Genomic DNA, 134383 nt, shown 5'->3' with positions numbered 1-134383 from the left:
GGTGCATCAGTGCCCATGACATGGGTGAGTTGCATGTGTGTGCTATTACAATTAATGTGAAGGCATGAGGTCTTGTATTAACTCAGAATAGACAAAAATTCCTATTGCAAAACTGCAACAATTAGTATCCTCAGGTCCCATACGATTAAAAAGTGTTATTAAAAGGAAAGGTGATGTACTGTGATACAATGGTAATAATGCCTCTGTCCCAACTCAGGGCTAAACATTAAAGCTTTGTCGACTGGATGGGACAAATAAATGTTCGGTCCAGACAAGTCAAATCTGCATCTGCTTGTCTGATGGGACAAATTAAATTATTCCCAACTCTCCCGGAAGGGAGCATATTGATAGCGGCTCCCCCAGAGAGAGCACGAGCACATACTGTACTGATTGCTCTGTCTTGCTAAGCAGACCAATCAGTTTTCTGTGTGGGCAGACTTTATGCCTTCTCTCCCAGAGAGAGAGAGAGAGAGAGTGCATCCTGATTGGTCTATCTTGTAAAGTAGACCAATCAATGTTCTGTTTGGGCAGGCTTTACGTCTTTTCTGTCAGACAGAGAGAGAGAGAGCAAGCATGCTGATTGCTCCGTTTTGTTCAGTAGACTAATCAGTGTTCTGTGTGGGCTTCTCTCTTCTCTCCCAGACCTAGAGTCCATCAGTTCAGTGTATCCAGGATCGTTATGGCAGAGTGCCCCCCAAAAAACAAAATACAAAACCATTTCACCTCAGACTACATGAAAGTGTCCCCTTGCCTAATAGGGGTAAAATAATGACGATGTTGTGCACTGTACTGTTTGTAATAGTGACTTTAACATTGCCCATGGTGGGTTAAACGATTGTAAAAGACATGTTGAGGTGAGTTTAACAGTGTCACGTGTTCATGTGCAGATTATTTATACGAGCTGGCTCGCTGCTAAGGCTACATGATAAGGCCAAACTCCTTGCAAACTTGCTTAAAGTTGTAATAGAATATGAAACATGAGTTAAATAATATTAATAAGCAGTTTACATAAATAGTAAAAGTAGTCTGCATATTTTATTGTTGCATTTTCTATATATGTAGGTCGATCTAATTTGTTTTACAGATTAGAGAAAATTACTCAACAGCATATTATATATATATATATATATATATATATATATATATATAGCTGCCCCAGACAATATAGTAATGATACCTTATGCTTTTATGTCTTTTAGGGATTGGTGAAAATCACAATTTAAAATTAATTATTCCAGAGTTACATCAATAAAGTTCCAACAAAAGTAGTTCAGTCCCCTCATGCCCCTTTTCCACCAAAGCAGTTCCAGGGCTAGTTCGGGGCCAGTGCTTAGTTTGGAACCAGGTTTTCTGTTTCCACTGACAAAGAACTGGCTCTGGGGCCAGAAAAAACGGTTCCAGGCTAGCACCAACTCTCTGCTGGGCCAGAGGAAAGAACCACTTACGTCAGCGGGGGGGGAGTTGTTAAGACCAACAACAATAACAAGACTGCGAAAGATCGCCATTTTTAAGCGACGAGAAGCAGCAGCTGTACAAACGCGAAGTCATCCATTATTATTATTATTGTTGTTGTTGCTGCTGCTGCTTCTTCCATGTTGTTTTTGCTTCGATATTTGTGCCAAGGTTTATGCAAACGTAGCGACGTAACTGACGTATACAGCGACGTAATGACGTATACAGCGATGTAATGACGTGTCTTCCCTTAGCACCGCGAGCTATGGAAAAGCAAACTGGTTCTCAGCTGGCTCGCGAGTTGAACCAGTTGTGAACCAGCACCAGCACTGGCCCTGAACCAGCCCTGGAACTGATTTGGTGGAAAAGAGGCATCAGTGATCCGGCCATGCGAAATTCCAGGGAAGCCAAGTATAGCGTGTGTAAAAATAACCACTTTGTAATATCTAATTATAGATTATTAGACTTTAAATTCACGGAAATGGCAATCAAATACCTTGATAAAATAAATATCTGTGGTGAATCTTCATTTCATTTGGACTTTTTATTGAATTTTTCTTTTTTATGGGACACATTAATACATTATCTAAAAAAATATTTGGCGGGAACTTTACAACATGCTGAATTCACTTATGCTTTGTTTTCGTTCACAATGTGATTCTGTCACCCTTATCAAGAATCATGTCCAGCTTGTTTTCTTTCAGTTTTATTTCTTTAAATTAATTTATACTTCATGTTTTACTGGGGCTGCACGGTGGTGTAGTGGTTAGCACTGTCGCTTCACAGCAAGAAGGTTCTGGGTTCGAGCCCAGCGGCTAATGAGGGCCTTTCTGTGTGGAGTTTGCATGCTCTCCCTGTGTCCGCGTGGGTTTCCTCCGGTGCTCCGGTTTCCCCCAAAGACATGCAGGTTAGGCTAATTGGTGGCTCTAAATTGACCGTAGGTGTGAGTGTGAATGGTTGTCTGTGTCTATGTGTCAGCCCTACGATGACCTGGCGACTTGTCCAGGGTGTACCCCACCTCTCACCCATAGTCAGCTGGGATAGGCTCCAGCTTGCCTGTGACCCTGTAGAACAGGATAAGCGGCTACAGATAATGGATGGATGTTTTACTGGATTAATCAAGATTTAACTTTATTTCCTCCAGAAGCTTTGAATTTGGGTGAGTCTAACTCTTAAAACTGCAGATCAGGTAATGGGTTTAACAACACATGCACCATAATGGGGCACTGGATAGTTTTTGTTTATTGTTAAAGTTTGAGTTTTATTTAAAAAATTATAAATCATTAAAGCATAATGATCATCATAACTACACCTGCTTTTTGATAAACTTTGTTAACCACTGTTAGTAAACGCAGGTTGACTGAAGAGGAGACGGATGTATGTGCAGGAAGCGTGTCTTTATTATAAAAGAAACAAACAGACATATGGTCCAAAATGGCAGACTGAATCAAACAGGCAAAAGGGTCAAGTGAGGCACAAACAGATTAAACTGGGCAGGACAAGATCGGAAACCAAAACACAAAAATGAGCGCCAGTAACCAGGAAGACAATGCAGTAACAATGGCTCAGTAATGATGATAAACAATGCAATATTTCACACCATGTAGGTGTTGGCAGCATACTTTTATGCGTGGGCTGATTGTGCTTAAACCAGGGCAGGTGCATGTTGTCAGAGGCGTGTGCTGTTCAGAGTGTGTGTGAGTAGATTAAAAAGTTAATGTCGAGCCCTGCAACTTTTTTTGAGTGTGTTGCAGGCATCAAATTCTAACTTCATTTATATTTACAAAATACAATTAAGTTGGTCTGGAAAACTATTGAAAAGTTTTTCTTTGTATTTTTGTTCGTTAAATAAAGTTTCACACAATTTGCCATCAAATGCCGACTTATTTGATCTTTTCTGGACACTTGCATGAGTACCTTCTGTTAGCCACTTCTAGTAAAAGCATTTGAAATATTGAGAGGTTTCATAGGAAAATGTTAGTGTAATCATGCTAGTGACCGAACTGTATAACATTTTCCCAGCCAGCCAGCGATATGTGCTCAAAAGCCATTTGTCAGTGAACACATACATTACCAATAACTTTAGGATGGATTTATAAGTAGTTAGCTAGTTTACAGTGCGCTTGGAATAAACACGTGTCTTGGAATAATCATGCACTAGTGTGCATATATCACACACACAGTGTGGGAAATAAGGCCGGGCTGGCGGACATTGACCGGTAATTTTCGCATTTGTCTGTCTGTATTTCAAAAGCATCGGACCAGATGGACGATTAAAAAAAATTCGAACGTGTCCATCTGTATTTCAAAAGCATCAAATCGGATGGCCCATGAAAAAAAATTGTAAAGATATGGGTCTAAGCTACTTCCAATTTTCTTCCAAATGTTACACTGGGGGCGGCACGGTGGTGTAGTGGTTAGTGCTGTCGCCTCACAGCAAGAAGGTCCGGGTTTGAGCCCCGTGGCCGACGAGGGCCTTTCTGTGTGGAGTTTGCATGTTCTCCCCGTGTCCGCGTGGGTTTCCTCCGGGTGCTCCGGTTTCCCCCACAGTCCAAAGACATGCAGGTTAGGTTAACTGGTGACTCTAAATTGACCGTAGGTGTGAATGTGAGTGTGAATGGTTGTCTGTGTCTATGTGTCAGCCCTGTGATGACCTGGCGACTTGTCCAGGGTGTACCCCGCCTTTCGCCCGTAGTCAGCTGGGATAGGCTCCAGCTTGCCTGCAACCCTGTAGAACAGGATAAAGTGGCTAGAGATAATGAGATGAGATGAGAGGTTACACTGGGCAAATACATTATGTTGTAACATGGCCTGTGAAACGGGGGCCCCGGCAGGCCTGACTTTAAAAATTCAGAGACAGGCCCTGCCAAAATTTACAGGCATATCCCTCTCCCTGAGACCTTTCGAACCAGCCCAGGCTTGGCCTGATCTGACATCAGGAGCGAGTGTAAATCGTGGAAAGTTTGTGTAAGCCCTAGCTCCAGCTGCTTGCCCGCGCAGAGAATAAAAAATTCATAACTTGGCCATTGAAGGGCTTGGCCCCATCAAAAGTTACAGGCACCTCCCTCTCCCTGAGTGGCACACCAAATAAGACAATAATAATACACTCAGTATTCACTGTTGTTCTTATTGCACGATGCAGTTGAACTCATGTTTTAATAAGAGGAATGGTCTCTGTTAGAACCTGTGTCTGTCTCAGTTCAGATGCGTTGACGTAAGAGCGCTCTGGAGCAGGGTTAAAACAAACCACACGAGTTAAATCAATCTGGTTTATTCAAGCACTGCTCAACGATACACAGAAAGAGCAGGGTTTATATACATCAGAAGCTTGCGTGACTCAGAAGCTTGCGTGACAAGATAAGTAAGGGGCTCGGGGGCACAAGGTCAACTCGCCAGATAAGGAGTCGTTTTTATTATACATGAAAGAGCAGACCATACACCCCCTAGAACAGGAGGAACCAGGAATGTGGTTTCAGCGAAACTAGAAGGTACAGAGAAAATAAAAGAGTATGTTCTCGCGATTATGCACGTTTACCAGGGTGTGAAAGGGTCATAAAGCTCAGGACAGCTATGCACGAGAACACACACAATCTTACAATCCCCTCTTTTATACTTTGTTTACAGAGTATAACTACAGTTTAGACTCTAACGTATTGACAGACATAACAAGACTGATTAGTATGTTGTTTAGCAGTCCAATTGGCAAATCGCCAAAAAACGTTGTCCTCGTGGCTGGCTTGAGCGGGATTCCCTGCTCCAAGCGCTAAGACCAATACCAGAAGGAAAGTCATACTGGTCACTGACTTTGTTCTTTCTGTGTCCACAGGATGTAGATAGTTGAAGGTAGCCCAGGCTCACGTGTCTTCCAGATTCCTCAGTTCAGAAGTCTGCGGGACGCACCGACCATCCCCTCTTTGTAGATCAGCCGAAACCGGATCACTCCGGATGCTGGAAAGGGGATCCCTGAAAAGGCCGTCAGCTATTGTCACAGCAACTTTCTGAAACACAAAAACCTGTTAAGCATCAACAATATAGATTTCTATTACATTGGAGCCTTCTTTATTCGACTGGCATGAATCCACTGTGGAAAAAGGTCAGTTAGTACAGCCGTTCGAGTTACAGCGAGCACATCCGTGGGTTCACTGTAGGGTGGTTCCTCTAGAGGAGTGCCTAATTTAGCGAATTTCTTTACCAACACTTTATCCCCTACCTCAAAGGGGTGAGTGGGTGCCTCAGGAATGGGAGGCTTTTTGGAATTTAGTCTCGTCCAGTACTCATCCAACACCCGCATGAGACCCACGGCGTACTCACTGAGATGTACATCAAGATCACTCGTTCCTATAGCCTGCATACCTCTGCGCCAGGGTGTAGGAAAAGGCCGGCCCATCACGAGCTCGTACGGAGACAGGTTGTCGAGGGCCACTTGAGCGGTCATTCGCATGTCAGCGAGGACTAAGGGTAAAATTTGTACCCAGTTTTTAGTGCCGGTTTCTTGCATTGCCTTGCGCAGCTTACCCTTGATTGTTCTATTTGCGCGCTCCACAATGCCGGAGGATTGTGGATGGTACGGGATGTGGAATCGCCAAAGGATTTTTAGGTCCTTACATAGTTCTTGGGTCACCTTAGAGGTGAACGGCGTCCCTTTGTCAGAGTCTATCCCTACCGGGAGGCCATAACGCGGAATGATTTCTTGCGTCAATTTGTTTACCGCCGTGCGAGCGTCTTCTTTCCCGCAAGGGAAAGCCTCCACCCATCGTGAAAATTTGTCGACCATGACCAAAAGATACTTAAAGGGGCCCTGCTTTGGCATGTGAGTGAAGTCAATCTGCCATTCCTGGAACGGCGTGTCAGGTATGGGAAGGTGCTGATGTACCGCGCCTGGTTTAGATGGATTATTCTGGGCGCACGTTAAACATCTGTCTAGAATGTGATGTACATCGGTGTGTATTTTGTCGATGCAAAATATTTTGGATAAATCCTCCACTACCCCCCTTCGTCCGCGGTGAGTGGGACCATGAAACTTGCGGACGAGAAATGGAGTGCAATGTCTAGGTAAACAAAGGCGGCCCTGAGCATCGATCCGAACGCCGTCAGACGGCTGCGCGCCGCATGAGTCCCAGAAATGGTTGTCTGAGGCCGAAGCGGAGGCCTGGAGGGAGATCAAGTCAATGTCCGGAAGAACGGCACTAATCATACGGCTGGATGAGACCAGGGAGAGAGTAAGCGAAGGCGGAAAAACACCGGAGGCAGCCGCGGCTTTGGCAATGCGATCGGCGAGAGAGTTTCCCCTGATCTCAAAAGAGTCCCCAATACAATGAGCACGAGTCTTAACAATGGCTAAAGAGCGCGGGAGAAGACAGGCGGTGATTAAATCAGTAACAAGCGAAGAATGAGAAATGGGCTTACCGTCTGCAGTGGTGAACCCACGCGAAGCCCAAATCCGACCAAAGTCGTGAGCAACGCCGAAAGCGTAACGTGAGTCAGTGTAGATAGTGACGTCGGTGTCCTGAGCAATAACACATGCACGGGTTAGAGCGTATAGTTCGGCAGCCTGAGCCGAGGAGAAAGGAAGAGAAAAAGCTTCAACAGTTTCATCAGGAAGGCGGCACACAGAATAACCACACACGAAAACGCCGTCAGAGGGGCGTGAGCACGAGCCGTCCACAAACAGCGAATCACCTGAAAGTAACGGGGTGGAGCGTAAGTCGGGGCGGATACTTGTCTCGAAAAGAATGCTAGAAATGCAGTCGTGTGTTTCAGAAGGAAGAAAATCATCCTGTGAATTGAGGAGGCGCTGAAGCGCGTGCGCGAGAGAATCAAAGGAGGAGGAGGGCTTAACAGTAAGGTTTTCGGTGGCCAAAAGAATAGACTCGTATCCAGAGCGACGCTGCGCAGATAAATGCTGGGTACTGAGGTTCTTTAAAACGTGCACTACATCATGTGAGGTGTGGAGAACGAGCGGGTGAGACAAAACCAGCCGTTCAGCGTCCGTGACCATGACAGCACATGCAGCCACCGCCCTGAGGCAAGCAGGGAGACCCTGTGCCACAGAATCAAGAGTTTTAGAGAGGAACGCACAAGGCCGCATACCCCCCCCGTGCTCCTGCGCCAAAACCCCAGACGCAGTTCCCTGCTGGTTGCACACATATAAATGAAACGGCAAACGGTAATTCGGAAGTCCGAGAGCAGGGGCCGAGCATAAAGCCTGTTTCAAGGCCCTGAAGGCCGTCAGCATCTCATCAGACCACACCAGGGGCTGAGTCAAAGGGTCCGAGTGCAGAATTGCAGAGCGCAGACACTTGTCATAGGTGGAACAGTCAGGAATCCACTGGCGGCAGTAATTGATAAGTCCCAGAAAAGCCATGAGGGCGTGTTTGGTGGCAGGCACCTGAGTGTCTAGGATGACCTGCACACGCTCGGGGCTGAGCCTGCGGGAGCCCTGGGAGAGATCGTGACCCAGATATCGAACAGTGGGGAGGCAGAACTGAAGCTTAGTTCGTGAGACCTTGAAACCTTCTTGCGCCAGAAGAGAGAGGAGAGCGAGTGTGGCTTTAGCGCAAAGGTCCTCGTCCTCCGCCGTTACCAGAAGATCATCCGCGTATTGGAGCACGGAGGAGCCCGAGGGGAGGCACAAACCGGCCAAGGCGTCCCTCACTACGGCTGTAAAAACCGCGGGGGAATCGACATATCCTTGGGGTAACCTGGTCCATGTGTACTGCTTTCCCCTGTGCGTAAAAGCGAACAGGGGCTGCGTGTCGTGGCCCACAGGGACGCTGAAAAAGGCAGAACAGAGATCAATTACAGAGAAAAAAGCATGTTCACACGGAATCGAGGCCATAAGAGAGGGAACGTCTGGAACTAATGGGGCGACTGGGATAATTAACTCATTAATCTTACGCAAATCCTGGGTGAAACGCCACGTGCCGTTGGGCTTCTGCACCGGATTCACTGGGGTGTTATAAGGGCTGACACAGGGAACAACCACACCTTGCTCTAGGAGAGAACACAGAACATCATCAATGCCAGACAGTTTAGCTGGGGAAAGGGGGTACTGTTTTACATATACTGGCGAAGAGTGTTTAATGACCGCCTCGTAAGGGGTACAGTTAACAAAGCCCACCTCGTCCTTATGTTCCGCCCAAAGAGAAGCTGGGAGATCAGAAAGAGAGGGTGTGAGGCAGGTAACGGCACAAGCAGCATTGAGAAGGTTATGGGGGAGAGAAAGAGAGGTGAGGGCAAGAGCAGCCGACGAGGTTTCGTCTGGTATGTCAACAACCATGTGTGAGCCACTAAAAGAAATAGAGAGCCCTAGGAGGCTCATGAGGTCCCGTCCAAGCAGGTTAAAAGGGCAATCAGGCATGCAAACAAAGGAGTGAGAAAACTTCAGTAAAGGATCAAGGGCACAAGTAACAGAAAGGGGGGGCGTGCAACTGGAATGGAAAGGAACCCCTTCTATTCCCACAGAGCTTACAGACCGTGTAGATAAAGGACCCGCATATTCCCTCCCCACTGAGGACATGGTAGCCCCGGTGTCGAGTAAAAAAGGATATTCAGTCCCTGCCAGGCATAAAACAATAGTGGGAAGATCTTCGTTAAGAGGGGAGCTGAATAAAAGATTTAACATAGCAACGGTCGGGGTTTCATCGCTCTGAGGGCAGCCCTATGGGCGGGCAGGATCTCTCTGCCCTGTGGGGCTTGAACCGGCGCGCATGACGGGTTTCTCGCGTTCCTGCTCATCTCGCTGTTTCGCATGACATTCTCTTATCCAGTGCCCCTCTTTTCCACAATAGTGGCACTTTCCATTTCTCCTCCCTCCCCCGCCGCGCGGTCCCGTTCGGCGACCCCTCTCCTGTCGTCCCTCCGCTCGTCCGCCCGGCACGACGGATAAACATGCTTTATTCGTTTTACAGTCTAAGAGACCATCGCTCTCCAACGTGCGCACCCGCTCCCCGGCCTGACGGAGGACCAGATTATTCCGGTCACTCCAGTGATGTTTTAATACGCTCTGTATTTCGGGGCGACAATTAGACAGAAAGGTGGACAAGAACATTGGGTTCGGGTTTGCCAAATCAAGTTCAAGACCTCCCAAATGTTGCCAAACTTCCCCAAAGCGCTTCCAGAAAGCCGACGTCAGCTCAGAACGCTCCTGTTTGCAATTAGTGACCTGTGACAGGTCTCTATTTGCTTGTTTTAAGGCGAGCAGGTATCGCGTCAACTGCTCACGAAGCTGCTGCAGTGCGTTCGGCGTGTCCTTCCAAAAGAAGGTAGTCACGGTGCGCCGACGCGGGCGACCGTCATCCCCTTCATACTCTTCCTTAATATTTTCAGCTTGATCATTGACGGGGGCGAGAACCTGAACGTTTTCTAACAGGGCTGTCTCATCATATGCGCCTCCTAATTTATTTTGCAGAATAAACCGGTAATCAGCTCCCGTAAGCTGACAATTACGAGAAACATTAATTAACTGATCAACAAAAAGCAAGGGCTTATCGGGTGACGGAAGAAGCGAGATGATGTCCTTAAGAGCCGACGGGGACGGAGGAGTTATATCAATACCACTGCGCTTTGCAACCCATACACAAGCAGCGTTTTGTGGCGGATAAGGACGCGAGCCGGCGTCTGGACCCACACCATCGGGATTATCCCAATCGTCATCATCAGTGTCATCATCGGTATCGTCACTACTTTCTTCGTCTTTGCCGTTCTTGGCTGATGCAGGCGCACCCTTTATCCCTCCGGGACGCTGCCCTCTGTCAACCGTGGGGGGGGGGGGCACGCAGACACAGCAGCCAGGGACGGATAAATTTTAGGAATCGTTTTTACAGATGACGACGATTTACCAGTAATTTTTCCAGCCTTACTATAAGGCGGAGGTTTACTGTCTAACGAGGCTGGAGGAGCAGAATGAGATTTGGATTTTCCTAGCGCCGCCTCCTCCGTTTCCTTGGTGACGGGTGCAGCCCGAGGCTTCGGGATGGATTTCAGGACTGAACGGGGAGTATAAGCCTGTTTAAAATTATCCCAAATCTTCTTCATATCATACCATTTGGCATATCCTTCCCGCATATACGGGCGATCCCATCCGGGGTCCCCTAATCCCTCATAAATCATGCGATAGGCTGATGCAAGATAACCAGGATCGAAAGTACCTTGGCGAGGATAGGAAGGAATTTGAGGGTTGGCCTCAGTCCAACCTGCCAAATTATCGAGCCAGGGAGAAACATAATAAGCGAAACCGCACCTAGTCATCCATTCGGCCGGGGTTTCCCCTGGCGCAGGCTTAGGGAACGAGCTTCCCATCGTACAATGACAACAAACGGATCTGAAGAGGAACAGACAACAAATATAGTACAAATTTGTATAGCGCGCTCTTCCTGGACTCGAACCAGGGAAAACTGTCCTCCGTAGGACACTACGAAACTACTGCCAACCAGGTAGTCAATCAAACATGTCTTACCTGATTGAGAGTATCACGTCGAGGTCACTCGCTAGCTAACGCTAATGTTTTGGCTAACTTACTCCAACCACAGATATTTTAGTCAACTAAACATCTAAAAGTCTTAATTTACACTTCTTCTAAGTATTAAAGTAGGCTTGTTTAAAAAAAAAAACTTTTACTAGCTAAGGAGTTACCAGTAACACGAGTTGTTGTGCTCTGGTAGATTTTTGCACTTCAAATTTCATAACCCTATTTAATATTTAGTGAGTATATATATATATATATATATATATATATATATATATATATATATAAAATGTATACAAGTATGAGCTCAGAGGAACACTTCTCGAAGGGGGTTTCAGGGCCCACCACTACTGCTAGCATTGAGGTGGGGACCGATAACTCGGCTAGCTCCTGGATTAGCATGCTATCAGCAGTGTCGAGGCCTGCATGGTCGCTTCTTCAGAAATATCTGCCTTGGTCCAGCGTGGCAGGAAAATCCAACGTTGATTTTGGACATCAGTTAATGACCGGTCTTGATAACTTCGTGCCTTCTGAGCAGAGCTCCACTCATCTGCGTGTAGCTTATGTTCACTGTCAGCGTGAAAATGGCGGGTTTCTCACTTCCGGCGAGGCAGAAACTCTGAGCTGGTTGACCGCAGACTCTCTGAGGGAATTAGGGATTCAGGACTCGATGAATCCGAATGTGAAGGCTCAACAAACAGCCCCAGAGGAATCCAGGTATCTGAAGTCGACGAGAAGGTTTCTCAGCCAGGTTCTGGCACCAAAAGAAGGAAAGCACACTGAGCCCATGCAGCCCAAGTTGGGTATTTGGTACCTGAGAGCCATGAACACCCGGGGGTGGCAGGGACTTTGGAGATCTGACGACCTTCAAAACACGCTGCCTGCTTTGTACCAAACTAGAGCCTCTGCTCATACTGAAACAAAGTCCCCGCATTGTGAAGAGCACCACAGTAGCGGTCATTGTGAGCCAGGTTGCCAGAGGTCAGCTCTTGCAGTTGATAAGCTGGTAGAACCGTTAGGACCCAGCAACAAGGCATGCAGCGAATGTGCTGGACCTTCACGCTTCAGAGAGTCAGCTGACCATACAAGCCTTCACACAGCCAGGCTGGAATTCCTCTCAAACTCGGACTGCCTTCCGTCAGCTCATGAACACGGCGTTGTAGAGCATCAAGTCGGTACCAGAGCTGCTGCCGCCTGCAGCGAGGTGGCAGTTCTGACCCCGGATCAGGACAATGGCTACTCTAGCTTGGAGGAAGAAAGCGCCGGTGCGAGACAGTGTAATATGAAGGCTGTTTGTGAATTGTTAGAACCTGTGTCTGTCTCAGTTCAGATGCGTTGACGTAAGAGCGCTCTGGAGCAGGGTTAAAACAAACCACACGAGTTAAATCAATCTGGTTTATTCAAGCACTGCTCAACGATACACAGAAAGAGCAGGGTTTATATACATCAGAAGCTTGCGTGACTCAGAAGCTTGCGTGACAAGATAAGTAAGGGGCTCGGGGGCACAAGGTCAACTCGCCAGATAAGGAGTCGTTTTTATTATACATGAAAGAGCAGACCATACACCCCCTAGAACAGGAGGAACCAGGAATGTGGTTTCAGCGAAACTAGAAGGTACAGAGAAAATAAAAGAGTATGTTCTCGCGATTATGCACGTTTACCAGGGTGTGAAAGGGTCATAAAGCTCAGGACAGCTATGCACGAGAACACACACAATCTTACAGTCTCAGATGCCCTTGTCTGTATCTCCAAACTTATAAAATGTTATCGGAGAGACTCAGTGCTGTTTTACTGGCAAAGTGAGGTTGTACAAAGTATTGAATGCAAGGGTGGCAATAATAGTGGTACATGTGTTTCTGCTGAAAATAATTATTTCTTGATGAGGGATTTGTTTTTCTCTGAATAAATTTATTTCAATTAAAGGTTGGATTTTTCTCATTGTTTCAATGTCAGATGAAGCGACTTCAACAAAAGGTGGATTTTTTCTAATCCTTTTTACTCATCTTTACAAAGGGTGCCAATAATTGTGGAGGGCATTGATATATAGCTTTTCCTTTGTTGATGGATGACAAAATGATTTTTCATGTCTGCAACCTCAAATAAAAATGCCAAATGAAGAATACTAAAATGGCGTATTGTTACTTTTCCCTAACTAAATGTTTCCCACTCAGCCTAATCTTCTCTTTACCCTTCAATCTGTTTAAACTGTTTATCAACTTTACGAGGCTGAGATAAAGACTTCTTGCATGATGACCTCATCACCATTACCTCAGACACAGAATTCTATCAATCAGCATATAACTGTATTATAGTGAAGACAAAATTCAATCAAACAGCATTTATAAAACTTCTGTTTAATCTGTTTAATTGAAACACTTTCTCAATTGTTTAACTTTAAGATTGCCCAAACCAGAGATTTTTATTGGTTTTTGTGCATAGTTTTAATGCTTTTTTAAATGGTTGTATCGTGTCATTCTTCGTGACACGAAGAATGACATGTCTGTGTCAATTTTCAGACATGTAAACTCAAAACTGCTTAGTATGTCCTTGTTTGTATTTTTGTTTTGTTTTCTTTTGTTTTGATTTTGATATTATATTATTATTACCTATATTATTTATGGTTTATTTTCTAATTTAGTGGCTTTTTACGTGTTCTTGTTGCAAATGCTGTTTTGCTTTTCTTGTTTTCTGTTTATTTATTCATTGTTTACATGTTCGAAATAAACTATCATCATCATCATCATCATCCTCTGCCATTTTAACTGACCACATGTACTACTCATGAATATTCACATTTAAATTTCTCATTAATGTTTAATGGATAACTCTTATAGCTAGCTAATAGCCTGCTTCGAGAAAAGCATCTGCACAGCTATAAAAACAGATGTGTTCTGTAAAATATTGTCTTTAATATTCTTTAACTGCATGTTGAACAAAGAATCAGTTGTTTTTAGATGTTACATTTTAATGTGTAGGGCACACCTTTTTTTCCCCACATGATTAATTTATTTTCATATTTTAAAGGATTATGATTTCTCACATGATTTAAATTAGATTCAAATCATGTATATTCAAAGTTAATTTTTCTGATGTAGGACTGTCCACTAGTTACATTATACACATTTAGCAGACACTTTTATCCAGAGCAATGTACAACCCACCACCTAGGGAGCAGCTGGGGGTTCAGGCCTGGTCCAACAATACCCATAACTATAACTACAACTACAATGATAACTCTAAATAAATCAGTCCCCTGCAGTTTATGTGGTTGGTGATCACACCAGACTGATAACGATACCTATAGCCAAGGCCTGGGTTTATCGATATCGGTGAGATTGCTCCTGGAGCAATTTTTCTAGGCCTGGACCTGATCCGATAAAACATCTGACCAATCAGGTAATTGTTTACATGTGACGTTGTCTGAGCACGTGCTATTTTATCCGGGCATCTTTGTACAACCTTGTTGCATCATGAAGTCATGGAATATGGATTCATGGAATATAAAAAAATGTAATACAAAGCACGGAACTTTTATTCATGGTTATGTGATATTTTATGTGAAATATCAATCGTAAATTAATTAAGTAAGCATATAAATGCAGGTAAGATATTTTAATGATGAACTTCGGCAGTCTAAACATTTAATTGTTTTAGACTTCTTAATTTTTTTGTCTGTGATGCATCATCTGTATGAAATCGGTAACCAATCTGTAATATACTGAAATGTCCATGACCAATCCGTAAATTATTAACATCTGTGATGCATCCGTATTAAAGGGATAGTTCGGGATTTTTGACATGAATCTGTATGGCATCCCCATCAATAGTGTCGTGCAAACACACTGACTTACCCCTGACAGCATCCTGTGAGTCCAGTTCTTGTCCAGTTTTGGTCCAGACGAAAGTAGTCCGGCAAGTTTGTTGGGGTCACGAAAGTAAAACGTTTTTCGTCTCAAAACAGTATGTGTTCAAAAGAGTGATATATTTGCATCACAAAACCATTGCCAAATAAAAAGTCAGACCTCGAAATCGCTTGGCACTATTTTCTCTCCCTCAGTATCACTGCGCGCTGTCATGTTGACATCTGCGCAGGAATCAACACCTTTCCCATTGTTTGGCAGTGATTAGGAGTTCAGATCAGCGGCGCTAACAAGCTAATTTGAGAGCAAGAACAGCGACAAATTTATCACCTTCTATAACCTATACAATAATATATTTGTGAAAATGGTGCGCACTTGCGACTATCCAGGCTGTAGCAACAAAGATGTGGCTGAATCTCCGCACACATTTCACCGTCGTAGTCAGACATGTTGTCGCTAACTTTGCTAGCAGTAAACAATGTAGTGATGTGTCGGTCGCGAACGATCCGGTTCAAAGAGCCGGCTCTTTGAAGTGAACGACGGGAGCCGGCTCTTCGGTGGGAGCCGAGTTGGGGAGCCGAATTAGTTTTTTGTCCTTAGGTGCCTCAGAGAGAGAGACAGAGTTCAGCTCAGCTGAAGGATGATTGTCTATTTGACAACCATGATCATTGTTTTGTTGCCGTGAATTCCTAAAGCTCATGATATAAATTGTCGCTCATAAATTGACAGGTTCGGTTGGCAACCGCCTTGGCAAGGCCAGATTAATCTGCGGTATACAACGAGACAGCAGTCATTATAACAGGAGCATATTTGCTGTTCCAGCGGCTTCTCATTACTGGTGGAGCAGAGTGCGGCACTTTTTTCTCTTTTTACATGCGCTCAAGGTGCCACATATTTTGTTGCACATTGTTCTGTGTTTGTTAAAATAATTTCCAACTTTGCTTCATAGTTTCTTAGGCCTGGTTTATACTTCATAATTTATTTTGTGGCATTTTGTTCAAGGTCGAGTGTGAAATAAAGCCATAAAGGATAAACAGTTGATGTCTTCTGTGTATTTTATATTGGTAATATAACACAGTTTTGCATTATGTTTGTGAGAAAATAATTTATTAATTGGTAAGTAAGTTTTATTTCTATAGCTAGAACATTGTTACACTGCTATACTTTACAAAGCTTTACAATGGCTACAAAAACTCATCTCATCTCATTATCTCTAGCCGCTTTATCCTGTTCTACAGGGTCGCAGGCAAGCTGGAGCCTATCCCAGCTGACTACGGGCGAAAGGCGGGGTACACCCTGGACAAGTCGCCAGGTCATCACAGGGCTGACACATAGACACAGACAAGCATTCACACTCACATTCACACCTACGGTCAATTTAGAGTCACCAGTTAACCTAACCTGCATGTCTTTGGACTGTGGGGGAAACCAGAGCACCCGGAGGAAACCCACGCGGACACGGGGAGAACATGCAAACTCCGCACAGAAAGGCCCTCGCCGGCCCCGGGGCTCGAACCCAGGACCTTCTTGCTGTGAGGCGACAGCGCTAACCACTACACCACCGTGCCGCCCCACCAAAACATAACCTGCCCAAATATAGCAACCAATATTTGAACAATCTGAGGGAAAGGTATCACTAAGCACATGCTGTCCAAACTAGTTAGCAAAATTAATCAGAGAACTAGCCTAAAACATAACCTTCACAATGAGACCCAGTATATTGTTAGCAGGCTACTATACTGTTGCAAGAGTTCCTGATGAAGTAATACCACTGGCCTCAATATACTGAAATGTGACAACTAACCAGGGCCCTGTACTACGAAGCGGGTTTTCTGGCTTACCAGGGTAACTTCGAGAGTAACTTGATCATGTGCAGCGTAACTTCCCGATTAACCCATACTACGAAAGTTGGCTATGTTAAAACCGAGGTATGCTGCCATGGCAACTTACGCTGCATCTCAAACCTGCTCGTCTCAGGTTATGTTCTTGGTTAACCTGAGGTTTCCGATTAACCACACCCTTTTTAAACACCACCTCTCCACCGACATTTCCTCTAGAGACAATGCCAGCGTACCTGGATGACCCGTGTGTAGTGTACCCCCCCATTTTTTGTCTTTTTAGTTGTTCCCTTATTCTCATCTTCTGTCTTTTTGTTGCCCTGTTATGAGAATGTGATTTAGTTTGGCTCATAGTGCTGTTTCACTTTGTGACCAGTAGATGGCAGTCGAAGACCAGATATGAATCTGTGGTAGTTTTAACAGGAAGGGTGAGAAACGCTGGTTACGAATGTAACCGTGGTTCTATGAATAGTGGAAGACCGCCAGAGGCAGTTCTTATAGTGGAATATCATGCGCTCACGCGTGGCAACGAGAACTTATTGATTTGTTGTCATCTCGTGACGTCATGACGCCCAATGTAACAAAACCTGTAAACGAGTCATGATCTGTCTTAATGGTCATTCTCGCAATTCCGAGTGACCCAAGACTCTGGCGGTCTTCCACTATTCATAGAACCACGGTTACATTCGTAACCAGCGTTCTATTTCATACTTCCAGACCGCCAGAGGCAGTTCTTATAGTGGAAGACTTATACAACCAAGTCACGAGGAATAACACACTCCAGTCAGTCCTTCAATTGAACTCAAAACCTTTATTGATAAACAATGCATGCATCACACCTAGACATCACTAGGGAGCAAAGCTGAAGAAACTGGCGGAAGTGGCACCACATTCACACGGTAAAACCTGGAAAAGGTACACGGTGATGACCAAGTAGCCGCAGAACAGATATCAACAAGAGAAATTCCTCTTAATGCAGCCCAAGATGACGCAACAGCACGCGTTGAGTGGCATCTTGCAGAAGCAGGAGCTGTTTTATCAGCAAAGCGGTAGGCACTGGTAATGGCCTCCGAAACCCAGTGTGCCAGTCTCTGTTTTGAAAGGGGTGCTCCTTTCCCACACTCCCCAAAACGGATAAACAACTGGTCTGTTTTTCGCCACTGAGCAGTCTGAGAAACATACTGGCGCAAAGCACGCACCGGACACAGTTCAGAGCGGGGCTCATCATCAGGGCGGAATGCCGCCAGAACAATCGGCTGATTAGCAAACTGAGGGGAAAGCACCTTTGGTAGAAAAGCAGGATTAGGCCATAATGTCACCTGACTGTCTTCTGGTCCCCAACGCATACACTGAGCACTAACAGAAAGAGCATGAAGTTCACTAACTCTCTTGGTAGAAGTGATAGCCAACAAGAACGCAGTCTTGATAGAAAGCCACTTAATCTCTGCCTGCTCTAAAGGCTCGAATGGTGGAGAACACAATCCATTCAGAACAGTGTGCAAGTCCCAAGAAGCACAATCTGTTCGCGGGCGCGGGTGTAGTCGTTGGGCACCCTTCATAAAAGCTACCACTAACTTGTGAGCACCCAATGAAACCCCTTCAGTTGGTGCCCTGTAGGCAGCCAGTGCTGCGACATATACTCTCAAGGTGGCAGGAGAGCGACCATTATCCAGCAGATGTTGAAGAAAATCAAGAATTGTTACCACAGGACATTCAAGGGGGTTCAAAGAATGAGTAGTGCACCAGGTAGTGAAAAGCTTCCATCTGTTTTCATACATTGTCCTAGTAGATTGAGCACGAGCATTCAGAACAGTGTGCCTAACCCCTTCTGAACAGTCCATGACACTTTGGTTCCCCCCAGTGGCCAAACCCAGAGTTTCAGCCTGTCTGGACAAGGGTGCCAGAGCTGCCCCTCCATTTGGGACAGAAGATCCTTCCTCATTGGCAATGGCCGGGGAGGCCCCACGGTTAGAGTCAGTAGTAAGTGAAACCAAGGCATGCTCGGCCATCTGGGCGCTACCAAGAGCACCCTGTGGCCCATTTCCCGTACTCGATTGAGCACACCCCAGATCAGTGGAATAGGTGGGAACGCAAACAGTAGCACATCCGGCCACTCGTGAGTCAGAGCATCCCTGCCCAGTGACTCCGGTTCTGCCATCTCTGCATACCACAGAGGACAATGTGTTGTCTCCTTGGACGCGAACAAGTCTACTGTCGCTGTGCCATAAGTGTTCCAAATTTTCTGCACAACCTCCTTGTGCAAGTGCCAGTCTCCTGCCCTCTGTCTCCTCCGGGACAGTGCATCGGGCACCACATTGAGGTGACCTGGAATGTGTGTTACACGGAGGGAGAGGAAACGTGTTTCTGCCCAAGTCAGGAGTGCCTGTGTCAGACGAAGAGAGGGAAGGGACCTTGTGCCTCCCTGGTGATTTATGTGAAACACCACAGAGGTGTTGTCTGTCCTCACCATCACATGTTTTCCCCTCAGAACACTCTCGAAATGCTTGAGAGTCAGAAAAACAGCTTGTAGTTCGAGAACATTGATATGGCAGCGTTTCATGTGAGGATCCCATTGACCGCTTACCCCCTGATGTTGCCACACCCCTCCCCAGCCTGTGAGAGAGGCATCCGTTGTGATTACCTCCCTGCGAGCGGGGGGTGGGCCCATTTGGACTCCAGACCGTAGGAAGTCTTCCTGTTTCCATCGCTGGAGGTGCAAGCTGCAGCTCCTTGTCATCTGTACCAAGGTATACCGGTTGTGAACCGATGACAGGCGCAGCTCTATCAGCCACCGTTGAAACGGCCGTAGGTACAGTAGGCCAAACTGAACGACTGTGGTTGCTGCTGTAAGCAGTCCCGCCAGTCTTAGAAGCTGAATGTATGAGATCCTGCGTCCTGGACGAACTTTTGCCAGGGCATGCTGAATCGCCAACCGTCTGGCTTTGGTGAGAGTGGCCCGCATGGTCCTGGAGTCTAAGTGCATGCCGATGAAATTCACTGATTGGGCAGGAGTTAGGCAGCTCTTCTCCCAATTCACCTTGAAGCCAAGCTCTGTGACATGACGCAAAAGGCGGCTGGTGTCCGCCATCGCTTGTTCCGGGGTTGCTGCACATAGCAGCCAGTCGTCCAAGTACGGCAGGACTAACATGCCTTCCATTTGGAGAGGTTCCAGTGCAGCCTGGACGCACTTTGTGAACACCCGGGGGGCTAGAGAGAGTCCAAATGGAAGAACTCTGTATTGGTAGGCCTTGTGTTGAAAACTGAAACGGAGAAACTGCCTGTGCTCCTCTGCAATGGGCACATGGAAATAGGCCTCCTTTAAGTCTATCGTCACAAACCATGTGCCTGGTTCTATGGCTTGAACAACATCCATAGTGCGCAACATCCGGAAAGGTAAACGCTTGAGGAACCTGTTTACATGTCTTAAATCTAGGATGGGCCTGAACCCGCCATCCTTTTTTGGAACTAGAAAATAACGGGAGTAGAGACCCTCCACCTGAACTTGGGGGTCTACCTCCTCTATGGCGCCTTTCTGCAGTAACTGCTGAACTTCTGCAGTAAGCGCTAGAACTTGCCCTGGGTCCTTTACTGCCGTAGGACAAACGCGGGCACAAGGTTGTGGTCGACAGCGAAACTGTAGGCGGTAACCTTTTTCGAGCGTCTTGAGAAGCCACTCGTTGGAAGTTATTTCTCTCCAGCGCTGAATATGGACCACTGAAAAATGAGTCGCCGTCGACCCCAGGCAGTCAGCGCCGTCTGCTCGCTGGTTCATTGGCTTTGGGGGGGCGCTGGCGTGGAGGCTGCCGTGCAGGCCAGGGGCGTGAGCGTTGGTTCGAAGCGCCATGATGGGCCAAGTGTGTAGGCCTGGCGTACTGGCCACGGAAGAACCTGTTAGGACTGCGTGCTGGCACCGGCTGTGGGGGAGCCTGGCAGTTCGGACGTACACTTACTCGAGGGTCGTCAAAGCCTGAACGCCGTGCAGCATGCTGAGAGCGTGACTCTGTAACCCGTACTCTTCTTTCCAGGGCCTCCTGTGCGGCTGGCCCGAACAGGTGGCCCGGCGTAAGCGGCAATTGGCGCAGGTTGTTACGACAAGCTTCTGGTAAGGACGACTGTGCTAGCCACACTTGGCGTCTGGCATGAGCAAGGAGGCCCAGAGCCCTCCCACAATCACTAGCCATTGCACCAAGAGCTTGAAGGGAAGCATCCAGCAGACCAGAGACAGAGTCATCTGTGGAAGTGGAATCCAAGGTAGCATGTAAAGCCGACAGAAGATGGCCCATAGAATTGCCAATACGGCCCAACCTGGCAACTGTGTTGTAGGTTTTGACCAGTGCATTGTCAGTGCGCCTGCACTCCTTATTGGGGCATCGCACGTCCGGACGTAGGGCTTCATCTGGTGATACAATGAGGGATGCCACACAGGGCTCTAATGCTGGCATTGAGCCAAGGCCAGTAGTATCTGGTGCAGACATATCAGATAGCATGTGTGCAACACGATCAGGCCGGAATGAAAGAGCTGATCGGAAAGCTGCAGACACGACCTCTGTAAAGTCCTTACAATGCAGAATAATCACCTCTTTTGAGCCAGGTACAGAGCGACACAAGAGGTTGGTAGGGCCTGACTGAGCATTTGGAACATCCAAATTCAACTTTGCAAGCGCCATTTTAATGTTACCACGCATTGACATAGCAACAGAGGCTCCGCTCTCTGATTCAGATCCACTGCCACTTACTGTGTACAAGGAGGATGGCCGAGACGGTTGTTGTGCTACATGAGCCTGCTGATCATTGCTCTCCAAAAGGAGAGAGTCAGTCGCTGCCAGTGAAATTGCATCGCTCTCTTCTGGTTCCACATTAGGTGGATGCTCAGTTAAAAGAGGAACGTGAGCATTGAGATGCGTTGCATTGTCCGTCTGATCCATGCGATCATTAACCGCTGACATAGTAGGACCTGATAAAAGCGCCTGTAGTCTTTGTACAGTTGTAGTAAGCTCGTCCATGCGCTTCGCTAGCTTACTAGAAGAAGCACGTCGCTTCAGTTTCCGATGCTCCTCAACATCCGGACGTTTACGTTTAGTCCCGCGAGTATCAACTGCAGCAGGAGTTAAAAGCTCCGATGCGCTCGGAGAGATGCTAGCAAGACGCTGCTGGCGGAGCTCGAACGGCATAATGCTACAATCGGGGCAAGGATTAGATAACGCATCTTCCAGATGCTGTAGTCCCAAGCAGGATGGGCAGCGATCATGCCCATCTAACATATCCATCCCAGCATAGCACTGCGTACAGAGAGCAGGGTGATCCATATCCACGAACAACGCAGAGCCGACACGACGGTTATGTTGTTAAGTGGACAAGGCCAGAGAGCCAGTCGGCTATGGAGGCAACTGCTCCCGAGGGTTAGCCTACTCTTACTCAACCAACGAGGGAACCCTGGAAACCAAGAGGTACTCGTTGGGAAGATAATTCACCAGGCGAGGGAACCTTGGAACCCAACAGGTACTCGCCGGTAAAGGTAGATTCAAAGTAAATAACTTACCTGATAAAATTCAATCAGAGTGTTGCAAGTGTGTCTGTATCACCGAACGAGGGAACTTTGGGCAACCAAAGTACTCGCCGGTTAACTCCAATCCAGTTCGCAGACAACAGCTAGGTGGGGAAGCAATTAGCTAAGCCCAATAGAAAAAGCTGTCGAAGTCCACAAAAATAGTTCTCTGCCTTGCGAGAATGAAAAAGAGACAGATCATGACTCGTTTACAGGTTTTGTTACATTGGGCGTCATGATGTCACGAGATGACAACAAATCAATAAGTTCTCGTTGCCATGCGCGAGCGCATGATATTCCACTATAAGAACTGCCTCTGGCGGTCTGGAAGTATGAAATAGAACGAAACTTATCAGAGAGAGTGGATAGAAAAATGGAGGCGGAAGTTTCATGTTGCTGGAGCTGTAACGTTACTGCAGAAATGGAATAAAACAGAACCCTTGAAACTCAGCACACTGTTGAGGACATTTTTCATTCAAGTGCGCAACAAAATTTGGCGCCCGAACAGGGACCGATCAACGTGGAAAAAAAAAAAAAAACGTCTGAAGAAAAAAAGTTTGAACACACAAGATGGATTTGGAGCGGCTACAAGATCAGCTAACTGAGCTACTGTGTCAGCTCACATTGGAGCAGCTAAAAGAGGTGTGTATCCAAGCTAAAGTTTCGACAGACACGGCAAAGAGGCACACGTTGATCCGTGCAGTAAATGAGACGGTGGATAAAGCAGTAGAAAATGAAGATGAAAGTACGACAGAGTGGTTTGTTCGAGAGTTAATAGCGACAGCTAAGCGATTGAACCGATGGGGAAAAGGGTGCGAACGAAGGCGAGCTACAGCGTTTGCAGAAACAATACGCCGAAATGCAGATAAGCTTTCAAGAGTCAGCTAAAAAGCTCGAGGAAGAAATGAGTCGGCTAAGGGAGACAGTAAACAAGCCAGCCAGCTCGTCCACCGACCCTCAATCTCCATTTTCCCGAACTCCTGAAGTGGTTATCAGACGTGAGTTTCGAATTAGTGGCCAAATAGGTGAGCTGGGTCAGAAGGATAAGTTATCATACACCAGTCTCATGCATCAAATTGATTCAGGAAAACGTAAAGGCCATAGTGATGCAGAAATTGTCGAAGCTGTAGTGAAAGCTGCTTCTCCAGGACTGAGTTTAAGAGATATGCTGGAAAGCAAAAGTAATTTGACACTTGCACATCTAAAGCAGTGGCGGCTGGTAGTCTTTCAAACAGGGGAGGCTGGTCGGTTACGATATTTCCAGATTTTAAAAGAAAAAACATCAATTTTGCCCATACTCTTGCCTCTGATCTGGCTGATTGTTGGCAGGGTCACAAACTGTGAAATAACAGGTTCTTTTGGCCCATTAGCCTACTGTCCAATATACATGATGGTGGTGTGGGGGGGGGGGGGGGGTATATTTTAACATTTTATATTTTAAAATTGTGGCATGTTTAAAAATTGATCATTATTGAAAGCAGCTCTTTGTCAGGAACCTCAGCAGTAGAGCTGGGTGCCACACATTTCATTCAATAACACTTTCCCTATATTTTACTTATTTTGACTGAGAAATGTTTTATTGACAACTTTGATAACCCTTCACTTTTAATCCAGGTCTGTAGTGTGAAATGTTCTCGGCTGTGTTTTTGTTTAAAAATATTTTCCAAATTGTAGCTGTGTTTAATTCATATCCAGAAAAATATATTTTCCAATATAATATACTCAGCATAAACATTTTAAATAGATTCTATATTTTTGGTCCATCCATGACATATTACTATTTACTGTTGTTGATGTGGGTCACTTGCTGTTAGCCAATTCACTTCTCATACCAGGAGAGCTAAAAGGAACGAGTATTATTCCCTACCTTTTTCACCAAGTCAATTTGAGGCGTTGGTCTACCCTCCTCTTTAATTTTTTCCTCGAAAGGAAGACTGGCAAATGGCTTCGCCAAAATTAAATCAGCAATGCTTGGCATCCATGCGCAGCTTTCTTGCTAGCTGACTAGCCCCCTCAAGTTCAAGTTCAGTTACTCAAATAAACGAAATTTCTGGAACTAAGATAGCAAACTTGACAACACTATATTTACACTTTATTTACAATGAAAATATTTACAAACTAAAAAAGCTGGTAGAAACCGTATGTAATGAATGAAATCGAAATGTAAGCTGATCTCTTACAATACACCACAGCACTTGCGAATCCGCATGGGACTGAACTGAAATTCACCGCTGCCTGTCTATAGTTGAAACGAGCTGTCAATCAAAGAAAATATCCGGCCGCTTTCACCAATCACCAGTCTCCTCGCGGAAACTGCCATGTCCCTCCCATGTGAGGCTCGGAGTCCGTAGGCGGGCATTTTCGCAGTATTTGTCCAATAATCGTCTTGCATTTTGAGATTGAAAAGCGCAGAGCTCCCAAATGCCATTGAAGCCCACTGAGGCTGCGCTGCATCACGCTGTCACGAGGGGGAGAAACTCACGCACACATTAAAGTTATAAGGGCATTTTTAGAGGAGGCTGAGCCTCCCTCGTTGTCTTAGAGCAATCGCCCGTGATCTAAAGACAATTTTGAAAGCTCACTTTAAAGAAAATAGCATGACAGATATGTTTCACAGGCTGGTTAATATTACTCAAGATGCAAAAGAATCACCTCAGAACTTTCTATTTCGTGCAATTGAGCTCAAAGAAAGACTAATGGTAGCTGCTTCTGATTCTAGTTCTGATATACAGTATAGCCCCGACCTAATTCAGAAGAAATTCCTCAGGTCACTTAGCACAGGGCTCTTGAGTGATAATATTAAGCTGCAACTGAAATGCTACATGGATGACCAGAACGTGACTGATGAGACTCTGATAGAGAAAATGAATGTTGCGGCTGCTGTTGACTTGGAAAGAGAGCAGAAAATGAAGAGGAGTCTCCCAGTCAAACCCGCCAGAGTACACGAGCTACAAACAGAGACATCGCTTGATCAGTTGCAAGCAGACACAATTGAGCTACCTGGACAGAGTGCCTCAGCCAAGGCCAATGTCAAAAGTCAGAAAGTAACAGCTGCAAAAAGTAAAATAGAAATTGAACTGCTGTCAAGCAATTGAGAGAGGAGGTAGCAGAGCTGAGGAGGAATGTTCACCAGTCACCACGGCCGCCTAATCAGTTCCAGCCCAGAACCAGACGGGCATGCAGAGGATGTCAGGAGAGAGGCAGTGAGGAGCAATGTGACCACTGCTTCAAATGCGGCCTGACTGGACATCTCTCTCGAGGCTGTAGGGGTCAGTGGAGCCGCAAGGGTAACGGTGATACTGTGAACATTTCTGACCAAAGCATCAGAGGTGTATCCCTTGCTATTCAGGAACAACTGAATGAGTCACATGACACGCAGGCTATCCTGAGGGACAGCATTCCCCAGTTAGAAGAGAGACTGCTGGCAGCAGAAGGGCCAGGTGAGCAGCTTGCGGGGTCTGTGTATGTCAGCCACATCTCCCCCCGACATCAATCTCAGCTACTACGTCTCATTGAGAAGAAGTGCATGGTGAACTGCTACCTCAATGGCGTTAAGACTCGAGCTTTATGGGACACAGGATCGCAAGTCTGCCTCATCAGTGAAGCTTGGAAGAAGAAGTACATCCCAACGGTCAGAGTCCGTGACACTGAAGAGCTGCTTGGCCCTGGCGCTCTGGTGGGAAAAGCCGTCAACCAGACAGACATCCCGTTCCAGGGGTGGGTAGAAGTGAAGTTCCAGCTGGAGCCAGCCCAAGCCCCGCAGTTCATGCTTCAGGTGCCGATGCTGGTGACCAGTGAGAAGTGTGCAGCAGAGGAGCCGATCATTGGCTACAACGTTATCGAGCAGCTGTTGAAGAGTGGGGTGGGCCACCCACAGGAGGTAATAACACAGGCTGTTAGCACAGCTTTCTCTTTTGACTATAAAAAGACTGAAATGTTTGTGAAAATGATAAAAGCCAGTGACCCTGAGTGCAGCGATGGTGTGGTGAGAATGGGAAGGCAGAAGGAGGTGATACCCGCTGGCCAAGTGAAAAGTGTGAAGTGCTCGGTGAGGACGGGGCCTCTGATAGCCAGACAAGAAGCACTTTTTATGCCTGATGAACATGCCCCCTGGCCCGATGGTCTTAGTCTGACCGAGAACATGATAACACTGAGTAAAGGGACATACTCTCGCCTAGCCCTGCCTGTTGCCAATGACACATGCCATGACATCATACTGAGCCCGCGCACAGTGCTGGGGCAAGTCCAGTATCTTTTGTGTTTAGTGTGTTATTTTACTTGAAGCATTTCAAAAACGCACACGGCTACTTTTTAATTTTAGTTTTGTTTTTTGTTTGTGTGAATAATTTCAACATGTAACTTAAAAAAAAATTTCCTGATTCACTAAAGAGCTTCAGTGTTCATGTTTTTTTTTTTTTTTTAATTTAAAAACAGGAAATTGTATATGTTTAAAAACAGATGAGACTGGTATGCCGTTTGCACACAGCGTACTGTAGAGGACTCGAGAAACATGTAGAGGAAAAAATAATAAACACGATGGAGGAAGGAACAACGCACTAAACAGGTGACATCACTGACATGACGACTGAACCCCGCCCCCACGTCACTGCTGTACGCTGCTTATTCATCCTCTTTAAACATTAATTTTATTCCTTTTCTTTCTCACACCAGAGTCCCTCTGCCGTTCTCCTCTTCTTTAGTTTCCTTTCTTTTTACTCTTTTTAAATCCATTTATACTCCTGTTAGAAAGATTTATCAGCCTGTTCATTATTTGTTTATATTAAACATTTTTTTTTTATTTAAACATTTAATTTGTAATTTTAATTCTCCAGATAGCTGCTTTTTAATTAGTTCATTTTTCGCAAGTTTTTTATTCCCCCTCTGAATTCCAACGCAGCATGGAGGAGTGCCTGGTCGGCCTTCGAGATGAAATATGTGAGCCCTATTTAGATGACAATCTTGTACATAGTCAAACCTTTGAAAACCACCTGAATGATGTGCGGAAAGTGCTTCAGCGCTACCAGCAACATGGGGTGAAGCTGACTGCCAAGAAGTGTGAGCTCTTCAAGAACAAGGTCAGATTCCTGGGAAAGATCATGACAAAAGAAGGCTACACCATGGATCCGGCAGAGGTAGCCCCAGTCCAAGATATGAAAAAAAGAAAACCAGCCACCGTGGGTGAGTTGAGGAAATTACTTGGCTTTATCTCATACTACAGAGCATATATCCCAAATTTCTCTCGTATTGCCAAGCCACTTTATGCCCTGCTGTGCTCCGACGTGTCAAGCCAGGATGCCATGGCAGAACACAAGAAGCAAAAAGCAGTAGTAAGAAAGAAAAAGCGAAGCCAGGTGCCCTCACATCAGCGTATCAAATGGACAGATGAGCATAGTGCAGTACTTCGTCAGCTGATCGATCACCTGTCTAGCTCCCCTGTACTGGGCTACCCCAACTTTGAAGAGTCGTTTGTCCTACATTATGACGCCTCACAAGAAGGACTCGGGGCAGTGCTCTATCAAAGACAGGACGGGAAGCTGAGGGTCATTGCTTATGGCTCCCGCACTCTCTCTGCCCCAGAGAAGAATTACCATCTACACTCTGGTAAGCTAGAGTTTTTAGCAATGAAATGGGCCATCTGTGAGCGATTTAGAGACTATTTGTATTATGCTCCATCTTTCATAGTATATACAGATAATAATCCTCTAACGTATGTGCTTACCACTGCTAAACTGAATGCAACATTGCTGAGATGGGTGGCTGAACTAGCAGACTTCAGATTTACCATTAAGTACAGGCCAGGGAAGTCTAACTCTGATGCAGATGGACTATCCAGAATGCCCCTTGACATAGAGAAGTACATGCTTACCTGTTCCCAGCAGATCCAGCCTGAACTCTTATCCAGTCTCTCCAAAGGTCTGTCCGTCCAGCAGGAGGAGAGAGAGACGCTCCTGTGTCCACTGGCCATCACAACAGCAATCGCAGAGGTCAGCCGGGAATCGCAGAATGACACAATCAGGCAGATCTCCCCCGACGACCTGAGGGCTGCACAAGAGGAGGATCCCCTGTTGCAGCAGGTGAAGCAGTGTGTCATCCACCAGCAGTGGCCAAGGATCAGAGACGCACACAGTGAGTTGTCTGTGTTTGCTAGAGAGAAAGCTAAATTGTTGTGTGATGCTGATGGTGTTCTCCAGCGCCAAACATCTACACGAACACAACTAGTGATGCCACCAAAGTTTCGCCCACTGATACTAAACCAGTTGCATGAAGAGATGGGACACTTAAGTGTTGAACGGACACTCCATCTAGTCCGCGAGCGTTTTTTTTGGCCTCACATGCAAAGAGACATAGAACACCACATTAACAACGTGTGCAGTTGTGTGAAAAGAAAGAGACCCCAAAAAGCAGTAAGAGCACCACTCACTAGTATTGTGACAACATACCCCTTTGAGCTGGTCTCAATTGACTTTCTCCATCTAGAGAAATGCAAAGGAGGATACGATTACATTCTAGTGGTCATGGACCATTTTACACGCTTTGCACAGGCGTACGCTTGCAGAAACAACAGTGCTCGAACAGCTGCTGAGAAAATCTTTGGAGACTTTGTCCTCAAATTCGGCTTCCCCACTAAATTGCATCATGATCAGGGTCGGGAATTTGAAAACAAACTGTTTGCTGAACTCCAAAAGTACTGTGGAATCCAAGGCTCCCGCACAACCCCCTACCACCCCCAGGGGAACGGTCAGGTGGAACGCTTCAATCGCACTCTACTGGCCATGCTGCGTAACCTGGATGATGAAGCCAAAGCAGATTGGAAAAGTTCCCTTGACAAAGTAGTTCATGCATACAATGTTACCCGAAATGAGTCCACTGGATATGCCCCACATTTCCTGCTCTTTGGCCGCAACCCGAGATTGCCCATTGACAGCATGTTCGGCATCCCACACAGTGACGGTAGCGTGTCTCATGAAGAGTATGCAAGGAAGTGGCAACTCAGAATGGAAGAGGCATACCAATTGGCCAACAAGGCAGCCCAGGCTAGTGGGAAAAGAGGAAAAGAACTCTACAACAGAAAGATTCAGGGAGCAGAGCTTCATCCTGGCAACAGAGTCCTGATCCGAAATCTCACGGAAAGAGGTGGGCCTGGAAAATTGAGATCGTTCTGGGAAGAGGACGTTCATGTAGTTGTAAAGAGAAAACATCCAGAAAGTCCAGTTTATGAAGTGAAACCCGAAGATGGCCAGGGTCGCACTCGAGTGCTTCATCGGAACCTGCTGCTTCCCTGTGACTTCTTGCCGGTCGAGACACAGAAATCTGAAAAGAAAAGAGTGGAGAAAGGACACAAAGATAAGAAAAGAACAAAGACCACACACTATGCAGAACCAGAGTCTTCATCTGACTATGAAGAGGATGACTGGAGAGGCATCACTGGCTGGCCCCAAGAGGAGCCCGCAGAACGACAGAGCAGCTTGAGAGCAGAGGCTATGGAGTTCCACCCGCATCAGCCAACAGAAGAACCAGCACCTGTGGAAGAAGATGGTATGGCAGAGCCATCGGGTGGTGATGAAGAACAAGAAGTGGCTGAGCCAGAGGAAGTAGAGACTGTGATGGCCGATCCCGAGGAAGAGGCAGTGGTGTCGCCACCATCTTCCCCACCTGCAAGACAGTATCCTTCCAGAATTAGACATGCACCTAGAACACTTACATACGACACTCTAGGACAGCCTACATTTAGTTAAGTCAGTGTGAAACGCTTAGAATGATATGCATTTAAGTTATGTTCATGCACTTAAGTTCTCAGATGAGTGTAGTTATTTGTTCGTTTAGGTTTATGCAAAGATATAAGGTGAAAGTTTAACGTATAAAGGAGGGTTAAAGAAGAGATGAGACAGTTCACTTAGAATCACACCGTGGCTTTATTAAAGAATTATTAGTCCTGGTAAGAGGAAAGTAACAAATAAGTATAAATACTGACACTGTGAAAAGACTCTTATATAAGAAAGTAGTAGTGATGATATTTTGAGTATTTTGCATGTGTGAAGTGTGAGATTCTATGATCTGATATGCTGCAGGTCAAAGGTCATGCTTTTCCCAGCTGAGACAGACTACCCGTGGACATTGCGGAGAAATGGATGGTGGTCGTAGTGCACAATGACCTCCTCTATTTAACACATGATATTGAATTTGGGATAAATGTTATGTGATGTCTGTTATATGTGTCTTAGCTATGGGACTCTAACCTGTAAGCGATCTAGCTGTTGGAAACAGTATGAACTGAAGTGGGAAATGTCGGGACCCCATTTAATATAGCAGGGGAGAGTGTAGTGTACCCCCCATTTTTTTTTGTCTTTTTAGTTCCCTTATTCTCATCTTCTGTCTTTTTGTTGCCCTGTTATGAGAATGTGATTTAGTTTGGCTCATAGTGCTGTTTCACTTTGTGACCAGTAGATGGCAGTCGAAGACCAGATATGAATCTGTGGTAGTTTTAACAGGAAGGGTGAGAAACGGAACTTAGAGAGAGTGGATAGAAAAATGGAGGCGGAAGTTTCATGTTGCTGGAGCTGTAATGTTACTGCAAAAATGGAATAAAACAGAACCCTTGAAACTCAGCACACTGTTGAGGACATTTTTCATTCAAGTGTGCAACACGTGCGATATCGGAGCGCAGATTAGAGATGGGATTTATGGCTCTTTGATGGGATCCGCATCTTTGTGATCCGTTCTTTGAAAAGAGCCGTTCAAAAGACTGGCTCATTTGGCTCTTTTTAAATATTTATTCAGTTTTAAGAAGACAGCGTCTAAAGAAGCCACATCCCTCTGCTTAGACAGTGACATCAATATTTCTGGACATAACTTTTATATAAAGCAACCTAGACTTACATTATTGTAACCTCTAAACGCTCATAAATAACCATTAAAAAACAATGAGGGCTTCAATGAATGTCCATGCAGAACGGCTTTTCTGTAAAAAAAAAAGAACCCACTCAAGAACATAGTTAATCAAGAACGCAAGAATATTTTATAGAAAAACACTTGTTTTACAAAAATATTTAAGTCTGAGATACAAAATAGATACAACTACAATAAATATAACACAAGAACTAGTTATCACACAAGAACATTTTAATAGAAAAAAACAAACTTTCTATATTAAAAATATTGAAATTGTAACAAAAATAGATACAACTAAACAGTCAGATAAATAGATAAAGTTATAACAAGAACACAAGATTATTTTAATAGGAAAAAACAAACTATTAATGCAAAAAATATTATTAGAAAAATAGATACAACTAGACAAACATAAATGAATAAAATACACAAAAATAGAACAAACAAAATGACGATAGAATAAATTAAATGAACGTCCGTGCAAAGTAGTTTTTCCACAATATCATTAATATCACACAACAACATTATAAACTATATACAAAACAATTTGAACTATTAGGCAAACAGATAAAACTTGAATAAATAAAAGGCCAATGAATGCTTGCTTGCACGCGCGCGCACACACACACACACACACACACTTACCATTATGAATGATGTTTTTATATTTCATTTTCACCTGTTGCCAGGTGCGTTTGGCACTGCTGTTGCCTCTGAAATGTTCACAGGACATACACCAACTTAAAGGGACTGAACAGCCAGTCATCCTAATTCATGTGACTCTGTGCACATATCAGCTTAAGTAGGCTACTCCATGAATTTACCATACCAAATTTTATTCAGGATTTTTCGGACATTAAACTAAGCTATATATGACCCTGTACTACGAACGGAGGCTAACCTACCCAGAAGTAACCCAGGGTTCCCCCGCTAAACCGGGGTTGACAAAACCTGGTTATCTTGTTTGGGGTTAAACGGTACTACGACGCCAGTTATGAAGTTGATTTGTTGAACCTGGTTTAACCTAATCAGGGTTAATGCGCGTTCACGTGAAAGGGGAGGTTATCAGCGCAAATCACCACTGTTCACAATGGCACGGTCGCCGTACTTCACGGAGGAAGAATGCGCTGTCATAATGCAAAGCTACGAGGAGTTCAAAACAACATTAAGAGCAAAATCTAACACAGCGGCTGCCAATAAGGAGCGGCAAGCATGTTGGCAACGAATTGCCGATCGGGTAAATGCGCAAGTACATTCTCCCTTCTACATGTTCCAGAACAGAAGTATAGGATGAGAGAAAGCTTCATGATCAATCACAAGTCACAGAAAATGGTCCTTCGACGTGGCCCCAGTCATATATAGCTTGTTTAATGTCCGAAAAATCCTGAATAAAATTTGGTATGGTAAATTCATGGAGTAGCCTACTTAAGCTGATATGTGCACAGAGTCACATGAATTAGGATGACTGACTGTTCAGTCCCTTTGACTAAGTTGGTGTATGTCCTGTGAACATTTCGGAGGCAACAGCAGTGCCAAACGCACCTGGCAACAGGTGAAAATGAAATATAAAAACATCATTCATAATGGTGTGTGTGTGTGTCGTTCTTTTTCAGTACTGTGTTTCAGATGAAAAAGCTTTTGCCCAAGGACAAGAAGTAGGCTAAACAGCATTTGCCTTTTATTTATTCAAGTTTTATCTGTTTGCCTAATAGTTCAAATTGTTTTGCATATAGTTTATAATGTAGTTGTGTGATATTAATGATATTGTGGGAAAACTACTTTGCACGGACGTTCATTTAATTTATTCTATCGTCATTTTGTTTGTTCTATTTTTGTGTATTTTATTCATTTGTTTGTCTAGTTGTATCTATTTTTCTAATAATATTTTTTGCATTAATTGTTTTTTCCTATTAAAATAATCTTGTGTTCTTGTTATAACTTTAATCCATTTATCTGACTGTTTAGTTGTATCTATTTGTAGCGTGTTTAACGTGTGGGTGGAGCACAGAAGACAGCAGGACAGAGATCAGGAAAAATATTGTCTTTTATTGCCGCACTCTTCAGTCGGGCACTCAACAAGCAACACTCGGAGATTCACACACACACTCCGTAATCTCCTCTCGGCGAGCTCCCCTCCGCTCTCACTCATATCATCTCTAGCCGCTTTATCCTTCTACAGGGTCGCAGGCAAGCTGGAGCCTATCCCAGCTGACTACGGGCGAAAGGCGGGGTACACCCTGGACAAGTCGCCAGGTCATCACAGGGCTGACACAGACAACCATTCACACTCACATTCACACCTACGGTCAATTTAGAGTCACCAGTTAACCTAACCTGCATGTCTTTGGACTGTGGGGGAAACCGGAGCACCCGGAGGAAACCCACGCGGACACGGGGAGAACATGCAAACTCCGCACAGAAAGGCCCTCGCCGGCCCCGGGGCTCGAACCCAGGACCTTCTTGCTGTGAGGCGACAGCGCTAACCACTACACCACCGTGCTGCCCCCACTCTCCCTCCTTAAATAGGGCGCGGTTTACTGGGGAGAACGCACACAAAACACAGGTTAATTACACTCAGGTGTAGCGATTCTGCCACTTACCTTCCCCAACTCCGCCCTCCTGTCACAGACCGGCGCTTGACCACGCCCCCGCTGCCACACTATTTTTGTTACAATTTCAATATTTTTAATATAATTTTTTTTATATTAAAATGTTCTTGTGTTATATTTATTGTAGTTGTATCTATTTTATATCTCAGACTTAAATATTTTTGTAAAACAAGTTTTTTTCTATAAAATATTCTTGCGTTCTTGATTAACTATGTTCTTGAGTGGGTTCTTTTTTTTTTTTACAGAAAAGCCGTTCTGCATGGACATTCATTGAAGCCCTCATTGTTTTTTAATGGTTATTTATGAGCGTTTAGGGGTTACAATAATGTAAGTCTAGGTTGCTTTATATAAAAGTTATGTCCAGAAATATTGATGTCACTGTCTAAGCAGAGGGATGTGGCTTCTTTAGACGCTGTCTTCTTAAAACTGAATAAATATTTAAAAAGAGCCAAATGAGCCAGTCTTTTGAACGGCTCTTTTCAAAGAACGGATCACAAAGATGCGGATCCCATCAAAGAGCCATAAATCCCATCTCTAATCTGCGCTCCGATATCGCACGGGTCATCCAGGTACGCTGGCATTGTCTCTACAGGATAAGCGGCTACAGATAATGGATGGATGGATGGAAGTGGAAAAAACCTGAAGTATATATTTTACTCATTTTACTGGGTTAATGTACTATTATATTGCAAGTGCTTGCCAAACTAGAAAAAAATTAATGCTTGCTTGGACTCTTGCACATGTGTAAATCAACACATGCCGAAGAGAAGAGGACAATGAGGCTACTTTAGTGCAGCACACATTCTGTTTCCTTCCCAAATGTTTCATGGTAAAGTTGAAATTAAATCAGTCACATAAAGTTAAAATCAAATTAGAGCTGAAATTAATATAGTCCACAGTATACTATGTGCGTATATGGTTTTTGAACTCAAATTTGCATGTGTTTGCAGACCTTTAAACTGTTTTAATTCTGAGCATTATGGATTTCTTCTTTGTGTTGGCTTTAGGGCCTGAGGGTATTATGAAATGTTTTGCAAGGTAAAGTCCATCGGTAACGTCTTTTTCAGTCAGGTGCATGCATATGTGCATACGGTTGTGTGTGTGTAAGTAGTCATGTTAGGTTCTGCCAGGAGTTCTACTTCTGATTGTATTTTAGGTGTTAGGGGCCATTAAGCTGTAATGACGATCAATGATTCACAAAATCAGATATTTCCAAACGGGAATAAGAAATAACATTTAAATTATGTGTATTTTTTCAGTCTTGAAACGTACTAACATTTTGGTAAACATTGTCTAGTCTAGTTAAGTCTAGTTAAATCAGCTTGAACAAGTCTGATCATTTCCCTGTGACCTCTCTCATCAACAAGGCATTTCTGCTCACAGAACTGCTGCTCACTTTTTTTAATGTCATGCATTGCATTCCTCAATAGTATTCCTAAAAAGTGGTCAGTGAGTGTATGTTTATTCTTATTTGTTGAGTAAATATGAACAGTAGATTGGTCAATCAAGGACTGCAAAACTTTCTAAAGCAGGAAAAAATGCCCACACATTTGGCAAACATTTTCTTCTTTTTTAAATACAAGGAAACAATGTGGTGAAGATAAGTGGGGTTAATACAGTCAGAATTTTTCATTTTGTACAAACTAACTGAACAAACTAAATCTGGGTTATGCACCTACTGACTTAGTCCTGCTCATAATTATTTACATAAGTGTTTATACTGTAAATGTATGATTTTTTTATTGTTATGCTACAGGGCAGAAGTCAGATATAACATATATATACACACACTATATATATATATATATATATATATATATATATATATATATATATATATATATATATATATATACACACACACACACAAGGCTTTATATTCCTTTATTCCGCACATTTAATCAACATGCAGGAGGCCATTTGGTTATTTCACAAAAAAACATTCAGCAATAGCCATAGATACAAATAATAAAAATGAAAGCATTTGTTTGGCAGCTTGATGTTTTGACAAAAAATATAAAAAAAATAGAGACCTGAGTTAGAAATATTTCATTCAATTCTCATTCAATTTATTTGGGTTTTGCTGCTTAAAGCTTAATGTCTTTTTTGTGTTAATTTCACAATTGATTTTCAAACAAAAGTGTATTTTATAACTCTGTGCTAAGAGAAACCAAAACAAATCTTAACAACCAAAAATAAACATATATTTCTACTTCTATTTCTAGTTTTCACAAATGCATTTGCATTTCATGTTCATAAAGTTTTAAAAGAACTACATCAGCTCTGAGTTCAGTAGAAGAGGATGGAGGAGAGCAGAGGGACGATCATGAGGAGAAAACTCAGTGTGACGCTCTTAGCACTGTTACAAAGATTTTCCTCACAACACTGCACATGTGATATGCCAATTCCTGGAATGCCTGATGATCCACTTCCAACACAGAAGCTCTTGGACACACATCCTTTCATAGATAGGGTATTGCTACCTTGTTGAACTGAGAGAGAGAGAGAAAAGAAAGGATTAAATTTATAAATGCCCATATTTCATATATTTTCACTTATGTAAGTCAATTTCAAAGTGGTAACCTTGAAATAACCAATTTACTGTGTCTTTATACATACTCTGTGTGTGTGTGTGTGTGTGTGTGTGTGTGTGTGTGTGTGTGTGTGTGTGTGTGTGAGTGATTTCACAACTGTGGTAAAACAATTGAATTGTTAAGTATCAACTTGTTGGAATTCATCTTCGGGCCAGTAGGCATGTGTGGGTGTGGCATGTTTGGTTTTCCATGTGCAAATGAAGCATCACTGGTGCTTATAGGGTTTGGTACATTATCTATTTGAATTTTCATAGACTTTCTAATGTCAGAAAATATATGAATATAAATTTATATTAATAAAAATCTATAAGGGTCCACTTAAAAGATCATCCATATACAATTAAACAAAATAATGTTTTTCATTATTAAAATTCCTGCAGATTTGATTTAAAAACAATAACAAATCAACAAAGAAAGATATACAATTTACTTTTACATTTTTTCTTCACATCAAATGGAGAAAATTGTAAATGATCTTAGCTCTGAAACAAGTGACTGTGCTTGTTAAATATAGTTTACCTGATGCACTGATACAGCGATCTTCATTTCCTTCACAGTTCACTGTTCCAGAACAATCATTTGCATCACAAGTGTAACACATTCTCCCATTGGGAGCCTGCTTTGGAAGAGCTTAACAGAAAAATAAAATCAAACAGCTCATTGTGTTTCATATGTCACCAGGAACTACTGTATTTCAATAATATGTAATCTGATAATTTGGAGACTATATGTAAACTATAATTTAGCGTAAGCTACTATTAGCAGATAGAGGCCTTATGTCCTATCATGCATACAATACACCGATAAACTGCCAAAGATTAAATCACAGTTTATGTGAAATAAAAATAAAAAATGACCAAATCCATCTTGGGTTTAAATGAAAATGGGTGAACACTGAAAACAGACACTGGGCAACTTTTACAAGCATTTTGTTTTACCTGGTAGTGTTTCACTGTTGCAGAAATTAGTGCTACAGCATTTGGTATTGCTGGTCACTTTTACTGTTCCTATGTTCATGCTCCCAGTTGCACACAATTCTGGCATTCCACAAGTCTTAATATTTACATCTGTAAGCTTTGTACCACCTACATAACATTCCACATAACAGTGTGATTAGACAATCTTGCCAAATAATAGGAATTTGAGACGTGTTACAAGATGAATAAAATACATAGCACACTATACATAAATTACTTATTATGGCAAAATCCAGGAAGACACACACTTACTCATGTAAACAGCAGTGGTTGAAGTGAGACACTGATCAGAGCAGGTTGTCTGTTCCTCGGTGCATTTTCCAGATGCTGATGGCACACACTGATGACAAGTCAGTGACAGTGCTGAAAAAGAATAAATTAAAGGAGAATGAAAATAAAATGGTTGAATAAAGAAAGCTACTGATATAAAATAAAAAAACACCTCTTGCACAATTATTAAATTTTACACCCCAAGGATCTTTTGACCAACTGATTTAGTGAAATTAATTCTATTTATTTCCTCTATTCAAAATGCAGAGATTCATTACCTTTGGAGGAAAGCATGCAGATGAGCAGCAGTGTGACTTGAGACTTCATTATTGAGGCTTTTGTAGAAGTTGAGGTGTGAAGATGAAGCAAATGGGGTGAAAATGTGAGTAAGGCTGGTTTTATTCTAATGTAGAGTATGATGATGTGTGGATTTGAAGGGAGGGGCTTATTGTACAGTTCTGCCATGAGTTTCATTTCATGAAATGTGATGGGGACTTAACTTTCTCTTTCCTGTAAATCAAGAGTAACTGCTCAGGATCCCTGCAGAAAATGACATTTTCATTGGCGTTTATTTAAAATTTGAACGTGATACACATACATACATACATACAAAGCTTTAAAAGCTACAGATAGACATGTGGGGAAAATCTACACCGTACACACGTGTAAAATTGATGTGAGAAGTTTACGTGAGTTTTGTAAAAAGGGTGTTTTCCCATCATAGCATTATGATGTTTACACAGGTGTCAGTGTTTTTTTGTAGTGGTGTTTTCACTGTAGTGTGCAGTGCTCGATTATATGTTTGTTTTTTTTCTGATATGTTTGCTGTGTGAACTAATTTAGTGTGTGGCCTGAAACTAAACAACTCACAGGTGTTCCTTATGATCGGACAATGGCAAAGTCAATTATTCTATTACAAACGTGGAAAGACTGATTGGGGGACAGGTAGGGTAGGCGTGTTTTTTTCCTATTTATAGGGGTCCAGCGAGGAGGAATTGGGAGGCGACCGACCAGGAAAAAGAGCGCAGCAGAGCAAGCGGAGCGCAACAGAGGGCGCCGGCATTCAACTGTGGTTTCCACATTGTGTGTGCACAATGCGTTTGATACTTCATCTGGGTCGTGGTTAAGCCACACCCAGGTAAAGTAAGTACACTTTTGAGCTACATTGCCTACCAGATATTCTGTTGGCTGTGACGGCACTCTCCACTGCTGAGACCCTCTTTCTCTCCGTCGGAGGCATCGTCCAGTGTCAACTTGACGTAGGGAGGAGGAGCTGACTGGAAGGGACGGTACCGAGCATGTTATGCTAAGCTGACTGTGGGATTGCTTGCTATTGCTTAATTGCCTTGCTTGCTGGGTCGCTGGGATTGCTGTTGGCCGCGTGTTGCTTGCTTGTTGGCTTGCTGCTTCTGCTGTGTTCTGGTGGTGGATCGCGTTGATTCTTGTTATTGCATGGACTGAGTTTTAAAGGATTTCTTTGATGGATCGTTATTTTAACGTTTTTTGAATTACAGGTGCATCTATTGTTAAGGCGGCACGGTGGTGTTGTGGTTAGCGCTGTCGCCTCACAGCAAGAAGGTCCTGGGTTCGGGCCGGCGAGGGCCTTTCTGTGTGGAGTTTGCATGTTGTCCGCGTGGGTTGACCGTAGGTGTGAGTGTGAATGGTTGTCTGTGTCTATGTGTCAGCCCTGTGATGACCTGGCGACTTGTCCAGGGTGTACCCCGCCTTTCGCCCGTAGTCAGCTGGGATAGGCTCCAGCTTGCCTGCAACTCTGTAGAAGGATAAAGCGGCTAGAGATAATGAGATGAGATCTATTGTTAACTAATGATAAATCATTGAAACTTAAACTTTGTTTGTCTGCTCACTGCTTGCCACCACACCTGCACAACTGTCTGGTCACGGACACACTAAAACTTGGTGACACATGTATAAAAGGCACAATATAGAAGGGATTATTGTGATGTATCTGATCTACCCCACCAACAGTGACGCCAGGCATTTCATTTACCACTATTCAAATAACTTGATCCAAAATAAAGTTTGCTGTCTAAGGCAGATGTACTGTCAGGTGAGCTGAGTGTAATGGAAAATCAAGCAAGCAGTTTCTTTGTATTGTAACACATTTTCTGATTAAAACTTGAAGGTAAAAAAAAATCAAAACAAGAGCCTCTCTTGTGTTACATACCAAACCAGTTAGCTTTATTGTAATTTTTTGGGGTTTGACTCAATTTTGGAAAACAAAAGAAAATAAGTAGTTTTTAGAGTAATAAAGAATACAGAAACAGTGAAGGTCTGTCAATATTCAAATTGCACATAAGTTATAAAAGAGAGGAGTGTGTTACAAACGGTTAATATTTGGACAAGGACGGTCATCTGGGAGAAACTGGACGCATTCCTACTTTAAGCACATTTCTGAAGAAATGCAACACTGTAAAAAATAGAACTTCATTTTTTTTTCTGCCCACACGTTGATATGAGTAAACAGAACTAAGATGACAAGAAAACACTTAACTCGCAATAAGTTGTCATATCAAGTGAGCTCAACTTGTCTGGAAAAAACGGGGCACGCAACAGGGTTTCCGAGCCACAGGGGCTGATAACGTCCGAAGCGGCTCGAGGGGCACTAGAGACACAACTCCACGCACGCTTTTGGAAGTGGATCAAATTCAGAAGCTCATCCCTCGCGTCATCAGGAACGAAGGTTAATCTTTTACCACTCAAAAATAATCGATAAACTAATCAACATTGCACCTGTTTTATGTGAAGTACAAAACTTATCTAGCCTATATCCTTGTACAGTCCGTTTTGAAATGACCGGCTAGTTTTACCTCAGTTTATGAATGTTAAAAGCCTGCTTTTTGTTGATGAGGCTTATTGATATATTGACTATTGATGTGTAGGAGGGCATCTATGTTCAGTTGTAATTACACTTTATTCATGTTGATTCAAACAACTGTTATATTGCCTGCTGCAAAAGGGTCTGTTGAAGGCTCTAGGTAGCGAATTGAAAACGTGGGTTGCACTTGTTAGCGTGGAAGGTCTCCCTCCCTCCCTCGACGTTAGCTTGATTAACGTTGGCCTCAGTCTAAATTAGAAAAGCATAAACGAACGGGACTCGTATTATGTCTAGGTTCTACTCTTAGAGCAGGAAAAGGTGGCACACATAAATGCTTGTTCTATCACAATGGAGACCGACTACTTGTTTATTTCACCGACGTTAGTCAGGACCTTAATGTCTGGGCATTTTAGGCAAATGTGGCGCCATTGAAAGCTTGTGCGTCCCGTGGTTCGCAGTTTAGTGAGTGTGCTTGCAGAATAATAGTGTTACTTTAATTATAATTACAACAATTTCGGTTCGGTCACCATACCAATATAACAGAAGTATAGCAAGCTTATGATCCATTTCCTACTTCACATAAGCCTCATCAACAAAAAGCAGGCTATTTTAACATTCATGAAATGAGGCTAGGTGCAATGTGTGATGTTTAAGATGGCAGTGTTTCCTGCTAATGCTTTCCGACTGCCAAACACTTAAAACGCCAAAACTGTACTGTAAATTAAAAGTATTATATTTGAATTGTTTGAATGGTTTTGCTCCAGGTTCTGTTGATAGTCAGATCTGTTTTTATTCTTCATTGTTGGGTTTTAACCGCCTTAATTAAACTAACTAGTTTCCCCATGTTTTTTCGTGATGCAATGCAGAGTGTAAATTCATCCACCCGGATGTCCAGACCCTGCTGAAACATTACCTCCTGAGACACTGAGGGGGTCATCAAGGTAAGAATTGGCCTTGCCTCTATCCTGACTGTGTGTGCACCTTCCGCTCATCAAGTACTCTAAAATCTCATCTTTCACGCTACCATAAAAAACCCATACAATTCACACCACATCAAATTTCAGTTGTGAGCATTGTGCTTTCAAAGATGTCTGCAGTTTAAGTGCATTTTTTTTTAGCCATCTCGGAAGACATTTGAAGAGTGGTGAACTTGTAACATGTCCATTTGTTGGCTGTGCCTATAAAACAAATAAGTTCACCAACTTTGCCAATCACAAAAGCAGGAAGCACAAAAATCATACAGCCAGAGACCTAAAGTCAGCCGTTTCTACCATGCATTTTACATAGGATTTTGCCAGAGGATGAGACATTAATGGCTGTATTTTTAATTATTTTGAGTGAACAATATATTGAAACGGTTATATAAGCTGTACAGTAACTACTTTTCATTGTGTCAAAGTGAAATTTCTTTAATGTTGTCCCATGAAAAGATATACTAACAAATCTGCAGAAATGTGAGGGGTGATGGTTTAGAACAAGGAAGTAGTTCGTTGTTGTCGAGAGGACCAATCACAGTGGCTCTCTTGACTGTTTGCTGTAAAGTTCATCCAATTACATTTTCTGGAATTTCATATAGAAGCTTTGAATGTAAGACTAAATGCATTCCACAGACTTATGTTGTGTACAGAATTAGAATTGCTGCCTCACACCCAATACAGCCATCATATTTTGATGCTGGATTTCTTAAAACATCCAGTTTGATAGTGGATACTTCATGTAGTTGGCTTTAATACCCTGCCAGGTGGTCTTCAGTGGGGAGTACCAGCTAATGTCACTAAGTGTTCAAAAGAGCATAGTTGTAAACAACTGGACTTCATTTTGGGTCTGGAAGATGCTTCACTTCACATCCGAATGGTATCTTCACTTCTAGCCAGTACTGAAGAACCCTTTCGGATGAATGAAACAACTTTAAAGCTCCAAACAGAAGTCCAGTTGCTTACTACTAAACACAGTTTACTGACATGGCCTAAATGAATAACAATATTCACTGACATGCCACTAAATAAATTCTGTATCTCTGTGTGCCCAGGTGACAGCGATAGCAGAACATAGGAGGAGAGTGGCCTTGGAAGGAAGGATTGCCCATTTACCTCAAGGAGGATGCATCAAATCTTTTCAAGACATGTCTGGTAAGAATCAATTTATTCTCTGATACTCTCAACATAATGATAATGTTGGGCAATGTGCACTGTGGCAAGAAGGTTTGCTTTGTCCCCCAGCACAGTGTCCAGAGCTTGGAGGAGATGCCAGGAGACATGCCAGTACATCAGGGGACGTGGAGGAGGCCATAGGACAGTTTACAACCCAGCAGCAGGATCGCTATTGCCTTCTTTGTGCAAGGTGGCACAGAAAAACCACTGCCAGAGCCCTGCAAAAAGAGCTTTGCAGGCCACTGATGTGCATGTTGATGCTCAAATGGTCAGAAACAGACTTCATGAGGAGGGTATGAGGGTCTGGTGTCCACACGTGGTTCCTATGCTTACAGAGTGGCACTGTAGGGATTGATTTGCATATACCATAGAACATCAAGATTGGCACATTCACCATTGGTGCCCTGTGCTCTTCACAGATGAGAGCAGTTCACACTGAACACATGTGACAGACATGACAACGTCAGGAGATGCCATGGAGAATGGTATGCTGCCTGCAACATCATTTGTGAAGAGCACAGGGTGCCAATGCAAGAATATGTAGATTTTGATGTTCTCTCGTTTATGCAAATCGCTCTATACGGTGCCGCTCTGTGAGCATAGGCCTCATGTACCAGGCCCTCATACCCTCCTCATGAAGTCTGGTTCTGACCATTTGAGCATCAACATGCACATTAGTGGCCTGCAAAGCTCATTTTGCAGGGCTCTGGCAGTGCTCTTTCCGTGCCACCTGGTACAAGGAAGGAGAAAGCAATTCCGCTGCTGGGTTGTAAACCGTCCTATGGCCTCCTCCATGTCCCCTGGTGTACTGGCATGTCTCCTGGCATCTCCTCCACGCTCTGGACACTGTGCTGGGGGACACAGCAAACCTTCTTGCCGCAGCACACATTGTGTCATCTTGGATGAAGAGCACTACCTAAGCAAATTCAGTGGGTGAAGGAGATTGTCACGTGGTACCTACAAGGGTGTGAAACTGTCAAAATGCACGTGACCAAAAAAATCAGCCAGAAAGGATGAAAAAAGAGAAATGGCCTGTGTGGGGTGTATTTTGGTTATTACCTCTACTTTCTACCCATTGCTTGTTAAATTTGCTCAAAATGGATTCCTAATGAGCGTTGCTTCATTACTAACTGGACTGGCTGGTATCACAGAAGTATGATTGACTTGGAGTTGCATTGCATGGTTTTGGTGTTCCCTTTATTTATTGGAGCAGTGAATTTCATTCACATTCAGTAATGTCTTCTGTCTTTGCACACTCAGGACACAGATGAAGAGGAGGATTACACCAAAGGTGTAAAAATTGCCATACTGACAGTCTTTGAGGATGATGTAGCATCCGTTACGTCCCTACCTACGGTCATCAACATTGGCGTGATTTTGGAAGAGTGTCATCGTTCAGGGCATAAAGGACCTTCCTTCAGCAGTCGCATACTTGTTTGGCCTGCTGTATTGCATCAACATGGAATACCCCAAAAACCTGAGATACACTTTTGAGGTTTTACAGAAAGTTTTCCTTGACATGGGAGCACACTGCTGCTCTGCACGAGCTCAATCACTCCGAGGTAAAATGCAGAAATGTCTGCGCTAATGTGGCAAGTCCATTTTTCTCTCTCTCTCTCTCTCTCTCGGAGCTGCAAGTCAGGTGAGGGCAAGAGGTGGAAAAGTTTGTTGAACAGTTAATTGATTGTTTTATATGGATTTTTACTTGTTAATTGTTTAAGGGCTTAAGGTTTATTTACTAAAGACTACAGGTCACACCACTGTGTATACAGTAACTGCTTATGTTTACAAGTCCTGTATGTGCTAAAATGTGTTTTGAGACTATTTTGATCAATTCAAAAACCTGAGATACACTTTTGAGGTTATACAGAAAGTCTCTCTCTCTCTCTGTGATGGGTGTTTTTAAACATATTCAGTGAAATGTGTTGAAACTGTTTTGATCAAATTTAGTAAGAAGAGTCATTTGGAAGAATGTCCCAGTTGCCTTTCCACTTTACCTGGTTTGAAACCCCCAGTGCATGTTTTTTGCATACTGTTAGTATGTGTTTAAAATAAAGGAAATGGTTGTGCACATGAATTGTCTATTTGACTTTTTCCCCCTATTTAATCTAAGTTGTGACAATCATTTAACATTTAGTTTTTAAGTCACAAAAATAACTAGTAAAAATGATATTTTTCAAGTAAGAAGATATTTTGGTTTAATTGATTAAACAAGTTCTGTCGTCTTGTTGGGCATACTTGAAAAACCCTTAAATACATTTCTTGATTTCTTAGTTGAGTTTACTCCAAAAAACCCTTGATATGGGTTGCCTTGCTTTTTCAAGTAAACTGAGCAAATATTTTTTTTTTTTTACAGTGAAGTGTTATCCTTTTGTGTGTGTATGTGTATATATATAAATAAGCCACCACAATTATTGCCACCCCTTGTAAAGATTATTAAAAACTAAAAAAGCTTAGAAAAAAAAATCCACCTTTTGGTGAAGTCACTTCATTTCACATTGGAAAAAAGAGAGAAATCCAACCTTTACTTGAAATAAATGTATTCAGAGAAAAACAAATCCCTCACCAAGAAATAATTGTTTAAAAAAACATGTGCCACTATTACTGGCACTCATGGAAATTATAGTGAGCACAGTGTAACTGGGGTGGCACGGCACGGGCGCAGATAGAGGGGGGGACGGGGGGGATTCGTCCCACCCAGATTTAAATTCACCTCGTTCGGTCCCCCCCACTTATAGGGAGGAAAAAAACGTCTAGGCTGTCTTTCTTTGCATAAGGCAAACCTCACGGAAAAATCAAAAGACTAATTACCATTCGGTTTATTGAGGTGCACAGCAGTATAGTTGCAACTGCGCAGACTCCACAGGTTGTGAGCTCGAGCTTGGTTGCTATGGTTACCCACAACAAGTTTGACAGGCATATGGGGACAGCGCCTCCTAGTTCAGGACCCCAACACGGCATGATGAAGGGTGCCAAAAGGCAGAAAACGATTGCATCGTTTTTTTTAAAAAAAAAAACAAAAAACCCGGTTGTAAGTAAACTGTGCCTTACTTTATCATATCACCTTGCAATTTTTTGATAGTCTGTTCAAAGTAATGTCGTAGTGAAAGTAAAATCGTACGGAGTAGAGATGCCTTTCTGGTAGCCTCCTTCTTTCGGTGGTAGCCTGTAGATACAGTGCTCAGAAGGCAGTTTTAATGTTTAATCTGGCGTTCCCTGCCATAATTTCAGCGAGCATATTGTTTCATAAGGAAACTTTGCGAAGAGTTGTTGACTGACTGCCGCTCACACAACACACAGGCATAGTTAGAAAGTCAGGATGCACTGGTTTACACTTTACACACACGTAGCCCAGCCTCTCGCTATGTTTAACAGTTGGAACTTGGCGGTTTTAAAACTAGTTTTGCAATTTCTGTGCGTGATAATGTGTAAACTTTGGATTTCCATAGGTTATGTTAAAATGTTATCATTGCCCTGGCCTGCAGGTAGTTCCTGGTGATGGCAGTGAGGGAGGTGAAATAACATGTATACACACTACCATTCAAAAGTTTGGGGTCACCCAGACAATTGTGTTTTCCATGAAAAGTCACACTTTTATTTACCACCATAAGTTGTAAAATGAATAGAAAATATAGTCAAGACATTTTTCTGGCCATTTTGAGCATTTAATCGACCCCACAAATGTGATGCTCCAGAAACTCAATCTGCTCAAAGGAAGGTCAGTTTTATAGCTTCTCTAAAGAGCTCAACTGTTTTCAGCTGTGCTAACATGATTGTACAAGGGTTTTCTAATCATCCATTAGCCTTCTGAGGCAATGAGCAAACACATTGTACCATTAGAACACTGGAGTGATAGTTGCTGGAAATGGGTCTCTATACACCTATGGAGATATTGCACCAAAAACCAGACATTTGCAGCTAGAATAGTCATTTACCACATTAGCAATGTATAGAGTGGATTTCTGATTAGTTTAAAGTGATCTTCATTGAAAAGAACAGTGCTTTTCTTTCAAAAATGACATTTCAAAGTGACCCCAAACTTTTGAACGGTAGTGTGTATGTGTGTGTGTGTATATATATATATATATATATACACACACACACACACACAAAATGGAATCATTTGCTGACAGCTCAGTCCCCCCCAGTTCAAAAATCCTATCTGCACCCCTGTGGCACGGTGGTGTAGTGGTTAGCGCTGTCACCTCACAGCAAGAAGGTCTGGGTTCGAGCCCTATGGCTGGTGAGGGCCTTTCTGTGTGGAGTTTGCATGTTCTCCCTGTGTCCACGTGGGTTTCCTCCGGGTGCTCCGGTTTTCCCCCACAGTCCAAAGACATGCAGGTTAGGTCAACTGGTGACTCTAAATTGGCCATAGGTGTGAGTGTAAATGGTTGTCTACGTGTCAGCCCTGTGATTGGCCTGGCGACTTGTCCAGGGTGTACCCCGGCTTTCGCCCATAGTCAGCTAGGATAGGCTCCAGCTTCCCTGTAGAAGAGGATAAAGCGGCTAGAGATAATGATGAGACAATGTAACTGAAGCATGTTTCCTATTTCAGTTGTACATTTGAGTTGATTGGCATGTGGAGGAACTTTCAAGCTGTAACCCATGACTTCCTGATAAACTGGGGAACAAATATGAAGTGACACAGAGGCCAAATTCACTTGCACTGTGTCCAGAATTGCTGACAAGTTAACTACTCACCATAGAGGAATATATATGGCCCTTTTCCACTACCCTTTTTCAGCTCGCTTCAGCTCACTTCAGCCCGACACGGCTCGCGTTTCGACTACCAAAAACCAGCACGACTCAGCTCGTTTCAGCCCTGCTTAGCCCCTAAAACTCGCACCGTTTTGGAGTGGGGCTGAAGTGAGCCAAGCCGTGCTGAGTGAGGCTGGGGGCGTGAGCAGACACTCCCCTGCGCACTGATTGGTGAGGAGGAGTGTCCTCACATGCCCACACACGCCCCGTGAGCACGCTGGGATCTGTAAACACCGCAAACCCGGAAGAAGAATAATTACAAATTACGAGAATTTCTGAAGCCTTATGCGCCTCGCCTCATCTATACGCTCTTGCCAGTATCTGTTGGCGTTGTCGGTGACAACAAGCCACAGCACCAAGACCAGCAACACTAACGACACCATGTCCTCCATGTTTATTGTTTACTATCCGGGTCGTGAGACTACCGCTTAAAAGATCACTGAATCAGTGACATACAGAGCATCGTGGACGAGTTCGCGGAGCGCAAGGCTCGTCGTATGCCCTTCAAATAATGCGCGCAGTAGGCTATTGATGTTTTATTATGAGCCATGTACAGTATGTCGCCTAATGTTTTTTTGTTTCTGAGTTACATGTTCGTTTGAAGGACTTAATGTACAAAATAACATAGTTGCACCCCGTAGTGTTGAAATTGGTAAACACAGTGCATTCAGTGAGGTTTGCACCGCCCTCCTTTTATTTCTGACTCTTCCTGTCACCGTTGCAACCTCTGAGCGCTCATTCGTATGCCCTTCAAATAATGTGCGCAGTATAGGCTATTGATGTTTTATTATGAGCCATGTACAGTATCCTAATGTTTTTTGTTTCTGAGTTACATGTTCGTTTGAAGTACTTGATGTACTAAATAACATAGTTGCACCCGGTAGTGTTGAAATTGGTAAACACCGCAGTTGCGGACATTTTGTAGCCTAAAATGATGTTATGATAAGCTTTAATAAAGGGCCCGGTCATTTGCCCCGCCCCCGGCCCGGCTCTGACTTGTTCCGCCACTGTCACTGATGTCACTGTTTGCGCTGCTTAACGACATCACGTGACGTCCACCCACTTTCGCTAACTCCACCCAATGTGTCCACCCACTTCCACCCAGCACGGTTCAGCGCGGTTGTAGTTGAAATGCAACTCCAACAGCCCCGCTCAGCTCGACTCAGCACGGCACGGCTCAGCCGCGTTTGTAGTGGAAAAGCGGCAATAGTGAGCTCATTGGTAAAGTGAACAAGAAGACAGTCATCTACAGTATATCCCCTGCCCTATATACCAAGTTTCAAGATATTATTTGTCACATTTTTCAAGTTCTGCTGCAGGGAACCAACCCTCCTGCTTTACACTGACCTCAGCAGCTCATGGCATAACCCCACTGGATCTTTGGTCCAGGTGAGCTAAAAAAAATTTTTTCTCACATTTCTTAGTATCAAAAGGCACATATACATTACTTACCCTGGTGAAAAATAAATGTTAAGTGTACTAAAATTAGCATACTTTTGTGTACTTGAAGCCACACTAATCATCAATATACTTCAAGTGTGTTTATGATTAGTTAACTTGAGGCATGCTGTTTTGGAACAACTAATTTTGTACTAAATATATCTCATCTCATTATCTGTAGCTGCTTTATCCTGTTCTACAGGGTCGCAGGCAAGCTGGAGCCTATCCCAGCTGACTACGGGCGAAAGGCGGGGTACACCCTGGACAAGTCGCCAGGTCATCACAGGGCTGATACAGAGACAACTATTCACACTCGCATTCACGGTCAATTTAGAGTCACCAATTAGCCTAACCTGCATGTCTTTTGGACTGTGGGGGAAACCGGAGCACCTGGAGGAAACCCACGCGGACACGGGGAGAATATGCAAATTCCGCACAGAAAGGCCCTCCCGGCCACGGGGCTTGAACCCAGACCTTCTTGCTGTGAGGCGACAGCGCTAACCACTACACCACCGTGCCGCCCCCATGTCGAGCACGTATCGCATATTTGACAAAGTTGAATTGATATTAGTTGGTGCCAAACCTGCAACATCTTTGTACAACAAAGAACACTCCAAAAAGGAATAAGATTCAAATTCTTGTTATAAATTACTGGGAAGATTTTCAATTTAACTTCATTACTTATTAATATTTTCACTTATCCTTGTTTAGATAACATACTTGATGTAGTTCAGTCATCTTTAGTTGACATTGATTTAATATTAATACATTTTATTTGCAAAATTTACATAATTCTGGTATTACTGATACAATGTATATTAAATAATTAAGTTTATAGGTCAGTCAGTCTCTTTAGTAGATAATTGTTTACTTGATTGTACATAGTCCTTTTTAATTCAGTTGTTTTCTCTAGGATCTAAAATTTATTTTTATTCAGTACATGCTTATTTCATCCCTTTAACTTGATGCAGTGATAAATATGCCTATTACAATAGGAGTGTATAACATGGAATAAAACAATCGGTGCATTGGATATTGGAATTTTTTCTCGTGTATAAGGGCTCATGGGTGTATGTAAGGGAAAAGTACATATTTTGTAAGGGCATGGGTAACTAAAGGTTGACATGTATGTTTATCCACATGCACTTATCCTTTCAGCTCGTCCAGCTTGGCGTGTTTGGTGCTGTAATGACGCTGCAGATTAGCTTTTTTCATCACTGCAAGTGCTTCCCCAGAAACTAAGCAAACTGGCTTGATCATCATCAGGATACCAAAGAAAGGGGCTCTGTCAGAATGCAGTAACTGGCGTGGCATTACATTGTTATCCGTTCCCAGCAAGATCCTAACAAAGGTCATCATGAAGCACCTGTCACTGGCTGTGGATCTTAAACTGTGAGAACAGGCAGGTTTCAGGAGAGGAAGAGGCTGTATTGACCACATTTTCATGCTTAGAAACATTATTGAACAATGTACTGAGTGGCAGCAATCTCTGTATGTGAACTTTATAGATTTCACCAAGGCCTTTGACAGCGTTCACCCGGACAGCCTTTGGCGGATTCTACGAGTGTATGGAATCCCCTTCCACCTCACTGAGATCATTAAAAGTTTCTACTGTAACTTTACCTGTTCTGTTGGTGACTGTGATATCCTGTTCGAAGTCAAGACTGGTGTCAGGCAGGGGTGTGTTATATCCACAGTGCTTTTCAATCTTGTCATAGACTGGATCATGCGGCGCACTACAGAGGATAGGAACAGGGGCATCAGATGGACCCCCTTCTCCTACTTGGAAGATCTAGACTATGCTGACGATTTAGTGCTATTCTCACATTCAAGAGAAGACCAGGTGACTTAACATCTTTGCAAAGCAAGTCGGTCTCAACGTTAGCAGTAACAAGACTGAAATTATGGTACTGAATGCCACCAACAGAAGCCCAGTCCAGGTTGAGAATGGAGACCTCCTGTATACGGACAGTTTCACCTATCTTGGCGGCATCATCAGTATTGGGGTGGGCAGACTTGGACATCCAGAGCCGTCTCAACAAGGCCAGAAACTCCAACATGATGAGCAAGGTATGGTGCTCCTACAGCACTTACACCAAGCTGAAACTACCACAGCTGTGTCCTCACAACTTTCCTATATGGTTCAGAATGCTGGAGGCTGACTGAGAACGATTTAACAAAGCTTTCCACGTTTCACACCAAGAGCCTCTGCCGAATTCTACGCATCTTCTGGCCCAAAACCATTTCAAACAAGGACCTGCTTGAAAGGTGTGGAGCCGAATCCTTGGCTACCATCCCAATGAGGAGACGCTGGAGGTGGATTGGCCATGTTACCTGCCAAGAAGCCTCCATCGTCAAGACTGCCTTGCACTGGACACCAGAGGGAAAGCGAAGGAGGGGTCGTCCGAAGATCACATGGCGGCGGACAGTGGAGAAAGAAATGCAGCAGATGGGAAAGACCTGGAGCAGCATTTCAGTCATGGCGAAAGACCAGCAGAAATGGAGGGATCACGTTTCTGCCCTACATGCCACCCTGCATAATGGGCATGAGTGTGAGGTGGGGGGGTATATTAAATAACTTGCAAAGTAGCAAATGAAACCAAGACTAAGAAAACAGCCAAGACATAATGGCGGATACGTGGTAAGGGCTGCTTTTAGGAGCTGAAATAAATATATGTTCATTCCAACTTGCCTGGTCGGGCAGGTCGGGGACATATCCCACTTGCCTGAATGCATATTTCACTTGCCCCAGGCAATCGGGCAGTCCTAAATGTTGAGCCCTGTCTTTTGTCTTGAAGTAAACATGCATGCTAAGACACTGTTTTTGTCACATGGTAGACAAGTTTGCGCAAGCGTTGCATGCTAAGCTAAAGTGACCAGAACTATAAATGATATGCTGTTAACACCAACATATCTAAAGCTAGGGGATGCTAACAGACAAAGAACAGCTTGTGAACTAAATCAACCTTACAACCTTGGATGCCCCGACAACAAATGATGCAAACCTGGGTGGCAAACTCGCCAACAAAAATAGACAGCAACCAATGCAAGACTTAACATTTAGTACTCGCAGTGGTTCCCAAAGTGGGGGGCGCGCCCCCCAGGCGGGGCGCGGATGGAATGAATGAATCAATCAATAAATTACACTGCTAGCATAACATGGAGAAGTTTTTGGCGGGGGGCGCGGGGCTCCCACGTAAATGCAAATCAGAGGATGAAGCATCGCCAAATGTGCTTCCAAAGCAAGTTCATTCCAAGGCAAAGACAAGAAAATATGATGACACGTATCTTGTCTTTGGCTTCACCTGTACAACGGTGGGTAATGAGGAGAGACTGCAGTGTGTTGTCTGTCTTAAAGCGCTAGCTTGTGACAGCTTGAAGCCGAACAAGCCAAGACGCCACTTGGAGACAAAACATCCAGAGCACAAAGACAAGCCAGTTGAGTTTTTCAGACAAAAACTCGTAAACTGCCATGCTCAACAGTCCCTATTTACTAAAGCTGCATCCGTGCCGGCAAATGCTCAACTCGCCTCATATAAAGTTGCCTACCGAGTGGCACAGTGTAAAAAGCCGCACACAATAGCAGAGGAATTAGTACTTCCCTGTGCTATGGACATGGTATCAACTATGCTTGATGCCACTGCAGCCAGCAAACTAAGGGCTATTCCTCTGTCCAACAACACCATCGGCAGGTGCATTTATGACATGTCAAAGGACATAGAGAAGCAGCTTAATGACAAACTGCGTGACAGCCGCTTTTCTCTTCAGATGGATGAAGCCACTGACAGTAACACAGACTGTTTATTATTATAGATATTTTTTTGGGCTTTTTGCACCTTTATTGGATAGGACAGTGTAGAGACAGGAAATGAGCGGGAGAGAGAAAGACGGGAAGGGATCGGGAAATGACCTCGGGCCGGAATCAAACCCGGGTCGCCTGCATTCATGGTATGGCGCCTTAACCACCTGAGCCACGACGCCCCGACATAGACTGTTTATTAATTACTTACGTCAGATTCATAGATGGAGATGACATGAGGGAGGAATTGCTTTTCTGCGAAAAAGTTACTGGCAGAGCCACAGCAGAAGAACTGTTTAAAATCATTGACACTTACTTGAAAGAGGCCAACCTGAAATGGGAGGACTGTGTGGGGATCTGCACTGACGGGGTGCAGGCTATGGCTGGGAAATGGGCAGGGCTGCAAGCGTGTCTCCCCCAATGTGCAGTGGACGCACTGCATGATACACCGTGAAGCATTGGCATCTAAACAGCTGAGTCCCGAGCTGAATGATATAATGACCGACGTTATTGCCACCGTCAACTACATCAAAACACGATCTGTCAAAGCCTGGATTTTTTCAGCACTGTGCGAGGAAACGGGCTCCGACCACACAGCTGTTCTGTTTCACAGCGAGTCCCAATGGCTGTCACGTGGGAAGGTGCTGTCCAGGGTCTTTGAACTGCGAGATGAAATCCGCATCTTTTTGAAGGAAGAGGGCAATGATCTTGCCCACAAATTTTACTGTAACAAGTTCCTCATGAAACTTGCATACCTCAGTGTTTCTGAAACTCAGTGAAGTGAATTTGCAGTTGCAGGGCACAAATACACACCTCCCACTTCTGGCAGATAAAATCACATCATTCACCAGAAAACTTGAGATGTGGCTGCAGTGAGTGAAGGTTGGAAATGTGGACTCATTTGAGAACCTGAAGTCATTCATTGAAGACAACAAACTGCAGAACACAGTGATCCCATGCATGAAAGCACACATCTCTGCCCTTCAGAACCATTTCCAGAAATATTTCCTGATCCAGGATCCCAAAGAATATGACTGGATCCGTGACCCTTTCAGTGCAACACCACCTGCCGACTCCAGCACATCAGAGGAGGAACAGTTCATTGATGTCACCTCTGATTCAACAATGAGGCTGCAGTTTCAGTCAGACACTGGCTGCATTTTGGATTGGGGTGGAGAAAGATTACTCACTGCTAGGTAAGAGAGCCCTGGCCATACTTCTTCCTTTTGCCACATCCTACCTATGTGAGGTTTTTCTGCTGTGGCCTCAATCAAGACAAAATACAGATCAAAGCTGGACATTGAAAATGAACTCAGAGTGGCAATCTCAAAACTGCAACCCAGATTTGAGAAGATCTGCAGCATGAAGCAGGCCCACACCAGTCACTGAAAAGATGCGAGGACTAAAGGTGTCATTTTTGCACAACAAATCTTTAGGTTTTTGTTTTCTTCTCAGGGAGTTGGTTATGTTTTAAAACCCATTTTTGCAGAGAGGCAATGTTTGAAAACTGCATTGATAATGTTGAATATTAAAAAAAGAAACCTGTTACACTGTTAAGGTGCTTGAAAACAGTTATAATTATATTGCAACCTGTAGTTTGACAGTTTACTTTTATTTGTTCAAAAAAGGTTGAGGTTTGTATTAATAAACTGCAATGGAGTCTGAAAACAAAACGTGTATGTGTGTCCTGTTTATCTTTCTTTTTGTCTGGGGGGGCGCAAAAATTTTCTTATCTACCAAAGGGGGGCCCAGCAGAGAATAATTACTGTGACGGTCACGGACGGACCGCACATTTCCCTTGCCTCGCGGCTGCGAGGCAGCCCTTGTTTCACTGCCTACCTGTGCCTAAACACACACGCCGACTGGCAACTCCAGGAACATTGAGCTAAATGCTAAGACGCTAAACTTTGCTGGTACTCTTTTGCCCATGAACACTGTTTCACCAAAGACATTTATGGAAAGAAAAACAGACTATTTCTAATGTTTCTTTTTAATGTGCCAAGTTGCTGCAGAGACTTGGGTGCTGAAAAGAAAAAAGTAGCATACCGTTTCTTGCCGTGGTGGTGAACTGTCTTGTCGCGTCCCGCGGGTGGCAAAAGAGTGCCGACATGAAACAGAGACTCATTTATTTCGTTCCGGCCGCAATTGGTCCGGTCCATCTTGCCAGAACGTCATAGGGAAGACGGAGACGGCCCTGATCAAGCCGCTTCTATATCTCTGTATTACGGTGATGTTTTGCAATGTTTAGTCTTAATGTTTATGTTGTCAACTTGTTGTTTAAATGTTGTAGAATGTCCTTATGATGCATCAGAGTCTGTAATGTTATTGTTTGTGTTTAGTGATTGTGTTCCCCTTTCATGTTGGAATGGTGCTGGTCACCTTCTTTATGTATGTTAGTCTAGTCCTGTGTCTTTAGTCTAGCGTTTGACCTCGTGTGGTGAGTTTGTCTTGATATTGACTTTGCTGCCTGTTGTTCTCTGCTCTTAAAGAGACACAGCAAATATTTTCTGGGACATTCTAGTTGACAACTTTTGTATTTTCTTTTTGAAAATCTATTTTTGTACAAATCTATTTTTCTAAAAATATCAAATACCAAAAAAAAAAGGAACAGCATGCTTTGAACATTGTTTGGCTAAAAATTGCCACCAAGCTTTAAAAACTCGTGCTTGGATTTTTTGTCCTCTCCCTCTGTTTTTGGCCTGATCCATTTGCCCCTAGTGGCGCCCGCACATCCACCCCATCCATCTCGTTACAATTGCCTTAGATAGCTATGCTTAATAGAAGTACCGATCTCTGAGTGTTATCTAGTAAGTGCTGTAAAGCATTGTGCAGTTCTCCCGGTGCCATAAAAGCATTAAGCAGTTCTCATGAGAGGTCTCAGGGATGCAACACCAGAGTTACATTGTGCTATAATTGGTGAACCAGGTGTGGAAACAAAGTGCATAATGGCTTTAAACTGAAGTTATGTGAATCGGGGATGAATGCTTAATTTAAGCTGAGGAAAATTTAAGTTGAGGTACATTAGACAATGGATGCTGAAAAACTTCCTTCTTAATTCTTGAGACATTGCAATAGCTCCTAGTAAAATTTCACATTGATCTTTGGACTTTCCAATGATGTATCATGTGACTAGGAGGGTTGCTGGGAAACTCCTAGTAAGGAAATCACAAAAGAGAAATTGAGACACTTTTTTTTTTTTTGGTTCCCAGGAAGATACAGTGGGGCAAAAAAGTATTTAGTCAGCCACCAATTGTGCAAGTTCTCCCACTTAAAGATGAGAGGCCTGTAATTTTCATCATAGGTACACTTCAACTATGAGAGACAGAATGGGGGGAAAGAATCCAGGAAATCACATTGTAGGATTTTTAATGAATTAATTGGTAAATTCCTCGGTAAAATAAGTATTTGGTCACCTACAAACAAGCAAGATTTCTGGCTCTCACAGACCTGTAACTTCTTTAAGAGGCTCCTCTGTCCTCCACTCGTTACCTGTATTAATGGCACCTGTTTGAACTCATTATCAGTATAAAAGACACCTGTCCACAACTTCAAACAGTCACACTCCAAACTCCACTATGGCCAAGACCAAAGAGCTGTCAAAGGACACCAGAAACAAAATTGTAGACCTGCACCAGGCTGGGAAGACTGAATCTGTAATAGGTAAGCAGCTTGGTGTGAAGAAATCAACTGTGGGAGCAATTATTAGAAAATGGAAGACATAAAAGACCACTGATAATCTCCCTCGATCTGTGGCTCCACACAAGATCTCACCCCGTGGGGTCAAAATGATCACAAGAACGGTGCACCAAAATCCCAGAACCACACGGGGGGACCTAGTGAATGACCTGCAGAGAGCTGGGACCAAAGTAACAAAGGCTACCATCAGTAACACTACGCCGCCAGGGACTCAAATCCTGCAGTGCCAGACGTGTCCCCCTGCTTAAGCCAGTACATGTCCAGGCCCGTCTGAAGCTTGCTAGAGAGCATTTGGATGATCCAGAAGAGGATTGGGAGAATGTCATATGGTCAGATGAAACCAAAATATAACTTTTTGGTAAAAACTCAACTTGTGTTTGGAGGAGAAAGAATGCTGAGTTGCATCCAAAGAACACCATACCTATTGTGAAGCATGGGGGTGGAAACCTCATGCTTTGGGGCTGTCTTTCTGCAAAGGGACCAGGACGACTGATCCGTGTCAAGGAAAGAATGAATGGGGCCATGTATCGTGAGATTTTGAGTGAAAACCTCCTTCCATCAGCAAGGGCATTGAAGATGAAACGTGGCTGGGTCTTTCAGCATGACAATGATCCCAAACACACCACCCAGGCAATGAAGGAGTGGCTTTGTAAGAAGCATTTCAAGGTTCTGGAGTGGCCTAGCCAGTCTCCAGATCTCAACCCCATAGAAAATCTTTGGAGGGGGTTGAAAGTCTGTGTTGCCCAGCGACAGCCCCAAAACATCACTGCTCTAGAGATCTGCATGGAGGAATGGGCCAAAATACCAGCAACAGTGTGTGAAAACCTTGTGAAGACTTACAAAAAACGTTTGACCTCTGTCATTGCCAACAAAGGGTATATAACAAAGTATTCAGATGAACTTTTGTTATTGACCAAATACTTATTTTCCACCATAATTTGCAAATAAATTCTTTAAAAATCAGACTGTGATTTTCTGGATTTTTTTTTCTCATTTTGTCTCATAGTTGAGGTATACCTATGATGAAAATTACAGGCCTCTCATCTTTTTAAGTGGGAGAACTTGCACAATTGGTGACTGACTAAATACTTTTTTGCCCCACTGTATTTTTATATTCTTGGTTCCCACATTGTTTTTAGGTGGGAGTTAACTTTGAGAGAGATAGGGAAATGGAAAGTTAAGCTCCCTTCATTTCCAAGAAACCAGATGAACACACATTTTAAGAATCTGCAAGAACAAATCCTCACCCCACCCCCGGCATGCATAGACTGGTACCAAAATCCAGAATTGTGACACCCAAAGGCGTTTTTGAGACAAAGTCGGCAAACAGTCTTTTATTTTGTCAATTTGGGTGTGCCGAATTCAAATCTGCAATATGCCGAGCTCTATCTGACCTCTGTTGACCTCTAGAGGTCCTTGAACTTTGGGCCTGTAAACGTCTCAGCTGAACCCAGTTTCTCAGCTTTCTAAGGAATGAAATGTACTAAAATGACTAATGAAGTTAGCAAATGGCCTTGTTTGTTAAATGTTTGGGTGCTGAATTCATTTTTCATTTGTAAAACGACATATGACCTCTGATAACCTCAAGGTCATTAAACTTGGCCTATAGGCCTATGCATTTAACGGCATTTTTAAACTGACTTTACTCCCCCAAAAAGAATATGAACAGACAAAAAACAAATAGAAAGGAACAAATACAACATTAAATGCCAGTCCATGTACGTGACTTACTTTTCACAATGAGAATGCCTAGGCAATCACCTTACATAACATTGCATTACATTTAGTGGTTATTGTTTATACAAAGCTACTTAAAAAAGGACAGATTCAGCAGCATACAAAATGTGGGGGTATACAGGTTAATCAGGGTTAGTATGAGGTTTTTTTTCTTTGTTTTTTGTAAAGGCTTTACCCCGTTTAAAACAAAATCAACAAAGAAAACTCTCATATACTAACCCTGATTAACCTGTATGCCCCCACATTTTGTATGCTGCTGAATCTGTCCTTTTTTCAGTAGCTTTGTATAAACAATAACCGCTAAATGTAATGCAATGTTATGTAAGGTGATCGCCTAGGCATTCTCATTGTGAAAAGTAAGTCACATGTACTGGCATTTAATGTTGGACCCCTATAAATAGGAAAAAAAACACGCCTACCCCACCTGTCCCCCAATCAGTCTTTCCGCGTTTGTAATAGAATAATTGACTTTGCCATTGTCCGATCATAAGGAACACCTGTGAGTTGTTTAGTTTCAGGCCACACACTAAATTAGTTCACACAGCAAACATATCAGAAAAAAAACAAACACATAATCGAGCACTGCACACTACAGTCACTACGTTTACATGCACATAGAGAGAATCGAATTTCTGCCGTTGCTCGACTGAAATCGAAGTTCAAAATGCCATGTATACACCTTAATTTGGCTGAAATTGAACCGAACTTGATTTCTCGGAATCGAGCTACACGACCTAGTTTATGCGATTTCTGCCGAGCTACTTTGTGCATGTATACCCTATCGAGCTAGCTGTCGAGCTACTTCCGGAAGTGACGAGTGACAAGACCACAAGCGGGAAACACAACAGCCTCGGTCGGCATGACAACGAATCATGACAACGGCATGAATCTTTTCTTTTTGTGGCATTGTTTGCACTGTTAAAATTTAGCTCACTTACTGTATCACCAAATACATCTGTACAGCTGTTGCATAGCTGTGAATTGTGTACATAAACAAGTCATTGTATTTGTGTGTGTCTATGTCCAACATCTGAAGAATGTCAATAAAAACAAAACAACTGAACTTTTTGTGTGTTTATTAAGACATAAGTTAAATTGTAAGCAAAACAAATATTTTTTGTAAGCAAAAAATGGACTTTAGAAAAATATTATTGTGCAAAATAAGTTGTCTTACAAAACAGTGGTCTGCGCCGGACAGTTTGTAGCCATAGTCTGTTAGAGCAAGCCGAACAGCTTGAACACGGAACTGCTAGTGTTGCCAGATTGAGGGTTTTAAGTGCATTTTAGCGGATTTGAACATGTTTTGGGCTGGAAAACGTCAGCAGTATCTGGCAACACTTTAGCTCTTCTTCATGACGACAACCGGAAGTGTACCAACACGATGGGGCGTGTAGCGCCACGTGTGGCTCGGGTGCACAATGCACCTTGCACAATAGCCCGATTCCACTTGTGCATGTAGGATTGGATTTCTCTGGCACCCCTGCTGGGACCCTTTGCTCGATTACGACAGTAGCTCGATTTGGACGTGCATGTAAACGTAGTCAGTGAAAAACACCACTACAAAAACTCACTACGTTTACATGCACATAGAGAGAATCGAATTTCTGCCGTTGCTCGCCTGAAATCGAAGTTCAAAACGCCATGTATACACCTTAATTCGGCTGAAATTGAACCGAACTTGATTTCTTGGAATCGAGCTACACGACCTAGATTATGCGATTTCTGCCGAGCTACTTAGTGCATGTATACCCTATTGAGCTATGTATTCGAGCTACTTACTTCAGCACTGCCCCTTCCGGAAGTGACAAGACCACAAGGTTAACACAACAGCCTCGGTCGGCATGACAACGAATCATGACAACGGCATGAATCTTTTCTTTTTGTGGCATTGTTTGCACTGTTAAAATTTAGCTCACTTACTGTATCACCAAATACATCTGTACAGCTGTTGCATAGCTGTGAATTGTGTCGAAAAAACAGCCTCGGTCGGCATGACACTTCACCTTAGCCGCCCACTTTATTAGGAACACTTCTGTTCGTACATACAAACTACAAACACTCTTCTTAGAGTTTTAGAGTTTATTTTATTTTTAAAAGGGACAGTGTACAAATTAAACATTATCCTTGTGGTCAGGACAGATGTCTGTACCAGGTTATAGCAGTGCATGCTAATTTCCGCCTGTAGTCACTTTGTTTATACTCTTGAATAGCTCTTCTTCATGACGATAACCGGAAGTGTACCAACACGATGGGGCGTGTAGCGCCACCTGTGGCTCGGGTGCACAATGCACCTCATAACAATAGCTCGATTTAAAGGTGTCGTGCGGTAATTTCAGCAATCAGGCTATATCATGTGTCAAAATGTCAGGTTTGGTGGGTTATTCAAGCCCCTCGGTTTCCTGCGACCTCAGTGTCACGATGCGCCCGCTACAAGCATTTAAAGTTGACGCGCACAGCCAAATTTAGGCAGCCAGCCGTTAACTAGGTCAACTTATGTGTGACGTCATACCAGTAACCTCCCTTGGGTGATGCTGGCCTGTCCCCATGTTTTCTCTATGGTGTGCGTTTACCAGAGTTGTTTACATTGCAGATTTTGTGGATTTATTCAGTTTGTGGATAGTTTTGAACACTCAAAACACTATGAAATGATGTATTAATATTCTGTGATACAAAATGCCTAATCGGTGTGTTGTGTTTGGCTGTAACAACAAACACTGAACACTATTTGTGACTGTTATCAATGGATCTGATTTCAAGGTCATGGCTAGGTATTGATAGAAAAAAATAATTTTTTTAAAAACACATTGTGGCAGCGGGGGCGTGGTCAAGCGCCGGTCTGTGACAGGATCATTACACCTGACGGTAATTAACCTGTGTTTTGTGTGTTTTCCCAGTAACCGCGCCCTATTTAAGGAGGCAGAGGGAGAGCAGAGAAGAGCTCATCCCGGGACAAGAACACAGTGTGTGTTTCGCTATCAGATTAAAACTGGCGGTTATACTGAAAAGTCTGGCAATAAAAAGTCTATTTGCATCTGAAGCGTTGTCCTGCCGTCCTCTGTGCTCCACCCACACTTCAGAGAGCTCTACAGTGGTGCCAAAACCCGGGACAAGGTGGAGCACCAACCTCGCAGCCCCATGGAATCCTCCCCGTTCGCGGACCTGGTCCACGCCCTCGCCACGGCTCAGCAAAGCCAGCACCAGGCGCTCGTCACACTCCGAAAGGAGCAAGAGCGGCGCTTCGAAGCCCTGGTGCTGGCCCAGCAGGAAGATCGCGAGGCGTTCCGGCATCTCGCGTCGGCGGGGTCCACCAGCGCCCCGGCCTCGGGCCCGTCTCCCCTCACCGTGACCAAGATGGGCCCGAAGCCTCGGGGTGGCCGATGGAGCAGCGCGCGGCGCGCCTCCTCCCCCTCCTGACGGGAGAGGCGCAGCTGGCCGCGCTATAACTCCCCGCCGGCTGGCCTACGCGGACCTTCGCCGGGCCGTCCTCCAGCGCGCGGAAGCGCTGGCGCTGTTCTGGCGTGCACCCCACACGCTGGAGGACGGCCTGGCGAAGGTCCGCGTAGGCCGGTCGGCGGGGAGTTATAGCGCGGCCAGCTGCGCCTCTCCCGTCAGGATGGGGAGGAGGCGCGCCGCGCGCTGCTCCATCGGCCACCCCGAGGCTTCGGCGACCTGCTCGAACAATGTGAGAAACGCCTCGGGGTCGTCCTTCGGGCCCATCTTGGTCACGGTGAGGGGAGACGGGCCCGAGGCCGGGGCGCTGGTGGACCCCGCCGACGCGAGATGCCGGAACGCCTCGCGATCTTCCTGCTGGGCCAGCACCAGGGCTTCAAAGCGCCGCTCTTGCTCCTTTCGGAGCGTGACGAGCGCCTGGTGCTGGCTTTGCTGAGCCGTGGCGAGGACCAGGTCCGCGAACGGGGAGGATTTGGGGCTGCGAGGTTGGTGCTCCACCTTGTCCCGGGTTTTGGCACCACTGTAGAGCTCTCTGAAGTGTGGGTGGAGCACAGAGGACGGCAGGACAACGCTTCAGATGCAAATAAGCTTTTTATTGCCAGACTTTTCAGTATAACCGCCAGTTTTAATCTGATAGCGAAACACAGTGTTCTAGTCCCGGGATGAGCTCTTCTCTGCTCTCCCTCTGCCTCTTTAAATAGGGCGCGGTTACTGGGAAAACACAGGTTAATTACCGTCAGGTGTAATGATTCTGCCACTCACCTTCCCTGGCTCCGCCCTCCTGTCACAGACCAGCGCTTGACCACGCCCCGCTGCCACACACATGTGTTAAGTGTTTCTATGTATCAATCATTAATTGTACAAAATGATTTTCATACATTTATGTATTTGTCATATCTTTCTTTGTCACATGAAGTGTTGTCTTGATAACACATGTGGCACATAATTTTAGCAAATGGATGACAGAAGATTAATTGAAAGATTTATGCCACAGAGCTGCCTTTAACTAATAATTATCACTTATTACTGACGATTGTACATTTACTAAACAATACAATACAAAGCTCAATACTCCCAGCCTATAACATACTGAATATCAAGTTAAAATCAACCGCAATAAAAGGAAAATTATGAAAACTGGAATATCAAGGGATCTACTGTATCAGAAGGCCCACTGCATTTCGCGAGATCGCAAGCTGTCAAGTTGCTAGAATTCAATCTTTCTAGCTATACTTTCACCCCCTACAGCTATCAGTATTACACACAATCATAGATTAATCACACAGCATTCTAATTCAAGTGAAAATGGTCTTTAAAAATACACATAAGTAGTGATTTAGTCAGAGAAACCAACCAAAACAAGTCTTCAAGTCGCCCGCCTTCGTTTCTGTCGTCGTCAGAACTGTCCTCATTTTCTTCTGAAGATGAGCGCTCAGGTTTAAATCTGTAATGCTGGATACCACCAGGACATTCAGCTGTCAAAATCTCTACTTGTGGGCCATTTTCTTCTTCTGTATCGGTAAAATCAAAGCTAATTTCCTCAGCATCGCTCCTATTTTCTGGTGTGTCCGTCATTGCAACTGCACCGAGTGGTTACTGGTATGACGTCACGCAGCTGTTCCATTGACCGAGAGGGGGCGCTGCGAACGCGGAAAATTTCAAGTGATGGGCATGATCAAATAAGGACCGATTACAACCGCGGGAAGCTTTTGAAAAATCGACGGTCAATTTATTTCGAATCTCGAAAGCATTCTGGTGCAGAATAATGCGACTTTTATTGCCACTGCGTGACGCCTTTAAACACTGCATGTAGGATTGGATTTCTCTGGCACCCTGCTGGGACCTTCAGCTCGATTACCGACAGCAGCTCGATTTGGATGTGCATGTAAACGTAGTCACTGACACCTGTGTAAACATCATGATGCTATGATGGGAGAAAACACCCTTTTTACAAAACTCACGTAAACTTCTCATCAATTTTACACGTGTGTACGGTGTAGATTTTCCCCACATGTCTATCTGTAGCTTTTAAAGCTTTGTATGCATGTATGCAGGGCCGGAGTGGGCCCTGTTTTCAGTCCAGGAGTTTAATTCGCATTCAGGCCACTTTGAAATGGAGGAGGAATTTGAGTACGTATCAAATTTTACTTATGATGCTACAAAACAGTCCATAACATTAAAAATATGACATGTAATGTTTTCATAAAACCCTGTGCGCGCCTGTGGAAATGCACGTTGTGACAGCGAGATGAAATAGGCTGGATGAGGAAATAACGCGCAACAGCACATTTAGGACCTGTTCATCTAAAATTGTTAATAACTGGGGTGTAAAGCAATGTCCGGTTCTTCTTAGAATTAAGACATACACCACATCTATACCGTGTAAATTGCAAGATTTCACATGACATCAAAAAGCTGAATTGACATCGCAAACTATCGACACATTATATGCCTAGCATAGACTGATAAAATCGACAAACAGGGTTATCATACTCCATATCTTTCGTAACCTACCAGCTGGTCTTGAGAACATATCTGTCAATTTGGCACATTTTGCTGCCACCTCCTTACTTTTTTTAAGCTTCGCCCTTTCGGTTCCACCTGGCCTCTTTCTGCCCTCCGTCACTGACGCGCGCTGTTTCGCGCCAATGTTGTTTAAGTTCCCCGCAATACAGAGGAGGAGTCTTGGACCAAACCAACTGCAATAGAGATCTTGCAGTCACGTGACCGGAAAGTACACAACCCCCATCTTGTCGGTCAAAAACACCGCTGAATACTGCTGCACTCGTGTACAGAACGGATCAATTTCAACCGACGGACTACACGGCTCATCTTTCTAATGAACAGATAACTAGATATATGTCTAAAATAAACGATCTACAGATTTGTGACCCTTATGGCTTTCCGGACGGAGTTTTCACGACCGGATTTTGAACTGCCAGCGGAATACCCGGACGTGTATGATTACCTCATTAACTTTCCCTCGCTGTTCAGTGGTGAAGCACTGCGTGCTTATAAATCTCTGCACAGTTATCTTTACAGAAATTCAGGATTTGTCAGCGACTCAGATGTGGCATCTTGTAAACAAGAAAATAACCAGGGCTGTAGTCAAGTCCACCTTAGTCGAGTCCGAGTCAAGTCCGAGTCCAAAGAGGTTCGAGTCCGAGTCAAGTCCGAGTCCAAAGAGGTTCGAGTCCGAGTCCAGGACAGCAAATACAAGTCATATACTTGGAGCATCAAGATAATAACTTTGGGTTATTACTAACACAGTGTCACAGTACTTATGGTTTGTGTGTATATATACAAACAATAGCTTGTACAATATAGCTTCACTCATACAGTAAGTGTGAAATTATTACCAGTATTATACTGTAAGTGTGTACCTGTGGTTAGAGTATGCCTTGCCTGAAAAAAAAAAAACTGTACATGCCGTGAGTGTAATGAAATAAGTAATTTTTATTTGAGCATTAACTGTAACAACCCCCCCCCCATAGAATCATTTGTCAACATTAATCAACAGTCTCACTCACTCACTCACTCACTCACTCACACTCTCACACACACACTCTCTCTCTCTCACTCACTCACTCACTCACACACACACACACACCTCAAGAGGGTCACCTGAAACTGCGCTGCACGTAGTTAATATTGTAACTTAATTCTCATTTAGCATCTAACGTTTTACCTGATGAAAAAAATACTAACGTAAGGAATTGTAGCGTCGTATCCGTATCTTCCATTGGCCAGTGTTCGCTACTGTTAGCACAAGATAAAGCTAAGCACTTTCTAACTGTCACTTACCTTGCTGGGTGGTTCCTCTGCAGGTGTCTGTTAAAATTGGACGTCGTCCCAAGCGTGTCTGAAATTGTTTTTTGCAGAATCTGCAGTCTGCCCGGTGTTTCTTTTTCTGATCTGTTGTTGAAAACTCATGGTGATTTGTGTAGGCGAATTTAATTACCCCCGAATTAGCCGACATCTTCGCTGTATAGGCTATGTGTGAGAGAAAACAATGAAGGTCGCGCGGGAAGATAATAATACACATTTAGAATCTTAAAGTAACAAGTTCAAGTGTGAGACTCTACCATTGGTTGGCGGATTCCTTGGTGGACTTGACGAGTCCTGCAGCTATATTTAGCGAGACCAGTAGGGGAGTCCGAGACAAGTCCAATTACAAGCGAGTCCGAGTCAAGTCCAAGTCCATCAAAAAAACGTCTCGAGATGGACTCGAGTCCGAGTCTGGACTCGAGTACTACAGCCCTGAAAATAACTATCCTCATTGGATGGGTAAGTCACTTAAGTATTGAGTATAGCACTGACCAGCCGATTATAGAATAGAATAAGGTAATTCCAAATCGTCCGTCTTGTTTACATGGATCTGGCGTTGGAGAGGTAGAGGCTTGGCAGTGGAGGTTTGAGTAGCTGTTTTCTGAGCTTAGTCAACAGGCCGGCTCTGCCTGTAGCCTTGCTTCTGCTCCTGGTGCTGCCTCCTTCGCTTTGCTTCCAATAACAATCCACGGAGACCTCGCTGTCTCGTCCGGAATGTGTGTTGTGTTTTTTTTTTTTTTTTTTTCTCGTCCGGAATGTTGTGCATGCGATGGAAGTCGCTACAAACCGTCATTTTCTGCTGGAAACCAATGTCCAGTAAGTCCATACGGTTGTAGTGGATATTGAAGTCCGGTACAGACGAACAACACGCAAAAATACACACACAAAACATAAACGTGCACAGGTAGGGAGAGCTTGTAGCCGCAGCCGTTGTAGTAGAATTGTATATAGTAGGGTTTTCCAGAAGAAAAGGTAGAAGTAAAAGCAGAAGTAGAACCAGAAGTAGAAGGCGGAATATGGCGTTTGACCGACACGATGGCGTCTGTCACAGTCTGGATCGGCTGTGACGTCACATGCAAGATCTCTATAGAGGGAAGGGGAGAATTTCCTTATTTTGTAGCGCCTATTTAATCTGCTGCAATGCTGTCGGCGTCTGGGCTGCCATGTGAAAATGCAGAGTGCAGTTGAATTGATGATTAATGCAAGAATAAGATCAGTGACCAAAATTAGTGAAAATTATTTTCCCCATGCTCCAAGCAGGCCACCATTGATGGTTTGGGCCGGGGATGGGCCCGGCTAAATGTAGGGCCACCCCGGCATTGTATGTATGTGTATCACGTTCAAATTTTAAATAAACGGCAATGAAACCGGAGCACCCAGAGGAAACCCACGTGGACACGGTGAGAACATGCAAACTCCACACAGAAAGGCCCTCGCCAGCCACGGGGCTTGAACCCAGACCTTCTTGCTGTGAGGTGACCACGCTAACCACTACACCACCGTGCCGCTCCAGTTACATTGTGTTCACTATCATTTCCATGAGCGCCAATAATAGTGGCACATGTGGTCTTTTAAACATAATTATTTCTTGATGAGGGATTTGTTTTTCTCTGAATACATTTATTTCAAGTAAAGGTTGGATTTTTCTCTCTTTTTTTTTTTTAAATGTGAAATGAAGTGACTTCACCAAAAGGTGGATTTTTTTTTCTAAGCTCTTTTAGTTTTACAAGGGGTGCCAATAACTGTGGTGGCATGCATATATATATATATATATATATATATATATATATATATATATATATATAAAAAAAACACTTGCATTTTTTTCAGAAATGTGCTTAAAGTTGGAATGCTTCCAGTTTCTCCCAGATGACCATCCTTGTCCAAATATGAACTTTTTGTAACACACTCCTCTCTTTTTTATAACTTTTACATACATATGTGCAATTTGAATATTGACAGACCTTCACTGTCTTTGTTTCTGTATTCTTTATTACTCTAAAACTACTTATTTTCTTTTGTTTTCCAAAATTGAGTCAAGCCCAAAAAATTACAATAAAGCTAACTGGTTTGGCATGTAACACATGAGAGGCTCTTGTTTGTTTGGATTTTTTTTTTTTACGTTCAAGTTTTAATCAGAAAATGTGTCACAATACAAAGAAACTGCTTGCTTGATTTTTCCATTACACTCAGGTCACCTGACAGTACATCTGCCTTAGACAGCAAACTGTATTTATTTTGGATTAACTTGTTTGAATAGTGGTAAATGAAATGCCTGGCATCACTGTTGGTGGGGTAGATCAGATACATCACACAATAATCCCTTCTATATTGTGCCTTTTATACATGTATAAACATCATAATGCTATGAAAACACACCCTTTTACAAAACTCACAAACTTCTTCAGTTTTACACGTGTGTACGGTGTAGATTTTCCCCACATGTCTATCTGTAGCTTTTAAAGCTTTGTATGTGTATCACGTTCAAATTTTAAATAAACACCAATTGCATTTAAACAGATCACACCGCACTCACGATAAAAAGGTGCCAAACAAAACCAAAAGACTGTTGAAACAAGAAAAATTGTCTGCACACTTGGATCCTTTAGTTCAGGGGTGTCAAACCTGATCCATAAAGGGCCTTGTGGCTGCAGGTTTTCATTCCAGCCATGCAGCAGCACACCTGACTTGGCTCATTCAATCAACTGAACTGTCTTCACACAGTCAAATACTTGCAGCCACACCCACCCTTGATTAAAGGGTGGGTGTGTCAGTTGATTGAATAAGCCAAATCAGGGTGCTGCTGCATGGCTGGAATGAAAACCTGCAGCCACACGGCCCTTTATGGATCAGGTTTGACACCCCTGGTCTAGGCCTATAAGTGTGTGTGTGAGAGTGTATGAGAGAGAGTGAGTGTATGAGCGTATGAGAGAGAGTGTATGAGAGAGTGAGTGTACTGTATGAAAGAGAGTGTGACTGAGTGTATGAGAGAGAGAGAGTATATGAGAGAGTATTAGAGAGCGAGAGAATGAGTGTATGAGAGTATGAGAGAGAGTGTGTATGAGAGAGTGAGTGTACTGTGTGAGAGAGAGAGTATATGAGAGAGTGTGTATGAGAGAGCAAGAGAATGAGTGAGTGTATGAGAGTATGTGTGAGAGAGAGAGTGAGATACTGAGAGTATGAGAGAGTGAGTGTATGAGAGAGAGAGTATGAGAGAGAGAGTCAGCTTTTATCTTGTCCCTATAGGCTTGTGACCTTTGTTTTGTTGTTTTAGGCGGCATCTTAAAAAAAAATTAAATGAAATAAATATATTAATATTGTATAATATTTAAAAATTTCTATTCTAATATTATGTAACATGTTCTATTATATTAAGTATTACATATATCTTCTTTCACAATCCATGTCACCTGAACGTTATCATCCTAAATGTCTTTTCCACCACAGAGAGCAGTGGTGGAAATGACCGTGGTGGAAATGACATTTCTACACTTTTTTGTGAAAAAATGGAAGATGGCTTCACTGATTAGCTTTGAATTAATACTTTAGCATTTCATGTATGCAAGATACTCTTATTTAACTTAAAATTTTCATCTCTTTAAAAACACCCATGACAGTACAGCATGTTTGGAAATGACGTACAATAAATGTATTTACTGATCAAGCAATATTTACCTTGATTTTTCTTCAGTAGTTTTTAATGAAAATTTAAATGCCCTCCATGATCGACATGTGCTCTGATGTCAGTGTAGATTTCCATGGTAACCACACAAACAATCTTTCTCACAAACTTTTTAAAGGGACATTACAGTGTTGTGGTGGAAATGATGCCAATACTGTGCGACAGGTATAAAAAAATATATTAATGATGGACTCAAATGAAATATTATATGACATTGTATTTATGTGACTATTATTTAATACAGGTACATTAATAATTACCAGCTAAGTCATATTCTTAAACTTTATTTTCAGTCTTTTAGTTTAAAAGTCTGGGTGTGCGACAAGGAGAAAACAGTGATTTTGACACCTTCCAGGAGGTTGAAAAGTATGAAAAAATCATAATAGAAAGCTAGTAAATTTTTTTAAAGTGGGTTTCATTGGTAGTGTGACAAAGAAAGTGGAATTTGTCCAAAATTATAAGTATTTTTTAAAATATGACCAAATAACATAAAAGTACCCGTAGTCTAAGAATCACCCATATATATGTTATATCTGACTTCTGCCCTGTAGCATAACAATAAAAAAAATCATACATTTACAGTATAAACACTTATGTAAATAATTATGAGCAGGACTAAGTCAGTAGGTGCATAACCCAGATTTAGTTTGTTCAGTTAGTTTGTACAAAATGAAAAATTCTGACTGTATTAACCCCACTTATCTTCACCACATTGTTTCCTTGTATTTAAAAAAGAAGAAAATGTTTGCCAAGTGTGTGGGCATTTTTTCCTGCTTTAGAAAGTTTTGCAGTCCTTGATTGACTACTATTCATATTTACTCAACAAATAAGAATAAACATACACTCACTGACCACTTTTTAGGAATACTATTGAGGAATGCAATGCATGACATTAAAAAAAAGTGAGCAGCAGTTCTGTGAGCAGAAATGCCTTGTTGATGAGAGAGGTCACAGGGAAATGATCAGACTTGTTCAAGCTGATTTAACTAGACTAGACAATCTCATCTCATTCATCTCATTATCTCTAGCCGCTTTATCCTTCTACAGGGTCACAGGCAAGCTGGAGCCTATCCCAGCTGACTACGGGCGAAAGGCGGGGTACACCCTGGACAAGTCGCCAGGTCATCACAGGGCTGACACATAGACACAGACAACCATTCACACTCACATTCACACCTACGGTCAATTTAGAGTCACCAGTTAACCTAACCTGCATGTCTTTGGACTGTGGGGGAAACCGGAGCACCCGGAGGAAACCCACGCGGACACGGGGAGAACATGCAAACTCCACACAGAAAGGCCCTCGCCGGCCCCGGGGCTCGAACCCAGGACCTTCTTGCTGTGAGGCGACAGCGCTAACCACTACACCACCGTGCCGCCTAGACTAGACAATGTTTACCAAAATGTTAGTACGTTTCAAGACTGAAAAAATACACATAATTTAAATGTTATTTCTTATTCCCGTTTGGAAATATCTGATTTTGTGAATCATTGATCGTCATTACAGCTTAATGGCCCCTAACACCTAAAATACAATCAGAAGTAGAACTCCTGGCAGAACCTAACATGACTACTTACACACACACAACCGTATGCACATATGCATGCACCTGACTGAAAAAGACGTTACCGATGGACTTTACCTTGCAAAACATTTCATAATACCCTCAGGCCCTAAAGCCAACACAAAGAAGAAATCCATAATGCTCAGAATTAAAACAGTTTAAAGGTCTGCAAACACATGCAAATTTGAGTTCAAAAACCATATACGCACATAGTATACTGTGGACTATATTAATTTCAGCTCTAATTTGATTTTAACTTTATGTGACTGATTTAATTTCAACTTTACCATGAAACATTTGGGAAGGAAACAGAATGTGTGCTGCACTAAAGTAGCCTCATTGTCCTCTTCTCTTCGGCATGTGTTGATTTACACATGTGCAAGAGTCCAAGCAAGCATTAATTTTTTTCTAGTTTGGCAAGCACTTGCAATATAATAGTACATTAACCCAGTAAAATGAGTAAAATATATACTTCAGGTTTTTTCCACTTCCATCCATCCATCCATTATCTGTAGCCGCTTATCCTCTAGAGACAATGCCAGCGTACCTGGATGACCCGTGCGATATCGGAGCGCAGATTAGAGATGGGATTTATGGCTCTTTGATGGGATCCGCATCTTTGTGATCCGTTCTTTGAAAAGAGCCGTTACAAAGACTGGCTCATTTGGCTCTTTTTAAATATTTATTCAGTTTTAAGAAGACAGCGTCTAAAGAAGCCAGATCCCTTTGCTTAGACAGTGACAATATTTCTGGACATAACTTTTATATAAAGCAACCTAGACTTACATTATTGTAACCCCTAAACGCTCATAAATAACCATTAAAAAACAATGAGGGCTTCAATGAATGTCCATGCAGAACGGCTTTTCTGTAAAAAAAAAAAAAAAGAAAAAAGAACCCACTCAAGAACATAGTTATCAAGAACGCAAGAATATTTTATAGAAAAACACTTGTTTTACAAAAATATTTAAGTCTGAGATATAAAATAGATACAACTACAATAAATATAACACAAGAACATTTTAATATAAAAAAAATTATATTAAAAATATTGAAATTGTAACAAAAATAGTGTGGCAGCGGGGGCGTGGTCAAGCGCCGGTCTGTGACAGGAGGGCGGAGTTGGGGAAGGTAAGTGGCAGAATCGCTACACCTGAGTGTAATTAACCTGTGTTTTGTGTGTGTTCTCCCCAGTAAACCGCGCCCTATTTAAGGAGGGATGATGACATCATCTTCTCTCTCCTCTTCTCTCTCTCTCCCCCCTCCTCCCGTGTCCCGTCCTCGCCCCATTCCCCCACCACGGAGGCGGGGGCCGGCTCCACCCCAGCCGGCCCGCCACACCCGTGGTGCCCTCCCGTTTCTCCCTTCTGTGTCTGTCTCTCCCCCCCCTCAGGTGAGTGACCCTCAAAACACAGCTACAGAGGGGAGGCCCGGGCCGGTTTGCTGGCGCTGTGGGGAACCGGGCCACCTGCAGCAACAGTGTGCAGCGATGGAGGTGGGGGCAGTGGTGCGGATCCCCGACGCGCCAGAGGCTGCCCTCGATCAGGCCAGAGCGTATTGCATACCGGTAAGTGTACAAGGTGCGACATATCAGGCATTGGTGGATTTGGGTTGCAATCAGACCTCGATCCGCGAAAGCCTGGTGCAAGACGAGGCATTGGGGGGAGCACAAGGGGTGAAGGTGTTGTGTGTGTGTGTGTGTGTGTGTGTGTGCGCATGGGGATATTCACAGCTACCCGTTGGTGTCGGTCCACATACATTTCAGAGGGGAAAAATCGATAGTGAAGGCGGCGGTTGATCCTCGCCTTACCCACTCTTTGAGCTTGGGGACTGATTGGCCGGGATTTCGGGGGTTGATGGCACACCTAGTAAAGAGTGGGTCCTGCCGGTTGTCAGGGGAGGGTCCCGGTGTCGCTTTGGCTGGAGCTGCGGTCGCAGAGCCGTCTACGTCATCTCCGCGACAGAGTGAGGAGCCCCCGGCCCCTCCTCTTTCTATTGGGGAATCCCTCGCGGATTTCCCACTGGAACAATCGCGAGACGAGACTCTGCGACACGCGTTTGACCAAATGAGAGTAATCGATGGTCAAACGCTCCAGCCGAACGCCACCCCGTCCTTCCCCTATTTTTCCATTTTGAAGGATAGGTTATACCGAGTGACGCAGGACACTCAGACGAAGGAGCGAGTCACCCAGTTGTTAATTCCAAAGAGCTGCCGGGAATTGGTATTCCAGGCGGCTCACTTTAATCCCATGGCGGGACACCTCGGGCAGGATAAGACACTCGCCCGGATAATGGCCCGATTCTATTGGCCAGGGATTCGCGGCGACGTCCGTAAGTGGTGTACGGCGTGCCGCGAATGCCAATTAGTAAATCCAGTGGCCATTCCAAAAGCGCCCTTGCGCCCCCTACCATTAATCGAGACCCCGTTTGAAAGAATTGGGATGGATCTCGTCGGGCCATTAGATCGGTCAACACGAGGGTACCGCTTTATATTGGTTCTGGTGGACTATGCAACGCGATACCCGGAAGCGGTGCCTCTCCGCAATATCTCCGCACGTAGTATTGCAGAGGCCCTCTTCCACGTCATCTCCCGGGTTGGAATCCCGAAAGAGATTCTGACTGACCAAGGCACCTCGTTTATGTCGCGAACACTGAGCGAACTATATGGGCTACTGGGTATTAAGCCGATCCGCACCAGCGTGTATCACCCACAGATGGACGGTTTAGTTGAACGGTTCAATCGCACCCTCAAGAATATTATCAAAAAATTCGTAAGTGAGGACGCACGTAACTGGGATGAGTGGCTCGAACCCTTGTTGTTTGCAGTGCGAGAGGTCCCCCAAGCCTCCACGGGGTTCTCCCCATTTGAATTATTGTATGGGCGTAAGCCGCGCGGCATCTTAGATGTACTGCGGGAAAATTGGGAGGAGGGACCTTCACAGAGCAAAAACGAAATTCAGTACGTTATGGATCTGCACGCAAAACTCCACACGCTCACCCACCTAACTCAGGAGAATTTGCGGCAGGCCCAGGAACGGCAAACCCACCTGTACAACAAGGGCACGCGCCTTAGAGAGTTCACTCCGGGAGATAAGGTACTCGTCCTGTTGCCCACGTCGAGCTCCAAATTAATCGCCAAGTGGCAAGGGCCCTTTGAGGTCACATGGCGAGTCGGGGACGTTGACTATGAGGTTAGGCGAACGGACAGGGAGGGGGCGCTACAGATCTACCACCTCAATCTGCTGAAACTCTGGAACGACACTCTAAAAAATAAAGGTGCTTCAGTGGTTCTTCAAATCTCTGGATGGTTCCATGGAGAGTCAAAACTCTGTGATGAATCATTACATTATGCGAAAGGTTCTTTACATTGGAAATGGTTCTTCAGAGCCTGGCATTCTCTTACCATTTGCTGGTCAATGCACATAGGCTATGTTTACACAAATCTGTCTTCACTGCTCAAACAAATGGTTTAAATGGTTCTTTAAAGAACTGTTGCATGAACGGTTCTTTGAAGCCCTGAAAAAGGTTCTTCTATGGCATCACCCTGAAGAACCAGTACTGGCCCCATTATTATTTAGAGTGGAGGAGGTCCCCGTGGCGTTGGTGTTGGTAGTTCCGGAGAAGGCGGAGCTGGGGCCGGAGGTCCAAAAAGGGTCATTGGCATCTCGCACCTCTCCGGTCCCCTGTGGAGACCACCTCTCCCCGACCCAACTCACGGAGTTCTCCCAGTTGCAGGCTGAGTTTTCGGATGTGTTCTCGCCCCTGCCCGGTCGCACCAACCTCATAGAACACCACATAGAGACGCCCCTGGGGGTGGTAGTGCGTAGCCGTCCTTATAGATTACCCGAACACAAAAAAAAGGTGGTTCGGGAAGAACTTCAGGCCATGCTCGAAATGGGCATCGTCGAGGAGTCCCACAGTGACTGGAGCAGCCCGGTGGTCTTGGTTCCCAAGGCCGACGGCTCGGTCCGGTTCTGTGTGGACTATAGAAAAGTCAACGCGGTGTCTAAATTCGACGCGTACCCAATGCCTCGTATTGATGAGCTGCTCGATCGACTAGGCACGGCTCGCTTTTACTCGACACTGGATTTGACGAAGGGATATTGGCAGATCCCCTTGACTCCATTATCCCGGGAAAAAACGGCCTTCTCCACACCGTTCGGCTTACACCAGTTCGTCACACTTCCGTTTGGGCTGTTTGGGGCGCCCGCTACGTTTCAGCGGCTGATGGACCGGGTCCTCCGGCCCCACGCCACCTATGCGGCCGCTTACTTAGATGACATCATTTATAGTAATGACTGGCAGCGGCACCTCCAACACCTGAGGGCCGTCCTTAGGTCGCTGAGGCGGGCGGGGCTCACTGCCAACCCGAAGAAGTGTACGACTGGGCGGGTGGAAGTACGGTATCTGGGCTTCCACTTGGGTAACGGGCAGGTGCATCCCCAAATTAATAAGACAGCAGCGATTGCGGCCTGCCCGAGGCCCAAGACCAAAAAGGGGGTGAGACAGTTCCTGGGGCTGGCTGGCTACTATCGTAGGTTTATACCTAATTATTCGGACGTCACCAGCCCGCTGACTGACCTCACTAAAAAGGGGGCGCCAGATCCGGTCCAATGGACGGAGCAGTGCCAGCGGGCTTTCTCTGAGGTAAAGGCTGCACTGTGTGGGGGGCCACTTTTGCACTCCCCTGACTTCTCTCTCCCTTTTTTGTTACAGACGGATTCATCGGACAGAGGGCTGGGGGCCGTTTTGTCCCAGCAGGTGGGGGGAGAGGACCGCCCAGTGTTATACATCAGCCGAAAGCTGTCAGTGCGTGAGGGGCGCTACAGCACAATCGAGAAAGAGTGCCTGGCGATCAAGTGGGCGGTCCTCGCCCTCCGTTACTACCTGCTGGGGCGCTCTTTCACCCTCTGTTCGGACCACGCGCCCCTCCAGTGGCTCCACCGCATGAAGGATGCCAACGCGCGGATCACCCGTTGGTATCTGGCGCTCCAACCTTTCAACTTCAAGGTGGTCCACAGGCCGGGGGCGCAGATGGTCGTGGCGGACTTCCTCTCCCGTCAAGGGGGGGGGGGGGGGGGGGGAGTCGGCTGCGGGCGGTGGAGGTATGTGGCAGCGGGGGCGTGGTCAAGCGCCGGTCTGTGACAGGAGGGCGGAGTTGGGGAAGGTAAGTGGCAGAATCGCTACACCTGAGTGTAATTAACCTGTGTTTTGTGTGTGTTCTCCCCAGTAAACCGCGCCCTATTTAAGGAGGGAGAGTGAGAGCGGAGGGGAGCTCGCCGAGAGGAGATTACGGAGTGTGTGTGTGAATCTCCGAGTGTTGCTTGTTGAGTGCCCGACTGAAAAGTGCGGCAATAAAAGACAATATTTATCCTGATCTCTGTCCTGCCGTCTTCTGTGCTCCACCCACACGTTAAACCCGCTACAAATAGATACAACTAAACAGTCAGATAAATGGATAAAGTTATAACAAGAACACAAGATTATTTTAATAGGAAAAAACAATTAATGCAAAAAATATATTAGAAAAATAGATACAACTAGACAAACAGATAAATAAAACACAAAAATAGAACAAACAAAATGACGATCGAATAAATTAAATGAACGTCCGTGCAAAGTAGTTTTCCCACAATATTATCATTAATATCACACAACTACATTATAAACTATATGCAAAACAATTTGAACTATTAGGCAAACAGATAAAACTTGAATAAATAAAAGGCAAATGCTGTTTAGCCTACTTCTTGTCCTTGGGCAAAAGCTTTTTCATCTGAAACACAGTACTGAAAAAGAACGACACACACACACACACTTACCATTATGAATGATGTTTTTATATTTCATTTTCACCTGTTGCCAGGTGCGTTTGGCACTGCTGTTGCCTCTGAAATGTTCACAGGACATACACCAACTTAGTCAAAGGGACTGAACAGTCAGTCATCCTAATTCATGTGACTCTGTGCACATATCAGCTTAAGTAGGCTACTCCATGAATTTACCATACCAAATTTTATTCAGGATTTTTCGGACATTAAACAAGCTATATATGACTGGGGCCACGTCGAAGGACCATTTTCTGTGACTTGTGATTGATCATGAAGCTTTCTCTCATCCTATACTTCTGTTCTGGAACATGTAGAAGGGAGAATGTACTTGCGCATTTACCCGATCGGCAATTCGTTGCCAACATGCTTGCCGCTCCTTATTGGCAGCCGCTGTGTTAGATTTTGCTCTTAATGTTGTTTTGAACTCCTCGTAGCTTTGCATTATGACAGCGCATTCTTCCTCCGTGAAGCACGGCGGCCGTGCCATTGTGAACAGTGGTGATTTGCGCTGATAACCTCCCCTTTCACGTTAACGCGCATTAACCCTGATTAGGTTAAACCAGGTTCAACAAATCAACTTCATAACTGGCGTCGTAGTACCGTTTAACCCCAAACAAGATAACCAGGTTTTGTCAACCCCGGTTTAGCGGGGGAACCCTGGGTTACTTCTGGGTAGGTTAACCTCCGTTCGTAGTACAGGGTCATATATAGCTTAGTTTAATGTCCGAAAAATCCTGAATAAAATTTGGTATGGTAAATTCATGGAGTAGCCTACTTAAGCTGATATGTGCACAGAGTCACATGAATTAGGATGACTGGCTGTTCAGTCCCTTTAAGTTGGTGTATGTCCTGTGAACATTTCAGAGGCAACAGCAGTGCCAAACGCACCTGGCAACAGGTGAAAATGAAATATAAAAACATCATTCATAATGGTAAGTGTGTGTGTGTGTGTGTGTGCGCGCGTGCAAGCAAGCATTCATTGGCCTTTTATTTATTCAAGTTTTATCTGTTTGCCTAATAGTTCAAATTGTTTTGTATATAGTTTATAATGTTGTTGTGTGATATTAATGATATTGTGGGAAAACTACTTTGCACGGACGTTCATTTAATTTATTCTATCGTCATTTTGTTTGTTCTATTTTTGTGTATTTTATTCATTTATCTGTTTGTCTAGTTGTATATTTTTCTAATAATAATATATTTTTTGCATTAATAGTTTGTTTTTTCCTATTAAAATAATCTTGTGTTCTTGTTATAACTTTATCTATTTATCTGACTGTTTAGTTGTATCTGTTACAATTTCAATATTTTTAATATAGAAAGTTTGTTTTTTTCTATTAAAATGTTCTTGTGTGATAACTAGTTCTTGTGTTATATTTATTGTAGTTGTATCTATTTTGTATCTCAGACTTAAATATTTTTGTAAAACAAGTGTTTTTCTATAAAATATTCTTGCGTTCTTGATTAACTATGTTCTTGAGTGGGTTCTTTTTTTTTTTTACAGAAAAGCCGTTCTGCATGGACATTCATTGAAGCCCTCATTGTTTTTTAATGGTTATTTATGAGCGTTTAGGGGTTACAATAATGTAAGTCTAGGTTGCTTTATATAAAAGTTATGTCCAGAAATATTGATGTCACTGTCTAAGCAGAGGGATGTGGCTTCTTTAGACGCTATCTTCTTAAAACTGAATAAATATTTAAAAAGAGCCAAATGAGCCAGTCTTTTGAACGGCTCTTTTCAAAGAACGGATCACAAAGATGCGGATCCCATCAAAGAGCCATAAATCCCATCTCTAATCTGCGCTCCGATATCGCACGTGTTGCACACTTGAATGAAAAATGTCCTCAACAGTGTGCTGAGTTTCAAGGGTTCTGTTTTATTCCATTTTTGCAGTAACATTACAGCTCCAGCAACATGAAACTTCCGCCTCCATTTTTCTATCCACTCTCTCTAAGTTCCGTTTCTCACCCTTCCTGTTAAAACTACCACAGATTCATATCTGGTCTTCGACTGCCATCTACTGGTCACAAAGTGAAACAGCACTATGAGCCAAACTAAATCACATTCTCATAACGGGGCAACAAAAAGACAGATGATGAGAATAAGGGAACTAAAAAGACAAAAAAAAAAAAAAAAATGGGGGGTACACTACACTCTCCCCTGCTAAATTAAATGGGGTCCCGACATTTCCCACTTCAGTTCATACTGTTTCCAACAGCTAGATCGCTTACAGGTTAGAGTCCCATAGCTAAGACACATATCTCATAACAGACATCACATAACATTTATCCCAAATTCAATATCATGTGTTAAATAGAGGAGGTCATTGTGCACTACGACCACCATCCATTTCTCCGCAATGTCCACGGGTAGTCTGTCTCAGCTGGGAAAAGCATGACCTTTGACCTGCAGCATATCAGATCATAGAATCTCACACTTCACACATGCAAAATACTCAAAATATCATCACTACTACTTTCTTATATAAGAGTCTTTTCACAGTGTCAGTATTTATACTTATTTGTTACTTTCCTCTTACCAGGACTAATTCTTCTTTAATAAAGCCACGGTGTGATTCTAAGTGAACTGTCTCATCTCTTCTTTAACCCTCCTTTATACGTTAAACTTTCACCTTATATCTTTGCATAAACCTAAACGAACAAATAACTACACTCATCTGAGAACTTAAGTGCATGAACATAACTTAAATGCATATCATTCTAAGCGTTTCACACTGACTTAACTAAATGTAGGCTGTCCTAGAGTGTCATATGTAAGTGTTCTAGGTGCATGTCTAATTCTGGAAGGATACTGTCTTGCAGGTGGGGAAGATGGTGGCGACACCACTGCCTCTTCCTCGGGATCGGCCATCACAGTCTCTACTTCCTCTGGCTCAGCCACTTCTTGTTCTTCATCACCACCCGATGGCTCTGCCATACCATCTTCTTCCACAGGTGCTGGTTCTTCTGTTGGCTGATGCGGGTGGAACTCCATAGCCTCTGCTCTCAAGCTGCTCTGTCGTTCTGCGGGCTCCTCTTGGGGCCAGCCAGTGATGCCTCTCCAGTCATCCTCTTCATAGTCAGATGAAGACTCTGGTTCTGCATAGTGTGTGGTCTTTGTTCTTTTCTTATCTTTGTGTCCTTTCTCCACTCTTTTCTTTTCAGATTTCTGTGTCTCGACCGGCAAGAAGTCACAGGGAAGCAGCAGGTTCCGATGAAGCACTCGAGTGCGACCCTGGCCATCTTCGGGTTTCACTTCATAAACTGGACTTTCTGGATGTTTTCTCTTTACAACTACATGAACGTCCTCTTCCCAGAACGATCTCAATTTTCCAGGCCCACCTCTTTCCGTGAGATTTCGGATCAGGACTCTGTTGCCAGGATGAAGCTCTGCTCCCTGAATCTTTCTGTTGTAGAGTTCTTTTCCTCTTTTCCCACTAGCCTGGGCTGCCTTGTTGGCCAATTGGTATGCCTCTTCCATTCTGAGTTGCCACTTCCTTGCATACTCTTCATGAGACACGCTACCGTCACTGTGTGGGATGCCGAACATGCTGTCAATGGGCAATCTCGGGTTGCGGCCAAAGAGCAGGAAATGTGGGGCATATCCAGTGGACTCATTTCGGGTAACATTGTATGCATGAACTACTTTGTCAAGGGAACTTTTCCAATCTGCTTTGGCTTCATCATCCAGGTTACGCAGCATGGCCAGTAGAGTGCGATTGAAGCGTTCCACCTGACCGTTCCCCTGGGGGTGGTAGGGGGTTGTGCGGGAGCCTTGGATTCCACAGTACTTTTGGAGTTCAGCAAACAGTTTGTTTTCAAATTCCCGACCCTGATCATGATGCAATTTAGTGGGGAAGCCGAATTTGAGGACAAAGTCTCCAAAGATTTTCTCAGCAGCTGTTCGAGCACTGTTGTTTCTGCAAGCGTACGCCTGTGCAAAGCGTGTAAAATGGTCCATGACCACTAGAATGTAATCGTATCCTCCTTTGCATTTCTCTAGATGGAGAAAGTCAATTGAGACCAGCTCAAAGGGGTATGTTGTCACAATACTAGTGAGTGGTGCTCTTACTGCTTTTTGGGGTCTCTTTCTTTTCACACAACTGCACACGTTGTTAATGTGGTGTTCTATGTCTCTTTGCATGTGAGGCCAAAAAAAACGCTCGCGGACTAGATGGAGTGTCCGTTCAACACCTAAGTGTCCCATCTCTTCATGCAACTGGTTTAGTATCAGTGGGCGAAACTTTGGTGGCATCACTAGTTGTGTTCGTGTAGATGTTTGGCGCTGGAGAACACCATCAGCATCACACAACAATTTAGCTTTCTCTCTAGCAAACACAGACAACTCACTGTGTGCGTCTCTGATCCTTGGCCACTGCTGGTGGATGACACACTGCTTCACCTGCTGCAACAGGGGATCCTCCTCTTGTGCAGCCCTCAGGTCGTCGGGGGAGATCTGCCTGATTGTGTCATTCTGCGATTCCCGGCTGACCTCTGCGATTGCTGTTGTGATGGCCAGTGGACACAGGAGCGTCTCTCTCTCCTCCTGCTGGACGGACAGACCTTTGGAGAGACTGGATAAGAGTTCAGGCTGGATCTGCTGGGAACAGGTAAGCATGTACTTCTCTATGTCAAGGGGCATTCTGGATAGTCCATCTGCATCAGAGTTAGACTTCCCTGGCCTGTACTTAATGGTAAATCTGAAGTCTGCTAGTTCAGCCACCCATCTCAGCAATGTTGCATTCAGTTTAGCAGTGGTAAGCACATACGTTAGAGGATTATTATCTGTATATACTATGAAAGATGGAGCATAATACAAATAGTCTCTAAATCGCTCACAGATGGCCCAATTTATTGCTAAAAACTCTAGCTTACCAGAGTGTAGATGGTAATTCTTCTCTGGGGCAGAGAGAGTGCGGGAGCCATAAGCAATGACCCTCAGCTTCCCGTCCTGTCTTTGATAGAGCACTGCCCCGAGTCCTTCTTGTGAGGCGTCACAATGTAGGACAAACGACTCTTCAAAGTTGGGGTAGCCCAGTACAGGGGGGCTAGACAGGTGATCGATCAGCTGACGAAGTACTGCACTATGCTCATCTGTCCATTTGATACGCTGATGTGAGGGCACCTGGCTTCGCTTTTTCTTTCTTACTACTGCTTTTTGCTTCTTGTGTTCTGCCATGGCATCCTGGCTTGACACGTCGGAGCACAGCAGGGCATAAAGTGGCTTGGCAATACGAGAGAAATTTGGGATATATGCTCCGTAGTATGAGATAAAGCCAAGTAATTTCCTCAACTCACCCACGGTGGCTGGTTTTCTTTTTTTCATATCTTGGACTGGGGCTACCTCTGCCAGATCCATGGTTTAGCCTTCTTTTGTCATGATCTTTCCCAGGAATCTGACCTTGTTCTTGAAGAGCTCACACTTCTTGGCAGTCAGCTTCACCCCATGTTGCTGGTAGCGCTGAAGCACTTTCCGCACATCATTCAGGTGGTTTTCAAAGGTTTGACTATGTACAAGATTGTCATCTAAATAGGGCTCACATATTTCATCTCGAAGGCCGACCAGGCACTCCTCCATGCTGCGTTGGAATTCAGAGGGGGAATAAAAAACTTGAGAAAAATGAACTAATTAAAAAGCAGCTATCTGGAGAATTAAAATTACAAATTAAATGTTTAAATTAAAAAAAATGTTTAATATAAACAAATAATGAACAGGCTGATAAATCTTTCTAACAGGAGTATAAATGGATTTAAAAACAGTAAAAAGAAAGGAAACTAAAGAAGAGGAGAACGGCAGAGGGACTCTGGTGTGAGAAAGAAAAGGAATAAAATTAATGTTTAAAGAGGATGAATAAGTAGCGTACAGCAGTGACGTGGGGGCGGGGTTCAGTCGTCATGTCAGTGATGTCACCTGTTTAGTGCGTTGTTCCTTCCTCCATCGTGTTTATTATTTTTTCCTCTACATGTTTCTCGAGTCATCTACAGTACGCTGTGTGCAAACGGCATGCCAGTCTCATCTGTTTAACATATACAATTTCCTGTTTTTAAATTAAAAAAAAAAAAAAACATGAACACTGAAGCTCTTTAGTGAATCAGGAATTTTTTTTTTAAGTTACATGTTGAAATTATTCACACAAACAAAAAACAAAACTAAAATTAAAAAGTAGCCGTGTGCGTGTGTTTTTGAAATGCTTCAAGTAAAATAACACAAACACAAAAGATACTGGACTTGCCCCAGCACTGTGCGCGGGCTCAGTATGATGTCATGGCATGTGTCATTGGCAACAGGCAGGGCTAGGCGAGAGTATGTCCCTTTACTCAGTGTTATCATGTTCTCGGTCAGACTAAGACCATCGGGCCAGGGGGCATGTTCGTCAGGCATAAAAAGTGCTTCTTGTCTGGCTATCAGAGGCCCCGTCCTCACCGAGCACTTCACACTTTTCACTTGGCCAGCGGGTATCACCTCCTTCTGCCTTCCCATTCTCACCACACCATCGCTGCACTCAGGGTCACTGGCTTTTATCATTTTCACAAACATTTCAGTCTTTTTATAGTCAAAAGAGAAAGCTGTGCTAACAGCCTGTGTTATTACCTCCTGTGGGTGGCCCACCCCACTCTTCAACAGCTGCTCGATAACGTTGTAGCCAATGATCGGCTCCTCTGCTGCACACTTCTCACTGGTCACCAGCATCGGCACCTGAAGCATGAACTGCGGGGCTTGGGCTGGCTCCAGCTGGAACTTCACTTCTACCCACCCCTGGAACGGGATGTCTGTCTGGTTGACGGCTTTTCCCACCAGAGCGCCAGGGCCAAGCAGCTCTTCAGTGTCACGGACTCAGGCCGTTGGGATGTACTTCTTCTTCCAAGCTTCACTGATGAGGCAGACTTGCGATCCTGTGTCCCATAAAGCTCGAGTCTTAACGCCATTGAGGTAGCAGTTCACCATGCACTTCTTCCTAATGAGACGGAGTAGCTGAGATTGATGTCGGGGGGAGATGTGGCTGACATACACAGACCCCGCAAGCTGCTCACCTGGCCCTTCTGCTGCCAGCAGTCTCTCTTCTAACTGGGGAATGCTGTCCCTCAGGATAGCCTGCGTGTCACGTGACTCATTCAGTTGTTCCTGAATAGCAGGGGATACACCTCTGATGCTTTGGCCAGAAATGTTCACAGTATCACCGTTACCCTTGCGGCTCCACTGACCCCTACAGCCTCGAGAGAGATGTCCAGTCAGGCCGCATTTGAAGCAGTGGTCACATTGCTCCTCATTGCCTCTCTCCTGACATCCTCTGCATGCCCGTCTGGTTCTGGGCTGGAACTGATTAGGCGGCCGTGGTGACTGGTGAACATTCCTCCTCAGCTCTGCTACCTCCTCTCTCAATTGCTTGACAGCAGTTCAATTTCTATTTTACTTTTTGCAGCTGTTACTTTCTGACTTTTGACATTGGCCTTGGCTGAGGCACTCTGTCCAGGTAGCTCAATTGTGTCTGCTTGCAACTGATCAAGCGATGTCTCTGTTTGTAGCTCGTGTACTCTGGCGGGTTTGACTGGGAGACTCCTCTTCATTTTCTGCTCTCTTTCCAAGTCAACAGCAGCCGCATCATTCATTTTCTCTATCAGAGTCTCATCAGTCACGTTCTGGTCATCCATGTAGCATTTCAGTTGCAGCTTAATATTATCACTCAAGAGCCCTGTGCTAAGTGACCTGAGGAATTTCTTCTGAATTAGGTCGGGGCTATACTGTATATCAGAACTAGAATCAGAAGCAGCTACCATTAGTCTTTCTTTGAGCTCAATTGCACGAAATAGAAAGTTCTGAGGTGATTCTTTTGCATCTTGAGTAATATTAACCAGCCTGTGAAACATATCTGTCGTGCTATTTTCTTTAAAGTGAGCTTTCAAAATTGTCTTTAGATCACGGGCGATTGCTCTAAGACAACGAGGGAGGCTCAGCCTCCTCTAAAAATGCCCTTCTAACTTTAATGTGTGCGTGAGTTTCTCCCCCTCGTGACAGCGTGATGCAGCGCAGCCTCAGTGGGCTTCAATGGCATTTGGGAGCTCTGCGCTTTTCAATCTCAAAATGCAAGACGATTATTGGACAAATACTGCGAAAATGCCCGCCTACGGACTCCGAGCCTCACATGGGAGGGACATGGCAGTTTCCGCGAGGAGACTGGTGATTGGTGAAAGCGGCCGGATATTTTCTTTGATTGACAGCTCGTTTCAACTATAGACAGGCAGCGGTGAATTTCAGTTCAGTCCCATGCGGATTCGCAAGTGCTGTGGTGTATTGTAAGAGCTCAGCTTACATTTCGATTTCATTCATTACATACGGTTTCTACCAGCTTTTTTAGTTTGTAAATATTTTCATTGTAAATAAAGTGTAAATATAGTGTTGTCAAGTTTGCTATCTTAGCTCCAGAAATTTCATTTATTTGAGTAACTGAACTTGAACTTGAGGGGGCTAGTCAGCTAGCAAGAAAGCTGCGCACGGATGCCAAGCATTGCTGATTTAATTTTGGCAAAGCCATTTGCCAGTCTTCCTTTCGAGGAAAAAATTAAAGAGGAGGGTAGACCAACGCCTCAAATTGACTTGGTGAAAAAGGTAGGGAATAATACTCGTTCCTTTTAGCTCTCCTGGTACGAGAAAGTGAATTGGCTAACAGCAAGTGACCCACATCAACAACAGTAAATAGTAATGTGTCATGGATGGACCAAAAATATAGAATCTATTTAAAAATGTTTATGCTGAGTATATTATATTGGAATATATATTTTTCTGGATATGAATTAAACACAGCTACAATTTGGAAAATATTTTTAAACAAAAACACAGCCGAGAACATTTCACACTACAGACCTGGATTAAAAGTGAAGGGTTATCAAAATTGTCAATAAAACATTTCTCAGTCAAAATAAGTAAAATATAGGGAAAGTGTCATTGAATGAAATGTGTGGCACCCAGCTCTACTGCTGAGGTTCCTGACAAAGAGCTGCTTTCAATAATGATCAATTTTTAAACAACATGCCACAATTTTAAAACATAAAATGTTAAAATATACCCCCCCCAACACCACCATCATGTATATTGGACAGTAGGCTAATGGGCCAAAAGAACCTGTTATTTCACAGTTTGTGACCCTGCCAACAATCAGCCAGATCAGAGGCAAGAGTATGGGCAAAATTGATGTTTTTTCTTTTAAAATCTGGAAATATCGTAACCGACCAGCCTCCCCTGTTTGAAAGACTACCAGCCGCCACTGCTTTAGATGTGCAAGTGTCAAATTACTTTTGCTTTCCAGCATCTCTCTTAAACTCAGTCCTGGAGAAGCAGCTTTCACTACAGCTTCGACAATTTCTGCATCACTATGGCCTTTACGTTTTCCTGAATCAATTTGATGCATGAGACTGGTGTATGATAACTTATCCTTCTGACCCAGCTCACCTATTTGGCCACTAATTCGAAACTCACGTCTGATAACCACTTCAGGAGTTCGGGAAAATGGAGATTGAGGGTCGGTGGACGAGCTGGCTGGCTTGTTTACTGTCTCCCTTAGCCGACTCATTTCTTCCTCGAGCTTTTTAGCTGACTCTTGAAAGCTTATCTGCATTTCGGCGTATTGTTTCTGCAAACGCTGTAGCTCGCCTTCGTTCGCACCCTTTTCCCCATCGGTTCAATCGCTTAGCTGTCGCTATTAACTCTCGAACAAACCACTCTGTCGTACTTTCATCTTCATTTTCTACTGCTTTATCCACCGTCTCATTTACTGCACGGATCAACGTGTGCCTCTTTGCCGTGTCTGTCGAAACTTTAGCTTGGATACACACCTCTTTTAGCTGCTCCAATGTGAGCTGACACAGTAGCTCAGTTAGCTGATCTTGTAGCCGCTCCAAATCCATCTTGTGTGTTCAAACTTTTTTTCTTCAGACGTTTTTTTTTTTTTTTCCACGTTGATCGGTCCCTGTTCGGGCGCCAAATTTTGTTGCGCACTTGAATGAAAAATGTCCTCAACAGTGTGCTGAGTTTCAAGGGTTCTGTTTTATTCCATTTCTGCAGTAACGTTACAGCTCCAGCAACATGAAACTTCCGCCTCCATTTTTCTATCCACTCTCTCTGATAAGTTCCGTTTCTCACCCTTCCTGTTAAAACTACCACAGATTCATATCTGGTCTTCGACTGCCATCTACTGGTCACAAAGTGAAACAGCACTATGAGCCAAACTAAATCACATTCTCATAACAGGGCAACAAAAAGACAGAAGATGAGAATAAGGGAACAACTAAAAAGACAAAAAAATGGGGGGTACACTACACACGGGTCATCCAGGTACGCTGGCATTGTCTCTAGAGGAAATGTCGGTGGAGAGGTGGTGTTTAAAAAGGGTGTGGTTAATCGGAAACCTCGGGTTAACCAAGAACATAACCTGAGACGAGCAGGTTTGAGATGCAGCGTAAGTTGCCATGGCAGCATACCTCGGTTTGAACATAGCCAACTTTCATAGTATGGGTTAATCGGGAAGTTACGCTGCACGTAATCAAGTTACTCTCGAAGTTACCCTGGTAAGCCAGAAAACCCGCTTCGTAGTACAGGGCCCTGGTTAGTTGTCACATTTCAGTATATTGAGGCCAGTGGTATTACTTCATCAGGAACTCTTGCAACAGTATAGTAGCCTGCTAACAATATACTGGGTCTCATTGTGAAGGTTATGTTTTAGGCTAGTTCTCTGATTAATTTTGCTAACTAGTTTGGACAGCATGTGCTTAGTGATACCTTTCCCTCAGATTGTTCAAATATTGGTTGCTATATTTGGGCAGGTTATGTTTTGGTGGTGTTCTAACATTGTCTGTTGGCTGCCAGCTGCCCAAAGTCCTACAGTTGTGGTCAGAAGTTTACAAACAGTGGCATGAATGTCATCTTGGATATGAATGTCATGACAATATTTGGGCTTTCGGTAATTTCTTTGAACTGTTCTTTTTCTGTGGCAGAATGTACAGCATACATCTTTAATTAAAAAAAAACACTAGAATTTGGTGCACAAGTTTTAATTTTCTTTGGGTTTTCTGAAATCAACACAGGGTCAAAAATATACAATATTTGGGTAAAATGCATCTTTGTAAGATTCACCTTGACCAAACATTTTTGTTTACCATGAATAAGCTTCTGGCAGAATTCTGGTTGGATATTTCATGCCTTTTCATGGTAGAATTGGTAGAGTTCAATTAATTTTTTTTCTTAGCATGGACTCAACTTATAAACACGGTCCATATATTTTCAATAGGGTTGAAGTCAGGACTTGTTTTAAGCTTACTGTTAGCCTACTTTATCCTCCACAACCAGCTCTGATGCGTGTTTGGGTTCATTGTCCTGTTGTAACTCCCAAGTCACGTTCAACTTTCTGATGGTTTATGTTGAAGAATTCTGAGGTAGTCCTCCTTCTTCATTATTCCATTCACTTTGTGCAATGAACCAGTTCCACTGGCAGCAAAACACCCCCAGAGCATGATGATCCTACCACCACCACCAACTGGCACACTCAAAAAAAGAATTCATTGGATGAACGTAATTTTATCTTGCCACCTATATTTCATCTAAAGAAATCATGTTAAGTCAGTCTATCTTGACTGTGTTAGTCTGATTTAAGTAAATTAAGTTAGTGCAACACAATTCAATCATGTTGGATGAACTAATATAGCTTTTGTCTGTTATACTAATATGTAAATCTTGTTGGATGAACTAATATTGGTTTTGTCTGTTATACTAATGTAAATCTTGTTTTAGCATTCTTTTCACAGTTAGTGTAAGCAATATGTTTAATTAAATTACCAAAGATCCACTAACATACATAAAGAACATGCAAAAACGTTTGCAATTTTTATTTAACATTTGGGTGCAACATAGAACTGACACCGGATCTTTACCATTGTCTTATTTTTTTTTTTTGATGCATCTCCACAATATGCCACAGTACAACTTAACTGCTGACTAAAACAGTGTCTTAAATCCTTCCAGGATCAAATAAACCAATTTTCTCTAAAACTCAAGTTGTTTGTATCAAGTATTAACCATATGATGCATTTGGGAATGCTGTATTCAGAGTTCAGCATTTACAGTCTTGCAAAATTTAAAGTTTAACATTCAACATGCAACATTTTTTTCAACCTTTGTCACAAATGCTTGTAGAATATTTTACGAACAAAATAATTGAGACTGTAAGAAAACAGCCTTAAAACAATCTTCCAGGATTTGTGCATGACTGGTGTCATTTCAAGTTTTAAGTGCAACAACTAAACTTCTTCAAACATTTGTAAAAATGCAATACGATGTGTGCATAACTATAAAAATATGCATGTTATCATTTTAAACACTGAATTATTACAATCAACACATGCACACTGTTTTTTGTTTTTAAATCAGAAATGGTGAAAAATTACTGTCAAAGGAATGTCAGAAAATCTTTGTAAATAATACTCAACTTTAGGAGCTCAAAGTGCAAGTATGACTGCGCCACTCACAGAAACTGTTTTTGAAAACCCGTATGAATACAACTGCTCCAGCCACAACTGTCCATCTAGTAAAACCAGTCTGGATGTGTGTTCAAAAACACTGTTCTGTGTCATCTCCATTAACATATGAGACGACAATCTTAATCTCAGTCCATTGTGCATGCTTGAATCAGTCTTCATCAAGCTTATTCACCCTATAAGCTTGTTTTTCAGGAACTGTGCCTTGGATGACTACCTCTGCCCATCCAGCTTCAGTAGAATCTTCTGCAGGACTTCAAAAGTACATTTGAGCTTGGGTGGGTGCTCAGGTTCAGACAGTATATCAGTCCAAATAACAGAGCACAGGCAATCGCAGTGTCCCCCAAACCACTGAGGACCTCCACACCTTCAATCAGGACACCGATGTCCTCTGGATCATCTCCAGGGTCTGCCTCCTTCTGTATGATGTACACTCCCATCACAGTTTGCTCCATTGAAGTGTTGGCCTCAGTGTCTGTGTCCTATGGAGTAAAATATGACAATAAATACATTTGATATATGAGTCTAGACAGTGTGGAAATAGACTTAGAATTTTATGAAGAAAAGAAGTACAAATTCAGTCGTACAGTTGGAGATGTACAGAAGTAATACAGATGTGTACATTACGGAAATGGTACAAGGTGAAATCTAAGGTTGGAAATCCCTGTGAGCACTGGCCTTTAGTGCTTACAGGGATGTCCAAATGAATACTTTATTCATTTGAGAACTGGGAAAGAAGTAACAGAGACCAGTAATCACTATGCAAGAGCTACAGGCTTTGAGAGAATATGGATCAATCAACCACATCAAGAACACTGCATAAAATTGGCCAGCCTTTACCAAAGCACCATGTTAAAAGGATAGTTCGGGATTTTTGACATGAATCTGTATGGCATCCCCATCAATAGTGTCGTGCAAACACACTGACTTACCCCTGACAGCATCCTGTGAGTCCAGTTCTTGTCCAGTTTTGGTCCAGACGAAAGTAGTCCGGCAAGTTTGTTGGGGTCACGAAAGTAAAACGTTTTTCGTCTCAAAACAGTATGTGTTCAAAAGAGTGATATATTTGCATCACAAAACCGTTGCCAAATAAAAAGTCAGACCTCGAAATCGCTTGGCACTATTTTCTCTCCCTTCTCATCACTGCGCGCTGCCACCAGGTGACAGCCACGGCTGTTTCATTCATTGTTTTAGTGATGGGAATTTCGGCTCGTTTGGCTCTTCTTACTATAAGGAGCCGGCTCTTTCGGCTCCCAAACGGCTCCTGAGATTTTATTTTTGATTTAATTGCTGCAATTAACTAGTTAATTAATTACATTATTATTTATATTTTATCAATAGGATGTTTTCCATTTTATTTTTTATTTTTTGTAGCCGGGCGGCACGGTGGTGTAGTGGTTAGCGCTGTCGCCTCACAGCAAGAAGGTCCGGGTTCGAGCCCCGTGGCCGGCGAGGGCCTTTCTGTGCGGAGTTTGCATGTTCTCCCCATGTCCGCGTGGGTTTCCTCCGGGTGCTCCGGTTTCCCCCACAGTCCAAAGACATGCAGGTTAGGTTAACTAGTGACTCTAAATTGACCGTAGGTGTGAATGTGAGTGTGAATGGTTGTCTGTGTCTATGTGTCAGCCCTGTGATGACCTGGCGACTTGTCCAGGGTGTACCCCGCCTTTCGCCCGTAGTCAGCTGGGATAGGCTCCAGCTTGCCTGCGACCCTGTAGAACAGGATAAAGCGGATAGAGATAATGATATATGAGTTTTTGTAGCCATTGTAAAGCTTTATAAAGTATAGCAGTGTAACAATGTTCTAGCTATAGAAATAAAACTTACTTACCAATTAATAAATTATTTTCTCACAAACATAATGCAAAACTGTGTTATATTACCAATATAAAATACACAGAAGACATCAACTGTTTATCCTTTATGGCTTTATTTCACACTCGACCTTGAACAAAATGCCACAAAATAAATTATGAAGTATAAATCAGGCCTAAGAAACTACGAAGCAAAGTTGGAAATTATTTTAACAAACACAGAACAATGTGCAACAAAATATGTGGCACCTTGAGCGCATGTAAAAAGAGAAAAAAGTGCCGCACTCTGCTCCACCAGTAATGAGAAGCCGCTGGAACAGCAAATATGCTCCTGTTATAATGACTGCTGTCTCGTTGTATACCGCAGATTAATCTGGCCATGCCAAGGCGGTTGCCGACCGAACCTGTCAATTTATGAGCGACAATTTATATCATGAGCTTTAGGAATTCACGGCAACAAAACAATGATCATGGTTGTCAAATAGACAATCATCCTTCAGCTGAGCTGAACTCTGTCTCTCTCTCTGAGGCACCTAAGGACAAAAAACTAATTCGGCTCCCCAACTCGGCTCCCACCGAAGAGCCGGCTCCCGTCGTTCACTTCAAAGAGCCGGCTCTTTGAACTGGATCGTTCGCAACTGACACATCACTACATTGTTTACTGCTAGCAAAGTTAGCGACAACATGTCTGACTACGATGGTGAAATGTGTGCGGAGATTCAGCCACATCTTTGTTGCTACAGCCTGGATAGTCGCAAGTGCGCACCATTGTCACAAATATATTATTGTATAGGTTATAGAAGGTGATAAATTTGTCGCTGTTCTTGCTCTCAAATTAGCTTGTTAGCGCCGCTGATCTGAACTCCTAATCACTGCCAAACAATGGGAAAGGTGTTGATTCCTGCGCAGATGTCAACATGACAGCGCGCAGTGATACCGAGGGAGAGAAAATAGTGCCAAGCGATTTCGAGGTCTGACTTTTTATTTGGCAACGGTTTCGTGATGCAAATATATCACTCTTTTGAACACATACTGTTTTGAGACGAAAAACGTTTTACTTTCGTGACCCCAACAAACTTGCCGGACTACTTTCATCTGGACCAAAACTGGACAAGAACTGGACTCACAGGATGCTGTCAGGGGTAAGTCAGTGTGTTTGCACGACACTATTGATGGGGATGCCATACAGATTCATGTCAAAAATCCCGAACTATCCCTTTAAACGGGATCGTGGAGGCTTCCGGATGTTATATCCGCAGCCTTTCTCGAAATGAACCCTCGGAACGTAGATATAGCCTCCTGGGAGAAAGCCCCATTTCAGCGCTTTTCCTAGTGCGTCGTTTTGCTAATGAGAAGCAGGAGGCGGGGAAGGGTAGAGGGTGTAGGCGGGCCATGGGGGAAGGGGGAGGGGCTTGACCAAGCTGCGGCCATGCTAGCTGTGTGTGAACAGTAGCAATGGCAGGTCAAGCACACACATACTGGCTGCTATCAGCGCCTGTAGCCACGCTGCTAAGACAAAACCCTGTTCTCCCTCGGCCTCCTTTCGTAAACTCAACGTGACACAGAGAACAGAGAGTGAGAGTGTTCGGAGTGGTAGTTTATGAACGTATAATACCCTAGGCTTGAACACGTACTCCATAACCAAAGAGGATAGAAGCAGCAACTACAGCAACATATCGCTTATCCAACAGAAGACATGCATTGCAGCTCATAAATTACAGTCAATTTCCAGACTAAACTCAGTTTAACAGAGCGATGCTGCATGCTCTTTAGTTTTGTAGTGCAGATTACCTGGCTAACTGCAGGAAGCAGTTAGCTGCACAGCTAATGTAGCCATTGCAAGGCTAACGTGGCACCGATTTTAAAACACAGCAAAACATAAGCTCATAAGTTACAGTCAATTTCCAGACTAAACTCAGTTTAACAGAGCGATGCTGCATGCTCTTTAGTTTTGTAGCGCAGATTACCTGGCTAACTGCAGGAAGCGGTTAGCTGCACAGCTAATGTAGCCATTGCTAGGCTAACGTGGCACCGATTTTAAAACACGGCAAAACGACCAGTTATACACTTACTTGTTCGGTGTTTGAGGCTGATGCGGCAGGGATGCTTGGTACGGACCCAGGCTTCAGTAACAGTTGATGTGCAAAACCTGCCCTGTACTGTCCCAAGTTGTGGAAACATTCATCAGTAAAATGCTTCCGACAAACATACACCGTCTTAGGTAGACTCGACGGCGTATTATTGAAGTAAATAAAATTAAGCCACTGCGTCTTCAGGGGCTCTCCCGTCGGCAATAAAAACAGACTCCTTTCTGTGTTGTCACATCCATGTACAGCACAACTTCCATGTTTCGCTCGCTTAGGTGGTGCCATGTTGTTGTGTCCTCTATGGTCTCCTCACTACAACTGGGCGGGCAATCCATACAGTGGGTGGGAATCCAGAGGGGGGGCGTGGGGATCATCTCCCTTGCTGATGTAGTAAAGGGAAGAGCTTATCAACGCGCCATTCTCAAATATTGGGCATAGTTTGGTTTACACATTATGAAATTTCTAGCCACTGGGGTGACTTAAGAAGGTCAGAGGAACTCATTTTAACGTTAAAAAACCTCAGAAAGTGAAAATTTCATGCCATGGGACCTTTAAGTATGGTGCTCCGCTGGAGCTCCGCTAATATGGCGCCTGCAAAACTGGCTGTCTGTCTTCCTTCTCCCTCGCCTGCTTCCAATTACGGATTCAGCTAGAGTGCGTCGCGAAATTTCAGTGTTTCAAAATAAAAGTACCCAATCGAAACTTAAGACAGTAAAAGTATCTCTTTATCAAAATTATGTTTTTAACAATGACTAAATTCTTATGAACTTTCTTATCAAAATGATAATCTGTAACTATTTATTACTTCTTTTCTTAATCTATCAGCTGGGTTACAGTTACAGAAAATTTCTGATTAGATTTTTAAATTAGAAGCCTTTATTTTTCACACATACAGTGAAGTTCTTTCTCTACATTCAGCCCGTCTGAAGCAATGAAAACCCATGCATGCACACACAGAGAGAGAGAGAGAGAGAGAGAGAGAGAGAGAGAGAGAGCAGTGGTGCCCGGGAATTTTTAAAAAATTTTTTATGAGAAGCCTTTATTTCATGGCTCTGTGTAACGAAGGTAAACAGTGTACTAGTGTGCCGTTAACATCATGGCTGGATATCCGGTTTGAGTGCAAATGGTTGCGTGAAAGTAAGCCTAATTTTAGCAATATCATAATTTTGAAAATGGATAAATTGTTGTTATAAAGTTTTATTTTTAATTTAAATGTGTGGAGGGAACATCAGGGCACTTGCTGTGATCAGCAAACGACATTTATTTTTTATTTTTTTTACATTAAAAGGTTTCCCCCCAGAACTTAAGTTTAAGAAATAATACTATATTTGGTAACTCTAGGCTGCATACTTTAATTTCTAACAAATCCCCAATTCATCAGCATACATTATACCATAGGATGAAGGTGGACTGCAAAGTAGAAAATACAAGTTTTGGTTGATAAAAATATTTAACTGCACAGACCTTACTGCAGTGTCCAGCTTTGTGGCTCCAAAGCAAGTAGGTTACTCTAAGGTAGTGTTTCTTAACTAATGGGCTGTGGCCAATTAGTGGGCCACGAATCTTTTTTTCAAGTTGAAGCTAATTTTTAGTCGGGTTCAATAGTTGGGTTGCATCAAACGTCACATTAGATATGCAAGACATGAAGTGGTGGTCAGCTGAGCTCACTGTTCACAAAGCATTACTATTGCTGGGGCGCCTTGCTACTCGTTAAAATGCCCTACGTTTGTGTTGTTTTGGGCTGTTCAAATCAAAACAAACCATGAAACTGATAAAAGTTTCTTCTGGGTTCCCCGTGAAGTGATAAAGGGTGAAAGGGCAAAGGATTTTACCAAAAGACAACGAGAAAGGTGGCTCTTGAACCTTTCACTGTGATGGAAGGAAGCAGAATTGAAAAACACTTGAGTTTGCAGTGATCACTTCGTGAAAGGTTTGTAAATTCCTCTGATTTATTTTGTTTGGATTCGCAAATCATGAATCAGGGGTGAAGCTTGGACGTGCCAAGTTTAGTGAAGATCTGTCAAGAGCTTGTGTTGATAAATGTAACGTGAAAGGCATTGAGGGAGGGGGTGGGTGGATGTTGTGCCCCCACCAGAGACCTCTCTGGGACCTGAATTTTGTTTATATCTGCAAAATTCCAGGTCATCCCCCGACCTACTTACCAAATTTGGTGAAAATCCGTCGAGAAATGGCGACATTAGCTCAAGACAGACAGACAAACAAACAAGCAAACTTTGCCACTTATTATATACTAGATGACTGCTATTCAGCAGTGTTGGGGAGCAGTTAGTTACAAGTATCGACACTATAACATAAACTCACTATCATGTTTTTTTTTACATATATGTTTATTGATTTCACATATAAAAATTACAATTGACATTGAAAGCTTCATTTTCCATTTTTTTTCTTCAAATAAACCCTTTTATTCCCCACCCTCCCCTACCCTTTTCACTACATGCAATACAATGTGCATATAACAATGTAGCTAAACAAGCTACCTTCAGAGATGCATATAGGTATGTCCTTTGCACTATCAATCAACATGTAATTATGAAGAAGAGAAAAAAAACCCAACATATATACATTATTTAACTGAGCACATATGAAAATTATAGAACAACAATACCAAAAATAAAAAAAAAAAAAACAGTAGAAAAGTCGGTTAGGGAGTAAGATAGCAGGGTCAAATTATGCTTTAGCAATGCTTAAAGATCTTCAAGTGTTTTTAATTTATTTATGTATTCTAGTGCTGAGTTCCAGGTTAACTCAAATTTCTCAGGAGCCCCTCTTAAATTGTATTTGATTTTTTCCAGACTAAGAAACATCATGAGGTCTTTAACCTTCCTCTAGTGTTAGGGTCGGCACCGACCCGTTTTTAGGTTTAGCATGCATAAAAGTACTACATAAATTTGTTTATTGCATCAAGACTTTTTGACTTTGTCAGGAACTTCTATTTAAACAAAATAAAATCCAAAAAAATAATTTTACTAAATTATAAAATGCTCTGGTGAAAATTGTTACCTTTGTGTTGTTAGGGTCAATTTCGACCCAGTTAAAATATAAGATTATAAAACAATAATAAATGCCAAAACTGAAATCATAAACACAATCAGCCTACAGCCAGCTCTTCCTCCAACCACTTGAGCTTCAGTCAGGGGCTTTTCTCTTTGCCTGTTTGACAGAACAAACAAAGACAGACATGTCCAGGCATGTAAGGCCAATTGAGTTTAGAGTTGGTGACTTGCAGAGTACACATCTCCAATTTACAGCATGCAACAATGAGAAGAGGACTGAATGTAAGCCAAGCTCTGGATCATATCTTTGCTGATAATGAGGCAGAGGACACAGAGCAGTATAGCGATGGAGATGAGCAGGTCTCTGAGGAGGAAGATGATGTGGCGTTTCAACAGGCCCGGCGCCAGGAACAGTTTACTAAGGGGGCAATTAGAAATCGCGAGGGGGCAAATATTTTTTCATATAGTGTGTAGTAGTGATGGCGGTCTGACAACGTGTTTCAAACAATTAACTGCGCCAACCACAAAACCACGGCCCAGAAGGTTGCTTTAGTCCGGGAAAATCATGTGGCATATTACCAGGGCAGTTGCGCTTTATCAACTCCCGTGCCCACCTGTTAACCCTCCCCTCCAATTTTCTCACAGACACGCGTTACAACCGGAAAGATGCCAAACATAAAACACACACAAACCTACAGTCCTTTACATTTAAAATACATACAAATAGCTCCGCGGCATGAAAACAAAACATCAATGCAAGTCTAAGGTACTTGGCTCGGCGGCCAAAATCATAATTTAAAAAAATCAACAGACCCCGCGGCTGCACCAGTAATAGCCTTCCTGACTCGCACCGAGTCAACGCTAACCACTTAATCCGCGATCCCAGTTTAGGCGTGTAGGGGACAAAACACTCTGAAGTGATGAATTTTCACCCCCGCTGCATGGGGGGTGACGTCAACGACACATATTCTTACGCTATTTGCGCACAAAGCGGACCATATATGAACACATACACCAACATAAACGGAGATAAACTTAGCCTACAAAGAAAGAAAATGGATTCACAATATTGTGATTGAATTCGTTTAATTCGGAAGGGGAAAGACTACTTCCGTAAACTGACTGCATATTACAGGATATTGCAGAGACAGTGCACTTGTAAGTGTACATGTAAAACCCCCGCCCGCACGACCCTTGTCCTTATCACAGGTCTGTGTGTGCGCGACTATGTCAGCATTTCACACATACACCCACAATAACTAATCCCCAGTAGTTAGGATTGATACATATGTCTAAAACAGGGTTAATATTAAATTCAGGCTTTTTGAAATAATCCTACCTTAATACAGTTGAATTCTACGATTGCAACGTAAGAATCATAACAACCAATCAGATTTGTTCTACCGTGCCAGTTTTAGTAGTGATTTATGTGAAATGTATTTTTGTGCAATGCGCAACCACTTAATATTTCATATTTGAAAATGCAAATTATTAATACGTCTATAATACATTATATTTTCATAAGAAAACAATTAAGTGATCTGAGTCTCCGTTGAGGGGGCGGGGCTGTAGCCACGAGGGGGCGACGCCCCCTTTCGCCCCCCCATGGCGCCGGGCCTGCGTTTCAACCGGAAGACACAGACACATCTGATCAGTCTGATGAGGAGGTCACCGGTGCTGAAGCTGCTCCTGCTGAAACATTCAAATCCAAAAGTGGCAACATCTGTTGGAGCTCAGTACCTCCTGACGTACATGGCAGGACAGCTGCTGCAAATGTCATCAAAATGACCCCTGGGCTCACAAGGTTTACTGTGATGAGAGTAAGTGACATCAAGTCATGTTTTGATCTGTTTATGCCATTGTCACTAAAAAAAGTCATAATTGCTATGACAAACCTTGAAGGAAAAAAAGTCCATGGCAACATGTGGAATGACATTGATGAGGAATGCCTGGATGCCTACATTGGTGTTCTTCTTGCTGGAGTGTACAGATCCAGCAATGAGGCCACTGATAGTCTCTGGGACGCATCGACAGGCAGGAATATTTTCCGGGCAACAATGTCACTTCAGACCTTTCGAATGATATCAAGAGTCCTCAGATTTGACAACAGAGACACCAGAGCAAAATCTGACAAGTTTGCTCCCATCAGGGATGTCTGGGAGAGATGGGTGCAACTCCTTCCACTGATGTTCAACCCAGGGCCAGAGGTGACAATAGATGAACGTTTTCTCCCTTTCCGTGGAAAATGCCCGTTCTGGCAATACATGCCCAGTAAGCCAGGCAAATATGGCATAAAAATCTGGGCATGCCTGGATGCCTACATTGGTGTTCTTCTCCTTGCTGAAGTGTACAGATCCAGCAATGAGGCCACTGATAGTCAACAGAAAAAAAAAAGACTTATTTTTTGCCCTTTTCTTGAAGTAAATATATATATGGGTCGAAATTGACCCGAAACACCATAGATGTTACTATAGTTGATAATATTAAAATTAAAATCTTTTTTTTTTAACATTTAAGAGATGTGATCTAATACCAGAGGTGTCAAGTAACGAAGTACAAATACTTCGTTACTGTACTTAAGTACATTTTGTAGGTATCTATACTTTACTCTATTACATTTTTTTCTGCCTACTTTTAACTTCTACTCATTACATTTTCACACAAGTATCTGTACTTTCTACTCCTTACATTTTTAAAATGAACAGTTTCGTTACTATTTAAGTTTGGCCATTTTTAAAAAATATATATATTTATTCTATTTTCCTCCGTCATGTGCGTCTTCCAATACAGATCAGTGGCGCCAATCCACACCTATGAGGTCAAGCGTAATTGGCTAAATCATAGTAAAACAAACGGTCATTGGTTAGACGATTCATCCCATTTGAGCAGACTCAAAGGAAGTCATCACTCGTGCTCAGTGCTCAGATGAATGGTGAAATGGCTGAGGGATTGGACACAGGAGATGGAGAAGGAGACCAAAAAGACCTTCCACCTCACCCGTGGCCTTATCTGAAAGAATTCTTCGAAATCGTCGGAAGCAAAAACGACTCGTTTCAAATGCAGTGCAAACTCTGCATCCCGAAGACGCACGTCCTTTTGGCTTTCAAAAACTCGCCGTCAAATTTGAAAAAACATATAGAGGTAAGCTGTTTTCTTTCTTTCTTTCTTTCTTTCTTTCTTTCTTTCTTTCTTTCTTTCTCAAAGACTGTGATAGTCTAACTGCGCAGTATTTTGCTGCAGTTTGGCTAGCATACTGCAGCCTAGTAGCAGCTAAATTGCCAAAGAGTTAGCTAGCTTTTGTCTTAAAAAAAAGCTGCCGTTTTCCCCCAAAGTCTGAGCTACACTGTTGTGTATTATTATGATTTATTGCACCATGTTAATGTCATCTTATGCTTCCAGCATCTTTCACCGTTTTGTGTTGGTTGGTTGTGTACGAGATACTGAATTAACAATAGGCCTACCCTAGCTTAGTTATTTTTGTGTCACTTTTTTGTACAGACGTATTTAATAATAGAGTACATTCCAATGTATTCAGATGTTTTCTTGAATTCAGTATTAGTGACCTGTCCAAATCTTTTCATCACTTAATTTAGAGCTATGCTTTTAATTTGAATGTTTCCACGGGCAATTGTGTATTGGTTTGAAGTGTGTGAGATTGTGACTGGCCTACTACTGTAGAGGAAACGTGCCTAATCAAAACTGTAAAATTATTGACAGTGTCCTATTCATGAACTAATGATTTGGTGTTTTATAATTTATTTATATATTGTTTATGTGCATTTTATTTTTCAGAGAAAACATGGTAATCATCTCGAACGCTACAAAGCCCTAACTTCAACGGCCCTGAGGAGAAAGGCTGAAGGAACACCTGAGCAAGGCCCACCAGCACCCAAACAATCAAAATTGTTCAACAGCAGGTCGGTGTCCCAGGCCAGTGTCGATAAAAAAATCCTCAACTTTATTGTGCAAGGTCTACATGCAACCAACACAGTGGAGCAGCAGGGGTTCAAAGAGCTGATTCAGCATCTTCAGCCAAATTTAAATGTCATGTCACGTAATACCGTTGTGAACAAAATTCAGAAAATGTCTCTGGAAATGAAGAACAACCTGAAGGCAGCAATGAGTAAAATTGACTACATAGGCACGACAACTGACTGCTGGACAGCATATAGGAGAGGCTTTCTGGGCGTAATAGCCCATTGGATTGACCCTACCACCATGACCAGACGGTGTGCTGCCCTAGCTTGTAAGCAGCTGAATGGGCCCCACACCTTCTCTGCCCTTGCCAGTGCATTAAACGAAGTTCATTGCGAATTCAACATCCGAGACAAAATCACGCGCACTACGACTGACAATGGCTCCAATTTCATAAAAGCTTTTAAGCTGTATGGACAGACTGATGAAAACAACAACCCAGGTGCTTGTTTTGTTGAGGGTGGTGAAGGCAAAGATGACGGTGGTGAATCCATTGATGAGGAATTGGAGAGTGAGGGCATGGAGTTAATCGATGCTGGAGCGATACTTGATGAAGCTGAAGATGACACCCTGGAATACCAACTTCCCAGGCACCATCGCTGTGCTTGCCACCTACTTAATTTAGTGTCAACTGTTGATGTTGAGGAGGCCAATGTCAACAGCGCCTACAAGAGGGTTTCACGCTTAGCCTTTTCAAAGTGTTGGGGACTTTGGAACAAAAGCGCAAGATCTACCACAGCAGCAGAGGTTATCGAAAAGAACTGCAAACTGCAACTAGTGAGGCCGAATGCTACAAGATGGAATTCCATGTTCCTGGCGGTGGAGAGGATCATCAGAATAAAAAGGGAGCAGGGAGAAGGAGCCATCACAGCTGTATGCAGCGCACTGAAGATAGCCATGTATGTACCAGCCACTTTTAGTTTTTGCTTTTCAATCAATGTGAACATAAATGATGTAAAAAAGCATGTTAATGCATCTCCTCTATTTACAGTATATATACAGTATATACAGTGGTGCTTGAAAGTTTGTGAACCCTTTAGAATTTTCTATATTTCTGCATAAATATGACCTAAAACATCATCATATTTTCACACAAGTCCTAAAAGTAGATAAAGAGAACCCAGTTAAACAAATGAGACAAAAATATTATACTTGGTCATTTATTTATTGAGGAAAATGATCCAGTATTACATATCTGTGAGTGGCAAAAGTATGTGAACCTCTAGGATTAGCAGTTAATTTGAAGGTGAAATTAAAGTCAGGTGTTTTCATTCAGTGGGATGACAATCAGGTGTGAGTGGGCACCCTGTTTTATTTAAATAACAGGGATCTATCAAAGTCTGTCTTCACAACACATGTTTGTGGAAGTGTATCATGACACGAACAAAGGAGATTTCTGAGGACCTCAGAAAAAGTGTTGTTGATGCTCATCAGGCTGGAAAAGGTTACAAAACCATCTCTAAAGAGTTTGGACTCCACCAATCTACAGTCCGACAGATTGTGTACAAATGGAGGAAATTCAAGACCATTGTTACCCTCCCCAGGAGTGGTCGACCAACAAAGATCACTCCATGAGCAAGGTGTGTAATAGTCGCGAGGTCACGAAGGACCCCAAGGTAACTTCTAAGCAACTGAAGACCTCTCTCACATTAGCATTAGCCAATGTTCATGAGTCCACCATCAGGAGAACACTGAACAACAATGGTGTGCATGGCAGGGTTGCAAGGAGAAAGCCACTGCTCTCCAAAAAGAACATTGCTGCTCATCTGCAGTTTGCTAAAGATCATGTGGACAAGCCAGAAGGCTATTGGAAAATGTTTTGTGGACAAATGAGATCAAAATAGAACTTTTTGGTTTCAATGAGAAGCGTTATGTTTGGAGAAAGGAAAGCACTGCATTCCAACATAAGAACCTTATCCCTTCTGTGAAACATGGTGGTGGTAGTATCACGGTTTGGGCCTGTTTTGCTGCGTCTGGGCCAGGATGGTTTGCCATCATTTTTGGAACAAGGAATTCTGAATTATACCAGTGAATTCTAAAGGAAAATATCAGGACATCTGTCCATGAACTAAATCTCAAGAGAAGGTGAGTCATGCAGCAAGACAGCAACCCTAAGCATACAAGTCGTTCTACCAAAGAATGATTAAAGAAGAATAAAGTTAATGTTTTGGAATGGCCAAGTCAAAGTCCTGACCTTAATCCAATCGAAATGTTGTGGAAGGACCTGAAGTGAGCAGTTCATGTGAGGAAACCCACCAACATCCCAGAGTTGAAGCTGTTCTGTATGGAGGAATGGGCTAAAATTCCTCCAAGCCGATGTGCAGGACTGATCAACAGTTACCACAAATGTTTAGTTGCAGTTATTGCTGCACAAGGGGGTCACACCAGATACTGAAAGCAAAGGTTCACATACTTTTGCCACTCACAGATATGTAATATTGGATCATTTTCCTCAATAAATAAATGACCAAGTATAATATTTTTATCTCATTTGTTTAACTGGGTTCTCTTTATCTACTTTTAGGACTTGTGTGAAAATCCGATGATGTTTTAGGTCATATTTATGCAGAAATATAGAAAATTCTAAAGGGTTCACAAACTTTCAAGCACCACTGTATATATATATTTTTTTTCACTAATTTCTTGTGCAGGTGATTTGCAGAATTTGTTAGTTATTTAATTAAAGGCGTTATTTTGTGTTCTTTCTTTGTTGATTCAACAGGTTCACACCTGTGGAGCTTGCATTCCTGGCCGAATACACAAAGACCATGGCCCCGGTGGCGAAGGCCCTGGATGTGCTGCAGGGAGAGACGAATGTGCAGATGGGCTGGTTGGTGCCAACAATCACAATACTCAAGAATAAGCTCCAGAGCCTCAGCATTTCCTCCAAGTACTGTAGGCCTTTAATCGATGCTCTACTAAAAGGCCTTGAGAAGCGATTTGAACAAGTCCTCAAAGAACCAGAGCTAATCGCTGCTGCAATCCTCGTGCCCAAATTCAAGACAGGCTGGACAAGTGACGATTGCACCCTGACACTTGGTAAGTGCTACGTTTTTGTTACTATAATACAGAGACCATAGGCCTCAGTGAACAAATGGGATTTGAGGTGCTTTTTAAAAGAAACCAGTGTGTGGGCATGGCGTATGTGAGAATGCAGACTGGTTTAGCTTAGAGGGTGGGGGCAGCAACACCAAAGGCTCTGTCACCAACGGTACGTAGTCTGGTGCGGTAGATGACAAGTTGGTCTTTGCCAGAGGAACTCAGCGACCTAGGCTGGGTGTAGTGTTAGAGGAGGTCAGAGAGGTACTGGGGAGCAAGAGAGTTGAGTGATTTGTTGGTCAAGAGAAGGATTTTGTATGCAATGTGGGACTTCACTTGGATCCAATGAACGTATCAGTCGATATGGACTGTAAAGGCCATACATTCTACTGGTTTCCATGGACAGTGTGAAGCTCCCTCATATACTACCCAGTCACAAGCATTTACTGATGTATTTGTTCATAAGCAATATACAGTTAATCAATATGCTATTTACAATGTTGTAATTTCAGTTTTCTGTCTTATTTTCCTTGTATTCATTAGGTCTTGACTACATTAAAAGTCACTTGAAAGACCAAACTGAGGAGGATCAAGTTGAGAGCTCGCCGTCTTCTTCAGAGGAGGACTTCTTTTCTTCAATCAAGCAGGCCAGTTCCCAAGAAAACGCCAAACAGCTGGAGACTTACCTTGGCTCCCCAGGTGATACAATGGATGCACTGAAGTCTTTCCCAGCAATTTGCACCCTTTCCCTCAGGCTTAACACTGCACTCCCAGCCTCAGCTGCATGTGAGAGACTGTTTAGTGTAGCGGGACTGATCTTCCGTCCAAAAAGGGCACGTATTGATCACAAGAACTTTGAGAATCAGCTTCTTTTGAGGCTCAACAGAGCATTTTGGTAGTCTGAATGGGTATGCTGTCTTCCTTTCCATAATGGTGCACACACCGTCATACTTCTTGACTGTCCAGGTTTTATGGTCCATTGTTTGAAGGGTTCTATGAACCCCTTCATTACATTGATATCATTACACACACACACACACACACACACACACACACACACACACACACACACACACACAGTTGTGGCTAAAAAGTTAGGGTATAGCGCAATGTGTAGTTCATTTCTAAACCACTGTGCTGCCCCGAGGGCTCAACAGCAGACTCTACATGAGTCAGTTGAAGGGGATATGTTAAATGCACCTCACTAGCTGCCTGTGGACTTTGACTCTCATTTTTGTGTTTTTTTTTTTTTCCTGAAAGTTACTAACCGATCTGACATACCCTGGGGGGAAAAGGATATCAAAGCAGTTAGGCGTTAGGCAGTTTTTTTTTTTTATCGGACCATCATCTTCAGGGATGTCTGTATAATTATAAAAGCTCATTTTAGTTTTGGGTTTGAATTTAATAGCAGAGGGGAAATTGTTTGCTTTTTTTCCCCTGTTTTTTTTTTTTTTCTTGGATAAGGCAAACATGTATACCTCGTGCACTCCTAGTGTGTGCAGAATCGATCTCTCTACCTTTTCACCAACTGTACAGTTTGGATTAATACTATTTTGTTACAGGCTTATTACAGGCATTTGCAAGCCTGAATACCTTTGTTATGGCAAGCCTTGAGTGCTACCTTGAATGTAATAGCAAAAGGGAAATTGTTTGCCTTATCCAAAAAAAAAAAAAATCAAACATGTATACCTTGTGCACTCCTAGTGTGTGCAGAATCTCTCACCCTCTCTCTCTCTCACTCTCTCTCGCTCTCTCTCTCCTCGCTCTCTCCTCGCTCTCTCGCCACACAAACTTTGAGTACATGGAATACCTTTTCACCAACTGTACAGTTTGGATTAATACTATTTTGTTACAGGCTTATTACAGGCATTTGCAAGCCTCAATACCTTTGTTATGGCAAGCCTTGAGTGCTACCTCTGGACGTCCAATAAAGTTTGAGAAAGAACAAGCTCCTCAAGTTGCTTTGTCTTTGACAGTAAGGGGTTTATGATAATACTGTGTTTTGGGCTGAATGCAGGCCTATAATCAGTTTCAAATTAAGTTTCCAATCTTTATAGTGGCATCAACTAATGTATTATTATTTTTTGTAAATTTACTTTATACTTTTATACTTTAAGTAGGTTTTTGAGCACATACTTTTTCACTTTTACTTGAGTAAAAACGTCAAGTTGATACTTCAACTTTTTCCAGAGTAGTTTTAAACTACAGTATCTATACTTTTACTTAAGTAACAAATATGAGTACTTTTGACACCACTGTCTAATACCCCTCAGTAATAGTCAGGTAATGTAGGGGGGCTAAAATAATAATAATAATTCAAAAACTAGACCGGACAATTCCCCGGGGGAAATTGTGAGAGGATGCAGTGCGCAAAGCAATTCGGTCACGCATGTTTGCTGGCCGTGAATGTGTGACCTGCAATGATGTTTCAATGCAATGATTGTGTGTGTGCTTGAGACAGCAGCCGTCATGAAGAAGAGCTATTCAAGAGTATAAACAAAGTGACTACAGGTGGAAATTAGCATGTACTGCTATAACCTGGTACAAACATCTGTCCTTACCACAAGGATAATGTTTCATTTGTGCACTGTCCCTTTTAAAAATAAAATAAACTCTAAACTCTAAGAAGAGTGTTTGTATGTACGAACAGAAGTGTTCCTAATAAAGTGGGCAGCTAAGGTGAAGTGTCATGCCGACCGAGGCTGGTTTTTTTTTTTCACAATAAAAAGAAATTCACAAAATTCTTTCACAGTGAGCGCTAGAAGGGTCTCCTGAATAGACTGATGTAATTTTTTGTCTATAGTGTTAAAAATTAGAGACTTTTCTGTCACTTTTATAATGGGTGTCAATGAGCTAAGACACGCAAGGTCTTGAATTTTGTGCTGTGTTTTACTACGGAACAGGCCTCGAACAATGACAAATAACTCGACAACGGAAGCAGCTATTCACAAAATTCTTTCACAGTGAGCGCTAGAAGGGTCTCCTGAATAAAATGATGTATTTTTTTGTCTGTAGTGTTAAAAATAATGACACTTGAGCGATTTAAAAATGATTGACTTTTCTGTCATGTTTATAATGGGTGTCAATGAGCTAAGACACACAAGGTCTTGAATTTTGTGCTGTGTTTTACGAAGGACCAGGCCTCGAACAATGACAAATAACTCGACAACAGAAGCAGCTATTCACAGAATTCTTTCACAGTGAGCGCTAGAAGGGTCTCCTGAATAAACTGATGTAATTTTTTGTCTGTAGTCTTAAAAATGAGGACAGTAGACCGACTTAAAAATGACTGACTTTTCTGTCACGTTTATAATGGGTGTCAATGAGCTAAGACACACAAGGGCTGGAGTTTTCTACTGTTTTATATGAAGGACCAGGCCTCGAACAATGACAAATAACTCGACAACGGAAGCAGCTATTCACAAAATTCTTTCACAATGAGCGCTAGAAGGGTCTCCTGAATAAAATGATGTATTTCTTTGTCTGTAGTCTTAAAAATAACGACACTAGAGCGATTTAAAAATGAGTGACTTTTCTCTCACGTTTATAATGGGTGTCAATGAAGCCTGTCAGCTGCCCTGTCCTCAGTTTGACGCTTGTCATTCAAAAACTGTAAATCCTATCGTTTAGCTAGACACATTGTGTGAATCAGGACAAGTTTTCCTACTACTTTTCAGAAAATCATGTCTGTAGAGTGAAATTTGTGGCTGAAAACACAGTTTAAGCGAGAAAGTTTGAGCTTTATTTTCAACCTCTCTCCACTCTAAGTTAACGAGCTTCACTGGTGTGTAACGCAATAGACACCCATTCAAAAGCCAGATTTTCTCCCAGAACCCACATGGCGGTTGAGCCGGGACTGATCTGAAAGTGTAGAACCTAGCAGAAAAGTTGAATGCCAGATCCACAGAGGAGAAGTTTTCCTACGTTTTAGAGTTTGAATCATGTCTCTAGGTTAAAGCATGCCAGATCAGCGGACGATTGAAAAACGTTGAAAAAGTGTTTTTTTTTTCAATTAATTCCATAGAAATGAATGGGTTTTTTTTCGACGATTTTTTCGCGACTACGTCGCGAAAAAATCGTATTCTGTAGAGAAAAGTAATAGCATAGCGAGTCCGATCGAGCCGCACGTTTTGATATATTGTTTGTCTGTGTGCGACGTGCGGTTATTGAGTTATTCGAAATCAAAATTTGCGCAGGAGGAAGAAGAAGAAGAAGAAGAAGGAGAAATACGTAGAAGAACAATAGTTGCAGTGCTTTGCACTGCAACCTAACAAGACACCCCTTATTTTCTTTCATTTACATTTAATGGTGTTAGTTTAACATTCTTGTGGGTCAGTACAATAGTATTTGTAACTTCTCCACAAGGGGGCGCAAAGCGCTTGAGTGGTAGGGAATAGTATTTAAACACACGAAGAGGGAGAATAAAAGTTCTTCCTGTGAATTGAACATCTGAAGAACGTGTGTGTCATGTCTATTCTCGCCACAGGTCAGTAAACAAGCCTAAATCTGGGAATTTATGTGAGTTGTTGCATGTTCAATGTGTAACTATCAGGCCTGAGTGTATAATTTGTATTTTGAGTTTGTTATTGAGGAGGTATTCGAGGCTGATGCAATGTGACTGAATTGAGGCATACAGTATGCTAGTCAGTGGCTGTAATAGGTAATGCCATACAATGTTATACTAACCCTGAGTTATGACGAACTTTCTGTTGTATCAACTACATGCACTTAAAGCTTATGCTTCACTTGTTAATGAGTCTGTGAAATAAGATGCTGCTTGAGTTCAAAGTACTTTATCTAAACAGTGTCTAATGGTTCTGACAATGTAATGGGGACATGTATGACCCTGACTGACGGTTTCCATGTATTTGGTTGACATTCAGTGTTGAAGACTTAATGAGTTCTATGTGACTATGTAATAGTGACATGGTTAAATGAGTTTGGAGCAATTTAAATGAATCCCATGAAGTAAATGACCTGTTTAAATGCTTCATGAAGTCACTAAGTGTTATCAAATACAAATAGGAGAATAAAAGTTCTTCCTGTGAAGTGAACATCTGAAGAACGTGTGTGTCGTGTCTATTCTCGCCACAGGGAGAATCAGCACTTCCCTAGCCTGTCAGTTAGGGAGGCAACAGTAACAGAACAACCTTTTATTTGTTTACATTATTCTCTTGAGGTTCATTTGACCACTTTTTTATATTGAAAACGAGGGGTATGCTGTTAAAAGAAAGGCCCAGGGGGCCACAACAAAAATATTAAAACCAATCTTTTCATGGATAAGGGAGCCTAACAAGGTAACCAAGAGGTAAGAAACAAATTGGATGATAAATAATTGTTTTTAGGGTATTTTATGGCTGATTTAAGACAAGGGTCAAAACCGACCCGTTAACATAAGAGATAGTAACAGAAAGCTAACACCAGAGGAAGGTTAAGCCATGTGGATGCTGTAGGGGCAAGTGGTGATTTCCAGCCCAGTAATATTCTTCTCCTCGCAAGTAGGGATGTAAAAGCAATGACATTCTTTGCCCACTTTGTGAACTTCTCATGATTTGGTATTATCCCAAAGACACCAATTTCTACACTTGGTAGCAATGTGAAATTGAGAAATTTGGACATACGATGGAAAATTAGTCCAATAATCATGGAGACAAGGACAAGACCAAAACATGTGTGTCATGTTAGCTGGAGATAAATTGCATCTATTACATGTATCTTTGATATTGGGATATATCTTGGCTAGTTTAGAATTGGTGAAGTAAATGCGGTGAATCACTTTAAGTTGTATTAAATTCAGCCTTGCGCAAGATGTGCTACCATTAACTTTAGTGAGTGCCTCCTTCCAATCATTGTCAGCTATAGGGCTACCCAACTCCTCCTCCCAATCCCTTCTTATCTCGTCAAGCCCATTTTCTGTGATTTGGGATATTGAACTATATACACTGCTCACAAAAATTAAAGGAGCACTTTAAAGAAACACATTAGATACATCAGATCTCAATATGAAGTTGGATATCTATACAAATATCGACAGGGCAATGTCTTAGGAACAAAAGGATGCAAAGTCTTTTAATGGAAATAAAAGTTTTCAGCCTACAGAGGGCTCAATTGTGTAGACACCCTAAAATCAGAGTGAAATGAAGATGTGGCAGGCTAGTCCATTTTTTCAAAAACTTAATTTCTGCAACTCAAAATGCTTTTCAGTATCTTGTGTGGCCCCCACGAGCTTGTATGCATGCTTGACAACGTCGCGGCATGCTCCTAATGAGACGACGGATGGTGTCTTGTGGCATTTCCTCCCAGATCTGTGTGAGGGCATCCCTGAGCTGTTCTACAGTCTGAGGAGCAACTTGGCGGCGCCTAATGGACCGAAACATAATGTCCCACACATGTTCTATTGGGTTTAAGTCAGGGGATCGTGAAGGCCATTCAATTTTTTCAATTCCTTCATCCTCCAGGTACTGCCTGCATACTCTTGCCACATGAGGCCGTGCATTGTCGTGCAGGAGGAAACTAGGACCTACTGCACCAGCGTAGGGTCTGACAATGGGTTGAAGGATTTCATCTTGATACCTTATGGCAGTCAGAGAACCATTTCCTAGGCAGTAGAGGTCTGTGCGTCCCTCCATGGATATGCCCCCCCAGACTATCACTGACCCACCACCAAACCTGTCATGTTGAACGACGTTGCAGGCAGCATAACGTTCTCCTTGTCTTCTCCAGACTCTTTCACGTCTATCACAGGTGCCCAGGGTGAACCTGCTCTCGTCTGTGAAAAGTACAGGGCGCCAGTGGCGGACTTGCCAATTCTGGTGTTCTTCAGCAAATGCCAGTCGAGCTCCACGGTGCTGGGCAGTGAGCACAGGGCCCACTACAGGACGTCGGGCCCTCAGGCCACCTTCATGAAGTCTGTTCCTGATTGTTTGGGTAGAGACATTCACACCAGTGGCCCTCTGGAGGTCATTCTGTAGGGCACGAGCAGTGCTCAGCCTGTTCCGCCTTGCACAAAGGAGCAGGTATCGGTCTTGCTGATGGCTTGAGGACCTTCTACGGCCCTGTCCAGCTCTCCGAGAATAACCACCAGTCTCCTGAAATCTCCTCCATGTTCTGGAGATTGTGCTGGGAGACACATTAAACCTTCTTGCTGCAGCACGTGTGGATGTGCCATCCTGGAGAAGTTGGACAACCTGTGCAACTTCTGTAGGGTTAAGGAATCGCCTCATACTGCCAGTAGAGATAATTACTCAAGCCAAAACCAGCACGAGTGAAAAATCAGCCAAAAAAGATCAAGAGGGAGAAACTTGAAATGACCTCCACATGTAAAACCAGTCCTGTTTTGAGGGTTTTCTGATTGTTGCCACTGTGGTGCACCTGTTGTTAATTCCATGAACACCAATACAGCTGAAAGTGATTAACGATGCCCTCAGCTGCTTAACCAACCAGAAAATTATCAGACAGGTTTAACTGATTTCATGCCAGGCCCAATAAAAAAAGTGTTCCTTTAATTTTTGTGAGCAGTGTATTTTTGAGATGAGGCCTTTTTGATGGCTTGAAATGTTAAAAATTAAGTCAGCTGCTGTATCAGATGGGGTGTTTGGAAAATCCAAATTATTCAGCTTAGCAAAGTTACGGACCTGGAAATAGCGAAAGAGATGTGATTGAGGAAGGTGAAACCTTTCGCAAAGTGTGGTAAACAGTGTTGGGAACGTTACTTTCAAAAAGTAATTAGTTATAGTTACTAGTTACTTTTCCCAAAAAGTAACTGAGTTAGTAACGGAGTTACTTTGTCATAAAAGTAACTAATTACCAGGGAAAGTAATTAATCCGTTACATTTTGTTCCCCCTCAAAAAAAAATCAAATTCAATTAGTGTAATCATAATAAAAGTGAATGTTAAATGTGTTTAATGACTGAAATGGACACTTAACAGAACCAATTAGTAACGTTATCTACACTATATTAATATTTTTGTGGGACAATGTGAGATAAGACATCTATCAAATGTAATACATTTTTGTAGTTATTAAAATTATGTTACTAATTTCTGGCCACTGACGAGGACAAACGCTTTGTTCCTCGACATAATGTGCATTGCACGTAAACACTCTTGCCTTTTATTTCAAGTAATGAAAAGTAATGGCTGTATTTCCAATGTGAAAGCGCAGTGCTGGGCTGACCGCTCGCCATCGCTGTGTCTTCCGATTGAAAGAGCACGCAGTTGTGCAGTAGGCGTGGCCTACCTACGTATGTTGTCCAAATCTACTCTGATTGGCTTACTGTGCTGTTGTCTCGTGTCTCCCCGCCCCACACTAAAGCAGAGTAAAGAGAGGCTGAACGAGCAGCGTGCCAGATGAGAACAGCTTTAATAAAGTAACGCATAGTATTTTATTGTAAGTAACGGGAACGGCGTTATAACGATGTAAAAAGTAATTAGTTAGATTACTCGTTACTAAAAAAAGTAACGCCGTTAGTAACGCCGTTTATTTTTAACGCCGTTATTCCCATCACTGGTGGTAAAGCTATGAAAAGAATCGTCAGTGTAGAGGTCTCTTAAACTTCTGAGGCCTAACCTTTGCCAAATGGAAAAGACAGTGTCAATACTGGAGGGAATAAAATGATGGTTGTTGCAAATTGGACTATGACTAGATGCCCCTTTCAGTCCAAAGGTGAGTCTAAATTGAGACCAGATCTTTAAGGTAGCAATAACAATAGGGTTGCAAGTGTATTGGGTTGGTTGAATGGGTAGTTTAGATGTGAGCAATGCCACAAGTGAAGTGGAGCGACATGAACTAGCTTCTATCTCACCAATTTAGTGTTGGCTGTTGAACCCAGAGACTCATTTTCTGTATGTTGGCTGCCCAATAATAATTTCTCAAGTTGGGTAATGCTAACCCACCAACTGATCTGTCCCTTTGTAGAAAAACACGTTTAATCCTAGGGACCCCATTTCCCCATATAAAGGAAGAGAACAATTTATCAGCGGCACTAAAATATGATTTTGGCAAAAAGATTGGTAGACATTGAAAAAGATATAAGAAGCATGGGAGTACATTCATTTTTATGCAATTTATCCTACCTGCAACCGTTAAATGTAAGTTCTTCCATCTATCCAAATCTAGTTTGATCTGTTCCATTAAAGGTAGAAAATTGATTTTAAAAATTGTCTGTAAATGTCCGCAAATATTCACCCCAAGTACCTAAAGCTGCTTCTGGACATCTTGAAGGGGAGGTCGCCATCAGTAATGCGTGGAGCTGGGTTATTTACTAAGAAGCATTCACTTTTTGAATAGTTTAATTTATACCCTGAAAAAGTTCCAAATCTGTTTAGTAGCTCAATTATACGTGGAATAGTGGTTAAGGGGTCAGAGACAAACAGTAATAAGTCATCAGCATAGAGTGACAGGATGTGTTTAGTACCACCTCTAGAAATCCCCTGATTATAGCTGGCTGATTTGAGTGCTATAGACAATGGTTCAATTGCCACAGTAAATAACAGGGGGCTCAGAGGGCACCCTTGACATGTGGACCTGGAGAGTGTGAAGTATTGAGATCTCATTCCATTTGTATTTACTGAAGCTTTGGGGGAAGTCTACAGTAACTTTATCCATTATATGAATTTGGGGCCTATACAAAATCTTTCAAGGACATCAAACAGGTACCCCCACTCCACCCTGTCATACGCCTTCTCAGCGTCGAGTGAGACCACCACTTCCGATATGTCAGCAGGGGCAGGAGATAAAAGTACATTTAGCAATCTACGAATATTGGAAAAAGAATGACAATTTTTCATGAATCCTGTCTGGTCTGATGATATGATTGTTAGGGTTTTGCTGGGATTCGAACCTGGTTCGTTGGTGTGATGATCCAGCAAACCCCCACTAGGCCACCAGGGGGATGACTCAAATGCAGAGGCGTGAGGCGGAAGTAGAAAAAGAATCAAAAAGGTTTATTTAAACTATATACACTATATACAGGGCAAAACAAAAGACAAAAAAAACCAAAGAGTGTAATCCAAAAGAAAAGCAAAGTGCAAAAATACAAAAGCTAAGAAGATCAAAAAAACACAGTACAAAGGAAACTGGAGATAAACATAACAGCACAGAGACTCCGTGACAAGAGGACTGAACTCAGGGGTATAAATAGACAAACTAATTAAGGACACAGGTGAAGATAATTAGGCAATTAACACAAACACAAGACACAGGAACAGTGGCGGCCTCTAGAGGCCAAAATAAACACGACATGAAAAGGAAATAACAGCGGCCTCTAGAGGCCAAAACAGTCCTAGTCCTAACAGGACCCCCCCCTCTAGGAGCGTCTCCTGACGTTCCCAGGGCGATCCGGATGGGCCGAATGGAAGTCCCGACATAGTTCTTTATCAAGGACATCCCGAGCAGGAACCCAGCAGCGCTCCTCAGGACCATAGCCCTCCCAGTCCACCAGATATTGCAACCCGCCGCGGACCCGGCGGGAGTCAAGCAGGCGATTCACAGTGAACACAGTCTGCCCCTGGAAGATGCGGGGGGGTGGGGGGTTCCTAGGGGCAGGGGCATACGTAGACGTCAGTACGGGCCGTAACAGGGAAACATGGAAAGTGGGGTTGATCCTCAGAGTCCGGGGCAACTGGAGCCGGTAGGAGACAGGGTTCACCCTGCGCACCACCTTGAAGGGGCCAATGTAGCGAGGAGCAAGCTTGCGGTTCTCCACCCGCAGTGGAAGGTCCTTAGTGGACAGCCAAACACGCTGCCCAGGGCGGAAAGCGTGTGCAGGTCTTCTATGGCGGTTGGCCTGAGTCTGGTTGGTTCTGGAGGTCTGTATGAGGGTCTTCCTGACCTTGCTCCAGGTCTTGCGACACCGTCTCACATATTGGTTGACCGAGGGCACCCCCGCGTCCTCCTCCTGGTCCGGGAACAGAGGTGGCTGGAACCCGAATTGGCACTGGAATGGCGACAGCTTGGTGGCCGATGACTGCAGGGTGTTGTGGGCGTACTCCGCCCATGGCAGCCAGGTGCTCCACGATGTCGGGTTATCCATAGCCAGGCCTCGCAGGGTGGTTTCCAGGTCCTGGTTGAGCCTCTCCGTCTGACCATTGGACTGTGGGTGAAACCCAGAGGAGAGGCTGGCAGTGGCTCCGATGACCTTGCAGAACCCGTGCCACACTCGGGAGGAGAACTGGGGCCCTCGGTCTGAGACGATGTCCTGTGGAAGACCAAAGACTCGGAAGACATGATTAAACAAAAGTTTCGCAGTTTCAAGAGCAGAGGGGAGTTTGCACAGTGGTATGAAGCGGCAGGCCTTGGAGAATCTGTCAACTAAGACCAAAATGACCGTGTTACCTTGTGACTCAGGGAGACCCGTGATAAAGTCGACTGCCACGTGGGACCAGGGACGCCGGGGAATGGTCAGAGGATGCAGGAGACCCTGGGGACGCTGTCGTGGGTTCTTGGTTCTGGTGCAAACCTCACAGGACAGGACAAATGACCTTACTTCCTGCTCCATGTTAGGCCACCAGAAGCGTCTTTTCAGGAAGTCCAGGGTCCTCCGAGCTCCCGGGTGGGCGGTGAGAGGGGAAGAGTGACCCCACTGGAGAACCTTGGCCCGGGCTTGATGTGGGACGTACAAGAGGCCTGGTGGCCCCGTCCCAGGACCGGGGTCCTGGCGTTGGGCTCGTCGGACAGCCTCCTCAATACCCCAGCGGACAGGGGCCACAATCCGGGACACAGGGATAATAGGCCCGACTTCATTCTCCCTGTTAGTGGCAGAGAACAGTCTGGACAGTGCGTCAGGTTTGGTGTTCTTGGAGCCGGGGCGGTATGAGAGGGTGAAGTCAAATCGACTGAAAAACAGGGCCCACCTAGCCTGTCGAGGGTTCAGTCTCTTGGCTTGCTGGAGGTACTCCAGGTTCTTGTGGTCAGTCCAAACCAGGAATGGATGTTGTGCTCCCTCCAGCCAGTGCCTCCACTCCTCAAGGGCCAGTTTGACCGCTAGCAGTTCTCGATCCCCCACATCGTACCGGGACTCAGCAGGACTCAGGCGGTGGGAGAAGTAAGCGCAGGGGTGCAGCTTTCCTTCCGAACGTTGAGAGAGCACCGCGCCGACACCACTGTCCGAGGCGTCCACCTCCACGATGAATGGTTGGGAGGTGTCCGGGAGAACCAGAATGGGTGCCGTGCAGAAGCGGTCCTTGAGGTCTTTGAACGCCTTTTCTGCCTGAGGAGACCAGCCATAAGATCCACCTGTCCCTTTGGTGAGGTCTGACATGGGTGCTGCCACAGAACTGAAGTTCCTGATGAACTTGCGGTAGAAGTTAGCGAATCCTAAGAACCGCTGAACCTCCTTAACGGACTTGGGAGTAGGCCAATCCCGGACGGCCAGGGTCTTGGCAGGGTCCATTTGGAGTTGGCCTGTCCGTACAATAAATCCCAGAAAGGAGACCTCGGGAACATGAAATTCGCATTTCTGGGCCTTGGCGAACAGATTGTTCTGTAGCAGCCTCTGGAGAACCTGGCGGACATGGTGGCGGTGCTCCTGCACGGTCTTGGAAAAGATAAGGATGTCATCGAGGTAGACAAAAACGTATAGGTTAATCATGTCCCTTAAGACGTCGTTGATTAGGGCCTGAAAAACAGCTGGTGCGTTGGTGAGTCCGAAGGGCATCACCTGGTATTCGTAGTGCCCAGACGGGGTGTTAAAGGCAGTCTTCCACTCGTCTCCCTGTCGGATACGGATGAGGTGGTATGCGTTCCGTAGGTCCAACTTGGTGAAGACGGTGGCGCCTTGGAGCAGGTCGAAAGCTGTGGACATCAGCGGAAGGGGATATCGGTTGCGCACAGTGATCTTATTCAGGCCCCTGTAATCAATACATGGTCGGAGCCCCCCATCCTTCTTGCCGACAAAGAAGAAGCCGGCTCCAGCAGGTGAAGTGGAGGGTCGAATAAACCCAGAGACCAGGGCATCTTTGAGGTATTCCTCCATGGCCTTGCGTTCTGGCTGAGAGAGTGAAAACAGTCTGCCACGAGGAGGGGTAGTCCCAGGGAGCAAGTCGATGGCACAGTCGTAGGCCCGGTGCGGAGGAAGAACGGCGGCCCTGCTCTTGCTGAATACCTCCTTGAGATCCCAGTACTCTGTGGGAACTTGAGATAACTCGGTGAGATCAGGGGGCTCGGCAGGAGACACAGGAGAGCTAGAGAGCAGACAAGAGGCATGGCATGCAGGGCCCCATTCCACCACCTGGCTTGTTACCCAGTCTATGCGAGGGTTGTGGCGAGTAAGCCAAGGAAGGCCTAGAATAACTGGGAACTCAGGTGAAGGAATCAGGTGCAGGGATATTTCTTCCTTGTGACCTTGAGACTGGAGGAAAACTGGAGAAGTAACTTGGGTGACTCTTCCATCACCTAACGCTTGGCCATCGAGGGCAGACACAGACAGTGGGACTTCAAGAGGTGCAGTCGGAATATTGATGCTTTGGGCGAAGTGAATATCCATAAAGTTCCCAGCCGCCCCTGAGTCTATCAAAGCTTGACAAGAGTGGACAGACTCACCCCAGGAGATGGAGACTGGGATGTAGATTCCTTGGCCAGGGAGTCCGGGAGAGAGGGTAGGCCCCGTCACAACCCTCCCTCGGCTGGACGGGGCGGTCCTTTTCCCAAGAGTTCGGGACATGATGCTCGGAAGTGACCAGGTTTGCCACAGTAGATGCAGCACTTGTCCCTCCTTCTGCGCTCCCTCTCAGATGCGGAGAGGCGAGTACGACCCACTTGCATGGGTTCTGGACAGTCACTGAAGGAGGTAGATGGTCTCCAGGTAGAGGTAGGGAGGCTGGGGGGGCTCAAGGCTTGGTGGCGTTCTCTCATCCTGTTGTCCAGACGAATAGCATGTGAGATGAGGGTTTCGAGGTCACTTGGGCATCCAATAGAGGCCAGACCGTCCTTGATGGGGTCAGACAGACCATGGTGGAAGGCTGACACCAGGGCAGTCTCGTTCCATCCACTTACTGCTGCGAGTGTTCGGAACGAGATGGCGTAATCTGCGACGCTTCCTCCTTGCCGGATGGACATGAGCTTTCGGGCTGCGTCGGTACTGATGTCTGCCTGATCGAAGACCCGAAGCATCTCTTCAGAAAACAGCTGGAAATCAAAGCACTCAGGTCCCTGTCTTTGCCAGATAGCAGTAGCCCAGGCTCGCGCCTTACCAGCTAATAAGGTGATCACAAAGGCAATCTTGCGGCGATCCGTAGTGTAGGTGGTAGGCTGAAGCTCAAAGGTGAGTTGACACTGGGTAAGGAACTCTCGGCACTCACTGTGCTTGCCGTCATACCTCTGTGGTGCAGGAAGGCTGGGTTCGCGAGGTGAAGGCAGCATTGCAGGAGGCACTGGAGCAGGAGTGGGAGCTGGATCAGGAGCAGGAACTGGATCAGGAGCAGGAGATGCAGGCAGAGATGTCAGCTGTGCCAGGGTTTTCCCAATTTGCTGAAGCAGTTCCTCGTGGCGAGCGAGGGCCTCACGTTGGCTGGTGAGCGTACGTCCATGAGCGTCCATGGTTGCTCCGAAGCGTGTCAAAGCTGCCATAATTCCCTGAAGGTTGGCCGGGTAGACAGTTGAAGCAGCCTCTGCTGAGTCGGTCATGATGGAGTCTTTCTGTTAGGGTTTTGCTGGGATTCGAACCTGGTTCGTTGGTGTGATGATCCAGCAAACCCCCACTAGGCCACCAGGGGGATGACTCAAATGCAGAGGCGTGAGGCGGAAGTAGAAAAAGAATCAAAAAGGTTTATTTAAACTATATACACTATATACAGGGCAAAACAAAAGACAAAAAAAACCAAAGAGTGTAATCCAAAAGAAAAGCAAAGTGCAAAAATACAAAAGCTAAGAAGATCAAAAAAACACAGTACAAAGGAAACTGGAGATAAACATAACAGCACAGAGACTCCGTGACAAGAGGACTGAACTCAGGGGTATAAATAGACAAACTAATTAAGGACACAGGTGAAGATAATTAGGCAATTAACACAAACACAAGACACAGGAACAGTGGCGGCCTCTAGAGGCCAAAATAAACACGACATGAAAAGGAAATAACAGCGGCCTCTAGAGGCCAAAACAGTCCTAGTCCTAACAATGATGTTTGGTAAAACAGATTCCAATCTCCTTGCTAGTATTTTAGCAAGGATTTTATAGTCAGTATTCAAAAGTGAGATCGGTCTGTATGAACCACATTCTGTACTGTCTTTGTTTGGTTTTAGCAATAGTGTTATGGAAGCCTCTGTGGGTGTTTGAGGTAATATGCCCTGATTAAGAGAGTCATTAAACATTTTAAGGAGAAGAGGACTTAACTTATCAATTAACTTTTTGTAAAACTCTATAGGATACCCATCTGGGCCTGGGGCTTTGCTGCTTTGCATTAGTTTAACTGCTTCAGTAATTTCATTAATAGTCAAAGGTCGGTCCAAGTAGTTTGATGTATCAGATGAAATGTGTGGAAATTCCAAGTTGTCAGGAAAAGTTTTTCTATATGTATCAGTGTTACAGGCTTCAGAAGTGTATAGTTTAGTGTAGTAATTTTTAAAAGTATCGTTAATAACAGAAGGGATTACTGTGAGGCACCCACGTGCAATGAACCGGTGCTACAGGTGCTCTAGCCCCTGCCCCTTTTCTGTTTGCTGTCCAAAGTGCCCTTTTCATAGGGACTGTTTTGTTGTTGTTGTTTTTTTTTAATATTTGTAAAAGATAAGTTAGCTCCAACATCAATATTCTCTACAATTTGACAATAATATATGAAATTATAGATTTATAAAATAACGTTTTTCTATGTAAATGCGGGCATCAATCTGTGACGTCATGCATTCAGTGAACCTCCGTGCAGAAAGCGCATGCAGGCGGTTGACAGTGGGAGACAGTGCGAGGAACGGCATGGTAAGGTCACACTGAAAGTCTCCTTTCATTTCTTATCTGAACATGCTGCAATATTGTGCAGCTTAGAACACAACAGTAAATGCGTAGGGTTGTTTATCATTTAATGAAGCCGCCTAGGCTATATTTAAACCGTTTGCTCCATCCATTTCATTAACGTGGCAGATTCGGAAACTTTAGTTTGAACGACGGCGTTAATAACATATTCTAGCAGCTTCAAAAACTTAAGACTGCTGCTTTGAAGAATACTGCAGCATTTAGATGGATCTCACTCACACACACACACAGAATGCACTGGCGGCTCGTTAATAGAGTGCTTCGAGGTCAGCGCGAACCCAGCGGCGGCCATATTGGAAGTCAAAGGTCGCTGTGTCAGTGCATTGTTGTTGTTCAGCGAAGCAAAAAGGGGTGACAATGCCGAATACGTGTGTCATTGTTGGCTGTATTAGCCGGGGGGAAAAGGGTGGCAAAAGCTTCCACAGACTCCCTAAAGTCGTGACTAACCAGGGAATTGCAGCACAGGAGAAAAGCGAGCGAAGGAGATGACAGTGGCTGGCTGCCATTAACCGATCAAATTTAGGACTAGACTGTATCCGGATTTGTTCTGAACACTTTGTGACAGGTAGGTTAATATTGTCTTGAATTTCATAGTTACTAAAATAAATGTGATACAAACTATTATCTTTTCTATGTACTTTCAGCAATGATTAATGGATACATTTGTCACATTAGGTAGCTTATGTCTACTGCAGTGCATTGTTGCATCAAATGGCATTTAAGATCTAGGCCTAGTAATGTTTATGTACACATGCTTTAGTTCACAAAATGGATTTGGGTGAAACACTAGATAGTTCACAAGATCGATGTATGTCACATGCGGCAACAAGCTGGGGTCAGCTTTCCATTCCTTCTCACTAAAGGCCAATTTATGCTGACAACCCAGTCCTCGCAGATAGCGTCGCAGACAGTGTCTGCGTAGCCCCCCCACCTTCGCAGACGCTCTGCGCGCACCTCCCAAAAATTGTGACCACCACAGAAGCCTCGCAGACAGCGCCGCAGACAAGAGGGCTCTGATTGGTCCACTCTACATCCGCTGTACACGCACTTCCGCTTCCCTACTTTCCCGGTTTGGTTTGTTTTCACGACCGGCATTTTTAAAAACACGAGCGAAGATGGAGCAGCACGAAGAGCGGTTGATTGAGGAAGTACGTACATCTATACGACTCCAGTTCTAGTCATTATAAAAAAAAAAAGTTCTAGTCATTATAAGTAACCGGAGGATAAACACTCCACTAACCACACCCACCAACTACTCCTAGTGACTTCGCGCCCCCTTGCATTGTGCCGGTGAATAACATCGCGCACGCCTATTACTCCCCGCTCAACGATAAATTACAACTGTCTGCGAAAAGCAATCTGCGAAAGCCTTGTCGCAAGAGCATGCAGAGGCCTTAACAGTGTATGGATCTACATTCCCAATGAAACGTACCTTCTCAGCATAACGCTCCCGTGCCTGCTTATCCAAACTTTCACAGTAGTGCTCCATCACTTCAGATGTCTAAATTCTTAAAAAATCCAAGCTTCTAAGCCCTCTAACGCGGAAACGAATCGGTGAATGTGTACTCTATGATGTGTACTCTATGAGCGCTCTGGAGCGAGTGACTTCCAAGATGGCTGCGCAGACCGCAGTGTTACTATTTTTAGCATCATCTCGGAGCACTCTATAGGGGCGATTTGGGCGACGCACTCCAAAACAGGGAGGGAGATTTTTTTTTTTATCTACTCCTACTACCACGGCAACAGTAATGTCATTGTCCAATCAGGCTAAGGTCGCGCCTGGTGTAGCCACACCCTTTTGGTGCGATTTCTGTCAGGTTCAGATTTGCCCCAAAATCTCCCATTGACAGTAATGGTACGTACGTTTTTTTTTTGAAAATCATGCTCCCAATGCATTTTCTATTAGGTTTTATGTGCTCACACAAGCAGCATGCTTACGTCATACGCCTGTTGCGCCGTGCAAGTGTTGCCAGATTGGGCAGTTTTAAGTGCATTTTGGCGGGTTTTGAACATAATTTTGGGCTGGAAAACGCAACTTGCGCGGGAAATGTGTGAACATTCTATGAAGAAGATGGCGAGTGTTGAGTGCAACAATACGATAGCGTCTCTGAAAGAAGTTCCCTTTAGTCGTCGTACCAATGAGGAGAAAACGGCAATCAAACAGCTAGGACCTCCTAGACCGAATTTAAACATCAAGCAAGTGTCTATGAAGGGGGAGAAGACCTACTCAAGAGGTTTTAACAAGAACTGGTACCACCAGAAAACTTGGCTAGCTGGCTGTGATGTAGTCAATGCTCTTTTTTGCTACCCTTGTGTTCTCTTCCACCCTGGAAGTAGCACAGCAGACGGTACAGTGATATCTGATATTTGAATTTACTAGGCAAAAGGTTTTGTGTGTGTGTGTGTGTGTGTGTGTGTGTGTGTGTGTGTGTGTGTTACCAATGGCAGTTGTTTTACCAATGGCAATTTAACATTGCCATGTTTTTGTTTTACCAATGGCAGTTTAACATTACCATGCTTGGAATATTTCAGTAGCCTCAAGTTCTCTCTGACTTGGTGTAAATTAAGCATATTTTCAGTTTTTATATATTGTACAGTATGTGTTCATTGGAGCCAGCAGCACCTTACCTTTTTTCCAACTTGTTAAGCCAAGTTGCACTGACTGCAAAACCTTGTGTAACCTTGTGTGTATATAGCTAAATAACTAAAGCCTTTTGTGTTCATTGACATGCTTGTAATACTTTAAATTTCCTTTTAAGGCATGGCTTTCTGGAGGAATTCTTGGGAAAAAAACTGCAGAATTTATTTAGAATTATTATTTGTTGTTAAAATGGTGCAATTCCATATAAAAAAACACATAATTAAGCTGCACATGTTTGTTTGATGGTTATGCTTTTCTTCATCTTTTTCAAAACTTAAATAAACACTTGATTTGGATTTATATCCTGCCACTTTAATTGCATTCTTTAGAATGAAGAAATTAGAATATGTTTATAATTAAGAATTTGTGTCTACTTATTATAGAATACTGGAAAAATATGAGAAAATAAATGAGTAATGTAATATTAATTGATTGTGATGCCAAATGTTTTGCTTTGAAGGCTTCACAATGAATCTTCCTTAGTTTTAGCCTGGCAAGCCAGACTAAATGTGAATATTTGCCACTTGTAGGCAAAAATATTTTTGGCCGCTAGGCGAGTGGGTCTAGTTTACTAGGCTACCTTATGGCCCTTTTCCACTACCCTTTTTCAGCTCACTTCAGCTCGCTTCAGCCCGACACGGCTCGCGTTTCGACTACCAAAAAACAGCACGACTCGGCTCGCTTCAGCCCTGCTTAGCCCCTAAAACTCGCACGGTTTTGGAGTAGGGCTGAAGCGAGCCCAACCGAGCCGAGTGAGGCTGGGGGCGTGAGCAGACACTCCTCTGTGCACTGATTGGTGAGGAGGAGTGTCCTCACATGCCCACACACGCCCCGCGAGCACGCTGGGATCTGTAAACACCGTAAACCCGGAAGAAGAAGAATTACGAATTACGAGAATTTCTGAAGCCTTATGCGCCTCGCCTCATCTATACGCTCTTGCCAGTATCTGTTGGCGTTGTCGGTGACAACAAGCCACAGCACCAAGACCAGCAACACTAACGACTCCATGTCCTCCATGTTTATTGTTTACTATCCGGGTCGTGAGACTACCGCTTAAAAGGTCACTGATGTCACTGTTTGCGCCGCTTAACAACATCACGTGACGTCCACCCACTTTCGCTAACTCCACCCAATGTGTCCACCCACTTCCAGCCAGCACGGTTCAGCGCGGTTGTAGTCGAAATGCAACTCCAACAGCCCCGCTCAGCTCGACTCAGCCCAACTCAGCACGGCACGGCTCAGCCGCGTTTGTAGTGGAAAAGCGGCATTAGTTTGCCACTTTTAACTTGTTCAGTGTTGCCACCTAGTGGAGAGAAGAGACATTGTCTGTATTGATATCTGAATTTACCAGGCAAAAACAAGTTCGGCCAATTGATTTGCTACCTAGGTCAATTTACTTCAGTCCTGTGGACATTTATGGTCCGTGTAGACATAACGGGGGAAAATTGCCCCCCCTGAAAAAAAATTCAGGAGCTGCCACTGACAATGTTCAGTTGCAATTGAAATTTAGTTTTGAATGAAGTTAACTTGTGTGAAAAATTTGTTCCAAGTGCCCTTTTTTGAATGTTGAGCCCCTGCCCCTCCAAAGGTCTTTGCACGGCCCTGCTGTGAGGTCTCCTGTAGTTGTTCTTATTTGTCTAATTTGTTGAGATGCTGTGCGACTCTTGAGCTGATGGGCTAATAGCCATCCTGCTTTCTCACCATGTTCATATAAGAAGCCTCTTGAGTGCAATAACAACTTTTCTGTCTCGTGTTGTTAAGAGGTTATAATCCATCTGAAGATTTTGTCTTTCTTTTATAAGCTCTGGAGATGGTGACATTGATATTTTGATATCCAGATTTTTAATATTGTCCATTAGCTGTTCTTGGTTTTGTTTTTTATATTTATTTAAACTAGCAGAGTATGATATAATCTCTCCCCTAACAACAGCTTTCATTGTTTCCCAAAGCAAAGAAGGAGATATAGAATCTGAGTTGTTGTTTTTAAGGAAATTATCAATTGCTATAGAAATCATAGACTTGAATTGTCATTAAGTAGTGCACTACTCAACCTCCAGGGGGGGGCGTGTTTTTTGTAAGAGTTTGAAAGAAAGATCAAGGAGCAGTGGTGCATGATCTGATATGACTATGGCTGTGTATTCTGTGTGAGTAACAGCTGGGAGGAAATTGCTGTCAATAAAGAAGTAATCTATTCGTGAAAAACTTATATGAACCGGGGAATAAAATGAAAATTGTTTTTTTTTCAGGGTTGAGGAAGCGCCATGGGTCCACACCTCCTATTTGGTCTGTGAAAATTGAAAAGGCTTTGGCCATTTTAGAAGGGGAACACTGCCTAGTGTAGACCGGTCCAGTGATGGATCTATTGCACAGTTAAGGTCACCTCCCAAAATAAGTTGATGACTGTTTAAATCTGGAAGAGCTGACATCACCTTCAAAACAAATGCTTCATCATCCCAATTGGGCGCGTATAAATTAACAAGAGTAACTGCAACATTATGAAGAGAACCTGTAACTATAAGGAATCGGCCTTGACCATGGGCGTAACCACCATAGGCACTGGGGGGGACATGTCCCCCCCAATATTGGGAAAGTACCAATCTGTCCCCCCCAATATTCAGAGGTGGAAAGAGTACTAAAATATTATACTCAAGTACAAGTACTGTTACTCTGATGAAATTTTACTTAAGTACAAGTAAAGTTACCAGACAAAAAATCTACTCAAGTAAAAGTAAAAAGTAGATCATTTAAAATGTACTTTGAGTAAAAGTAAAATGTTACTTTTAACAATGGGTGTTTTCTGCCTCCATTGTGTTGTGCAAAAATGAAAAAGAAGAGGAAACAAGGATATATGTACATCTCAACCCAGATGTTTTATTTAAAGGAAGTGTATCAAATTGAATGCTTAGGATAATGCTGCATTAAAACTGAGACAAACAAAAAAGGTCAATACACACAGTCATGTCGTTTACATCGCCCTGACCACACACAAAGCATTGTACACGAAATATGAAAGTGAAATGTTGCACCGAAATCTCGTAGCTTGCCTGTGTGCACTGTGTGTTATTGAACAATTCAATTCAAACATTATTTGTTTTGCTTAGTATTCCTTTCTGGCCTGTTGGATGTAGAATGGTAGGAGGACTGATCACGTCAGGTTGGCGAGCTAACTTGCTTGCATGATTAGCCAACCAAGTAACAGACTAGTTACCGTTATGTTACAGTACCAACAGGTTGCTACTTCAACATTAGCAATGCCATCCACTATTTTTGGAATATAACCAGCCTATTGTCGGTTTTACTATGGAAAGGAAACATTATGCCAATGACAATACTTACCTCAACATGCTTGCGCAGATTAGACGTCGAATTTTTGTATGCTGCAATGGTTGTCTTCTTGGGCACACATAATCTGCATTGCATAATGAAACTGTCACCCCTTTTCTCTACGAAGCTGAAGTGATCACGTATGTAGGGCCAGGGGTGCACTTCATTACTGGAAGAAATTGCGTTTTCTGCAGGGTTGTCCACCACAGGTTCCTCGGTCTCCTCCATGTCCGCAGGGGCGCTTTATCAACACCCGTGGCCCAGGGGCTAGGCCCCTCATAGGCTACCTGTCAACCCTACCCTTACCATTGGCCAGGAAAACACTCTTATTTTATTTGCAATACGTGTCAAGCATTTACAGTGTAAGCGCGTAATTAGCCTAGAAGCCTACGATAGGTTACGTTTGGCTCAGCGTAGCTGCGCAAGGCCCACGCTCACATCGCTCAACACATCCGACCACAGAGGGAGAGAAGAACGTGCGCATTATCATTACAGAGCCGGTTCTGATTATTACCACGGACAGGACAGTGATACTGCGTAACGTTCACGCAGGGGCATGGCCAGAGATAACCACACAAGCGTGTGTGCGCGATAATGTAGACCTATGTGTAAGCATAAAACACACACACCTACAGACAAGGCCTTTTAAAAAATAAAATACATAAAAATAGCTTGGCGGCATGAAAACAAACATTCACTGCAAGTCAAGGTACTTGGCTCGGCGGCCACATGAAACGTAAACACCATGGACAGCGGCCAAACTCATAACTCTACAGACCGAAATACACGAAACCGAGTCCTACTAGGGTCTATTTTACCGATCTATGTTCAAGCATCATGCAAGTCTTCCTTCTCCTTGAATAAGACCGTGCATTCAACTGCCTTTTTGACATGACTGCATCGAAATACCACTTGCAACAATATTTCACGCACTCCATCAAGAAAAAAGTTAAACATGATGAACACGGGCATACTGTTTTGAGCATACGATTTTTTAAAAAGAAACTAGCTACATCAAAGTCCTTCAATAAACCCATCCTTTAGCGCAAATGAGCTTAACCTAGTTCAAAGCATGACGCTAGCAGTAGCTGCATAAGGCAAAATCACGTGGGCCTTTCGTCAACAACAAGCCACGGCGGGCAAACATTAATAATCAAGTGTCCTTACCTTAAAACGTTGTTTTGACCACAGAACTTCTCAAGTATTTCACTTAAATCCACACGGGTTAACAACACACCCAACACAGCTAGCGAGAAATGTGGATCTGCGCTAGCTTTGTATTGCTATTCCCCTCAGTATGCTTACTCTGTCTGCTGCCTGAACTGTGAACATTATAGGCTACAATCTTTTCATCAATTTCTTCAGTAGATGCTGTTTTAGACATTTTATTATCCCCATAGAAATATGCTATTATACTAACAGGATTATATCCCATACGAAAAAAAACAGTCAAGAACTTATAAGAATTTACCACTGTCTTAGTAGTAAATCCTTATAAATATAAGGATAAATCCTTATAAGGATTTATAAATAAATATATATGTCATGTATTATTTACTCCTGAAAGTGGCCCCTTTTGCATTTTCCTCATACAAATTTTTTATGAAAATCTAGTATGTATGAAGTGAACATTGTGCATGGTTTTTACAGATAATGTGTATGATGAATTACACCGTCTTTGTATGCTTCATGTAATGTTTGTAGTTTTAAATTATATTTTACAGTTTAAAATGTATATGCCTTTTATATGTAAATCCACACAAACATATATGTTTTTGTTTGAATTGTGGATGTATCGTAAAGGTATTCTATGATGGCTCTCTATGTTTTTTATATGTCAACATTACATTGACAGTAATTGGTTGACATTTTAAAAACATAGATAAACCTGAACAATTCATTCCAAAAAAACTCTTCTATTTTTACATTTATAGTAATTGATCGACATATAAAAACATCTATAAACCTAAAGAAGTCATACAATAAACCTGTCTTTTTCAGTAGGTTGACATATAAAAAACATAGAGAGCCATCATAGAATACCTTTACGATACATCCACAATTCAAACAAAAACATATATGTTTGTGTGGATTTACATATAAAAGGCATATACATTTTAAACTGTAAAATATAATTTAAAACTACAAACATTACATGAAGCATACAAAGACGGTGTAATTCATCATACACATTATCTGTAAAAACCATGCACAATGTTCATACTTCATACATACTAGATTTTCATAAAAAATTTGTATGAGGAAAATGCAAAAGGGGCCACTTTCAGGAGTAAATCATACATGGCATATATATTTATTTATAAATCCTTATAAGGATTTATCCTTATATTTATGAGGATTTACTACTAAGACAGTGGTAAATTCGTATAAGTTCAAATCACACAACACGTATTCAAATCACAACTGATCTATTTTACTGTTGGACAGATCATAGCATATCTAGCCTAGCTGCACATAGCCTAGCTGCTGGTAACTGATAAGTAGCTGATATTCTGAACAGATTGGTGATCCTAAAAGTCTGTGACTTTAGGCAACGATTCTATCATTACCTGCATCTCTCTTTTTTTCCTTTTATGCACCCCGCTAACATGTGAACGCTTCATCTTTCAAAGCCTCTAAATTTGTGTCTCAGTAGTCTGCAGTCTTTGGCGTGCTTTCGTGCGTGACGTTACATTTTGTTACATTTTATTCTGGTACAGTTGTGGGTGTTCGTTTCGCGAACCACATCCACCATGTCTCTTACAGCAGGCTACTGTGTGTTCATTTATTTCTAACCTTATTTCTATCCGTACATTAATGTAGGCCCACGATTCCGACAGTTTATTATTTTATTAATATTACAAGGCCCCTGATTGGCTGTGGCCCAGGGGCTTGAGCCCCCCGCCCAAAGCGCCGGTGCATGTCCGCCATCTTCTGTGTGAGACTCGCGCGCGCGACAACTGTCCTTCCCGTGATTCATTTCCAGAACGCATTTCCCCTTCTCCATTTTAGGCTTTTTTTATTTTTTATTTATTTATTTATTTATTTTACTCAGTAACGGTTGTGATGTAAAATGTACCGAAGTACACTACTTAAAAGAAAACATACTTAAGTAAAAGTAAAAGTACACTCTTTAAAAATTACTTGAAAAAGTATAAGTACACAAAAAAGCTACTCAAGTACAGTAATGCGAGTAATGTAATTCGTTACTTTCCACCTCTGCCAATATTTGGCGTATTAAATCAATATGAGACAAATAATATGCCATCCTGAACCATGGCTATATAATGAATCCTTCACTTATGTCCGATTTACTTTCAATTTAGGAAGCACAGAGAAACAAACAAACAAAAAAAAAAACTTTGCGACCACCCCCTATGATTGTGCACTTAGGTCAGCCCATGACGCCGTAGTGGCTGGGCAGACACTGTGCGATTTTTTCAATCGTGGTATTCAGCTGCTGCTCACACTGTACGAGTGAATCGCAGGGGTAAACAGCACGCAGCTTATGATTCCTGTTCTCACACTATACGATCCGATGCTCGGATGCGATCTGACTGCTCACACTGTACTTCCATACTTCCAGATTCTTGTATCCGGAACTGCAACGTGATATAGTGTTGTGACGTTCGCGAACGAACCGATTCTTTTGAACGGCTCCTAGGCATGAACGATGAGAACCGAGTCTCGAGCTGGGGGAGCCGTTCTTTCTGTCGTTCTTTTTCTGTACTGTGTTTCAGATAGTTTATAATGTTGTGTGATATTAATGATAATATTGTGGGAAAACTACTTTGCACGGACGTTCATTTAATTTATTCACATCGTCATTTTGTTTGTTCCATTTTTATGTATTTTATTTATTTATCTGTTTTGTATCTCAGACTTAAATATTTTTGTAAAACAAGTGTTTTTCTATAAAATATTCTTGCGTTCTTGATAACTATGTTCTTGAGTGGGGTCTTTTTTTTTTTTTTACAGAAAAGCCGTTCTGCATGGACATTCATTGAAGCCCTCATTGTTTTTTAATGGTTATTTATGAGCGTTTAGGGGTTACAGTAATGTAAGTCTAGGTTGCTTTATATAAAAGGTATGTCCAGAAATATTGATGTCACTGTCTAAGCAGAGGGATGTGGCTTCTTTAGACGCTGTCTTCTTAAAACTGAATAAATATTTTAAAAAAGAGCCAAATGAGCCAGTCTTTTGAACGGCTCTTTTCAAAGAACGGATCACAAAGATGCGGATCCCATCAAAGAGCCATAAATCCCATCTACGTGAAGAAGAAGAGGAGACCGGAAGTGCTGCTCAGTGTTTGTTTTTTCTTCCGTATCTGTGTTCGCACATGTGCAGTGTGACAGGTTGAGGTAAATCGGCTTGTGACACTGCTTCAACAGTGCGATAGCCTCACGATGGGCGACCAGGATTTCAAACATGTTTGATTTTCATCCGATCGATCGGGAGGAGGTCGTGAGGTGTTAATTGCTTGTCGTTACCCCATGTATACTACACGATCCGAGACGCACGATTGAGCCAAAAATCGGCCCGATCTCCAAAATAGTCGCACGAGTGAAAATCGTGTCAAAATCGGGCCAAAAATCGCACAGTGTCTGCCCAGCCCAGTTTGGATACAAACTAAAAAAGCTGGTAGAAACCGTATGTAATGAATGAAATCGAAATGTAAGCTGATCTCTTACAATACACCACAGCACTTGCGAATCCGCATGAGACTGAACTGAGATTCTCATTGAATACCCCTCCCACTGCCAATGCTTTATCCCAAAACAATAGAGGGATTTCACTGACGTCACCCGAAACCGGAAGTAAACAGACCCTGCGCCATTTTGGAAGACCAACAAACTCGTGATTAGGGGGAAATAACGGCAGCGGTATGTGAACCCATGAGAATAAAGTGGAGTGGCAAACGACTTAAACAAACAAATCTGAGCTGTTTTATTTATGATTTATTGGCCCAACAGTAGACTTGAAAGAAACCTGTGTGAGACTTGGCAAAAAACTGTGGATATAATGGATAAGTCTGTGCATGATCTGCGGACACTTTGAGGTAAGCAAACGCAAGAAATTCAGATTTAAAACATGCTAAATTGGCCCCAAGTTGATAACTGTATGAGGAGCAAGCCTCCCAGACTTCTACAATTTAATAATAATAATAATAATAATAATAATAATAATAATTTAGGATGGTTTGGGGCTTGCTCTCCCTCCTATTATATAAATAAAGCATAGTTGTTGTGTAGGCATATATCATAAATACATATGTATAATTTGGATAAATTAACCTAAATTATGGATACCTTAATAGGAAAAAAAGTATTAATTTTTCAACTGAAAAGATATATTATTAAAAGATAAATATCAACAAGATTACCTTGGCCATAACTATGTGTAGGTTATTCTTAATAACAGCTGTAATATCACGAACCAAGCCACTAACAACATAATTGTAAGCCTGTAGCCCTTTGTAGGCCTTCAAGTCATCAGCAGTGTAGGCACTGGGTGTAAACAACAAATAGTTTACAATGTCTGGGTAGCAAACAGATGGCAGAATTGGTGTCCGGTCCTCCTTATGTTTCCATTCTCCCTTGCCCCGAGTCTTATCATATGGGTCAAACCCATCAATCACAGCGAGTTTCTCCACATACCGTGCCCTTTCTGCAACTGGTAATGTACTCACATAACCAGAATTATCAGCCATCGTGTCACTTCACTCTCGCTCATAGTTTGTTTTATATTGTATGTATGTATGTACTTGAGGTCTTCCAATATGGCGCCCTAACAAAATCTCGTGGTACGGTGACGTCACGTGGTAGCCCTCTATTCTTGAACCCCTCCATATTTTTGGGCCATTTATTTAGATAAAGTCAATATATTTTCTACAAAGTTCTATGTTGTTTTGACCTATTAACCAGGGTAATGCTCCTTTCTATTGCTTTGGTAGCCATTTTTTTTGTAGCAATTTGGCATTTCTGCATGTGTGTGTGTGTGTGTGTGTGTGTGTGTGTGTGTGTGTGTGACTAGCTCTGGTGTGACAGATTTTCATGCAATGTTTTACATGTTTTTTGTATGTTGTATTGCGTTACATGTTTTGCAGTTGCACATTCTGTTGTTTTGTGTTTTGCCTGATACACAATAAAAAAAACAAGATATAAATGTTAACATGTTCATTGGTAATTGTATTCATCAAAAAAATGTTCTAGATAAGCACATCTTTATCAATAGGCCCATATGAAAATTGTGTGAAATGCACTTAAAAATATTTTGGGAAGGGCTCAAATTTGGACCCCCCCAATATTTATACCATGGTTACGCCCTTGGCCTTGACTGTCGGTTATTATATTAGTTGGGCTGAACTGAACTTTTTTATGGAACAGAATAGCTACACCTCGTGCTTTGTTACTGAAATTGGAATGAAAACACTGACCCACCCATGAAGCTCTCAATCTGTGGTTATCCTTAGTAATTAGATGGGTCTCCTGTAGAAAGGCTATATCCGTTTTAAAATGTTTTAAATGAGATAATATTCTACCCCTCTTAACTGGGCTGTTCAGCCCTTTAACGTTCCAGGACACAAACCTCAAGTTTGGTCCTGAGCCTTTGGTGATGTTAGCCATACCCAATGGTCAGACATGTGTAAAATAGCAGTGTTTGGCCATGACTAGATACTGATAGGGGGAGGGGGATGGAACTAGTGAAAAGGGACAAAATATACACATATGGCCCTTTTCCACTACCCTTTTTCAGCTCACTTCAGCTCGCTTCAGCTCACTTCAGCCCGACACGGCTCACGTTTCGACTACCAAAAAACAGCACGACTCAGCTCGCTTCAGCCCTGCTTAGCCCCTAAAACTCGCACGGTTTTGGAGTAGGGCGAGCCAAACCGAGCCGAGTGAGGCTGGGGGCGTGAGCAGACACTCCCCTGTGCACTGATTGGTGAGGAGGAGTGTCCTCACATGCCCACACACGCCCCGCGAGCACGCTGGGATCTGTAAACACCGCAAACCCGGAAGAAGAATAATTACGAATTACGAGAATTTCTGAAGCCTTATGCGCCTCGTCTCATCTATACGCTCTTGCCAGTATCTGTTGGCGTTGTCGGTGACAACAAGCCACAGAACCAAGACCAGCAACACTAACGACTCCATGTCCTCCATGTTTATTGTTTACTATTCGGGTCGTGAGACTACCGCTTAAAAGCTCACTGATGTCACTGTTTGCGCTGCTTAACGACATCACGTGACGTCCACCCACTTTCGCTAACTCCACCCAATGTGTCCACCCACTTCCAGCCAGCACGGTTCAGCGCGGTTGTAGTCGAAATGCAACTCCAACAGCCCCGCTCAGCTCAACTCAGCTCAACTCAGCACGGCACGGCTCAGCCGCGTTTGTAGTGGAAAAGCGGCATTAGAAAAGAAAATGGACATAAAGCAAAAACATCTCAAGAAATGTAGTGAGGACATACCCACCCATAGCCCACCCAGTCACCCACCTCCACCCACCCACCCCTCTCATAAAACAACCCCACACACTCTCAGAACGGAGAGTGTATAACATTCCTAAGCATGTTCTCAGAACTAGAACTAGCTGCAGGATTAAACAAAACGTACTTCCAGAGGGCATTAGTCACTTTTCTTCTACTTGTACTTTCCAGGGGGCTCCAAATAGTAATAGTAAATTAATAACCATGATAATACTAATACTACTACTAATAATAATAATAATAATAATAATAATAATTCTGTGCTGAAATCGTAAATAGGCTACTGAACTGTCAGTTCACTTTAAATTATTATGGACAAAAACAAAACAAACGAAAGAAAAATTAAATAAAGTAAGCTTACAATAGGTTAAATTAAAATGGGACTCAATCACACATGAAAATGCAGTTCCATTATCAGTCCAAAGACCAAGTAGCCTGTAATAAGACGCGACTTACATAGCCTACCAGAGAATATAGGCTATAACTTCGCTAAGGTTAAACATTTTGGCATGAGACCAACCTTGTCGTCTTCATCATAGCCTAGGCTACTAATCAGGGATGTTGATGTGCTGGTCATAAAAGTCCTTGGCTTCTTGTGGTGTGTCGAAAAAATAGTCCTGGTCTTGGAATGAAACGTAAAGTCGGGCGGGATGGTGCAGATGAAACCTGACTCCTTTTCGATACAGTGAGGTCTTGATTCCGTTGAATGATGCTCGTCGTTTGGCCAGTTCAGCACTCATATCTGGGTAGATTCTCAGCTCGGATTCGCGGTAGGTAATCTGATGATTCCTGGCCCATCTCAGCATTTTCTCCTTCTCTTGAAAATGGAGGAACTTGACAATAAATGCCCTGGGCTTCTCTGTACTGCCCGAATCCTCTGATCTGCAGAGGGCGCGGTGCGCTCTTTCTATCTCCGGGGGACCACTAAAGACATCAGAGCCCGTCACCTCCATTAGCAGCTCCGACACGAACTTAGCTGGGTCTCGGCCCTTTTCACAGCCTTCAGGCACGTTGATTATCCTCAAATTAGAACGCCTAGACCTATTTTCGAGATCGTCAACTTTATCCTGTAGTTTGCTACACTGTTTTTGAAGAGTTTTAATGGCAGCCTCCATCTCCGCGATTTTTTCAAAGTTCTCCCCAGCCAAAGCTTCTGTTTGAGTGAGGCGGCCATTAAAAGATGACACTTGTTGTCCGAGCAAACCAACTGATGATTTGAGAGATTCTGTTGACTCTTTGATCAAAGCAGCCACGTCGGTCTTGAAACTTTCTTGCTGATCATTAAGTAGAGTTTCAAGGTCATTTTTGGTAATCGGGCTGTCGTCAGGTTTATCAGTCCATCTCGCTTCTTTGGCCATCTTAGCTAACTTAGCCGAAACACAAGCTCGCTGTCCTTGACGGTTCCTTCTGCTCATGAAACCTGTTTAATGAACTGCTGTTCAACTCAAATGAGTCAGAAGTGTCCCGCGTTAGGTTATCCAAACGTAAACCAAAGAATAAAATGAGAAGTTCGGTTATTCAGCTTTGTTGTATGAAAGTTAACTGGAGCCCCCTTTCACATGTCTGCTCGCTAACTCATCATGCCGGAAGTCCTCACTGTCATGTTTTAGTAATTTTCAAAATAATGTAGGTTTTCTATTATCCAGCCGCATTTTTTTTAGCACACTACACCACAATATCCTTCCACTGCTGTCCTACTTTGTTTTTCTCTCGCTATCTGGACAGAAATTCGCCACGATCCACGCTAACTTATTTTAATTATTACTTATTAACAATACTTCTCGGGACCAGAAGAAAATTACTGAGGGTTTTTTAACATAAAGTTTCAAATGTGCATAAAATTAAAACCGTTGCCTATGAGCTTTAATAGTGATAATTTGCCAAATATGCTGATAAAACCATTTTTTTCTCTGCCTTATTACATTTTTCCTATGATATGTTTCCAAAGTTCTGCTTAAAGGAGATACGCAGAGCCTTTATTTTTAAATAAATTTGAGAGGATGGTATCTCCATCCTTGACCCTTGTATGCTGCATAAATGGGAATTAAAAAAAAATTATATATATATATATATATATATATATATATATATATATATATATATATATATATTTTTTTTTTTTTTTTTAAGTGTTAAAATCGACCGCAAAGTTGTCATTCGAGCTGCCCCGCTGAGCCGGCCAGCCCTGAGTGTGTGACGTCACAGCGGTAACCGATTTTAAGGTTGAGGCCTTTTACAG

At 43.3% G+C, this 134383-nt stretch overlaps 1 protein-coding gene and 1 long non-coding RNA gene across 4 annotated transcripts; one reads left to right on the top strand and one right to left on the bottom strand.

Annotated features, from left to right (window-relative positions):
• Positions 1-35740: 35740 nt before the first annotated feature.
• Positions 35741-86187, bottom strand: LOC132896724 (urokinase plasminogen activator surface receptor-like). Of its 2 annotated transcripts, XM_060937752.1 has the most exons (6): positions 86101-86165; positions 37779-38040; positions 37483-37593; positions 37192-37338; positions 36773-36883; positions 35741-36151 (listed from the first exon to the last, which is right to left on the bottom strand). In XM_060937752.1, exons 2-6 carry the CDS (start codon positions 37972-37974, stop codon positions 35949-35951), a joined length of 768 nt encoding a protein of 255 aa, XP_060793735.1. In that variant the 5' UTR covers positions 37975-38040; positions 86101-86165; the 3' UTR covers positions 35741-35948. The 2 variants fall into 2 exon arrangements, with proteins under 2 accessions (XP_060793735.1, XP_060793736.1); XM_060937753.1 differs by lacking the exon at positions 37779-38040 and having other exon boundaries at positions 86101-86187.
• LOC132896722 (uncharacterized) lies at positions 38548-44563 on the top strand. Of its 2 annotated transcripts, XR_009656146.1 has the most exons (4): positions 38548-40201; positions 41203-41277; positions 42366-42465; positions 43747-44563. It is a non-coding gene; the product is annotated as an uncharacterized LOC132896722 (long non-coding RNA). The 2 variants fall into 2 exon arrangements; XR_009656145.1 differs by having other exon boundaries at positions 38553-41277.
• Positions 86188-134383: the final 48196 nt, after the last annotated feature.

The sequence above is a fragment of the Neoarius graeffei genome, chromosome 13 (assembly GCF_027579695.1).
Source record: "Neoarius graeffei isolate fNeoGra1 chromosome 13, fNeoGra1.pri, whole genome shotgun sequence".
Taxonomy (NCBI): domain Eukaryota; kingdom Metazoa; phylum Chordata; class Actinopteri; order Siluriformes; family Ariidae; genus Neoarius; species Neoarius graeffei.
This window is presented reverse-complemented; position numbering and strand designations above follow the sequence as displayed.

Excerpts from the sequence above, each read along its gene's own strand:
- LOC132896724 (XM_060937752.1), bottom strand. The coding sequence starts at position 37,974 with ATGAAACTCATGGCAGAACTGTACAATAAGCCCCTCCCTTCAAATCCA. Across the intron at positions 36,884-37,191 it reads CAACAGTGAAACACTACCAG|CTCTTCCAAAGCAGGCTCCC; the intron begins GTAAAACAAAAT and ends TTTTCTGTTAAG. Across the intron at positions 36,152-36,772 it reads TCGCTGTATCAGTGCATCAG|TTCAACAAGGTAGCAATACC; the intron begins GTAAACTATATT and ends TCTCTCTCTCAG.